Source organism: Apteryx mantelli, chromosome 1 (assembly GCF_036417845.1).
Source record: "Apteryx mantelli isolate bAptMan1 chromosome 1, bAptMan1.hap1, whole genome shotgun sequence".
Taxonomy (NCBI): domain Eukaryota; kingdom Metazoa; phylum Chordata; class Aves; order Apterygiformes; family Apterygidae; genus Apteryx; species Apteryx mantelli.
In genome coordinates, this window is record NC_089978.1 from 105054215 (window position 1) to 105176110 (window position 121896).

General features: G+C 43.4%; 1 protein-coding gene across 2 annotated transcripts; it reads right to left on the reverse strand.

Moving 5' to 3' along the window:
- Positions 1-60834: 60834 nt before the first annotated feature.
- HUNK (hormonally up-regulated Neu-associated kinase) lies at positions 60835-119598 on the reverse strand. 2 transcript variants are annotated; one of them, XM_067299292.1, is made up of 10 exons: positions 119326-119598; positions 98878-99170; positions 91615-91670; positions 85645-85780; positions 83737-83864; positions 77295-77430; positions 73075-73243; positions 72014-72097; positions 66418-66481; positions 60835-63973 (listed from the first exon to the last, which is right to left on the reverse strand). In XM_067299292.1, exons 1-10 carry the CDS (start codon positions 119596-119598, stop codon positions 63315-63317), a joined length of 1998 nt encoding a protein of 665 aa, XP_067155393.1. In that variant the 3' UTR covers positions 60835-63314. The 2 variants fall into 2 exon arrangements, with proteins under 2 accessions (XP_067155393.1, XP_013810681.2); XM_013955227.2 differs by having other exon boundaries at positions 66418-66598.
- Positions 119599-121896: the final 2298 nt, after the last annotated feature.

The window sequence follows — 121896 nt, forward strand, 5'->3', positions numbered from 1 at the left end:
CGAGCTGGCGCTGTTGAGCTGGAAAGCTCGGTACATCTCTGACGGTTGGGAGAGGACAATGTGACAGTCTTGAAGACAACATAGATAGATAGAAAAAAGAAAGAAAATAAAGAGGCATGGGAATTCAGGGAAATTCAGGAAACAAGCAACTAATCCAACAAAGTCCTGTGTAGCAGCTCACTTGCTGCACGTGCTGTTCCATGTAATCTGACACGGCATTGGAAGAGATATTGAGATTTTTCTTCTGCTAGTATTATTTTGGCTAATTTCTAACCTTCAGCTTTTGGGCTGGAGAGCTCAGGTCTGTAAGAAGGGAAACCATCCACAGATTATTTGTCTCCTGTGCTCCAGAAAGCAGGACTCTGTGCAGCCTGGGAAATGCAGCAGTACTTGTGAGGCAGCATGCTCAAGGACCTCTGCTCCTTAACTTTCTAGCTGAAGATTAAATGGGGGTGAACCATACTTGGAGTCAGTCCCAACACTATTAATCAGCAATGCATTTTTCATACAAAATGCAGTGGTTAGAGTGAAGCTTCAGAAAGTGTTAGACTCCTTAGTTTTTCTCTAGAAATGGATCAGGGCTGTGCTGGTAACTGGCATATATAGCTCATAGGTTTCAAAAATTTCTGGAAAAAAATCCCGACTATTGGAACATCTAGAGTAGGTGAACAAATGGCTAATGAGCTTTCATAGCTTTCTTTGCAACATTTATGAGTATTGGAGCACTGACTGTAAAGTTGTCCATGGATGGTCTTGACTGACTAGAGGTTAAAATGCATCCTTAAGGAGATGCTTTCCATAAAATAGCATGCCTCGTAGCAATAGGCATTTATAGAGCAGCAAAGAAAATGAATAATGCTGTGGGCTATTACTGTCCCTGAATGCACTCTTTCATAGGACATTTGAGCTATTTTTGCAGCGGGAAGAGCAATGGTGAGTCTAGCATGAACATCAGAAGCAAGGCACATATGACAAATGTGAAAGTCAACTGCTCCTTTGACAAAAAGTTTTCCCAGAATTTCATTGACGTCACAAAATGTTATACATATATGTTGACATCTATAGAGGAGTGTTTACATGTGTATGTGAATATACCCCTTTATTGCTGCAATCCTGTGCTTAATAAATCACTATGGCCCTATAAAATCCTGATTACAAATGTGTTTAAAATAAAATATGAATGTATTTTTGTAACGATGTGTAATATTTTATATAACACTCAAGAACAGATGTCCAGGGAGCAGCAAAATTTTAATTAAAGTTTTTCACTGCTTTTCCTGTTAAGTCAAACCAAAGTCCCACTGAAAGACAGGAGTGAGACAGATTAAAAAAGCACCCACACAGCAACAACTGTTTACATGTATTTTATAACTCAGTCTGTAAAGGACATATGTGGCTCATCTCTATGTATCAAAGCAAAGACTATGTGGTATGAGACTTTCCTGATGCAAGTTTCTATAATGACCATGTCCAGGGTAGTGTGAAAAAATCTTCAGTGTCCTTAATTTCTGTTAACCTTTATCATTAAATTAATCATCATTATAGATATTTTATAAAGAGGCATTTTAAAGACAGACAAAGCTACCTCAGACAGTACCAGCAAGCTGAGTGCTGCTGATGCCACCAGTGCTGGTCTAGAAAGCCATTGTCTCAGAGTGTTGATACCTGGATAAGACCATATCCCTGGCAGGGATGCAACAGCTGCTTATAAAGAGAGATTCAAACAAATTTTAAAGGAGATAGTTGGGTGCAGAGTGACTGCCCAGCATTCCTGGCAGGATTTGCAACCTCCTTGCACAGCCACGTCTGCAGAACCGGTGCTGCTCAGGTTAAAGCAGAATGGGGGAGCATGGATGTAGCTGCAGGAACATGTTTTTACATTGCATTACATGTTTGACCTCAGGGTTGATGCCCTTTTGGGAGTGTATCATCTCAGCTACTATAACTCCCTTTATTTTGCTGGCTCAGGACCTCACACACTTTACTGAATCTAAACCATCTTTGGACACAAGAAAGTCTTGCACCCTGTTTGAGGTGCCCAAAAGAAAAGATGCAGGTAGTTGCCCAACACCCCAAAGAACATCCCTGACTAAACCAAACACAGATCTCAAACACAGGCCAGCACCTTTGCCACAAACCAGCCTGTCTCCCCCAGGAACTCTTCAAGCCAGAGCAGAGGCAGGACACAGCCGACTGCTCTTACACGTGAAATGATGTGGCTGTATTTTTTCAAAGCAGTTTAGGGTGCTTCAGTTTTTGCTTGTCCTGCCTGAGAAAATTGATTTCCAGAGGGTGTGTTCCCAGCCCTTTGTGTTAATGTAAGTCGGATGATCAAAAAGCAAAGAAGACCAAACTGCTTTTCTCTGGTGAAAAGCTGAGCCTGACTTCACAGCTTTCAGGACTTTGTGTCATAAGCCTAACATTAAGGCTTTCCATTACATTTAAGAGGTTATTTAAAAAGGTCTGTAAGCATACCTACACATAGTCCTAGGGAAAGGCATAGTCCTGAGACGGTGGTTGCTTGGGAGGCAGATGAGAGAAATATGTGATGCAGATGGGTCTGTTACCTTGCGGAGGGAAACAGGCCAGGGAAGGAACCTGAGGGTGCTGGAGAGGAGGATCATTCACACCACTGGAAGAAAGACCAGGTCATCAGGGTGTGAACAGTTTGCACAGGTTCCCCCATCATGCTGTATACACAGAAGACTGAAAAGGGAGATTTTTTCCTGAATTTAAAGGAATTGCAGAGCTGCTCCCAAGAGGCTTCCCAAGAGGAATCACATGATTTCCCAGAGATCAAACCTCCTGAACACTTGGAGTGCTGGAGGCATGTGCATAGGGAACAAGCCTGGCTGAGCTGCAGACTGAGGGGCAAGTGAGGACAGGAAGTCAAACCAAGACAGGAACAGCTCAGGGGGTCAGCCGCCGCTGTATTATTCCACTATGGGGGGGCCGTTATTCCCCCCTCCTTGAGCCACGAGAGCAGGACCTTAAAATGGTGAGTAAAACCAAACTGCACCAAGCTAGCAGTTTACCAAGTGGTGACAGAGAGAGCTGTTTCCAGCAGAGATCCTAAAAAACTGTTCAGGTTTCTTGCTTGCTTGACTGTAGTTGTACTAAACATTCTCAGTAATTGCTACAGGTTACTGCCTCAGTCAGTGTTGCTGGATTTTTCTGCGTGCAAGGGCATCTCCCCTATCATCCTCACTTAAAACATATGTGAAGGGCAGGTTGTCTCCATCCCCTTGGCACCTTCTCCCCCTCACCCCATACTCTGGGAGTGCTGATGGTTTTATGTGTCCAGGGAAGCACTGCAGGACAGACACCAGCTGCCACTGGGGACAGGACGCAGGAGAAGGCGACCATATGGACTATTCCACTATGTCGTTTCCTTGGATATTGAAGCAGATCCAGGCTGCCTCTGAGTCAGGTTCCCCAGGAAAGTCATTAGCTTGCTCCAAATGGAGTGGTATAGTGCAGGAATAATTTGTTTGCTGTCTTCCTGGTGTGCTGGCTATGGAGTGCTCTCAGGAAAACACGCGTGAGATGATGCAAGTGCCTCCCAGCGCAGAGCCGTCTCTTTGCTGGCTGTCTGGTCTTGGGCTGAACGTTGCTGATGTGGTTGGACATAACCAAGCTGCAGTGGGTCTGCAGCTTCTCAGTGCTGATGGAAATGCACATAGTAGATAGCCTGGCAGGCCTCCCAATCTAATCTGCCCTGGTGGAAAAGAGATAATATTTTTCACTCTACTGCATTCACTTGAAAGCTTTTTATGTAAACATTGTTTTTGCCTAACTAATACAAGCAGCCCAATTAGAGCCTGTTTCTAAATAGGTTTAGAATTACTGGTCATTCTAGGCTACTCATAAAGCAGCAGTGTTTTAAAATATTCTGCTTGATTCATTTCATTCAACGTATCTCAAAGGAAACTTCACAGAAGAAAAATGCTGTGAATTCCATAGTAAGATACTCACTTCTGGTTCTAATTATTCTCCATGGTTGTATTTAAGCATTATTAAATTCATGATCAGTAGACAGACTGGTTTTTATACATTGTACTTAATATTCAGGGAAGGCTGCTGTGATGTGTACCTCATAATGTGATGGAAATCAATTAACAGGTGAAAAACCACTCTTGTACATGAAACACCATCTGAAAAGGGCAGTCAGTTCTTCCTTGGGGTCTTAAACAACAAAAGAAAACCCACAAATGATGGCTGAACCATTCATATGGAAGTTCTTAATTTCTTTCTCAAGGGAAGTTAAAGGATATTTCTTAAGTAAGTGTAATAATACCTACGGTGTTATAAATCCCTTTTGTTTGGCTTAGAACACTTGTTTCCATAGTACATCCTATATGCTAAATGCTCTGCAGATAGGCATTTACTTGTACGAGGGTGGTTAACCTCACAAAACTTGCCTGGGATGGGGCAGGTTGTTATTTCCATTTTACAGGCTGGGACCCTGTGGGACAAGACTTCACTCAAGGTCATGCAGGAAATCTATAGAGCAGGCAGGAGCCGAAAGCTGGTTCCCAAAGCAGAGATCCAGCAAAGCACATGGAAGTTTAAAGGGAGAAATATATATCTTAGCTCAAAGGCGTGAGCCGGGAAAACCTTGACAGATGTCAAGGTGTCTGAGGTGCCATAGGTTGATGAAGATATGCTCTTGGGCATGCCCCTCAGGGCTTTGGCTGTCTCTGGCCTGTTTCAAGGTCTCTGGAGGCCAGAAAACAGCCACCTTTGATCGAACTGCAGTGGCTGGAGGAAACGGGCAATATCCCCTTCCAGCACAAACAGCCCTGAGGCTGTGTTGCCCAGGGTGGCCACAGCTGCCACGTGGGTCTCAGAGGTGTCCATGGTGTGGACCTTCTCAGTGAGATGAAAATAAATGAACTCAAAGCATAAAGGAAACAGGACAGTCCTGTCACTATGCTGGAGCCAAGATTTTGAACGCAGAGATCATGGTCTATGTAGTTCTATGCAAAGCAGCCGCTTCTGTGAACTACAGTTTTAAAGTGGGAGCTAAAGTCTTTCTTTTTTGATTTTCCATTTTTAAATTCTGAGATAAGAGCGCATCTAACTCATCACATTGCAAAACAAGCCTTTTTCTTAACTGGACATGGGGTGACAAACACCTCCTGACATGCTGTAGGGGTCGTTCCTTCCAGACCATTTTCCTCTTTCGTTACAGATAGATAGTTAAATTTTCTCAATGTCACAGAGTTGCTTCTTCTCGTCTTTAGTGCATGTTCTGCACTGAAAGTTGTAGTCATTCCTTGTTGCATGTATGGCATTTTGTCTGGGTTTCCCCAGCATTTGGCAGCTTGGTAGGCTATCTGTGAAAGAGGTAAAGCAATTGGTTGCACTGAAAATGATGGTCTCCTAGGCAGAGATCTGATGATATTCTAAAAATGAGTGACATCAGACATCATGAGGGCTGTGACAGAAACAGTAACACTACATCCACACCGACCAGATGTGTCTGCAAGGAATGTGTATGGCGTCGCCTGGTTATTACCTCAGACTTGGAGGAAATCATTGGTGCTGACATCTGTTTATTTGATGTTTGTACAGGGAGAGGCTTATAATTTCTCTAGCAGAAATAGGTCACATTCATTCAGTAAGAAAAAAGTGGCATTTTCGCATGCCTAGAAAATTTGAGTGCTTGAAGAAAAGTGCATTCAACCAGACCTGTGCACAAGCCAGCATCAATTGGCTGTCATTTTTGGGGGGCGTACTAGACATACCAAGGCGTAAAACGCTCCAGTAAAACCTCCCTTGCCCACCCAGGTAGTCTGGGCAGTCATTTCTGCATCTTTTCCTCCGAGCCTAGCTTCTAGTTCTGCCTCACTTGGAAACAACGACTCCAAGACATACGTTCCATATTTGCATGACTACAACTTTTCAAGTGCATGACACTTAACAAAAAAAAATTGGCGGCAGATGGTCTAAAAGGACAAAGCTGAATTTAAGGATTAACCAGACCATAATAAAAGCTGTCATTACAAGTTGTCATCATTGGCGAGTTATTTATTAGCACTAAACAAACACTGTTCCCTTCAGATACCAAATGTCAAATGTTTTAATATGTAGAAACCAAGTCTTCCTCTTCCAGCTGCTCCCATTTCATCCTGCCAGCTGTACTGCCTCATCTCCTAAGACCTGCCAAAGAGCCTAACATTAACGTGCCTTATTATGTATATCATTTTGCCAAAGGAGGCCAGATGAGGCCAAATCATTCTGATAATAAGCCCTGCTGCCATTAAACACTATTATGCATGCTACTGTTGATCCTAAAACCTTTGTGGAATATTAATGAGGGCATCCTTGGTATTTGGACAAAATTACTTCAGCACTTACTAGGTTTGTCTGCAATCCAAAGGGATCTGTTACTAAACTGGCCACTTTTATAACTAAGGGGAAAAAAAAATTAAGTGGCTGGTAGGCAAGATTTCCACTTCTGGGAGGAATTCTTTCTCCTTCAAAAACAATGCAGCTAAGGAAATAATGGTTTGGGGTTTTAGGCTGGCCCCTTTAGCAGTAAAAAAAGTGAGGCTGGAGGAGGGAATTGCATCAGGATGATGTAAATGTTTTTATCCCTTTTTTGAAAACCTTTTTTAAGGTCAATTTGAAATGAAAATGTCATTGTGAAAAGAGAAGCTGAAACATTTGAAATTCTTCAAATGCATTTTAAAAATTGTTTTACTGAAACAATGTATGATACTTTGACCTGAAGTTGTAAATAGCTTTGGTTAACCTAGAACTACATTTTTCTGTGATTTTATTGCTTGAAAAAATAGTCACCTGCTTAAATGATCTAACTTTCGGGGGAATGTACTTGACATTTACCTCAATGTTTTTAATTTCCTTTGACCCAAGGTTGCAACTCTAATTGGAATCTTCTGATGTGTTTTCTGAAGTTATTTATACTTTACAAATTCAATTGTTTTTCCCTTTCTTGTCCATCTTCTGGAAGTCTTTTGACATTTCTTCTGTAGCATGATTCCATTACAGCAGCAACACACAAAAACAGTGGGAAAAAGTGACATAAGCTTTCTGTTGTAACTTGACCATAAATTCAAGCCTTATACCTGCTATGGGTGGTCCCTTCTCAGATATTTAAAAGTTAAAACCTCACTTGCTGTGATTAACTAGTCAGAATCACAGCCAGCTGCACACCCCATACCCAGGACCAGGGAAAGCACAGGGAGAAAGCTGTTGCGGTCATTCTTTTACTGTATCAGAGGGAGGGAGTAAAGAGAACATCCAAAAGGGAAATATTTCAGCCCATAACATCTGGCTGGAAAGAAATATTTGTTGAAAAGACAATCTCTGCCCCCAGAGGGGCAAAATCTCACTGATTTAGAATTTAGTGCTTCTTTTCTTTCTTTTCTTTTTTCTTTTCAGAAAAAGTCAGTCTAAAAACTATGCTGGAAAGAGAGAGGCAGGCGAGTGCAGCCGACCCACGGGCTGTTGTGCAGGGCAGCCCGCCTCCCCAGGGTTCAAGCCCCAGGGGTAGGGACCTTGCAGGAAAGCCTGGACCAGGAGCAAAATGGGGTGACGGGACAGACTGGGGTAAACTTCTGTGCCTTGTCCGAAGTGGAGCCATGCAAAGTTCAGCCCAAATGCCAAGAAAATAGACCCAGAGGAGCATACCCATTCCTCTTGCCTGTACTCCCATTTTTGCAATGGCAGTTGGTTCTGATGTGTTTGGTTCAGGTTTCTCAGCTTTCAGTATTTGGGTAGCCACTACTGTGGGGACTAATTCAATATATTTCCCCGACCCTTTTTTCAGGCTGTCATTTTAAGGAGACAGATTGATTGCAGTTTATGCAGAGATTGCCTGTCCTGGAAGCTATACAGTTTTTAGCCTGGCATGAAGCTGTGCCTGAGGCTTTTTCTGGTCTGTGCTATTGACCTGTTGTCTGGGATTGGGCAAGTCGTATTACCTGTCTGCATTTCACGATATCTTTGGTATTCAGGTGAACTGCGAATGAGAAAAAATTCTCAGGGACATAGGTTTGAGCCAATAAAAGGGAGCTTTAAAGATTCTCTGTGGCTGTGCAACTCCCTCCTGCCATGATACTGCAGTACCAAATGCCCTGAAGAAACATCTGCTTGCCATTGCTCAGCTTTGGCAATGCTGAAGGTCTTAATCATATTTTATTGCAAGCCTTTCCACATCTGTGCCTGTGGGCTCGGCGTAAGTGTGGTTATTCATGTATTTTTGTAACAGCAAAAGTAAAATCTAGTGTTTTTCTTTTCTCTTTCAAACCCCACTGCTGTCTGGTCTCTGCTCTGAGCTCAGGCCCCGCTTTGACAGTAGGTAGTTCTTTTTAATCAGCCTTTTATTGCATCGGTTGCACCACCTGGGAAGACCAAGACGCCTCCTCGAAGCACATGTCATGGCTGGAGCACTTGAAGGCAAGGCGAGGATGGAGAGGGGGTACGGCGAGCAAGGCTGGAGGAAGAGCTGGCCAAGCACAGCACCCGAGGGCAGCAATGGGAGAGGTGGCGCGGGACCCACTCTTCCTCCTTGGAGATCTGGGCTATCCTGGAAAAGTGCAGCTACACCGCACAGCCCCACGGGGAGCGCGGGGTGCCCAGGATGTCTGCAGCAGCCCCGCACCACCAGAGAGCAAAGCTGCTTTCCCAGGGCCCTGTGGGGAGCTTGCTCCAGCAAGGCAGGGGCCAAGTGTCCATGTGAGAGCTCGAACTCCGCTGGAGAAGCCCTGAAGACACTTTAGGGAAATAACGTGGAAGTCTGTTAAGTGCCCAGGTCTTACCTTTCTGGCTGGTTGCGCAAGAGTGGGAATGACAGTCTCAGTTTAAGGGCCATAAGAGAATAGACTAAATCTCCATTGTCCTTTCACTAGTTAATTTTAATTTCCTTACATTTGTCTTTCATAACATCTTGAATTGTGATGCAGATATTACAGCTACAATATGAGATGCTTTAGATGTACTAAAAATGAGCTACTGCATTTTATACAGCAGAATGAAGGCAAAAATCATCAAAATTTGCTATTTTGGTCAAGATATTTAATTTCAACCATTTCCAGCTGAAAATGTATGATCTCATGTTGAGTCAGCTATAAAATTTTTGAATTTGAAATTGACGCACCATTTTGGTTAACATTTCAAGATTTGGTAAAAAAGACAACATTTTCATGAATATGTTTGGAAAAAAAATACGTTTTTCAATTAGATATTTTTACATGCCAAAGTGATTTTCTTCTATTGGAGATTTTGATTGCCTAGTCATTTTGTTCTTTCTCAGCACTTAATAGAATTGAATGGAGTAATCAAAGACCTAGACGCTGTTATAGAAAATTACCTTCTGCTTCTGTGCTCCTAATGATGACAAAACACCCATTTTTGTTGAAAACTTTTCAACTTGCATCCTTTGAATTCCATTATCTTCAATACATTTTTATGATCCAGGCCTCAAATGAAAATAATTTAGAGGAAACTGGAGGATTTCTCTTGACTTATTTCAAAATAAGCCAGAAAAAACAGATAGGACCATCTCTCAGAGAAGGCAGTGTTGCACACACAGATGTCAGCAAGGTGTAAGGCAATGTTGCTTTTGTTAGGCCTGCCCTTCTGCTGAAAGGAGAGAAAATTTGGGTGTGAGCACCTTCAGGATCATGTTGTAGAAGCTGAGCCAATGGCATTAGACTTGTGTGACAAAATGGAAAAAAATAAAACCATGAATTTTGCTGCAGCTATTTAGCTAGCTTGTAGTCTGCAAAACCCCCACCATAAACCAAGCACCTGCATTTTTTCAATAGACAAATGGTTATAGACTATAACACACCTTAGCAATGTATAGAACATTTGCCATTTCCCAGGTGTTGTTGTAAAATCTATGCTCCAGCTTTCAGAAAAGGATTTGTGAAAAGCCCATGTTAAAAAAAAAACAACAAAAAAACTTAGGTAACATTTTCCTGTCACCAAAAAGAAACAAACACAGAGCACACGCCTAAAAGCAGAGGCAGAAATAAGAGCCAAGGTATTTTTAGATCGTCTGGGTTCCCAGCCTAAGTAAGGGAATGACTTTAATTAAATGTAGGCAACCCCTGCGCCATTCTTTCTGTGGTTGACTTCAGCTGTACATCTCACGTCTTCGAACAGCTCTTCTCAATTGCACACAGGCAGCTTTGTTTATAGTGCAGGGGAAGGATCAAATGGTTTCCATTTTGGGAAGAAGGGAGAGAGAAGGCAGGCATTTTCTTCTGAGTGATCCGTGCCTACAGAGGCAGCTTTATAACTTCACAGGAGAGGGTACAATATGCTCAGCATATGTCAGTCTTTCCTCCCAGTAAGGGAGATGAATCACCTGCCTTCTCTAGAAGGGAGATGTTTAAATCCTTTCTGTTTGTCAGCTTTCCTATTATAATGCGTATTAGTAATAAGCTCTGCAAGACTAGTAGCATATGCAGTTAATGCTTCACATTGGCCAGTGATATTGGCAGAAGGGATCTTGAGGGAGGGCGCGTTTTTTCATGAATAATGCAAAGTACATTATCTGCAGTTCCAATAATTCAAGGCCTGGGGTAGCAGACTGGTTCATCCTGCTTGGCCTCACGCTCCCTCTGCAGTGGGACTAGAGCTAGGCTGGGTGCCCGTGGCAGATGCTGCAAGAGAAACTCTCTGGCTCCTAAGGGCATGCAGTCAGGAGCTGGAGGGGAGTAAGACAGGCAACATGTCTTCCAGGGAAGTGGGCTTTGATGATCCCCTACAGCAAAACATGCATGTGTGGACTTCGGTCCCCATTCCCATTCAAGAAGGCATTTCAACACAGTCCAAAAGCAACAATTTGTGGCCTTGAGGCCTTGCTAAAAGCCAAGTTTCTGTCAGAAACTCCCCAGTGCAAGTGCGGTTTGCAAATCAGGCTGCAAAGTTGAGGGAAACAGAGCTGCATGACTTCAAAGGGGCTGTGGGGGCTCCACTGTAAATCTGATATTTGCAATTATTGCTGTGATCCCTCCCAATACCCACCAGCCTTGGCTGGGACCTAATTGTGCTGGGGACTCTATGAACATGGGATAAGTATACACTCCTTGTTCCAGACAATTTGCAAGCTGAGTATGAGACAAGCCAGTGGAAAGCAGATGGAGCCCAAGGAAAGCATGAGATCATATCAGCCAGAAATGATTTGTCTGTTGGATGGTTTGATTCTTTAAGCAACTTGTCTATTCTAATAAACTGTGAATACTTCAGAAGACTACATACGTCGTTCTGAGATAGTTAGGGTTTCCTCCTAAGCTCATGCTACTGCTTGCTTTGAACCAGCTTCTTTTAAAATTGTCAAATAAAGGGGAGCATAATTCTCCTCTTGCCTGGCAAAAGCAGAAATAAATACTACTTCCAAAAAGCCAAACAGTTCAAACTGGTTTCACAATTAGCCTTTCTTGGTGTATGAATTAATCAGTCGCATGGGGCCAAATTTCCAGCTGTGCTTCCACCAAGGAGAGGGATCGCACGTGCCCTGGGTGGGTCAGGCCCCTCGGAGCACGGGCTTGTGGTTTGTTTTTGTAGATGTAAGGAATAAAAAAACAGCAGAAAAGCACCCTATGTACTCAATATCACAGTTTGCTTCTGGTCATGAGGCAGGGCAGAAGTGGGGAGTTGAGTGCAGGAGAGAAATTATTGCTCTAAACTCAGCTTGAACTGAAATAGTTCAACCAATTAAAACTAGGAGAGTATCCTGGGAAATAAACTACAGGAGGATTTATCTGAGGAGTGAGCAGAGCAAATTTTAAGGAAAGACCTTTGATGTGTTTAAATCTGTGCTTTACGGTGCCACTTATAACCCTCTGCTCCCTGGAAGCAGGGACGGTTTGCTGGGGAAGGAGCTCGTTTTACCTACCTGTGCCACGTGCACCCTGTTGGGGACAGCCAAGGACTAGCTTCTGGGAGAACTACTTGCCCCTCTTGCTGGCAGATTTCCCCTTGTCAGGGCCTGGATACTGATAGGGCAGAGCCAGTGTGGGTGGTACTGCTCCTACTGCCACTGCTCAACAGCGTGGAAAATACCGGTGCATGCTGTCCCCGTCCCAGAAACATGAATCTAGGGGGCGGTCGGGCCAGTACTTCTGATCACACTTATTAAAAAAAATAAAATAAAATAAATAAATAAAATATATATATACACTCTTAAAAAAAACATATACATGTGCCCTGGTAGCTTTTCTCTTTTTGCTCATTTTATGCTTGGTTATTCAATGCCTCTATTGTACTGAATGTCCATATAATGAATGTCCTAAGCACCGATTAGCCTGAAAAACTTCCTCAAATTTTAAAATGTTTCACTGTTCTAAGAAGGAAGGAAGGAAGGAGGAAAGCAAGAAACCATTGGTCAATGAAATCTTTAGAATCAAGCTTCTTCTGATGTGTTTATAACCATCTGAAGCACATACTGTTTGTGTCAGCAACTTCTTATAATGTCTTCTAATCATTTTAATCCTTTGTAAAATATGCCAGGATATACTGTGTACATAATTTGTGACCTAGATTGTTAAAGTGTTAGGAACTCTGTTGCAATAACTTTAAGATCCTAGAAAATCCATTTCCTACAGGCAGAAGAAAATAAATCTTTTCCCTAACTAATTCCATTATGTACCTCTGCCTGTCACTGAAACACCCCCCACGCTGCCTGAGCCCGAATATTGTAGGTGGGAAATTTCATGCAGCACCTTGAATCCTGTTTAAAACTCTTCAATGGATATAGAAATGTTCTTCTTTGATTTATGCAAACTAAACACTCTAGCTTGTGTCAGAATAATTTGGAGGATTATTCTCTTTTTTAAAATTTTTCTTTTCAAGTTGAAAAGTTTAATTGTAGCCCCAAGCACAACAGTTGTGAAAAAGCCCAAGGCTGAAACTGTACTGCCTTTGGATCTTGGATAGCATATTTTATACTCATGATGTTTTCCCTTCACCAAGCTGGAGAGTTAAGGTTATGCAAGTCTATTTTGGCATTAAATAAAATATTTTGCCTTTACAGCATGACAGTTTATGGGCACTTAGGTAAATGAATAAGCAGTGCTTCAGATTAATACCTTTATTATCAGCCTGAATACTCTACTTCTGAAAAGTACTCTTGCTGAAAGAGAGGGAAGAATCTCTTCCAGGGAAGTTTCTCTGGTCACTGGCCAGAGCATATTTAAAGAACTCATGGCACTTTTTTCAGTGAAGCCAGGGTAACCTCACCTTTCTGACCTATATTTATTCCCTCAGTAAAACAGATCTTAACATTGGAGGCTCTGCATGCTGCTCAGCACATCGTGCCTGCCCTGTTTGCCTACAAAGCCACCGCTCTGCGTGCCTCTAATTTGTGCTTTACAAAGTACCACGGTGTGACAGCTCATAAACCCAAATTGTAGTGAAATTTGTGGCAGGGAAGCCTCAGAGAGCAATCCAGCTGTTGTATTGGGACAGTGCATTAAGCGATGAGCAAACCAAGGACAGGGATTATTGACAGCAGCGCCACCTCCAAAAGGAGGGAGGCAAAGGTGCATTTACATGCACTCGTAGAAGATCACATTGCACTGGTAAGGCTCTGCCATTAATTGACTTAGTGGCCTATATTCAGCCTTCTCAGATGTTGTGAAGTGCTGTCATGGACCTCACTGGGAGACGTCTGGGATGGTCCCAAGGGGCAGGGAGGGGAATTGTGCCCATCCGTGGTGTCCATGTCCATGGGAGGGGAGAGGCAGCAGTTAGAAGGGCGAAGCTGAAAGAAGTCCCCTCACTTCAGAGAAGAAAGCACAGGGCAGGTGACGTGATGTGGAAAGAACCCCAGCTGAGGAAGTTTGTGAGCCAAAAAATGCCTTGATTTGGAGACTGTGGTGGAAAACTGAAGTGTCCATACGGCCACATGTCCCATGCGCTGTTTTGTGGTGCATCTGATCTCATCTGCAATTAGTGGTTCTCCACTACGGTGCCATTACCATCTCAGGGAAGGATGTCAAACTGGGTCCACTTCGCCAGCATCTTTGCTGCTGCTGCTGCTGTCCTTCCTGTGGTTGTGTGATGACCTGAGCAGGTCTCTGCTCCTTTATTCTGGGTGCCCGAAGACAGCTTGGTCCCTGGGTGGTCTCCTCGCAGCGTTGGCTCCAGGTATGCACAACCAAATCTCCTGCCCCAAAAGCAACATAATTTATTTTGTCTTCATCTGTAGGGGCAGCAGAACTGCCTGAATTCATAACCTGTTTATTTGTTTGTTTAATGAAATATTTCCATGTCCCCTGTCAGGACGGGTAGAAAACGGCTGGGGGTTGAGCAGAGTATGGCTTACTGCACTGGCAATACCTGGAAACACCTCCACTGAACTAGTGCTATTTTCGAGTCATTGAACTCATGGACCAAAGGCCAGGGAACAGATCCATGCCTTGCATGTACTGCAGTCAAAGATGGCCTGGGCCTGACCGCTGTGAAAGTGAATGTAGAGCCAATTTTGCACTAACCTGTCTGTCAAATGGCCTTTCCACTTCACGCAAAATTCTGAAATTTAAAAAGGAGTTTTTATTCCACATCAATATTCAACTTAAAATTTCATAACTGCCAGGGAAATTAGCTTGTTTAAACATTTTTTTTCAAGATTAATTTTATATCCATCTAGGTAACATTGCGAATATGATTTCTATCTTTTATCAGCAGTAGGATTCTCAGATGTATTCATCTGATGCTGGGCTGTTTGTTTAGAATATCACAGTTTGATTTTTTTTTTAGGATTCTTCAATCACATTTCCTCCTCATGCAAAATTCATGGCATAATATTTTAAAACTCTGCATTGTATCTAGGTAGATGTTTTTCTGCATATGAGAGCTCATCTGCTTCAAAGTATAGGCAGAATTTTGGGATATGGAAAAGCAATTGAATTCTCCACAGAAAGTTTCCAGATTTAACATCTATACTTACTGTCTGTTGAGATAATACATAAGGAACAGAATATTCTGTAATGCATTACAGGGACTCGGTCTTAAGTCCTTACTCAGACAAAACTGCTGCTGATTGCAGGCCCTGGCTCTAGGCAAGCAAAAAGTGTAATACACAGAAAACACATTCTCAAAAATGTGCAAGCAGTTCTATAGGAATTATCAGGATTTACTACATGCATTTGCTCAAGCTGATAAAGAGCTACATTTTCAAACACTACTTTAAGTGCCAAAATCTTGTGTGTCTATTAATTCACTTTGTATGTACACACCAACATTTTATAGTGTTGTAGTTTCTTCTGTCTGCTGTAAATCTTTTTAGAAGGGATCAAGTTATACACACTGAGAATACACAAAGCAGATTGAAATCTTGACCTCACTGTAATGAGAGGGAGTCTTGCCTTTAGCTTCTGTAAGTCCAAGATTTTGCTCACGAAGTTTGAAGAACAAGAAGATATCTCTAGGCTAAAAAGTGTTTTTCTTCTCCTTGTGACATTTATAGTTATAGCGCACTTTTTGTTATTTTTTTTTTCAATGTGATATTGCATTGCTTCAATAGAAGGGAAGGAGAACAGAGTGCCTAGTCTACTATTGAACTGCAGTCATCCTTTTATTCAATAGAAATCTCACTCACTCCCAAGTCTAATGGGTAGCCAATTCTGAGAAGCAGCAGGTTCTGGGCAAATTTCATACAGTAGTACGTGTAGGCATATATCTATATGCACACACAGACACATGCAGAATGGCTTACCAGCTTCCACCAACTCATCCATGTGACTTTTAGAGCAGCAGAACAAAACTAAAATAGAAAAACTAAACTAAAAGGTGTTGTGATTTAGCTTTCCCACAAATTCCTTTCAATGTGCTCATTGTATGTTTTTGTCGGTTTGTCCCTATTTTCCACGTAGATGACCAGACTGGAAAATTCTTTAGGGCAACCCTCAGCTTGGGAAGATGTTGGGATGCGTCACTAGATTAGACACTTTTGCCATCAGTGTCTAGCTACAAAACATTCAGTGTATCCTCCTGGCAGACCACTTGGCATAACTAATTTCTATATCATGCTCATCCTGGATTCCTGCTATATGTCTAAATAATTGTATTTACTCTAGAAATACATCTTTAACAGAGATTTAAACGAATTATGATGTTATTACCCTTTCTGTCCGAATACAAAAGTCTCTGATTCAAGTTAGTCAGACTTGCAGCTTGACTTCGCTGGCTTATCTAGGATGGAGGTTAACATTCAGATCTAATTTTTGTTCAGCTCAGAAACCCACTCGCTTTGCTGCAGTAACAGAGGCAAACTCATGACGTGCTGCTGGCACTGCAGTGCCTTTTCTGATCCCAGTTCCCCTGATGGCTCCCTCTCAGCTCCCTGCAAAGAGACCATGCTGCCACCCAGCTCAGTGCTGGACCTTGTGACTGTTCTCCCAGGGGACGAGGTAAGACCCAGCAGAGACTTGTGCACACGTATTGCATTAGAGAAGTATAGACTCACATCAGAGGAAGGCACAGATTCGTTTTGGAGAGCAATAAAAGCAAATGGAGTCATTGCTGGTTAGGACTTGTGCCACTTATGGTGGGGCTGAATCTGGTGCTTCCTATTTCAGATGTCCACAACCCACTAAATCCTTTGTTTTGCCACTGAGAGTCCCTTGCTGTCAACCCAGGTACATGTGCTGCAGTCACAGTCATATCCACTTTGGTGTTAGTCCATCCAGATTATGGATTTTGTGTTAGGCCAAAAGGAGTATTTCTAAGACCGCAAGTAGCCTCGGGAGTCATTTGTCTTTGTCTTTGAGACAGTGGCACTATCAGCTCCTTTCAAAGACGCCTCAGTGGTCCACATTCCTCATAAAAGCGTTGGAAAACATTGCCAGGCTGAGATGATCAGCACTGATTTTGGAGAAGGTTTTAATCTACTTCCAGACCCCTTTATAAGAGCATCGGTGGAAAGGCCTTGCTGTGCCAGTGAAGATCACACCTTTCTCCTCTCTGTAGGAGCATGCTTTCTGTAGCAGGTAAGGCACATCACCCATCAATGAGGTGTCATGCTTCCTATTTTATTCCCTTCATCCCTGAATTAACTCTTACAGAGATGATGCAAACTACTTAAAAGGCTAAATACTATAGGACAGTGACTTCTCAATGCTACATGCTGTGAGATTTATTTTCTTTGAAACTACTGAAGGAGCTATTCATTTGCTTATGATCAGCCCAGCCTAAACAGGAACTCGATTACTTATTGAGTTCTTAAAATAACCCTCTTTTGGGCCCATATACAGCACTTGTAGGATTTAACTTTCCAATTTGTTTTAAAAACAAAAGGTCTCACATGTCTAGAACCACCTCTTTCCTCTCCCTTCTTTCATTAAACCAGCTGACAATATATATGTTTAATTTTACTAATGTTTTAAAAATATTATAAAGTTCAGAGCAAGTTTATGTGTTCAACAGATTTGTGAAAAGACTCTCCTTTCCTCAGGGAGCCAGCTGGATCAAAGCCATGTCAAAAACTTCCTGCAGGAAAGACATAACTAGGAAGGAGTCAGGAATTTTGCAATGGCCCCTTTTCGCATTAAAAGAGCTGCACAGGGCTGTTGGCTCTGCTGGGTTGCTGAATGAGACTCTGCAAGGTCACAGCTGTGACAGGCTTCAAATGATGTCCGCAGGGGCATTTCTGTATGTGCATAGGGCTGGATGCAGCTGTGGTAGGGACGGCAAGCAAGAGGCGCTCAGCACTTATGTGGCCACTGAGTTGCACAGTTGAGAGCATACATGTGGTACCATGCATGGCTAATGGGATGGGACAGTCAGGCTCTCCTATTCACTAAATCTACACCCGGTTGACATTGTACTCTCTTTCTCCTCTGTGTCTGCTTGTAGCAATGATCCCCCGAACTGAGGACTGAGCTGGATTTCATCCCTGCTCCAAACGCTGCCTGATGTGCAGCTGCAGTCTACCTTGAGGTATTTATGCTGTGCTCAGGTTTGCTTCGGAGTCCATTGGAGTCAACGGGAGCCTCTCCAGCAATGTCTATGAGCTTTTAATCAGGCACCAGGTGAAAAGCAGAACTTGTGACCTGAATGTGTCAGAGCGCCGTCATTTCTGCTTGCCATGGCCGTGTCAGTTGGCACTGAAAAACATACCTTGCTGCCATAGTCTGGTGTGGTAACTCGCCACAGAACAGTGAAACAAGAGGCCAAAGCTTTGCGCAGGACATCTAAAGACTACATTTTGTGCATTGGCAGGGTCTTACAGCACAGCCATGTTTGAAGTTTAACACTTTGCTTTCCATTCAGCTTAGCAAAGCACAGAGCTTTCCTCTGATTGATATCCTTAGGCTGGTATTTGAATCATACTGAAAAAAAAAAAAGCCAGTTCAAATTGCAGGAAAAAATGAAAATAAAAATGTGATGTCATATATGTGTTGACTGGACTTATTCCGCCTTGAGTTTTCATTGCAGGAGACAGCAGCTCAGTGCAATGCACAGCCTCGCAGAGCCTGGAGGGTTACACACTGTCGGAACCAGCTCAACAAGCACAGTAGCACATGGAGACAATGATTTTCTTGGCTGCCTCTCCACTGTGTTCAGCTCAGCACTCGGTTATGGTTGTCCTACCTTCAGTTCAAAATGTTCCCTGTCACAGGCTGTTTTTGACATCAATGTGCAAGCTACCTATGTAACACCTGCACTCTTCCAGCATAGAGCACATGCTCATTCTCCTCCGGCTCCCTTCCCAAGATTCCCAGCTTGTGATCAGCAACTGAGGTGCAATTGCAGATTTCTTGGTCGATTGAATGGGTGCTGTCCTGCTAGGCTGCTGCCTGGGTGCACAACCCGAGGCCTTTAGGGATGAAGCAACACGAAGCAGAATACACTGTGTGCTCTTAGCTGCAGTGTGTGGGAGCGACTGACATCACCTTCCATAGGATGGGATTTAGTCACCCGTGCTGGATATGAAACACCCCTGGGAATCCACTGTAAACAACAGCCAAGGCGCAAAAATAATAAGAGCATGGGGTGTTAGTGCTGGAACGAGAGTATGTCCTTGTCTTGCCCACAGCACTGGAAAAGAAAAAAAAGGAGGAGTGGGAAGCTGGCCACCAGCTTCCCTCCAGGAAACAGGGATGTGACAACTGGAGAGGCCCCGAGGTGCTGATGACCCTGGTGGGTGGCAGCTACACAGCCCTTGTTGCCAGATGAAAAGGAAACAAAGTCCTGTGGTGCCCAGGAATAGCATGGTGCTGAAAGCTCTGATTTTAGGAAGGCCAGGGTCACTGCAGGACTTAAATGTCCCAGCTGCTCCAAATTGCGTCAGGCTGAAATTTAGCAAATAATATGACAGAACAAAATATGCACATTTGCAAAATATTAAGTGGTATCTTCAGTGCAGGACTTGGCTTTGCTTTTACTTTGCTTAGCTCTGTTTTATAGGCCTCTGAAGCACAGGTGTGGGTTGCTTTTGAGGGTCCAGCTTCCCTGGTGTTTGAAATTTTAAAGATCTTCCAGTCTGCCAGAGGCAATGCCATTCCTCCACTCCACGGTGAATACCTTTTCTTTTCTTCATTGTTATGTAGCTACTCATCTAGCTGTACAAAGGGTAAATTTTCACATCAGGACTACACAAAAGCATGTCATTACGTGCCTGTGGAGATGACACAAGTGCATCGTTGGTATCACAACATAGCAGCAGTGCAAATGCACAGAGACAGCGCTGTGGACAGGAGGACTGCATGACAGGTATAGGAAATTATTTCCAGGGGCGTAGCGGGTTGAGATATTTGAACTCGTCAAGATTCAGACACTGTTGCAAACAAAGAGCAGAGGAAGAGTAAGAGATTGAGGCAAACAACCCAGTTCTGGTTATTCTGGGTCATACAGCAGTGAGAGGGGCTGGCCTGCCTTGCTGCTGCAGAGGCATACTCGGACCCCAGAGCAGGAGAGGGGACTTCGAGGCCCCTGGCAAAAGGCAGCATGTGAACTGCAGCCCTTGCAGGGCTCCAGCCAGGGCCTGCTGGAGCTCATAAGTGACTTTTTGCTGTGGACTTTGCTGGGAGTTCAGCCGCAACCAGTGAAACCCAATTCAGCCTCAAGCAGTTGGCTTTCAGCCTCCTAATGTTTTGCAGTGATGCTGTTTCTTCTCCAAATCAGCTTCCAGGATTGCAGTGCTGTCACTGCCGAAAACATTTTTTTTCCCCAAAACTGACAGCAGGGGTCAGAACAGATTTGTCAACATCCAAAACAAGCTCCTCAGTTAACTCAAGAAAACCCATCCATTTGAAAACCCCACTTAAGCTCACCTTTTCAGCCATCAAAGGATTTCAAACAGAACCGTTATTGCGGGTGTAAACCTGCTTCTTACTAGTAGCTGGGACAATGTTGAGATAATTTATTGTCTTTGATAGGTAGAAACTAAGCCAAAACCAGCCTAACCCTGTTCTCTTTCCATCTGGGAGAACGCGAATAAGAAATCTATTTAGATGAATGAATGGTGCATCCCCAGCTACTTCTTTTTTCTTACTGGAGAACAGTTCCAATTCATACTGGAAATTCCTTATAGGAGGAGAAAAGTACTTTTCAGACGCCTGCTGAAACCCACAGCTTTTCCCTGTTTCCCAGTGCAGCTTGTAACTAAGTTAAAACTAGAATGGCTGAGGCAGTTAAAACCTGGGTAATCTGACAAGCGATTAAAATCAACTCAGTCCCATGTGCTGAAAGACTTGCAAAAGGGGGTTACTGCAGTTTCACTGAGCAGTTCAAGCAGATGTTTAAGCACTAGGGAACATCGGTGAGGTAATTGTTTTCCATTTACAATAATGAAGCAAAATGACTAATATGTTTTATTCTTCACTGCTTAATTTGGTGTTCTTAAAAGAGTCACCCCATTAACGTGAGAAAGGAGACACTGCTCTTTAGGCAAAAAAAGCCTGGAAGAACTTGTTAAACAGAAATTGTACATCTGTCACTAACATTAACTGTTTTGCAGCTGAGTATTTTTATTTTTTTCTAATCTAAGCAAAGTTCACCTGCATAATTTCAAGACTGTGTACACACTCCAGCATTTGCCAGCATCAGACTAAATATCATATTTCTCATTCACCTAGGCCTGTTAGGCTTCTCTTCACAATCATTTCCCCTAAATCATCATTCACAATCATGACTAACACTAAGTCATTTTGTGTCTCCTGCAAATGTTGCCAGTTTGCTGCAACTTTTTAGTCATTCATAATATTGGCTTGATTTGAATTAGATCTTTCTGAATGTGCATATATAAGTAAGCCTCCTCACTTCTGACTATTAAAAGACTAGATTGAAAGAAATGCCTCCATGTAACCAGGTATCCCTTCCCAAAATAAAAACATACACACAAAGGGATGGGGATGCAAGGAGAAAAAAGGGGGAGAACGCATGAGTGTCTCTGAAAGGGGAATAGCAGAAAGATGGGAAGAGGTCAAAGAGAAGGCAATAAAAAAAATCAGATGCAGCTTGACTCAGCACTGGGGCTCCACTAGCTAGAAACTCCTCTGGGGGTATTTTTGATCTGAGAGTTGGCTGAAAGGAGCCTGAAACCTGTGACCGAAGAAGTTGACCTCTGCTGTAGTATTTCTACTCTGTCCAGAGGAACAGGGTTTTGCCCATCTTTTGTAAACATACAAGTTACTATTGAAGATTCCCAATTCCATCATCAGCTTCTCCTTGTAGCAACAGCTGTGGGGGGCCTGATGGTGGATGACTGCTCAGGCCACAGAGTAGCTGGGGCTGGACGGGACCTCTGGAGAGCCTCTAGTCCAATCCCCCTGCTTGAGCAGGCTCGAAAGGGCTAACAGTACATTGAGCAAAGTCAGTCCTGCTGTGGGAACTTGTGTAGGCTCTCAGAGGACGGGGCTGCAAGGGGCCACGAGAGTCAAGGGGTCAATCTCACTGCTTTGGTGCAGCATCGGTTGTACTTCATCCCTCCTGAAGGACGTTGCTGCAGCTTGCTCTGAAAAACTTTCCCTGCTGGAGCTTCCCCAGTTTCCACAGACAAGCTGGTCCAGAGCTTCGCTTTTTCTCTCATTAGAAAGCTTTTCTCACAACTAACTTAAATCTGCCTGTGAAGCCATTAATTCTTCTCCTGTGTCCTGGGCACACGAAGAGCAGTTTATTCTTTCCTATTTGCAGTTAACTTTATGTGTTCGAAGACTGCTGGCATGTTTCCCTACATTTTTCTTTTTTTCAGCCTAAATTTTTCCCTTTCCTTTGACATTTCCTCACAGGTCTAGTTTCCTAGATTTCTCATGGTTCTCATTGCTCTCCTTTGAAGCATTCTCCAGTTCACACCCTTCTTGGAGGACTCTCTCTAAAACTAGACAGAGCAGTCCAACTGGCATCTTAACAACTGAGCCCAACGGAGTGACGGGATTATTTTTGCTTGTCTTACACAGGGCTTTCCTGTCCATACATCCCACCCAGCCAGTTGGTGCATCCTGCATTTGTGCGGGTAGTCCTTACTGATGCACAGAGCAGTGCACTTGTCCGTATTGGATTGTAAATAATGTTTTCCAGCTTGGGTCTTGATTGCACAAGATTATTCTGAATTCTGTGCCAGTCCTTGAGTTGGCTTACAGTCCCATGCCGCTTCTTCCTATCTGCATACTTGTTAAGCTTACTATCTATTTCATCAGCCATTAATGAAAATATTGAGTAGTATTGGCTCCAGGAAAGAACCTCTGGGAACCCAGCTCAGTATATTCTCGCAGGCTGATAGTGAACAACAGAAAAATATTGTCTCACTATCTTGCTCTTCCTTCCTCCGTGTTAGGGCTGCAGGCAGATGCCAAAGCCACTGACCATGCCCTGGCCTGAAGGTAAGCTAACTGAAAAGGATGTGAGAAACTACCAAACACAACATGCAAAATTGCCGGAGGTGACAGATGACAATGTGAGAAGCTGACAAAAGGTATAGACAGTGCCATGAGGAATAGCTGGATTTCGCAGGTGGTTAATGGGGAGTTATATGAGAAATGGCCAAACTTCAGAGAAATGACTCTGGGGATCTTCTGGGCAGTAGGATCTTGCAAAGACAACAGTGCCTGCGTAACCATATCCAGAAATACCGTATATAGCCAATATTACCTAGGTATCAGTATCAGAAACACCGAATATGGTATGGATGTAGCATAACTGGGCACAATGGAGAAAAAGTAATGAAGGGTGGGTTTGTTTGGGAGAAGATCAGGGTGGAGAAAGGGAGGAGCAAGCACAGCAAAAACAAGGGTCAAGAAATGGGAAAAGGGAGGATAAGTTATGTGAATCCTGGGACTGAGGTTGGTTGGTGGGTAGCTGTCAGGGAGCCCCATGCTTGATTCTCACAGCTGGTGCAGAGCAGTGCACCACAGCTGGTGCAGGGTGATGACCAAACCTGTTGTCCTAACCATACCATGCAAGTCAAACCTGCTGCTGCAGTCAGGAGCACAGCGAGAGGGGGGTGCTTTCTCTGGCTAACAGGCGAACACTTGGACAGATTGAGCATCCTCGTATGTCAATGCCTGTTCAGGGTCTGATGACACTGGCATCTTCCCAGAAACTTCCTTACTGGCCTGCAGAGGGTGGTTTTTTGTTTTTTGTTTTTTTTAACTTGATGGTTTTTGAGCCCGTTTACAGCATGGCTCCAAAACTGTTGTATCAATGCAGTCAGGGGATAGTGTGCTGATGCTCAGTCCTGGAGACAAGACGCCAGGCAAGGCACCTACTTAAGGCAGCATTGCCACTGAAGACCCCACTCCATCAAGCCTTGGCCTGGGAATAAAAGAAAATGATTTTATGCTATAGCCCTCTCGTAGCTAAGATTCAGGCCCTTCTGAGTGAAAAGGTATGCGTTCCTGCCTCTCATTTCCTCTCTCTCCTTTTATTCAGACATTTATTTATCATCCAAAACCAGAAACCTGGGGATTAGCTTATTCCTCACACTGTGATTTTCTTCCAGATCCCCCATATGACTTGGAGGGAATATTTGTTAGCTATTAATTTGTCCCCATTATATTTATATTTGCATTTTTTCTTTCTGTAATAGCTACTTCAGTTCACCCTCTGATATTTTATTAGTCCAAAATGGGAAACCCTGGCCCCACTGACGTCAAGAAGAATTTAGCTATTGATTTTAATGGAATTGCAATTTCATACAGTGACCTGACAGATGGCAAAAAGCTGGGCCCAGGCTGTCTGCATGCAGGGGGCTGTCACCTTCATCACACATCATCTTTATTTTCCTCTTATCCATCTCTAGGTCCAGTTCAGACATACTCTTAAAAATCAGTAACAGGAAAGATGTGAGCCTTGATATTAACTATCTGCTTATATAGTTTCTCTGATCCTGGCTTCAGTTACCATAAGCGGGGGTCATGCTTTGCTGCCAAGTCACTGAGCAACTTCCTCTGTTTAAATAGAATATATAAGCCTTACTCTTTCCCAGAGTTCATGACTCTTTTGCAAAGTGTTTTATGATACAGTTGTTACACAATCCACCATCATAGTAACAGCTATAGACAAGGCTTCACTGTGGGCCTGGCTTAAAGCCCATTTTATTCGGTGGAAGTTTTTCCACTGCTATCAGTGGATACATACATCATCCTGCACCATACATCCCACTGTAATAACAATGACACAGTGTTTTGAGCAACATGTCCAGTCTGGGGAAAAGCAGAGGATCATGAAACTAAGCCCATGCAGAGGATCCACAAAAGGCTTGTGCACCTTTAAGGCAATTAAAATACATTTGAATGCATTTTTACAGAGTCTTTGCACTGCTGCTAAGCACAGGAGCAGTGTTTAGTCGTTATATGTGAATTTAGACCAAAGGCCCAGACTTCATTTCTTTCCCTTCCATGCAAAGATCATTTTTAGAGACTATTCATGTGAGATTTCATGCTCTCTGTTCAGGCTTGAAGAAATACTTGTAGTGTGATACATCTTACGACTGTAGTATCATGTCCTGTCAGCTCTTTAAATCATGGCCCTCCAGTAGCAGGTTGAAGCTGTGCCATGGACTCTAAAGAGTTTGGGATTGTGGGCTCTGTTGTACTTGGGGTAAGCACAGGGACACGTTCCCAGCCTGCCTCTATTTTAAGTGGGACCATGCCACAGCCTTAGCAGTTGCCCTTCCAAAGAAATAGCCTTTTACTGCACTTTGTGACCAAAGAAATGCAATATTTTTGCATAGCATGTTTGGTTAAATGCACCCTTCCCTTTGAGATTACGTTGGGAGACATTTACCTCAGGAACTGTAACTGAAGTGTCTACTGTATAACAGCATTTGGGAGACGATGCCATCAGAGGCAATTAAGGAGAAGGCTAAATCAGCATATTGTATCAGATTTAAAGCTGTGTCACATTAAAATCTCAATCCTTTGTCAGGGATGTTGGAATTTAATACAGTTTTTTGGTATCATATTTTTAAGTCTCAAAGAATATAAGCATAACCTCAATCTTTCATACTTCATATGAGTTGTCTGTTGTGTGACCAGATGAACCACAGTACATTCATCATGTTCTTGTGCATATAGGTTAAGCTCAACACCTACAAGTAGTTGGATGAAACTTTTCCTGTACTGTAGAGATTATTTTATGGAAAAAATGTTAATAGGTCTTCATGTAAGCAGAGCTTTTTCCCCATTCCTTTATGCTCAAATTCATCTTTTATATCCTGACTTCAAGATGTGACCGATACCAGATGCTGTAGAACAAGGACTGGACAATTTTTGAACATCCTGTACAAGAAGAAAGCTCTTTCCCAGTATTAGTTTGAAGTATCAGTTGGCCTCACTTCTGAAACAGGCAGGGGAAGAAGAGGGGAGAGGTTGCCCTTTTATAAATTCTCCTTAATGTAGACCTAAAACAGAGATTTTTGTTTCCCAGATGAATGCAGTTATTTTCTCCCTCGCTAAAAATGATTGTGAAAAAAATCATTGTGAACCAAAGGCTTCAGGCCATTAAAAGAAGAAAAAAAATCTGTATTGTAACTGCTGTGGGAAATTCCAGTTTGCAGCTAATGCTGAGCAGTCATTGCCCAGTTACCCTGGTTATCTGCTTTCTGAAAGCTTCTCTGAGTGCTCCTCATATGGGAGCAACTGGCTTTTTAGTGGTAACTGTTATTGACTGGGCCTGAGGGACTTTAGCAAATTAATTCAATTTCTCTATATTATTTGCTTTGTTTCTCTTTTGAAAGCAAAACAGCCTGTATTTCAAAATCCTTTTGTAACGGATAAAAAAGTAAAAAGAATCCCTCGAAGTCTGTATTAACGTGCCAAATCAATTACAGTGTAATTAGCCAGAACTGTTATTTGTTGAAATCCTGTCAACAGAAATAACGTGCTGTTAGGTAACTCCGCTTTCTTGACAAGGATTTCGAAAGACACCACCTCCCCCCCGCGACCATTCAGACCGAAGAGATGGGATGAAATACAGATGCGTTGGCCATGGTAAATCAAGGAAGGATGGAAAAGAAAGAGGACCAAACCGGCCTGACCAGACACGGTTGCCCCTCCGGGGCGGGATGGGGACACTGGGTGCTCTCCCACCTTTCCACTGGTGTCTCAGCACATGTGGGGCAGGCTTGATCCTGCTTTCCCTGGTGTAACGCTGCTGACTCCAGCCAACCTCCCTGATGTGCACTAGCATGAACAGAGTGAGGCCCACTACTGGCAAGCTTTAGCTGCAATTAATTTAGAAAAGAGGCAGGTCCTCTCTTCTGACCTAATTGAAAACAGGCAGCCGCCTCCTAATTGTGCGCTCTAACCAGTTCATGTGCATTAACAGAGGAAATTGGAGAGGAACAGGGTTTTGAGTTGTCATTAATTTCCCTGACTTGAAGTTCCATATGTCAGGAATGCCAGCTGTTTTTATATATATACGTATATATATATATTTATTAGTCATATTTGTTCTTCTCCTCTCAGTAGAAACTTGACCTCAGGTAAAATATAAGCATTATGAAACCTTTTCCGCTCAAATTCTAGGCAAGGAGGTAGATGGATAATACTTTTCCAAAAGACAGCTTATAACCTATTAATATTTTAAAGTTAAAAAAAAAAGCTTAACGTCAAAAAATAACTGCAAGTTAATAGTGACATAATTTTGCTTCTTAGGCTTTTTCTTGACAGCTCCTTTTTCTGCCCAGTTCTGCCCTCCTGCAGAGGACCCGGCAAGCAACAGGTCTGTTTTGGTTCAGGTGCAGCATGGAAATCCGTGAGCCACAGCAGAAAGCAGCTGTTCAGCGGCACAGGGAAGGGGGGTGGTGGTGGCAGGGGGGGTCAACACCCCAGCCCCTGCCCTGGCGCCGGAGGCATGTGGCTGCGCGGTGTGGGAAAGCCCGGCGGAGCTGGGGGACTTCTGCCGCGGCAGGCTTTCGCCGGCTCTCGCTGCGAGGCTGCGTGCAGCCTCGACGGGGAAGGTGTTCCCGGCACGGCGCTTGGAAAACTTGGTGCGCCTGTGGCAAGTGATGAAAATCAGATGCTGCGAGCTGGCAGGAGCCTCACCCCCTAAACCCTTCGGCAGCTGAGCTGCAGGCCTGCTTTCGCGTCCCTCCTCCTCCTGCTCTCGCACTGGACAAGCGCACCATTTCTCCTTGTGGCAGCTGTCAGCCAGCATCGCCGTTGCTGACCGCCCAAAATGCTCAGGTTGTACTGTTCCTTCAGCGAGTGGGTACGTGACGGTCGCCGGTGGTGTTCGGCACGTGCCAGGACCCCGGCCGTGCCAGCGCGCCCGCGAGGGCTGCCCGGCTGCTCCGGCACGCATGTGCATAGCTCGAGGGCGGCGCTGGGGAGGCTGAGGGGGCCCCTAGGGCAGCGATCTCTCCCCTTGGGCCATTCCCCAATGTACTGAGCCCTCCGTTTCGAGAGAGGGATTAAAAGAGGTGGAGAACCACTGGCTTAGAATGCATTTATGACCATATATAAATGAAACTGTGCGGCATCCTGTTTCCCACAGTCCTTCGTAACCGCAAGGGACCGTGGAGACGTTAACGGAATAGCAGAGGTGATTTTTATGGGCTGAGAGGCCGACGCTGGGGCCAGCAGGTGCTTGCGGAGTTGGGGCTGGGGGGCAGAGAGAGGGGGATTGAGCGAGCGAGTCCGAGCAAGACCCAGGGAGCTAACAGTGTGGACGGGGTGCTTTAACGTGGCGCGCTGACTGATGGGGGATGGCGGCTGACCCCGCGGCGGCGTTTTGGAGAGACGCTCGGTCCTACACGAGGCTGAGGGAAATGCCCTGACATTTCTTTTGGTGGCCCACGCTGGAGCACCTCTGAAGGGATGGAAGGTTTATTGTCCTTGCACCTCAAAAACACCTTCACAACAACATTTCCACTCTTGTTTCTTTCTTTCTTTTTTGTATTTTGCTATATTGTTACTCCTATCCTTCTTCAGTTCAAACTTGGGACGTATATGCCCATTTAAGTACGTATCTAAAATGCTCTTATTCTTAATTTGTCCTATAGTTCCTTTAAAAACAACCCATCTCTTAATTTAAACCTATGGTGGGCTTAAACTTTGCTTTCTCTGAACTTGAACTCTGCAGCACTGGAAAACTGGCTTCATTCAGCCCAAAACCTTCAAAATTTCAGGACTAAGAGGTCCTGATAGAGCCGGCGTGAATATGAGCCAAATCACATGGAGCCAAGGCCAGAGAGCTCCTGCCCACAGCTCTGCATCGCAGCACATATAGTGCCTGGGGTTTGCATGGGTCCCTGTAAGCGGCCTCTGGGCCCCCTGCTACAGTTCCCTGTTTTCCACCGTGGAAACCACCAAAACTCAATAAGGCACATGGAGTTAAGCTGTATTTGTTTATATACCTACTCAGTAAAAGCTATTATTTGGAACCCAGCTGTGTCTTTATGATTTCCTCATGACACTAATGAGAAAGACTTCCTTAACAGTGTGGTATTAATTGCTATTAACGCTAAACAAAAAATAAATTCATACCTCATAGATAGGCATTACATGCTCCTGATTAAAACAGACAACAAGAGGTCTTGTCCTTCAAACTTTATGTCACACTGGATAAAAACATGAGGTTTGTGAAATTCTTCTAGACTCTGCTAATACTGAAAAAAAAAAAAAAAGATTGAAGAAGGAGAAATTAGACTGACAGGAAAAGGGTTTTTGCCATAACACTAGCCTGAACATACAGATGTTTAGTTCATTAAATGAATATTTAGTAGAAAGGTTTATTTTTTTCTAATAAAACATTAAGTAACTTTAGTTTTGATGTCTTCTGCCCACAATTCAAAGCCTTCAATAAATAGCCAACACAATAAATGAGGATGAGAAATCCCCTTTTCAGTTGGCAGCTTGAAGAGGTTTACTTCCTACAAAGAAAGTCATATGTGCTCTGAATATAGAGTGACATTAAAGTAATACAAAAACATGAATAAAACTTTCAGACAGTATTTTAAGTCTATGTTTGTATTTTCAGGGATTCCCTATCTATACAAGTCTCGATCCTGGGAACTCTCACACATAGGAAAAGCTAAAAGTTATCTGAAAGTCACCATAGGATTTGGGATCTTGATTGTATATATCTAGTCATATACTGAACGTGCTTTAGCAGAAAGAGGAATTATTTCTAATTGCAATCAGGTGACTGTAAATACTTAAAGGCACAACGGTATGTTAAGGAGTATGCTAATGACCCCCAGTTTATGCCAATGCAGTGACAAAAAGATGAAGGAAAAGTCTGAGGGATTTTTTTGAGAGGAAAGTAAAACATAAGAGATGAAATTCTAACCTTAAATGAAGGCAGCAGAAATCAGAAATCCAGTTTCTTGCCCAGTCTCACCCTACTCTACAGCAAAGCAGCAGAACTCAAGAACTGTGGCCATGGCCCCTTTGCAACGTGCTCCCAGCTCTCTGATGTAAGTGGTGTGTGCAGTGGTTCCTGGCTACACAAAAGCTCTTTTACAACAGCGGGGGTTGTTTGACAGCTCCTGTCATGTGCTTTGCTGTAGCATCTCTTCTAAAAGTTTACCCACCACACAGGGAGATTTTGCAGTGGGCATATAGAGGTAGCGCCTTTTGGAAAATAGGTCTTTATCAGGTCGTATTTCTGGAAGGCAGCTAAGCTGGGGGCCTCCTGTCAAGGTTGGCATGGACCACTAAAATGAACAACACTTGAATTATTACCTGTGTTATTTCTAGGTCCTCTAATGCATGTGAAATTGGGAACCTACATTTACTGTTATGGTTAACTTTAGAGTTATTGATGGGAACTTTAAAGCTATTTGTCAGGCAGAGGTCTGGGGAACCAAAAAGGGGCAAAAGTTTTAAAGCAAGTCTGCTGGGTGTTGGCCAACCGTGTAGACCAAGAATTGAAAGTGGGTGGTCTTGGAAAAGAGCCAGTCGAAATAAGGCCAGGAGATGGTGTCATCCTTGCCTCAAACACATTTGTTTTTGGCTTTCTAGCAAGGGTTATTTCTTCTCTTTATTCTGCAGTTCAGCACAAACCTCTCTCATTTTCTAAAATTTGTGAGATGACGTGTTCCACCTGCCAGGTGCAACATGGTTGACCAGAAAAATCACAGCAAATTAGTAAAAGGAAAAGACCAAGAGCAGGCCCAAGAGAAAGAGTCACACCTGCTAAGTCATGAAACTGGGAGGAAAGTTGATGTTAGACTCTCAGAAAGGTGTATAAAAGAATCTTGGAAATCATAAAATAAAGCAGCTTGATGTCAGTAGGACCTGCTCACACCCTGAGCTTTGAAACCCATGTTAAAATGTTTGTGGGACTGGTGTGAAGTGGGTGTAAGGTTTAAGTATCATTCCCTTTGCTGCAGCAGAGACTTTAAGCAGAGCAGCTGGATACCTTCCAAGTGGTAGGAGGGATTTTTAATTTTTTTTTCTACTTATTCTTCTTGTTGCCAGTATGGTTTGGGTAAGTGCATACTGGTTTTACAGCACTTTTGAGCCGTTGCCAAAATCCAATTCCAGCTGAGTTGTGATGTGCTCTGCATCGCTGCATTGGCACTGCAGGGCTCTTCCCAGGCCATGGAGCTCCAGATGCACCTCCCGCTGCTCAGTTTTGCCCTGCGTTACAAACACATATTAAAGGTTTCAAACTATGGAGTCAAGCTAGGCAATGCAGTGGTTCTCATAAGCATGCTCCCTTGCTCTGCCTCCCCCGACTTGGAAATCAATAAGAGTTTCCCGTTACTGGGCATATACGTTTAACTAACCAAAGGTGCAGATATTTGGCTCTAATCTTGTACTTATTTTATAACCGGTTCCATTCTTAACATATGTAACTTTGAAATCCTCTGTATTTTGTTTAAGTTTATGCATGATGGAAATTTTTATTTGTTTCCATACTTGATACCACTCTATTTTTTTGTTACTAAACTAATGCCATTTGATAAGGATTTCAGGATAGAGACTTACATTAAGTGTAGTGATGATTTGGATTCCATTTTATCCTTAGGAGGAAAACCTTGCACTATATGTTAAATGTTATCTTTATGATTTTCAGGGGGGTGTATCAGCTACAAATAGGCAGAGCTGTCAGGGGCAGAGGATTTGCAATTAAAATGTAAATACAATTGAAAGAGAAAAATGTTCTTTTTTATTTTTATCTTTTCCAAATTCATCATTAAATGACAAGACTAGATACAGAAGATTTTGGAAGAGCTTACTGGATGCTGCTTAGGGCTATGAAAATAAAAGTGATTTTTTCAGTACATCAGCCAAACGAAACAAATCAGCTCAAAATCTTTCTAGAGTGAACTAAGTTATGAAAGATTTCAAATTCTCTTCTTTTGAGAGGAAAAAAAAAAAAGAATGAATTCTGTTCTGCAAAAAATATCCTATTCAACCTGAACAAAATGCTGAATTCTGGGCTTGTGGAAAAAAGCAAACAAAATGGAAAGTTGGGTATTAAAAATTGCAGGAAGAAATGTCCTCCTTTTCGCACCATTTCAGGGCTGAAAGGATTCAGTGGGATGCAAGTAAATTTAGTTCTTTTCTTTCTTCTGCTTGAGGAGAGTTGACTCCCATCTCCCAACCCCCAGGCAGTTTTATGAATCACTCCCCAAAATAAATATATTTCCAGTCCAAAGAGTTTGAAAGCCACTGATGGTTCCAGAAAGACCGAGGCCATATTTTTCAGTGGATTTACTATTTGCAAATATATATACATAGCTCTGCCCCGGTCTAGCAGAGGGTCTCATAAATATCACTCATCCATGTGTTAAATGTCTGTTTTTAAGTTAGCATCTAGTCCTCTAGACAGTGAAAGCAAATAAGTTCTACCGAACTGGTGTCTAGGAAGTTGGGTTTAAAGTTTCTTTCTTTAACCACCGCACATTTTCAGCAGGGCTGGAGCAGTCGGGTGCAAGTGGGATCCCAGCAACCTCAGGAGCGCCTCTGAAAGGGGCACCAAAGGGGGAATCAAATGCCTTGAGGCCACAAAGCATACAAGCTTCGTCACTGCAATGCTCTGGGAAAGGGAAAAAGCTTTTCCTTCTGCTTTCTTTGCATGAGTTTTTCATTACAGTGTATAGGAAGGAGAGTGAGAGGGAAGATGCTTGGTAGTCATCCTGCTTTGAAAACCAAAATGCCTCCCCTTGGCATTGATTTTCTGGCAAATACTTCTTGAAACCACAGCTGATGGAGTGGAGCAGTTGTTGCACAAACCTGAGCCCAGCAAGTCAGTGTGTCCGGCCTGCTGAGGTCGATGGTGGGCAGTGTCACAGGCACCTGGACCAAGAAAGCACGACCGGGAACAACAGTGGGGGGGCAACCTCCCCAGAGAGGATCTGCCCTCTTGGTTACACTAATTAGCTGTTAAATAAGAGGATGAATCCTGAATGTTTAGTGTTCTTAAAAAAAAAAAAAAATCCCCATAACTACAGCTATTTTCCACACCTGATCATTTTTAGACTCATTGTCAAGCTTTCTCCTCAGTAACATGGAGTTCTTTGGGCAAAGTGTGCATCCACGGAAAAGTATTTCCTTCTGTTAGATTTCAATCTGTTGGATCCTTGTCCAATGGTCTCTTGCTGTTACGTGACCAAGAACAAGGGCGACAGGTAGGTGCGACTTCCTCCGATGTGCCAGACCCTCATTGCATGTATGCAGCTGCGCATCAGATGGCAGGGATAGGGCCTGAAGCCAGGTTATGCTTCCTGGTAAGGAGAGCAGAGCCGAGCTCACGTAGAGGAACGTAGGTCACCGGTGAAATCTTCAATCTCTACCTTGATCTGCCATCACTCAGAGGAACAGGACAGAGCCATGGCCAAGGCTGCAAGGTGAGGTGTTCAGCACCTGGCGGCACCCAGCAAAAACCGCCTGAAGAAACAACACAGCATTTATGGGCTCCTAGATGCAAAACACAGATGTAAATAGAATCTCCTCTAGCAGAGGAAAAAGCGAAGGCCAGTTTGTGTGAAAAGACCATTTTAGCTATTGGCAGCATTGGTCTTTAGATGTTGCTGGGGAATTTATAGAGCTTCTGGAAAGAGATTTGAAAATATGTTGTAATTAAGCATTTGAACTGGAATAATATTATGATAAATGATCATATGGAGGTCCCAAACACCTTAAATAGTCACTCTGTGCTACTAAACCAGAATGTTATTGGCTCCAATCTTGTTTTAATGTTCTCAAAAGGGGCTTTAAAAACAGACCTGGGACAGAGAAGTCAAGCATCAAGTTTTTATTTCTGAATTCAAAAGCCTAATGAGGTAAGGAAGTTACCAAGAGAACTATAAAAAGAAAGGCAAAAGGTTAAACAGTCAACTAACTTAAATAGGAGGTTGTTGCAGATGTGCATGATATACAGCACAGGGTAACTGCTTAACTTTTTATTTAAATGCTAATCAAATCCTTTCAAAATGGAAGCAAGAAAAAAGGGAAAATTTCTTCTCCTGTACTTCATCAGTTTGCACCGGGAGAGCACACCCAACTGTAAAGTGGCTGACGGCGGCTCAGTGCTTGCCTTTGCTTTTGCTAATACAGTTTTGATGAGGAGTGCACTTTTTACCAAAATATTTGTACTGCTATGGTCCCTAATGCAGATGTAGTTGTACTGGCATAAAGGTATCCTTTACCAATACATTTGGCCTTAAAAATTATTATTCTGTAGCTGTAAAATGCAGTTTTATGACTGTAACTTCAGTTGTGCTACAAAGATTGTGCCACTCAGATCAAGTGTCTAGCCAGCCCACATCTTAGCTAGACTGACCAGGCTTTACTACCCCTGGCTAACATTACAAAAGCAGCAAAGACAGCTCTGTGAAAGCAAAGCATGAGCACAGTTTCTCCCTGCTGCATTTGGGTCAGATGACAACACAACTGCAATTTCTGGCACATGCGGTGCCCTTGGAAATTTCATAATGCAGAAAACAAAGGCAGCCACACTTTTTAGTCACAGATGACATGCCAGTGGTGGAACCCGATGCATCTTAAAACCACCTGAAGTCTACTTAAATTCTTGTGTGCATGACAGTAGAGATTTCTGCATTACATGGGTGTACAGAACAGCAATGTTAGCAAAAATACACCAGTCAGAAGTATGCTAGAGCTATTGCTTGAGCCTTGGCCTTTTAGGAAATCCATTCTACCATAGACACGTGTTAACTTTCAGAATGACTAGGCTGATTTTGGAAAAGCCAAGAATCCAAAGTGCAGCTGGCAAGGGGCAGTTAAATCTAACATTTTGGCATGTCCTCACTTGGTGTGGCTGCTCATCAACCCTGAAGGAACTAGAACAATTTACATCTCCTAAGAGACTTCTAAGACATTTCTTTTTTACTGTACACAAAAACTTTTGAGATTTGCTCTTATTAGAGGTGAGATAGTGGAAGGTCTGTTGGAATAAAAGGCAACAGTGACAATGCCATGGCAAAAGCGCCAGTGAATTTTCCAGGGACAACCTTTTCTCTCATCTTGTTTGCTTGTTTCTCTGTCAGGTTCAGGACACTGATTTTTAAAAGGGCTATCTAGTTACAGTTTTCCTCTCTCCGTAACAAAGGCTGAAGCTTGGGCAGGTTTCCATTTCCTCTGCCCTCCAAAGAGCCCTTCAGAAAAAGCAAACAGATTGGGGAATCCAGACAATTCAAATAGCAAGGTATGAGCATTTTCTCTTCCCTTAATACACATATCAAACAAAAATCCCCACATCATCCTCATTCACCACACAAAATCTATAGCAAGTACTAACACCTTCTTCCTTCCTTTCAGTTCAGCTTTAACTATGCAGAAACTAACCCTAACTCACCACAGGAGAGATCATCTGTGTTTTTTATATTTTCCTCTTCCTGTTCTTCTATGAATAACCTGGGGTTTGCATCATTGTCTATTAAAACAACATTTTTTCCTTTACCTCTTAGGTATGCAAACTGGACAGGACATAGCATGCAATCATGGGCTGAGTATGTGATACCATTACTCGCAATGAATAAATCCCTGACCCTAAATCAGTTTGCTGACTTCAGTGAGCTGAATCCAGACATGAGATCCTGGGCTGCACAAATGAAGATATCAAAGTGTGAATCCTAGGGACACCTATGCCTGAAGAATATTGACACTGCAGTAAAAATATTAAATCTGAATTCTCCTGACTTCTGTACATACAGTCAGACTTTGTTTTAGTGTTACGTACATGGCATTTTCATGCTGTCATTCAGATGTATAAACTATTCAGGTGAACATGCACGTGCAATTGTTAAGGGAATTTTAAGTTCCTGTAAGATTTGTTTAAGCATAGGGAATAGAGCTAAATGGAGCAACTATTCTAACATAGCATTATATACAGTAACGTCCTGAATAATTCCAGATGTGTGGTGTCTCTAAGAAATGAAATCAATCAATTTTAAGCAATTGGTCCAGTGAAATTATGAACGTGTGTGTGGAAATAATAAGACATGGGGCCTTTTGACCACTTGTGTGATTTTTCAAGAGTTGCTAGAGGCTCTTTGTTTGAGGGTGGGTTTTTTAAGGTAGCATTTTGACTTTGCTGAAATGTCCAGGAGACTTTTGTACATGAATTAACACATCTTTTTAGTAAGAAAGTCATATGGCACACTTTTATTTCCCCTTAGTAGGTTTATCCATCTATCTATCTATAGATAGATAGATAAATAAATAAAATAAATATATATAATGTCAAAGTGAATTTCCCTGTAAAATGCCTTCTTGCATTGAGTCTTGACTAGGTTTCAGAGCCTGGCAGGGCTTTAATCCAATCTGCAGAATAACAACGACAGGATATCCCCTGGACCGTGGCTACAACCAGATCTGTCAGTTCTTCCACACTGGTACATAGGGACAAATTAACAATCTGCATTTCTTAATGGAATCAGTCAAAAGAGATTTATATCCAGCTGAGGCCCCCTATCTGACCTCACTGAGACCGCATAGCTCAGCTCTCTGACGGTCAGAAAAGCGGCGAGCCTGAATCTGCTTTTAACATAACTGCTGCTTTCTTGTTTCTTCTCTTTTCTTGCCTCAAGGCAAAGCAGGGTCCAGACCCATCGCAGGGTTACTCTTCCCTCCACCTGTGAAAGCAACTGCACAGGCAGTAATTCACGCAGCCCAGCGGACCAGGTACCGTCCCTGTGCATCACCGACCTGCGTGGCACCAGAGTGCCCCGTTCCCTCTCAGGCCCTCGAACCCCCGTGGCTCAGCCGCCTCTTCATCCCACTCCTGAGCCCTTGGTCTCACCATGTGCTGCAGAGCAGCCCACCCTCCAGCGCAGCCAAATGCCAGCAGTCACTTAGCACTACATCATCTCTCACTTTTCCACCTTATTACTTTATCCGGGGGCCTGCTCAGCCAGGGGATAGCTTACCAGACCCCTGACACTTGCTACTTTTTCTCGGAGTTGAGGTCAAATATGAGAGTGGGGGGGGGGGAAGTTCAGGTCTAGAGGCAAAGCGTATGCTCTCATTTATGTATGGAGAGAGAGTGACAGAGTGAGACAGAGATCATATCAGCGCATACAAATACATTCAGACATCCAGGAAATGCAAGGTTCAAACTTTCCACTGGCCCCCTCTTTCCTACTGTGAGCGGACGCAAAATCTGCCCACCCCACAAACCAGCTCTGGGTCTGGACGTGGATCTTGCAGCTGGCTGTATTTATAACACACGCAGGAGTAACCAAATCCCATTCTTCGACTAAGATGATCGTGACAATAGCAAAAACCCTCTCCACTTTTCCAGAGAAGTAAGTTTGTGGTTCTCTGTGTCGTGCAGCTGAGTTTTATGAGAGAAAACACATTTTGGATGTTTATTGTCTCTGAGGTTAAGGCTTCGTAAATAATTTTAATAATATGCATCAACAGAAACACTAGCTTCCCTTTCTTTTACTCAGTGAGTAGCTGCTTCTTCAAATACCAATAAACACTCTCTGCACCATAGATGTTAGCAATTAAAGAAAGGAGACCTTCAGAGGGTATCATCAGCGTGTGGAAACTCTTCTTGGGTCTAATCACCAAGTGCCCAGTTTTATAGATAACCTTAATGTCAGCCATTAAAAATTATCTGGTGAATGAAAGCTTTAACTGAGACTGGCTATGAGCGTAATAAGGAAAATATCAAGCTGGTCTGTGTTCAGCTTCCTTCTGCCCTTGCTGGCTTCCTCACCAGGACTGCTTTATATCCTTCCCTGCAGTGAGCGTGGAGCAACCAGAGCACGATGCGCTGCAGCAGGCCTGCTGCTGAAGCCAGCAGGAGCTTCCCTCTGGCCTTTGGGAGAGCAAGGAAGAGGGGAATTAGCCTGGACTTCTCAATACAAGATCACAAGGCTATAGACAAGACCAAGGATATTGGTGTAAAATGTTACAGTGTTTCTGGTGAACAAGGAACCGTAAGGCCACATTGCAGGTTCACTAGATTTGCTCTAGGTACTTCTAGGTCTCTCCAAGAGCAACGCCAGCATGGCCTCTTTGAAGCTATGGGCAAATCCGAACCACCAAGCTGCTCCAGGAAAGCCTTGGGAACGCCTCCCCAGCTGCCTTCCTCGCCTCCCTCATCAGCGGCTCTGCAGAGCCTGCTGCGGGCCACGCTGGCGAGCCACGTGCCATGTGCAGTGCATCGCCAGACCCCTGCACCCGTTAGCCTCTCGGCTGTATCTCACACTGCCAAAAGGCATTGGAAAGAATCCAGCTGTCTCATAACCTCTCTTCCCTGCAGATCACCCCAGTGTGAGGCTAACTACGGCCCAGCCAGGTGGACAGTATGTTGCGTCTCATTTCTGGAAGACAAGCAAAGTTGACTGAGTTCCAGCTAGCGCTGCAGTACATAAATGAGGCTGGTGTGCAGAGCGTTTGGCACGAGGAATCCCCCATAGCAAGAGTATAAATACCCTGGCCTGCAGCCCCCGAATTTATCACATCCAGAGGAAACGTTCAGAACACATATGCCTCCCCGCAAAGTAATCCTTGCTGAGGGCTGAGGGGGCTGGCGGTGAGAGGGGCTGGGGGCGGGGAGGTTAATCCTGTCTAATGATTTTGAGAAAGGCTCGTGCAGTTTCAGTAGTCTTTAGTCACGGGGGATTGCAGCAAGCTGGAGCAGCACTGGAATGCCGCTTCAGCTGTTTAATAAGGAAGGAGGTTTTGCTGCGCTTATAAAACTAGTTGGGCTGTGTTTGCTTCTAGTTTCTGTAACAGTTGTTGGGGAATTGGGCTCCCAGGTGAGAAAGCAAAGACTGTGAAGTTATGCTTGTATTTGCCGGGTTTGTGATGTTTTCTGAGCAGGAGTTACCTCCTGCCAGAAGGGTGTAAGGCAATGAAAAAACAGTCAGTGGCAACTTTAGAAGTAGCTGTACTTTACGTGCAGTTCATGGGAGAGCCGAATGGCTTTCAGATGCGCTGAACATTTCCTCTTTATTACCCTTCCCGGGACACACTGTTCTGTATCAGTGACAGAGAGATGATGATGAACTGCTAATTCCCTCTGCTTATTCACTGGGTTAGACATCCTAACCTGGAGGGTAACCCCTCCCCTCTTTTTAGTGACAAAGTTGTAAAAGAAAAAAAAAGTGGAAAGATATTTGTAGAGGGATGAACAGAAGGGGTGGAAAACTGCAAATCTGAAAGCCAGTGCTCATACCAAGATTTTCAAGATCAAGCAAACCATACCAAAATGTGAAATCCTTCTTTTTTGGTCAGTCCAGGAAGCCCAGTGAGTAAGCCAGGGCTGGCGAGGGACAGGGCTGGGCACAGGCTACCTCTGAGGCAGCCCAGGGCAACCCCAGGGACTGAAGTGAGGTCCTGGGCAGGGGCGGGGGGACGTCCCGGGGAGGTGGCAGGGACAGCAAGGCCTGGTAGTGCCCCCAGGGCCATGACAACAGCTGAGTTGGCTTTTGTAGTAAGGAGACTCCAATGTATCGAGACCAGAGAAGACAGGTCCTGAACTTCTGGACCTAAGGACAGGCTTTCAGAAGATGGAGATGGATGGGAAATCTTGTGGCTACAAAATGGGCTACAAGAGCCTAAGGCAGACAGATTTTCTGTCTTGTGTTGAGACTCTGGAGGCCTTAAACATGCCTCCGCGAAGGCTGCAGCAGCTGGATCCTTGCCAGTGGCCTGGGAAGTAGTAGGTGACAGCTAGAGGGGTCGCTCGGACAGCTGAGGTCTCTGGGGAAAGGCAGCGGTCCTTTCTGTATGGCAAGGGCCTGCTCTTACTGATGTGCAGGAACTGACGTCAGCGGGGGCACACTCTATGGCTGAATATTTTAATGTAGCAATCACCATCACCCTGCTTTTTCTGACCAGATTAAGTTGGTTTTAAGGCATTTTCAAAGCAGTAACCACAGGATATTTTTAACTGACTTATGCTTGCAGGAAAGATACAGTCACTCTTATTTAAGTACAACCTGAAATTACTCAGCCCACGTTCATGGGGCATGTCAAGTGGGATGTGTAATATCAACATGTCCTAAAATCGGCATGACATAGCTATATATGGTGGAGCATCCATTTTATTTTAAAATTCCTGTGCTGAGCACAAAGTGAACATCTGTGGTCAGTTGCTTTTCCCATGTCTGATGGTTAGAGGAGGAACACCATAGAATTAGCCATTAAAGAAGCTCCTGTCCCTTTTGATTCCACCCTGTGTTGTCAAAAACAACACTCCCTCCACATGCAGTAGTTGGTCTTGGAAGTCATTTGGGATGTGGCTAGCCCTTCTTCAAGATCGTTGCTCTCAACGAGTTGCCCAGTGTCTCCCTGTAGCTTATGGAGAGGGACAGAAGTCCCCTACCCCTACCCAGCCCCCTAAGCCCCATCCCTCAGGATGGGACGAATCTGGCCCCAGGTGGTGACCACATCTCTCCCTTTTGACTACAGAAGGAGCCCAGGTGCCCGGTGTCTGCTGAACAGACACGCAGTGGGGAGAAGGCTGGCATTAGGTGGGCTGCATTTCTCCTTGTCGTGGATATGATGGCAAGCACAACACAGTGGTCCCAGAGGTTGGGCCCTTCATGTGGAGGCCTCAGAAAAGAAACCTGTACCAGCATTAATTGCTGATAAACAGGCCTGCCTCCAGCCGGCCCCTGGCTACTTGTGCTGGGCCGATTTAAAAGTTTATTGCTCTTGGTCTGGTTGTCACCGGAAATTGTTGCCCCTGTTGTGGGGGTAAGAGGGAGGTGATGCGCCCACCTCTCAGCAAGCACTTTTAGTCTGATCGCAATTCATACCATCCTACTGGGGGGGATGTGGCAGCCAAGAGGTGGCACACAACCCAGTCTGCCACCCCTGCTCAAACAGGGCTGCGAGATGAGGCGGTAAATTAATTCAGCCTGTCTCACTGGAGCTCAGCCAGACACATCTTTACATCTAGCAATTTGTTCCACAGGGGCAGATCCTTATGGTTTTACAGGGATACATGCTCTCATGGATCAAATGGGACAAGCAGAGACCTTGTATGCCCAACAGACAAGGCACCTTACACCCTTAGGGTCATCCCAGGGCCACCTGGCACTTGGGCCAGGTTCCTAGTCAATGCCAACCATGCTAGCTCTGCTAAAGTAGTTCATATCAGTCTTGGGTCTGGTCCTACATCTTTGCAGAAACCTCCCAGTGATTTTAATCAGATCACTGCATATGGCTCAGTAGCGTTGCAAGTTTCTTCTTTGAGACTTCACACTATCCACTGCTGCCAAATCAGAAAGGCCATCAAGTTTAAGCATCCCATTGGCACTGAGGCGCTCCACCAAGAAAATTGTAAATCGATAAGCACTCGGATTGCTAAAAATAGGACTGTGCAGCATTGGAATCTCCTGCCTCCATTTATGACTTTTTTTAAGAACAAAACAATGAATTATAATGGTCCATTGGAATTTCCATCCTTCCTCCTCCAAGGAGAAAGCTACCATCAAAAAAACAAAACAAAACACTTCACGCAGAGCAATCTTGCGTTTTTCTGTTAAGTGTAGAACGAACAGAAAATATTGTTATGTCTACGTTATATCTACCAAGCTCAGGAAAACATGAGGATCTGAAACAGAAATAATGAACAGGTAGCAGAAATCAGCCAGAGGCAGATGCAGGCACTGATGTGCAATGGAGGAATTTTTTTAAAGCTTTGATGACAGAAGACATTTGGATTCAGAAACGTTTGCCAGGGGCCATCACTTGCTAGGAAAGCTGAGACCATAATGCCTTTAAGCTCTCTTTCAATGCAGGGCGATATGTGTGTGGCCATGCAAGGCTAACACAAGTTAATGAAACAAGTGGCAGCAGTTTATAATCCATACAATCACTGAAATTATTTTTCTAGCATATCCTTTGTTGCTGTATTATTGCTATGGATTCCTTTACGCTAGGACAGACCTGGAGCTACTGCGTGATCATTTATGAAGTCAGTATGTTGATCTGATCGTAGGAGTTTTTACTGTATGAATTCTGATTTAATAAATGAACATTGGTTTATAAAGAAAAACAAGGAGATAGAGTGGAAAAAATAGCTCAGTCTTTCATCTAACCTTCGTAATGTGAAGGTTACTGTGGGACAGCGGAGGAGCCATGGGTGTGGAGCAGTGTGACATGACAGCTTGCAGAGCACAGCCTTTGACAAATGGGCTTTGACAAGAGCAATTGACAAAAGCAAGAGCCGGTGCCTGAATTTTAAGGACCCTTTCCTTTTTTTTTTTTTTTTGCTCTCAGGAAGGCTGTTGTCAGACAGCTGTTTGATGCAAAACAGACTGAAATATTACACGGTCCCTGGGGAGTGCAAGGGAGATGGGCCTATCTAGCCCACCCTCTGGCTGTGCCTCCCCTTGCCTGCCAGGAGCGACTCTCTCTTCTTTACCACATCACGCACGAGGTGTCCAGTGTCCCTTGCCAAGCCCCCCGCCTTGCTTTGGTGCTGGTGGGGCAAGTCCCAGCTCCAAGGAGCCTGTGAGGAGAGCTGTATTACATCAGTACTCAGGCCCTGCCTCAGTTCCCCCCCTGTGCTGCCCATTGTACTTGAGGGGAAATTCCCTGGAAGCATCTGTAAAACTAATTTAGCCTTTTCCTTCTACACCCCCCCATAAATGCTCCTTTTCTGCAGGACCTGCAAAAACTAGACAAAGCTCCTGACCACTGGATGCTGAGAAGACAGTTTATCACACTAACCAAAATTAACTCCTTCTTACCTTTCCTTCCCCATTTGTTTGTGTTAGACCGCAGTATCCTTGGGAGAAGAGCCATCTTCATAGTATGTATTTGCACAGCACTTAGCATAAATTCCTAGCTGGTCCTTGACTAAGTCTTCTAGGCATTCCAGCAACCAACATAATATATTGAAGTAGTAAGTAGTTCTCTCACAGGGCTTCTAGGACAGACATGCGTATTTTGCTTAAACAAACAGTAATTTCATTTCAGGCTCTTTAACTCTTTCCCATATCTTGTGCAATCTTCCCAAAGTAAAAAGCCAGGAGTCCCAAATCTTGCTCATGCTTGTTAGTGGACACACATGCATGGAGGACACTTCCATAAAATCCTACCCCTACAGATGCACGGACCTGAACCAAGGCAGCAAGTGTTTATAGACACAGCCATGGTCTAGATCATTTCAGAATAAGCTGTTCCAGACCAGGCCTGCTCTTCGGCTGTGCTAGGAGCATGGAGCCCAGCTGAGAAAGAAGATATAAGCCATTTTGAAACATCCTGTTCAAGGCTTCACTGCTGTCTCATTTCTCCACTGCCTCTGTTTTCAAAGCAGTCTCAAGCAACAAGCTTGGAAGGCAATCAGCTCTTGTGGGCTAAGCCAGCTTCAGGGTTGCTTTACACACACACAGCTGCACTGAGAAGATGATAGTCCTATCCTTTCATTTCAGTGGCTACCCCTTAAAATAGAATATATAGTTTTGTGCTGAAAAAATAGTAGTATAAAACTTTTTGAGCCAGCTGATGACTGATACACATTTCAGTCAAAATACTGGAAATGTAGGGGTAGAAGGGAAAGGCTGGGGCAAGATGCCCAGACCCTCAGTGGTACAGATGACCAAACGCTACATGCAGATTCAGAAAGGTAGACGGACCATTCAGTCTTCAGGTGGAATTGTGCTCTGTATTTGTGAAAAAAATGAATGTCAGTAGTAAAAAAAATCCCAAAGCCATCACTGCAATGCACCACAGGGAGAAAACAAGAGGGGTCAAGGAGAAAACCAAGCCCTTAGTAAAGCTGGAGAGACAAAACAAGCCTGGATGTACAGCTGGTGAGAGACTGGAAGGGAGCAGCCCAAAGGAATAGTGGGCTGCAAACAGAGCTTGGCTGTGAGACATTTTTCATGTAGGCTATGTCTTGTACAAAGTTCATCAATTAGCATTAGAGTTAGCATAAGATTTAGGGTTTAGAGAGGCTGAGAGAGATAAAAATCCTCAAGGTGCAGTTGGCATGCAGATGGAAAGGGAAATGTGGGCTGCCAGGAGAGCTTGTCTGTGAGATATTTTCATTTGGGGAATGTTTGGGTCCAAAGGTCAATCTTCAGTTAGCATTAGGTTTAGCATTAGGGTTAACATTGACAGAGGGAGATAGCATAGAGATGCAGTTATCATGGGAATGGAAAGGAACTGCTCAAGGGAAGTGCGGGCTGCTAAGACAGCCTGGCTGTGAGGTATTTTTCTTATGAGCTATGTCTAGGTGACCTTGTCCTAAGGTTGGTCTACATATGCGATTACGGTTAGGGTTAGAGTTGAGAGAAGGAGGTATTCTGGAGGCATGGTTGTCATGGTTCAGGAAATGGACTTCCCAAGGGAAGTGTTTGGTACCAAGAGAGCTTGGCTGCAAGATATTTTTCATACGGGCTATGTCTGGGGCGCTTTGTCCAAAGACTGATTTCTGTGTAGCATTACATTTAGGGCTGGAGTTAGGGTTGAGAGAGGGAGATAGCCTGAAGGTGCCATTGAAACGGGCCAGGAAGGGGGCTGCCCAAGGGAAGTGTGAGCTGCCAGGAGACCTTGGCTGCCAGTTACTTTTTCTCTGGGCTTTATCTATTGTCCTTGTCCAAGCCACTCATTAGGGTTACAGTTAGGGCTGAGTGATGGAGAAAGCCTGGATGTGTAGTTTGCATTGGGTCAGAAAGGGACTGCCTAAGGGAAGCATGGGCTGCAAATAGACCTTGACTTTGGAATATTTTTCATCGTGTTTGGGTGCCTTGTCCAAAGGGTTAAGGTTAGGTGAAGGGCTAGGGTTAGGGTTGAGGGAGGTGACTGCACTGGCAGTCAAGATAACTGAAAGGTCAAGAGTCAGGACGGCTGCTAGGAGAAGTGACTGTACAAAGGGGATGCTACATCTCACCAGATTCACTGATTAAAATACTACCTTCTTAATCCTTGTTGCTGGCAGCCTCTCCATGGGGACAGCAAGTCCTTGAAACTTAGGAGAAGAAGAGACAGCACAGCTCACCAAAGAGGCCAGATCTGTTTGCAGCTGCTCTCTGCAGAATTTAACTGTCACACAGAGAGGAAAAATACAGGGGACATTTCAGAATGCCCTGAGCAGAGCTAACTTTACCCATCCATCTGGCATCTCCATCTTTTGGAAGAAGTTAATGATGTGCAGGGCTTTCAGGCTCCCCTGCAAGCCATGCTCAAGCATAACATGAAGTCTATGAGCAGCACTTTTTCTGTAATCACCATGAGGCTGCCAGCAGGGTTTTCCTTAGCTGGTCCTACCCCACTCCTAATACTCCTGCCTGGCCAGAGTGTGCATTCATCCAAAAAACCTGCAAGTTCCCATTTTTGAAATTTTTTTCATGGAGAGAGAAAACAGTCCCAATCCAGTAAAGCACATATCTACCCTTTAATACATGACTATAATACATGAATATTTTGCTGGACTGGGGGCTAGCGTAGTCTCTTTCTTGGCTAGTCAGAGGCAGCCTTACATCAATTAGGAGGATTTAGAGCATTGGTAGGATCCATTTTATAGACATGCCTTGAGGTATTAAATTGTCTTGGTCTTTTGCATAATTTGAACAAAACCCACAAAGCTGTTGTGTGGCTCCTGCCCATGAGTTGCTTTGGGGCTGTGTCCTCCTGTGTTGAAATTCTTAAGACTCAGGAAACATGCCAAGACTCTGAGAGGTTCGAAAAACAAGAGAGAAGAGTCATTAAAACACTTAGCACCTACTGCATATAGCAATTTACATCTCTGTCGTATTGAAGAAGGATTAACTAAATTTTCACAGTGACAGTGAGAGATAAATGAGACATATCTCCATTTTACACACGAAGAAAGGGAAAGAAAGATAATAAAAGCCTGATTTTCACGCCTTTGAGGGCCCAAGACGCTTAGGGATATAGGCGCTGCCTCGTTTGTACCTTTAGAAGAACCACAGGAAGCACTTGTTAGAATATATATTTAGCACAGACCCCTGAGGGAACAATGACTCAGAATAAAATTGCTAATGTAGGCATACCCTCTGTGTTTCTAGCCTTGCTGTCCTGGCTAGACTACATCAGCTCATCAAGAAGTTGGAGACTACTCTGTCATCATGGAAATTCAGTTCTTCAAATGGAAATCAGAAATGCTATTTTCTTACAAGTGCTAGAATTTAGGTTCGCTTGTGTTTCTCTCACGATCTCTGCAGGGAAACAATGATAGAAGTGTGCCTGACTCATGCCTTACTGATTCATGGCTAAGGAGCCCAAGTATTGAGAAAAGCCATGTCTCTTGTTAACTGCAGTAGTCAGGGAGAGCTGTTATTCAGTGGGTAGAGGAACATTTACATTATTCTTAAAACAGGGTGTTGGCATTTCACGGGCTGTGATGGCGGTAACTGTCTAGCACAAAGTCATGGTTGGGGGACAACCTAGAAGCCCTTCACCCTGAAGTCACATAACTGTTGTCAGTGCAGAGCTCCTTGGATGTTCCCCAGTCAGAGTATTTGGGAGAAGTGGGTGCTTAGCACAATTTGCTCTCGTAAGACAGCAAGTGAGGGCAAGTAAGTTAGTATTACCTTATGTGAAACTTTCAGGCCTATTGCAGCCTTTTTCCTCCCAAGCACAAGAAGAAGGGAATGTGCAAGGTGTGTAGGACTCCTCGTCCTATGACCTGAGCAAAAGCAACCCTGTGCTTGGGGGAGCTCAACACACTGAAAGCTGGTGGGGAGGCAGCAACCTCCCTGACCCACCGCTGGCTGATACCCATTCATTCATTGTCAAGGAGAGCTCATGTCAACCTCCAAGCAGCATGTGCCCCAGCCTGCTGATGGAGAAAGTGCAGCAGCCCACGACCACATGCCACCCTGGGCCACTGTTGGGTTCATAATGCAGTTTCATCTTTTATTTCACACCTGCTAGGCCCTATATGTTTTACTTGTTCACACAGTCACAAAACAGTAAACATGCTTTCGCTCTGCCCTTCACAATCCTTGGTAAGCTATGCTCCTAGCCTAAAAGATCTTGTAATCTAAACAAGACAAGAAATACAAACAAGACAGGAGGGTGTCCCCTCAGGAGAGGGGGACATGGGAGTGATTGATGAGGTGAGGGAGGAGGGACTGCTTGCAAAAAAGAGTTTTTATGACAGCCGTTGGCCCAATAGAACTAAATTAGGACAATTTCTTATTCTGAAATCCATCAGTGCTGCTTTGGGTGACCTTTGGCAAATCAGTTCATCTCTGTCTGTGCCTCTGGAAAATGGGAATAATACTGCCTAGTTGTCTGGAGAACCCTTGGTAATTCTCAGATGAAAGATGCTTTATTGGTACTAGTATCATCCTTTATTGTCATTAGCATGATAACAGATCTATCACCTAGCAACAGAGCAGTAACTCTCCTCTCCCTGCTCTGGCTGTCCAAGTGTTTTCTTGAATTTTGGCTTTCTAGCAGTCTGCTTTTCATCTGGAGCAATTTTACAGTCTGTGACCATTCTTCTTTCCTTAACGTTGCCTGCTACAGACAAGCACAGCTGCTATGGCCCAAATTCTTTCCCCTCCCTCCTTTTATTTCCCCCTTTTACTTCTCCCCAGGCCCTGCCTTGCATGCAAGAGATGAGAATGTATTACTATCTACTGACACAACAATCAACATTTGCTTCTCTTAGCTAAGACATCCCAGCAGTTCTTGAACTTTAAAATATAAATATAAACTTTGTGTAAGCTTAAAAACTTATGTACCTGGTTTGCACAAATTACAGAAAAAAACAACATGAAAAAATGGTAATCAGGCAACTTCCTTAAATCCTATTGAAGCAACCATTTTCATGGGCATTCCGGGCAACTGTTTTAAGGACAGAAAGAAATGCACCTATTGTAAATAACAACACCAGCCGTGGAAGGTCAGGATTCCTGCTATGTCTTGTGATGCCTTAGACATGTGATAAGAGCAGTCCTTCCATCCTCAAGTAGTACATGGACCCACCTAACCTCTGAAATGATTAGCATCAGCAGCATATTAGAGGGAAGAACAGAGGATAGAAGAAAAGGGTAGAAAAAGCATTGTCCTTCCTTATTGAGAACAGCCACTGCTAATACTTATTCTTTATTTAACTCAGTTTTTATGCTATTTTCTAAGGGCAACAGTAAAAAAAAAAATCAAAATCTCCAATGTTTGAGTCCGGGTCAGAATTTGGATCTGATATTAGATCTGCTGGCTCATTACTGTGGAGAGCTGTAAGTTACCTTACATCCACTGAGTTCAGTGAAGCATCCCCAAAATCCTTCAGATGGGGATTAGGGCTAAGATACTTTTATTTATTTTGCTACTTTTTCTCTTTTTTTTTTTTTTTTCCAAATGCCCATCACTCTGATTTGAGGGAGGATGATCCTATAGCCCAAAACACTGAGACACACCACTTGTAGCTGCAAGATACGCCAGGGATTGGTATCCCACTACCCTTTGGGGGCGAGAGATCTCCTGGTAGATTTGGGTTCATTCTTTGGGAATGACTCCCATAAAACAGTGCTCTCCCAGGGTCATGAATCGGACACTTCACAGGAGCATAATGTGCCAGCTGGATGTTTATTGCCCTGTAAACCCCATGCTGTTCCCTTCAGTTGTTGCAAAGCAGCATGATAGGTGGCATTCAATGCATATGCAGCTACTTCCTATGGGAAGGGACAGGGAGGGATTGTGGGTTTCAGATGTTTCTGGGCTCTAGTACTGTGGGAGAAACCCACCCTTTCTGCTGCAGAAGATGCCTATCAGGAAGAGCTCAGGCATGTGCTCATGGAGCTGATGTGTCCATCCATTCTCAGATACCCTTTTAGAGAAAACTCTGCCAGTACCATTGCTTTTTCTGGAGTGTTTGTACATTTTTATGGTATTTTTTGTGTTTCTTTTTTAAAGGTATCTGGTCTCCTGTGTGAAAAGAAATGATGTTTTTGGTTTCTCAGTTTCCCATCCAGGTTGTGCTATGACATCTCTTTCTTGAGAAACACAGTTCCTATCCTTCTGTTTAGACAGCATACTTGATCCTTATTTGCACTCTTGCCACACAAGTCCCAACTCCTGCCCATTTTCACATGAGCTGCAGTGACTTCTTAACCCCATCCTCACCTTTAGGCCTTGTGTAGCCTGTGTCTTCCCCTTACTCCAGTCTTATTGGAGTAACTTACTGTTTCAGCTCTGCCACTAAAACTAACCGCTTGCCAGTTGGTGACTCTCCTCCATTTTCAGCCTCACTTGACGTCTGCAGGGTCTGTTCCCCTGACAAGGGCTCTCACCAGTCTCTGCCAGTCACTGCTCATAGCAGCCCTCACAAGTCCTGGCAACCTTCTCCTCTTTTTCCTTTCACAAAGAAGTGAGAAGAAAAACTACTGAAAGATAAGGAAAGTGGAAAAAACCAAAACTTCTGTCCTCCACCCCTTCCTGTTGTCCTCTATTCAAGAACTCCACCTTTGAAAGAGCTTCTCTTCAGAAGACAGGTTATTTTTGGACTGTTTATGCAACAACAGTTGATACTGGGAACAAAGTCACAGAATAGGCCTGTTGAATAGGAGCCTGAGAGCACTTGACTCAACATTGCTAAAGAAGCAGTTTTTAATAGAAGCTGTAACTTCTCTGAAGATATATATGGAGGTACTCAGCCGCCCCCCTCAGTCAACAAAGACAGATCGGCTCCTTCAGAGGGCAATTCGGATCACTTCAGTCATGCTCCTCCATCAGCTGAGTCAGAGCAGGAACCTGTCTCTCCCCATTCACTGGGGAAGGAAGCTTCACTGCCTAATTTAATGAGCTAAATTCAGCCCCTCAATGCAGGAGTTATGAGCGTCTCTGGTAGCCTGTGCTGGTCAGCATCAGAATATGCATCTCAGTTATGGGCCTGATGAGCAACAGAGAAGGCGTTAGTCAGATTTGATCTATCACTTTCCATGACGATAAGAAGCATGGCTGCCCCTCACCAGAAAAAACACCTGCCGAGGATGGATTTTGCAGTCCCACAGCTACTTGATCCCCAGAGAACGGCTTATACAAATAAATATAGATTAGAGAGAAATACAGAAAGCTGGGCACAAGGATTTTAAGAACCTGAATATAAAAAGAAAAAAAGAACAAAAAACTCCAAAGGCTTAAACCCTCTTCCATCAAAAATGCAAAGAGTGGGGACTGGGGAAAGCAGAGTTCAGGGGTTATAGGAATAAAATTTCCCTGCATCTACATCTCCTTCCTTCACTTCATTCACCCAGGGCACCAGGTTCCTCCAGAGCTACATTTTGATTCATCCAGCCTCCCACCAACCCAGCTCTTTGACTCAGCACTACTCACCACAGCTTCCCACCAGCAACGAGTCACCCTTTTAGTTCCTCTTTCCATTAAAACCCAGAGCTTAATTAATTTGCTCTGCCTTGCTCCTTTCTCATTCACTTCCTCCAGAGATGGCCTCGCAAGACAGCACCCTTCAAGGGCCCCTGCTTTCCATGCAGTTTCCAAGTCCCGAGAAAAGGAAATCAGAGCTATACAGGCACTTAACAGTGCAGGGGGCAGGGATTTGGAGAGATCAGGAGACTGGAACAGGCAAGCCCTAGGTACCTAAGAGAGCAGTCAGAGCACTTGAAAGTAATTTAGCTACTTTGAAAGGTGAAAGAGCACATATATATCATCCCTCCCATCCATGCATGAGCCTATGCAGTGCTGTCATCATGGTACTTGCCTGGAACTTGAGAAGGATCAAGAAGACAAACTTAATTGCCAGTTGAAAGTAGCTGGTTGCATTTTAAAAGGGGTCTGGGGGCCATTGCATGAGAAAAAAAAAAAGAGTAGTTTGGTGGACAGAGCGACTAATTAAGCAGGGCCTCCCCCAGATCAGTCTGACAGACAGAGTCCCCGGAGTCCAACAGGGTGCGGGCTTTGATCAAAGCTTCCCCACGGTTGCACTCACAGCACCTACGTCTCGAGCAGATGCTCTGCTGTTACAAGTTGAGTGCAACCTGCAGCCCTTCCTCTGCGGGGGCACTAGCAACATCTCCTTCCTCTACCTCACTGCCTATTTTCACAAAACATGTAGACTTCTACCTCCCTGCCAACTGCAGCTGAGCTTGGCCAGCAGTGCAGAAATGCCTGGAGAAGACAGACATACACACCGAGGGGCAGAAAATGGCCAAAAATTTTGCAAGCCTGACCACTCCCACTTAGTAAGTTGGTCCACACAGTAACAGCTTGAAGGCCTCTCCTGCAGATTCCTTATCTATTGCATGAATCAGGTAACACACCCTCACCTCTAAGTTACAGTCATTTATTAATGTACAATAATATTGATGTATAGTAAAAACGCATGAATACATGATTGTAACCCCGCAGTTACATTAATAGTTACTAAAACCCCCTCTACAGCTGATAGATCTTTAAAACTCTGAAGGCACAGCAGCAGCTCTGGTGCATCAGTTACTTTTTCTCTTAAAGGTGAGAGAGCACACACAGCTATATCATGTTTCCAGCTCGGTACCTGGGCTTAAACAGTGCTGTCACCATGGTGCTGCCTGGGACTTAAGAACTGAAATGACAATTGTAGCTGTCAGCAGTTTGCCTTTCTCACTCCTGATCACCTGAGCACAAAATACAAAATGCAGTGGGTTTCAGAGACCAACTTCGAAATTTCATTTACATGCCTGAAAGGATTTGGGGTAAGGATGTCCAGTGTAAAATGCTTGTAAAAATTATTTCCCAGATGTTAGCATCCCTTTAAATTGACTGAGTCAGATCCTCTGTAATTGCCATATAATCCCATGCTTCTAAAGTGGGATGCACAGGTAACTAATAGATTTTCTAATTTGGCTGTGTGCTAGGATTTGAAAAGAATTGCAGGTAGCAGAGCAAGATGAGACAGGACTCTGTAAAGACTGTAAGGACTCTGTCCATGAAAGCTGCATTTTTGGCAACTACCATTTGAGAAACTGGAAATATTCAGAGGAACTGAAAATTTGGAAAGAGGAGCAGTTGCCTGAATAGTCAGATGCTGGACTCTCCCAGAATGCAGTCTGCAAAGACAAAAGTGGAGGATATGTGTTTTATGACATCCTTTTTCCTCTGTAGCAGTTGACCATCCTTAAATCATTCTAGTAAGAAGTTCATCCACACCCAATCCCCCAAAACAGTCAGCAGTCTCAGGTAGATTTCAAATCTTCATTTTCTGGAGTGAAGGTTCAGCATGTGCTTCAGTGGATGCCACGAGGATTTTCATCCTCCCATGCTGTCAGCCTGTGCCTTCTCATCACTTATGCATTTGGATCAGGTGCAGTAGGCAGGGAAAACCGCTGAAGTGCCATCTTGCATGAAATCATTCGTTTGGGTTACAGAGGGAATTTTCCATCACTGTGTCAGCCTTGTGTTCTGTTGCCTGAACACCTTCCACAGGCCTGAACAGCCTGAGATGCAGCAGTGATAACACAGAGCAGATCCACTGAATGTAGTGAATGAAATGTGTCTGTCCCCCCCCCCTTTTTTTTTTTATACCCAAGGAGCCCTTCTGCATCTGATTTCCTTTGCCAAGTCATAATGCCCTGTCTGCAAAGTTACAATTAATCACTATGGAGACTGTTGCAGAGTCACCAATTTGGGATTAGTATTTCAGCTGAGCACTAAGCAACAGGTGCTGCGTGGCTTTTAGGAAAGAGGAATTGCTTTTTTCATGCTGGTATGCAGTGGCTGAAGGCAAAGAGAGGTTTTCTTTCCAAGCTGAAGATAAGTGTACAGACCAGGTGCTTAGATGGGATTTCTGAAGTGGAAGAGTCTGTATCACATGGTTCAGGTCTCTGTCTCGGATGGGGGTAGTGGGAGTCCTGGTTCATTCATTAGGGGAAGGGTTGAATTTGGATTCATTCAGAAGGTCCCTGATTCTTCATGCCACAGAAGGTTTGAACCCCACATAAACCTTTGTCCTGCATCTGAAGCTTTGCAGTGGAGGGTGTCATCTCAGAAGGTAGAGAAAGCAGCAGGGCCTGCAGGCATGCAGGGTCCCCAGGTACATCTGTGGGGATCGGTGCAGATGGACTTCAGGTTTCCATGCCAGGTCTCCCACTCGGATTTGGACGAGAACCCAGACAGCCATCTTAGCACGATAACACAAACTTTGCTGAGTGAAACACTGTGCCTTTCAACAACCAAGGCACATCTGGGTGCGCAGCCCCTGGGATGCAGTACATCCTTGCTGGTCCAGGCAAACAATCTGAAATGCAAAAACACAACCCAGGCAAAAACCTGGGAAAGGGGGGGGCATTTTGCTGTCACTTACAGGCACAGTAAGAGTGTTACATGCTCTAATCACAGCCCCAGGCCATCTGCCAGCCTAGCTCTTCACTTAGAGACTGGAGCACAGGCATCTCATCACTCTACCTATTGCTCTAGGCACGAGCAGTACAGTGGACAGAGTGCAGCTCTACAAAACCTTGCATGAACATGTTCTGGAGCTGAGACTAGCACATACCTTAGACATGTGACTCCTTTCCTAGTGCCTCAGCACATGCAAACTGGGGGACTGCAAACAGCTGTAAGTGGTTTAAAGTGTGCTTCTGGAGAGCAGACCTAAATGTGTCATCTTTTCCATTTGGAAGAGAGAGCACAGCTATGAGCAAAAGGAAATTCTGAGCATCCATGGGATTTGCCAGATTAGGAACCAGCTATACTGAAGCACTCTCAACTCCTTCCTGAATTCACACAGAAGGCCCTGCCTCCTCAGCGAGTCAGTGTGACATCGGACCCACAGAAGAGCAACAACAACTGTGGATAACACTGCACGGATTTATGCAGCTGAATCCTCTCTGCATTTCAGCAGCCTTGGAGCAGCTGAATCTACAACCTGACAGGCACTCTGCAAAACAGCAGTGATGAATAAATGCATCCAGAGGCACCCCAGGAATGCAAGAACAGCATTTTTAAGCAGGTGGTGCTGATGCAAAGCCATCAGCATGGCTCCATGCAAACTCCCAGTGCAGCCAAAGGTTTACTTCCTCGCCCAGCTGCTGTGAAAGGACAGGAGGGTCAGATCCAGATGCATCCATGGATGAAATATTTAAATGAATTGCTGTGGAAGGGGCTCTAGGGGCATGGTAATATATTGTCGTTGTAATGCACAAGACACTGAGCCCTACTCTGTGGCTCTACTTCACCGTGGTACCATTATCATAGAAGTACAGTAAAGACAGCAGGTTCAGATCCTGAATAATCGCCCCCACATCCTTTTCCAAGTTGTTTCTTGTTAGGTCAGATGCACTGAAATATCTGTTGCCAGCCCCATAGTCCAGTTTTGGCTACAGGAGTATACTGAATGCTTCCCAAAGGAGATGCTGCTGAGCCCACCCTCTTCTGCCTGCCCTAAGGAGCCCTCAGGGACACACACAGCTCAGCGTGAGTTAAACGAGCTCTGCATGTGCTAGAACAGAGCCCATCTCCAGGCAGCCCTCCTTGACAGAGCGCCTCCTTTTCAGCTCCCTCTTCACCCTTTGGATGTTGCACCAGCTCCCAAAACTGCATATTCTGAGCACTGAGTAGCAAGTACTGAAAGGTTTGCTGCCTCAGAAGAAAAACCCAAAACACAGCTGCTGGAAAGGATGAGGCATGGTTTTAAAAGCATCAGTTCCATCTATTTTCAAAGCTCAGGAAGGGGAAATGTTAGAACTGATTTCAGCTTTGGGAAGAGGACCAGATGCATTCCAATTTTATCTAAATCCATGTCCTCACACTTGGGCCATATGTCACTGGTACTGTGGTAGCCCCAGAAAACTACAGGCTTTGCCCTGCTACACATCCCTTCAAAATAAAGGAGCTGTACAATCATCAGAATTGAACTAGCAGAAGCCCAGGGCAGCAGGAGCAGCTGGTGAGGCAGGAGCTGACTTTCTTTAGTGCTGCAATCAGCACTGTGATACAAAAAAACTGTGGTTCCTCCCCTCACACATTTCTGTGCAGCTTCTACTCAGTTTAAGAATGTTTTTTTCTGGGCTGTACTGCTCATTATGGAAAAGGTGACTAAATTATAATTATTTAGACCTAATTCTGCACATGAAATTCTCTTAGCTGCAGAGTGTCATCCAGGACACAAATTGTTTTGGCAGCTTCATATTCTGAAAAAATGCTTTCATTGCCCAAGTATCAACATTTTATCACATGGGTTTTGCACCCAGCCATCTAGTCTAGCTGCAGTGTAGCCTCTTTCAGAGCCTCAAGGCTGAAGAAATTTTAATAGCAGCAAATCCTTCCAGATTCACTTGCGAGAGATTTGGGCCAGTGGAAGTGTTGGTAACCTGTCACAGTTATCACCACACACTGACGACACATGGCTTCATTCCTGGCAGCTGTGATTACACCTTTGCACAAGCTCGCTGTGTCCTGATTCTCTCATGCAAGAGAAGCAGAGATTTTCCTGCCTCTGGGGCCACGTACATGAAAGGTTGGGCAAGATTTGCTTTGAAGGCCGAGAAACTCATTAGCTGTCAGGAAAGGTCCTGCCTAGAGGCAAACCATCTGAGGGTGCCATTCTGCAGGACATTAAACTGATCATACGAGTTGCCCTGGACTGCCAGGTTACAGATACTCTGCACCCTCCCTGAGCATTCCTGTCTCCACTTTTTTGCAAAAAACTATATGAGTTCAGGGAGTCAATCTAGCTGAAAACCAGCCCAGCAAACAAGATAATTATTTTTCAGCTGGGTCAGTTCCTGAAAGGGTTATAAAACCAGCCCAAGGGAGTAGGCATGAACAGGTGAGCAGAACCTGGGGCAGGAGGGCAAGAGAGGAAAAGGATGGATGACCCAGCTGCAGCCTGGATTTTTGAGTTGTTCAAACTCTGGGAGAATCTCCCCTCATGCATTCATTTTCTTCCCTCTGTCTGCCACTCTGGTTTTGTTTGGTTTGAGTTAATAATTAGTGCAGTAACTCTAGGAGAAAGCAAAACATGACTGTCTTCATTAAGATGATTTCTGTCATGCTTTTGCTGCATGTAACCACAAGCAGAGACATGGGACTCATCTGTGAACAGTACGTAGCAGAAGTAAAGGCTAAAGTTAGATTTTCCTACCTAACATATGAAACAAGCCCAAATGAAGGAGATGAACTCCTAAGGTTGCTCTGTGCTAATAAGCCTGGCATCCAGCAGTAATTTCAGAGCTGCAGATTCTATCCTGAGGTCATTAGTGCTTGGCTGTAGAAGAAATCTTTTCTCCTTTCCCTTTAGGACACTTGTCTCTGAGGAAAGTGTCACTTATTAACTTTTCCTTTGGCATTTCCCAAGCTCTGTTTGCCTCCAGTTCCCCCAAGGCATCACTGATCCGCTCAGCTTAATGGGTAAGTGCAGGTGAGCTGCTCACAGTGTGTGCACCCAGGGTCAGCTGCTGAGCATCACCTGCTGCTTTGGAAAGCAACTGTAGGAAGTGGCACCTTCTTACTTAGGAGGTAATTCTCCTTGGTGCATTCAAAGTCATGTCTGCTGACTTCAGTGGCATAAGGTCTTGCTGCATTTTCTTCCCGCGAAACCTGCAAAATATGCTCGCTGAAGGATATTCCACATGTCACCTCGTCAGTAGGCTCAGCCCTGTAATTGGGAGGAGGAAAGCCACTAAGGATGAGGAAGGAGCTGTGCAGTGGGAGAGAGAAGCCCTGCGGAGCCCTTATTAACTGCTGCTGATGCACAGGAATGATTCAGTTTTGCTTCCTCTTCCAGACTGAGTTTGCAGGGCCAGAGCTGGGGGAGAAATGATAAACACTGCCCTGCGTTAGCATGGAAGCTGCTGAAAAGCATAAAGGAAACCTGCTTGCTCCAAGGCCAATTTTTGCCACGGCACCAGAGCAGGAGAGCCGCATCTGAGAGCTGCTCCCCTGGTTTCTGCCACCAGCAAACACTAAGCAGCCTGCTCCTGCTGGCTGGGTGCCCTCCACCGTCCTCCTTGGCCTCAGCTGGTTCCCAGGGCTGACACCTGAGGAACCAGCCCTAGCTGCAGTCTTCTGCTGCAATAACCATCTATTGAGCAACAGAAAAGAGGCTCGTTCTTTCTCCCTTCTCTCTTTTTCAAATGTACTTGACAAAACAGCTGTGTACATTAAAATGTTGGCTGCAACACCCACTACACTGTCGTTTTTATAAATAAAAGCTGGTTTTGTAACTTGCAATTTTGCCTCATGCTTGAGTAACTAAATAAGAAGGTTTGCATTGTGCTTGGTTGTTAAGAAGGTAAGCCTTAAACCCATCAGTAAAAAAACTGAAGTTTTTACCCATAGCCCTGGGGTTCAAAGTAAAATCTAATTAATCCATAAACCATAACAAATTGGTGGCCTCTGCAGGGACTGGAGAGTTAAGCACTGATTAAAGAAATTTTCTGTTGGGATAACTACCTCCTCCATTCAGAAGAAATACTGTGAAAATGGACTTTTTCACTCCTCTGAAATTGGTTTGCACCCATGTTTTACACCCCGAGGTGGTGGGGCCAAGCTGGCCGCAGCAGGCCTGCGCCTTCTCCAAAGCAGGGGGATATGCACAGAGCCGCTCAGAGGAAGCAGCTGCAAGGATTCGTGAACCTGGCAAACGTCAATCTGAATTGCCTCTCCTCACCCAGCCCTGCCTTAGAAGTGGCAGAAGGATTTTGACTGAATTAAAATGCTGTTTTAAATGTGGAGCCTGTAGCAGGCAAAGGGGCACAAAAACCATAATTTCAAAATGTTGGCAGTGTTCAAGCTGTGCTACCAGGAGGAATTGAGCAATCTTCACATCAGGCCTGCTAGCGGCCGGCCCTATAGCACAGCATGCATAGAAATGAGGCTTACTACATGAATGCCAAGCTAATTTCTGCTGTCAGGGAAAAGCTCCATGTGTTGCATGTCACTATGTGCCAGATACCCTCAAGTACTCAGGTAGGCATGGGGTGAAAGAGATACTTTTTCTCACAGATCCCGGATCTCTCTCTCTGTCCATCCGTCAGTCCCTGCCAAGCAACGCCTGGACCCTCCTGGCCAATTTCAACCAAGGGAGGTCTCCAAAATCTGACATTTCCACACATTTCATGAGGATCACCAACCGAGTAGAGAAGGAGACCCACATTAGCACTGTGGGGTGCACAGGAAACATGGGTGCAAGTTCACACATGGGTAAGTCAAAAACAGATTAATTCTCTGGGGAGCAGATAGAGACGGGGGGGAAAAAACCCTACTTATCGAACAACCAGTCCTGTGCTGTAAGCACAAGACAACACTTCTACCTCAAACTATGAAACAGGAAGAATTAAACTATTTTGAAATAAGCCTCTTTTGGTTTTTCTTTGCTTTGCTTTAGATTGTGCATATATCTTTACTGGTTGCAGGGAATACAACGGGGGGATTTGTATTATTTGTAAGCAGAAGAGTGGTATTCACATGCACATTAATAAACACATTTCTTTATGGTATATATCTCAGAAATGCAGTAGTCCTGCTTTAAAACATTACCAAATTTTTTAAACAAGTTTAGCAACTCACCTTTAATCAATAAAGCTCTTATTTCTTCTCTCTCAGGCATACCGTTGCCAAGGCGTTAGCAGCCACACAGCAGGGAAACTCAAATAAACTCCAGATCCTATTTTACATTCTATCCTGACACTCTTTGTTTCTAACAACAGTTAATTGCACGTACCTACATAACAAAAAGCATGATATTAGATGGTCCTCTTGCTATAAAATATTTAAAAGACTCAAAATGATTTAAGCTATCTTTCTCCTACATACGTCTGCAAGTCATCTTCATGAAAGACAATTACGTGTAATGCAAACATGTCCAAGAAAATACATGCCAATGTATATGTTTCCAGAATCAAATGCTTAAGCAGTTCCCCTGACAGAAAAGGTGCTACAAATAATACGCTCATTTACTTCTGAAGGAGCACGTTTCTCTCATTGAAAAGTGATGACATTGAACCAGCTCCCAGTATTCCTCCAAATTATTCTTACTTGAGCCCCCTCAAAGGCAAGCAAGTCATACAGCCAGGAGGTAGGGAGCTCGCTTAAAGATCGTAGGAATCACACCTATTAATGAATTTGCTGCACACTGTTGTATTTCTGCACAGCGAGTGATTTATAGCTCTCCTTCCACAGAGCCATGATAACTTTTTAATGGGAAAAACAGGCATCAGTGCTGTACCCAGAAGTTTCATTATGCTCCAGAGAAAGTGTGTGAGGGAAGGACAGAAGGGAAAGTTAACCATTTTGGGCCATTGAGTATTAGAAAGGCAGGGAAGAGGCAGGCGGTCAAATTCAGAACTGCTGCCCACAGGAATAGCTTCCCTGAAATCGGTGCTTACTCCTTTATAAGCAAGGCTCGGCATCTTACTAGCTTGGGGTGATCAAAACCATGAAGTTTTAAGCTTTATTACAAATGAACAAATAAAGGGTCAACGTCCTCTCAGGCTGGAGCTGTTCTTCACACCAAATGTGGAGGGTGCGCATCCATACCGTGGTAAAACTCCCTTATCACAAGCAGTAACCCTAGACCTAGCAACATTTCGTGTATTAATGGGACAGCCTTAAGCTCTGCTACTGACATAAAGTCTTTAATGGCTCTTCTGCCAGGTACAAGCACTGTGCTATGGTTGACCGCACATTCTTTCTCTCCCCTTTCCTCCTTCTATATATTAACCACAGCCACATTGCTGTCCAGGGCAGATTTGTGCTTGGCTGTTTCCAGGGAATTGCTGACAAACCCTCTTACTGGCGCACTGGAGACTTAGAGTTCCCCGAAAACCTGACCCCATCATTTTGCAGTTATGCACTAAGGGATTTCGTGGCAAAGATACAGTGATGTCAAGTGTGAAAGTATGAAAGTAACTGTTTGTTACTTAAAACATTTGTGAACCTTGATATTCTGGAGTTTTATTTTTTTTACCTGCTCATTTACAGGACAAATACAAAGACGAACACCTTCAGCAACAGATGCTAAATCATGTTCTCTGTTTTGCTGAATAAATTTGACACCTATTTTTCTAGACAGAAGAGACTGGACAAAATCAGTTTCTTACCATGGTTCCTGAAATGCTGCCCAGTGATCAGTTAGTTTGCAAAATCCTCTTTAAGTGATCCACAGCTGGTCCGTTGATTCCACTGGATTCTGCATATGAATAGTACCTCAAAAAGCCCCCACAAAGTCACACTGCCTTCAGCTCGCACCTGAAGCACAGCAGTGCAATCTTCTCCCCAATGCACAACCTGAAACGTATGGTGTATTTTTGGATCTATATCGAACATGTTCATTATGGGCTTGGTGCCAAGCCTACTGAGAACTCCAGAAAGAGACTTTAATCGATTTTGGAGTTCTTCAGATCAGTTTCTTTAAGAAATAGATTTTTAAAAAGGTAGGAGGAGGAAGAAACACTACTTAAAATTATTATAGGATCAACAACAACAGAAATGCTCGAATTGGAATTGCAAGGCTGCTCACCAGTCTGCATGGCTGTGCCAAATTTAGCAAAGGTAGGAGTAGTCCCAGCAACTTGAAGTCATTAACTCTAGAGGTGCAGAAGATACAGCTGACTGTCCAATGCTTTCATGTTGGTGTGACTTCCTACAGGTGGGACTCACCTGGCTGTCTAAAATCTAGGCGTCTCATCTGAACTGGCCAACTCTATTCCCTCCCTCATCAGTGGGAATGGCTATGCACTGTTGAAGGGCAATTCTTTCCCCCTATTTTAGACCTCTATTTTAAGGTGGGAAGGGGTGGAGATGACTTTCTGTCTCCACTGGGGGCAAAGAGGGCTTAGATAATGAGGTGAGACTAGACATGCAACTTGCAGAGGGCCAATATTAAGCAAGGGAAAAACCCACCCTGTAACAACCACGTGCCTTTTAGCCCACACAGGGTTCACAGGCAAGTCGGCTGCTAGATTCAAAGGATTAGACTTTGCTGGGTGAAGGTAAAGGTGCTGGGATCCTCTTGCCACCTCACAATTTTGCTGGTTGTTCTTATACTTAGACATGTCTTGCTAAGCAGTGACCTGGCAAACAAAGTAAGCACTCCATGGCAATCTCATTTAAAAAGTACATATATTTAATAATGATAACAAATACAATTTTTCCCCTGGAATTTACACTACTGTATTTCAGTAAGCCCCTTATATGATCACTGCAGTTTGTACACAGCTGCTGTCTAAGCTGGATGCATGTTTATGATTTAGCAGTGTAGTACTCATATATTCTCTATAAATATAATAAAAGATTTAACATTTCTGTTTTCACTCTGACTCTTATACAAAAAAATACATGTCTCTTTCCTGCCTCCCCCAACCTTTTATTGGGTTTCAAATAAACCTGAGTTTGTAATTCAAGCCAATACCTGCCATCTATTCAAGTCTGATGCATGCACGGTATTTCAGTTGTCCTCACTCACTAGCTTTACAATGCAAACATGTTCTTAGTGTGAGCAAAAAGAAGCACTTTGATGTTTTTACAGAAAAGAAAGAGCTAAAATGGACCTCTCGGATACACAGGTGTTCTGTACAAATAGAATATGGCATTTTTCAATCCAAAAATCAGTAAAAGTATTTTAGGGCTGTCTTTCTTAATATATTGGGATTTTATAGGTATATAATTTTATTGGTGGCTTAACAGCCCCAGAAGCAGGTATTCTCACTATACTGAAGAGTACAATAAGAAGCATATGAACTCCTCCATACTGAACTGCCTAACAGCTTGAGTGCTGAAGGTCCCAGCTGTAGCGATGAGAAGGGCACTCTGGGCATTCATTCTCTGGGACACTCAGCCCAGCCGCTCTGCTGGTTTTGGCAGCAAGCAGTCAAAATTAGTTATCTGTTCTGTCAGTATTTCAATTAACCTACAATTTATTTCTTGCAAATTTCAGCAAAAGGCCTGTGCTAAACTGGGAATCAGGAAATATGCACTCAATTAAGGGCTCTGCTGGTAAACTTTTCATCTGCCTGTGCTAGCTTTCCTCCTCCCCTAATCTTTGTATATCATGAAATTGGAAGGAAGGCTTTTCGAACAGGGAAACTCTTAGTATTTGTACAGAAACCATAGCAATGGGGCCACAAAATTATTTTCAATAATATTGATAAAAATAGGGCTTGGATTCCTACAGGTGATCTTGATGCAAAATTCCTATATTCCATTAACAATCCCTGAAGACAACACCTCTGCTGCCTCATTTTTGGAAATGACATTAAGTGGGTGGGCTGCAGTGGAATATATGTGGCCAAGGGCTACCCACTTAGAAAACAGATTAGCTGAAGCGTCGTTGAGATGTCCCGTGTACACAAACACATACTCAAGCACAGTACGGACAAACGAAAACAGTAGTCTTTGGCTAAACCTTCTAATTTATAGGAAACAGTTTAAACACAAAAACAGAACCAAAAAATGTTGCCAGCGTCTCAGATGTATGATTTACTTAGAAAAACAAGACCAGTATGCAGAACATGTTGCCTTTTAAGAAAGTCAATATTCACAGCTTGTAACAATACTGAATTTTTGGTAACCACTGCATTACCATCCTTGCAGTATAAAATGGCATTGGTACTGGTTCATGTGTCCTTTATTAGTCTTTTTAATTCACTGCAGTCTCTCAGAAAAGCCTTCAAGTATGTCCAATGCTGTTTTGCTATAACAGGGGCTAAGACAATCCTGCACGTAAGAGTGCCATGGAACTAGTACAGCTACAAAAACTGGAGGTGACTGGATTGTTTAAACACAGCATATTGCAATCTGGATTACTGTTTAAAGCATCCACTTGCAAAGCCATTATATATGAAAGGGTCAGGCTTTTAGTGGGGTAGATTTCCATTTGATGAAACTTGTTTTTAAATAATAATGTTTCTTTTGAGTGACATCACCTATTAAATCATCATTTTCTTTAAGAAAAAAATGATTCCATTATTAGCAACTTTGTGTAATTAACAGTAAAATCTGCTTTGACTTTCAGTACTCCCACTTTCTCTGAATGTTTAGAACACCCATGTCTCTATTCAAGCTTCCACAAACTTCCTTTTTCTTCTTGGTAGTGCCTGTAGCAAGTTGATTTTGGAAATAGTATTTTGAGCTCTCCCACTTCTTGAGCCATATGAATGCCTGTGACAGTACAATGTACTGTACGGCACAGACAGATGGAGCAAGGGCAGTCTTACCACAGGTCCTGGATGGGACCAGCATTCATGGCACCATGCGCATTACATTGTTGAATCAAGCTGTTAATACCCGCTGTTCTTCCAACGAACCTTATTGCAATACTACTTCAGAGCAGGGAAAATACATATTCATGTAGCTCTTTCGAGACATGTTTCACTGTACAGTCAAATGCCAAATGCTAATATTCCTTAACGGCACAAGCAGGGCCCTCTTCTATCAACTTTAATACGTAGGATAAACCCTTCCTTACAAGTGGACCTCTGATTTTCTAAGTTGGACCACTGTAGCAACGTGCCTGTGGCTTTCCCTTCTTCTTCAAAACAGAAAAGGTTAGATGCCAGACAGCTGCAGCACAAATCCTGGCACGTCAGATTAACACTGGCCATTGATGGCATCTACTGCGTTGAAGGAAATCTGCGTGGGGCTCATCTGCTGCAGCTGCGGCATTCTCGTTTCCAGCGGCTTGTCGCTGGCTGACTGCATGGTCTGGTTCCTCTTCCGCAGCATCTGTCCAATTCCCATCATGGGGAACCTGCCTCGGCTTTTAACACAGTTAGGGCTGCCCAAGGGATTGTTGGGAACCAGCTGAGTGGGGGACACAGCCTCATCTCTTGCTGGATTCACTTTCTCGTCGTATGTGAAGGAGACCTGGGTGGGGTGAACAGGGCTTCTGGCAGGGGATGTACTTCCTGGCTGAAAAAGTGGGGACAGTGTCCTTTCACTTGAGCTTTTATAAGGAAAATTTATTGGTGAGCCTAAAATTCGGTACTGATGAGAGGGGGAAACTTGGTCTATTTGGTCCTCTCTGTCAACAGATTCAAAAGAATGGACGATATTGAGAATCAGAGGGGAGTCCTTTGCCTGGCCGCCGATCCTCACGGGCTCTTGCTGCGGGGAATCCTGTCTCTTGAGGATTCGGGGGGTTCGTGGAAGTGGCTGCTGGATTTCAAGATATTCCAGGGAACTGGAAGTGACGCAGCCTGTCTTGGTTGCCACAGGTTCATGGAAAGGGCTTAACCCACCAGAGGAGTCTACATCAGAAAAGGAATCAGAAAAGCAAATGACTTCTCTGATTTATGGCAGAGAATATCTGACATCACCTTTAACAATTCTACTAAGCATGACAAATGCGCTAGCTAAAACAAATGGTCTTAGGGATATGCGCAACGCAGCACTAAAGAACCTGATTCCCTGGCTCTTATCTGATACTTACATAGTAGTTTCATGGGTAATTTATCTGCCACTTTCCTCAATGGCAGGAGGAGTGCTTAAACTAAGTAAGGCAAGAATGTGAAATAGAAAACCACAGATGTCTTCAGCTGTTTGTATTAATTATATGCTTTTAGGCAACGTCTGAGAAATCTGACATTTCTCCCTTTTTATTACAACTTTGCATGGTTTTAACTGGATCTGTATATTTTATTCACTGACATACCTACCGACATAAGGGGCAATAGCGAGTTAATTCCTAATGTCTTTACTTGCATTTTGGAACAAAATCTGTTCTTAGTTTCACACATGTAAATATGGAGTAACTGCATTGGCCAGATTCAGGCTGTTACAGTTGGAACAGATTTGCTGCATTGACTTCAGTGAGAATTTTCCCCAAGCAAGGACTGAATATAAATGGAACAATCTTTCCAGGATTTGGCCCAATAATACAAAACAGCTCATGAAGAAGATCCACTCAGTTTCTACAGAATGTTGGCACTCACTTTTGCCAAGCTAGCTGCAAGAAAAAACACATTTTGCTGTGTTTATGAAAAGCAATCCAAAGAGCCTATTTTGCTAGATTCCCCTTTGGGAATCTTCTTCCCAACTGGAAGAGTGGACTGGCAGTTAATCACCGTCCCTGAGCTCCCCCAGTCTCAGACCCTCTAAAATGGATCCAAAATAATTTAGGTCTGCCAGACCTCAGGGTACAGCCACAAATCTCACATGCATTTCTTTAGGATTTTTGAAAGGGATGGTCTTGGCAGGGGTTGAGACCTGAATGTATGTAAGTATATATGTAAGTATGTAAGTATGTACGTAAGTATGGCATGAAATCACGTGGGTTGAGAGTTGTTTGGGAAAAGCAGACCAGGTTTAATCTGACTAGTTTCTTTCTAAAACTGGTCAAAATGAGTTGACCATTTGATTTGACATATGTCAAAACACTGTTTCAATAAGCAGAAAAATGCTTTTGGTGAGCTCTGAATGATTTTCAGGTTTCAGTTCAAAAAAGCAGAGAGAAGTCTAAAGAGGAAGAAAAATGAACAAGGTTTATTTCCCCCTATGCCCTCCCCTGCCAAAAAGTAACAACAAATTCTGAACACGAGAATTTTTTAATGTTTTTTAATTTTTTTCCCAAAAGGCATGTCCCATCTCTGACCAGCTCTATGGACTACTACTGCCTTACAGCAGAGGTGCCTACGCTGCCAGATGAACACCATTTTGACATTTTTTCATGTTGAACATGTCAAATGATAAATTATCAAGTCGTAAGAAAGTGCATAATGAGCACCATAAACCACCGCTCTAAATAACTTCCTAACAGCATAATAAACACTTTCAATCACCATATTTCCCCACACCGATCTATAGTTACCTTCCCTCACCTAGTTCCCTCCTTTAAGAGCCAATGGCCTCACCTTCCTGCTCTTCTATAGCTCCTGTCCACATACACACTACTGATATCCCATTTTCCCAGCTGACTCTTCTTTTTCTCTACTATGCCTTTTTTTGCCACTCTTACAGCATGTCTCACCCATCCCTCACCAGGCTGCATCCTACCCTGCATGATTAATGCTTTTCTCTCCTTTAGCTGTCTCATCTTTTCCTTTTCCTACTAATGCTTTTCCTCCTCCTTTTACTGTCTGAAATTCACTGCAGTTCCACTTGAGTTTCCTCTCGGCTGCCTGTTTCTCCTTCCTCTACCAGCCAAGCGCTGCCCACTATTTCTCCCAGGAGCCTGCAGTTACCAGAACTCGCCTTCAGCTCAGCAACCTCTTTCCTTGCACCTCCTTATTCCTCCCTTACCAAAACCCATTTGCTGGTAGAGAGAAGCTTCCCTATCAGTTTTGGTTTGTCAGTGAGCAACCCAGCACTGCTCTGGGGTGGGTGTTGATGCTTTCAAAGTGCCAATGTGAAGTACAGATGATTTTGTGTAAGTACATATAAATAGGGAAAGAAGGCTTTTTTTAAAACACTGTGGAATTTCTGTCATTTGACAAATAGAAAGAGAAGTAAAATTAAGGATTCACGACTGCTGAACACTGTCACGGTTTCTTTGGGATGTTTTGTTCAGAGTTGGACTGCGTTATTCTGTCCTCTTTTACATACCATCTCCAGAGCAAACAGTAAACACAACCACGTGCCTATTTACTAACAAACACACAACACACAAGACTCTTATTAATAACACATACCCATGCAAACACATTCACATAAATGTATATAGGCAGACAGATGCAGTGATATTTCTCTTACTAACCTTTCTCTGGACCTCCAGCCTTGGTGATTTTTCGGTCCCTCAGCAGTGCCTTGGTGTTCTGTATCTGTGAGATAAGACAGGAAGAAGGCTGTCTATATGAAACTGGACTTTTCTCAGTTTTCTTTGGGGGTGGACGGTGAAGAATCTCCCCTTTCTTTTCTTGTTCTTTGAGTTTTTTGTCCTTTAAGTTGTAAAACAAACAAGAACAATTTGGTTTACTTTAGGAAGTTTAAATGACCTAAAAACCCCCAGAGACATAAGCACACCACTTATTGAAGCCGAATTAAAAAAGATATATTTACAAGGAACTTATCCTGGCTACTCAAAATAACTCAGTCTTCCATATCACATTTTCCTCTGATCTGTTTCACATGATTTCATGGCTCCCATCTGCTCTGAAACTCATGCAATGTTAAAGTTGTTTTCAGAAAGTTAAAAAAAAGGAATGCTTTCTCTTCAAAGGCCATTCGTCCTAGGAGACCTTGTTGAAGCAGGCACATGTAGATTTGTGCTCTTTCGTGTCTGAAATTTGCCTTCGCATTTAAACACAGAAAAAGGTCTTTGATTTCCGCTTACTGCACTTCCTCTGACATTTAAAAAGGTGAACTGCAAAAGCTCTAAAAAAGTTTAAACTCAAGTCATTTGTATTCTGTCTACAAGATCCTCAGGACGAAGGCCCTTGTCTGCAATGACGGGCTCTGATTCCGCATGCGTGTTATGTTGCAACGCTATGGGTACACCCCTGAACGAGTGCAAGCTGAGTATTAAACCCGGTCACCGAGATCTGGCAGTATTTTACGGTGTCTCTCCAAGAGGACTGCACAAGATGCAGGGGATAGAAGATTACTGCTGGATGACCCAACCCTTCAGTGGACCCTGCGTGGTGTAACTCCTATACATGACATGATGAAGACAGCTGAAGGTGGGATTGCAAATGTGTACATCCTAAAAGAAAGGTTTGATCTCCAGCAATGGCAGAGGAAAAAAGAGTATCATGGGCTCGGGTCTCTAAAGGGAATCCAATTTTTAAAGTATTGTTTTATGATGAAAATATATTCTATCTTTTTTAAACATGAGTCACTTGATTTTGCAAGCTGCATAACACTCTCTATCTGCCACTGATTTCAGGGGGAGCCAAAAGTCTTATTTTACTTCTAAAAATCAAGCGTCGAATGTGTGGCTCATATTTTGTTACAGTTCAAAGACTTCAAGGTTCTCCCACCTTTCTTGGGCAAAATTGTGTGGTCTGGTTTTACATGTGGGTATGCTGAATCACAAAGAAGTGGGGGTTTTGTTTTGATTGCTTTGGTGTTGCTTTTCTTAGAAGGGCATCTATGTGACATTCTTTTTGTCATTGCAATTCTCAATTAAGCAATATGTTTTGTTATGTCTTATTGAAAAGTCACTGTAACTACAAGTCTTTTTTTAAAAAGCAGTAGAGATCCTTCCTCCAGCTATGCATCGAGGCTTGTATTTTGTCTGAAAATTATGAACTGACAGAAGGCTGTCTATTTTGACAATTTTCTTTTAAAAGAAAACCTGTCAACAACCATCAAAAGCAAAGTAATGTGCATACATGTGAGAGAGGGAAAGGAAGAAGCAGAAGACAATTCAGGTTCTCCTGGGCCACTAAACAACTCTGGAAACATATTAAGACACATAAAAGGAAAATAACTGGCCAGCATTGATTTTAAGCATTCCCAGAGCTCAGACAGACCCTGGGCCCCTGCACAGACTATGCTAGGCACTGCTAGGCTCGATAACCTTTGGATTTTCAGAAGTTACATAGGCAGAAGGAAGAGTTTCAGTGAATCGCAAATTAAGATTTTTAGTTTTATTACAAAAGTAGCAAAGTGACCTGGGGGAGGGTGAGCCAAAGCCACTCTGTGAGTTCCTCACTATTTTCACCTGTGTCACTTCACACATGCAGTTTTTCCCCCAGCCTTCTCTCCATACGTCCCTTCTCCCTTCACATTTCTTTTCCTTTAGCTAACCAAAGCTGGCTAACTCCTCTAAAGAAACAAACCATCACATTACGGAGCTGTCATCACTTTGCTTGTGTTAGACCTCTTTGTCCACCTGACGGCTTTCCCTTTATAGGCTGTAAACGTTTTAGGCACGGAGCATCTATTCCTCCCTGCTTGTGCTGTGCTTGGAACAACCCAGCGTTTGATCGGCCCCAGGCACTACTTTGGTGAGCCCAGTCACTATTGACAATGATGCGGTAATGACAGCAATAATAACCACAACTGCAATACTACTACTAATGCTGTGTGCATAACAGACTATGATAATAAAGTCGGTGGGAGCTGTATGGTTAATTCCAAGCTCATGGTACTACTTTTTTCTCCCAAGGCTCTGAAACTCTGCTGTCAAGTTCAGCAGCGGCTGGGCTCTACCAAGCATCTTTTTTTAAAGGTGCTTGTGAGGAGGAGACCAAGTGCTGAATGTATGAAGCCTAAAGGAGCCAATGAAAAAAACTGTTAACGGCTTTCTGCTATTTTGGATAGACGAGGAAAAAATTTGCATTTTGGTTGCTGCAGCATCTGTCAGAACACAGGACATTTCAGTGCTGCAATATTTTTAGCCTAATGGTGCAAGAGCCAAGCCAGATCTCTTCACTGCTCTGCTTGGAGACACATGCCAAATGCCCCTGACTTTGCTTTCACACAGCTGTAATGTTTTATTAGCAGCAGCAACACAGTCATATTGTACAGATTAAAGTAGCCATGAAAAAGAAAATTCACATATCCTGTATTAGCAGTGAATTATGTTACCCTGGATGGATGTTGTAAATGGTCTTTTAATTATTTTTTAAATTTACTAGGGTTGTTTCTCTTAGGAGATAGTTGTGGGAGGGGAAACAACCAAACCCCTAAACTCCCAAGGTGCCAAATACTGTTATATTTTAAAAGGGAAAGGAAGATTTCCTTCAGGGGAGCTGTAGAAGTCTGCTCTTTGGCGTACTGTATACAGCCCTGTAAGGTCCTGCACGCTGTCGCACAATGCAAGAGTTGTCCCGGGAAGTTAGACTCGGGTAGCGCTGGCATTACATCACCTTCTGCTATTTCCTGTCCTGACCTCGACCCTGCAGTCCATGGATTTGAAAGGAAGATAGCCGGTATTTAGGTTGGCCAGGTCTCATATTGTGATAGGACCCTGACACACCCTTAAAGCTACAAAGTCCTTGGGTCTGTAAAACCACCGGGGCACTCAGCGCTGACAGCACCTCGCAGCCCCCTCAGCTCCAGCACACCGCTGTTACCCGAAAGGCGGCGGGAGAGGGGAGCCAGCCTGCCCACTGCCCAGGGGCAGCGCGCGGCGCTGCTGGCCGGCGGCCCCTGCCGAGGCCGCGTTTCACATCGCTAGAGTGAGGTGCAAGCAGTGCAGGCGGCTGCTTCTGCTGAACCTGGCCAGCTCTCTCCATGGTAATTCCATGGCAACGCACACCTACGCCATCCTCGCATCATTCATCTAGCGACCAGTACTGCCCAGTTTCAGTCTGGAAGTAGGGGGTGATAAGAGGACTCTACCTACAACTCATGAGTCTGTCTGAGCGCATGAAACCCCGAGTCCCAGTGGCTCCCACAGATCCCAGTGGCATCATCCGGAGGCTATCAAGGCTGCGTTGCCATCCACGTGAAGCTATTTTAGGAAAAATGTCTACCATTCTTACAAACTGCAACAGCCTCTCAGGGTCTCTATTCACCCAGGTGTGCTCCTTTAACTGTCCTCGCGTAGTAAATGTTGTACAATTCCCTTGCATAAATACAGCTAAAGCAATATAAACATGCTTTATACTGAGCTATGCCCATGCAGAAAGAGAATATACTGTATTATTATCACAGTGTCTGCACCAGGATTATACCAAGGCAACTATTTCGAGAAAGAAATGACGCCCCCTCAAGCTCCAAATAGCTACACTGGGACTAATTCTGAGCGCAGAACAGGCTTTGGAAAGAACCTTTATCCCCAAGTATGCATACAAATAAAACAGGGGTCAGACAGTGGTGCTATCATTAGTTTTTAATTATCCTTACAAAAGCCAGACAGCAGTTCCCTCCTAGGGGTGCAGGGATTTCAGGCAGAGCACCAAAACAAGTCATGTGTTTCTCTTTTGGCTACAGCAAGACAGATCCATGCAGGTGCACAGAAATGCCTCACTGCAGATTCCCCCCTACATGGTACATATGCAGAAACAATAAGCTAATGCCTAAATGCCATGCAGCATACATATGTGGCCCTCAGCAACTGCACAGAGAAATTGCACCAGCAGTTGGAAGATTCTGACCTAGAGAGCATCGAGATGTGCCATGCAACTCCTGCGGCATTAACCTGGAGACACCTGAACTCATTTTGAGGGAAGTCTGCACTGCAACAACTTCCCAAAGAGCCAAAGAGCCTTTCGAAATATTACATTCATTGAGTCTACCCACTGCTGATACATTTTAAGTAAAGTGTTTTTGATTTATATAAGTAAAGTATGATAAGTACTTTGCCCTGATACTTCCATCTGGCTTGCAATTCAGCTTGGCTATTAAATTTGCAAGCGGTCTTTAAAACAAACAGAACCAGCCATGATACATATCTGCCCCTGCAATTTCGGTTTGAGAAGCCAATTTTAAGGATACCATACACAATCATGATCATCAATCTAACACTGAAGAGTAGCTTCTGAAATAGGTAAATTTTTCAGGAATACTGTTATTTGTGTTGTAACTGTTAGATAAGACTTGCACAGCACATACTATCCTTCCGATTTTAGTGCTTGGCAGAATAAAAACAGGAGAAGAAAAATCCAGACATCGAAAGATGCCTATAATCTGATAAGTATTCCTTTAATACAAACTACCTTCTTTATCTGCAGGCAAAACAACTGGAGACAGCCAGAGTAAAATCTTCTCTCTGGTTCAGGGAAGTCCCTCACAAGGCAGTGAGCTAATTCCGTACTAGTTCTGCCAAGAAGCAAAATATTAACCTGGGCAGAGTTTCGTGCTGACAGTTTTACTGCTTCTAGTACTCAGTCCAGGGCTAGCTCAGGACATGGCAGTCTGCTACACAGACTGATGACAAGTGATTAGTGAGGATAAAGCCTAGCCTCTTGGCTCTCCCGTCACTCAGCTCTCTGCCCTGACCCACCAGGGTCTTCAGTTGCAGGGCAACACAGCTATGGCCTTCTTGCAACACCAGCAATTTGCTCCTCAAAATGAAACTAAGGAGCCACCTGAAGAAGTGTGTGGATTTTGCTAAATAGAGCATCTAAAACTCATTTTACGTTCTTCATAGGAGCTGAAAGCCACCTTTAAACTTCCAGTCTAGGTGTTTGCTATTCTTTTCTTCAAAAGAAAATTGATGGAATTGTTTGTCCTGTACAGGCAAAGCATCAGTCAATTCTTTTTAATGAAGGTGCTGGCACACCTTTGGAACAAATCACTGGATAGCTTTCTTGTAAAGCAACTCTCACAATATTTCTGGCCTTGGAACAATTTCTGGTTTCTCCATAGGTCCAGAAATCCATTGTCTTAACCACCATCACTGGGGATGCTCAAATTCAGTCTGCTTTCAAAGTACTTTAACAAGCTTTAATGAGCTTTACCTCATAGGAGTCTTTATTTGCCTTGTATTTTTCTATCTGGTACAGTTGGTTCTTGTGGCAAATATTGTCCTGGCCTTCAGACTTCTGCAGAGAGAGAAGCAGAGAAAAGTGAAGTATGTAAGATAATTAGAGAAAACTAATGTTCAACTACTGTTTAATGGACCACATCCACTGCTGGCATTCAGTGGAGTTGCATCAACTTACAGAGATGGTGAATTTAGTCCATTACATTTTAAATATCATTAATGGCATCATCATTAAAACACGTTTTCTGAAAGATCTGAGAAAAAACTAAGAAGCTGCTTAGAGAAGGTCCTTGGGGATAATTTCTCTAAGAAACAAATATGTTAAAAAGAATTCCATATAGCCCACAACATTGCCCACGCAGTCATGGAGAAGCCTACAGACCTTGGCTATTTAATACTCCTCCCCAGACCATAGATGGCTGTGTGGAGAGACAAAGGGAAGAGATAGTGCTGCTTCTCTTTCTACACTTTGCCCACTGTAACACTTGAGTAAGCACCATTAGCCATACTCTGCGGCCAGGAAGACCAACAGGAGATTGGCAAACTTCATATTCCCATTATTTCTCATGAACAACTTTCATCTAAGTTTTCACTTAAAAAACAAAATAAAATCTTAGTAACCATTAACCTTCCTCTTAATTTCCTGAATCAAATCACACTGTGCTACAGTTCTTTCAAGCAGCAGAACTATCTCAGCGTACTGACACAGAATGCTGCAATTCACCAGTAAGGCTCCGCATGGCAACAGTTTGCTTTCTATAAGGTAACCGCTGAGCCAGGGGGCATCTTCTATGCAAATGTAGACTCCTGAGACTTAAAGCCTATAAGCAATTATCTCTGTAACATGGGGAATTCCCATCTGAAATAATGTTATTAGTTTGCAAGGAATACTTCCCTTTCACAGTTATTACTACAAAATGAGAAAAACACAGGTAAAGCCTTGAGATCAAACGCCAGCACGCAGGAAAACCTTTAGCACTTTTTTTACTCCCTCATCCCCCCCATACCAAAGAACTGGCTTGAAGCAGTACTTACCCTCAGGCTTGCCAAGTAGCGCTCCAGCTTCTTATTCAGCAGAAAGTAGATGGCGAGCGTGTGGCTTGCGCGGTTGGAGAGCACTGTGTTGATTACATCGCTGTTCTTGTAGCCGAGCTTCTCGGTCATATGGAGCAGCACGCTTTGGCTGAGGTCCTCGAGGTGAATTCTGCACCGAGAGAGGCAGAGCACGCTGTCGGTACAGTCCTCCCACGACAGCACCTCGCTAGCAACGGGGTAACCAGCAGAGTGCAAAGAGGAGGTCTGAAAGCCACTCAGCAATGTGGCTCTGATTAGCTCTCCCCTCGCACGAATGGGTTGGAGGAAGGCACTCGCTCTGCGGGACGCCGGGCTAGCTAGACAAGCAGCTGCCTTCTCGTCTGTCCTACCGTGCAGAGTGACGGCACCGTGATGCTCAGGATGCCACATGTTGTTACCCTAGATCTGGCCAGTGAAGTCCTTCAAGATCCTCCAGCTGGTTCTGAAGAACGTTCTGCTTTCTGAAATGTCTTTTCTTGTAAGCAAACACCAAGGTGTTCAACTTCTCCCTTTATCTGCTGCCCAATGTTCTTACACTAAGGAGCTGGGGAATTTCATCCCAGAGAAAGGTGATGTAAAGGGAGGGTTATTACAGCAGTTCTCAAAATGGTAACACTGCTGCTATACACATGTGGGTTACAAGCAGAAGTATAATTTTAAAAACAGATCTCCCAAAGAACTCAGCTCCTATTTAGACATCAAAATGAGCTGGCCAGATTCCCACATGTACCCGTCAACTCCCATTCATCGCCAAAGAAATGCTGGGTTTTGTTTTGTTTCTTAAGTATATTCCTTGCTCTTAATATCTAGTCTAATATCTGGCTAAGACAACTTAGTGGAGCTCAGGTTAGGAGCTTTTGTATATCCTGCTGCTACCTTTCCCAGTCCTGCTCTGCTCTACCACTGCTTTGTACATCTGTGATGCTAGGAACCCCTGGAGATCAGACTGGGTCTGATACAAGAAGGACTTGGGTAACATTTAAAACAAAGCCTGGGAAATTTCAAATACCTAATGTTTTCCTTTTTTGGCATGTTTTTTTAACACTCTTCAGTAAAGGAACATTTGTTTTGTTTTTTTTTTAAAGCTCATAAGCAAAACTTATCTTAGCCATTGGACCTTAAAACATCCGGACAGGAAAAGAAATTCAAGTAGTTTCTACCTGAAGTGCTCAGCAAAGTGAAAAATATTTACTTGCCTTCAGGGAATTTCTTTAATAAAAGCAAGCTTATAAAAAGCCTGGGAGAATATTTTCTTAAAAATACAATTTCTGCTGTTCCTCCACCTTATCTCTGTTCTCTCCCCTTTTGTACCTTGTTCCTGTCTTGGGAACAATGGGCAGTACCCCCAAAATGGCACAAGAGGATATCAGGAACAGAATATAGTTTCTCATTTGTGTCAAAAAAAGCATGATTAAGAGACAGAATGATTCCTTGCAAATTCAGTGGTGGGTTTTTCAGAACCATAGGGATTTACCCAGATTTACACACTAACAAAAACTTGGAGAAACACTACTGAAGCCCACTCTAGTGATGCTTTGTGAGGCAAGCTCAAAAGGAGACAAGCTGTGTCTTTAAGTATTTCAAACTGAAGGAGATTTTCCCTGTTAGGCTCCACTATGGCAAATCCTAGGTAGGTCAAGCTTGGGGCATAAGCTAATTAAACTAAAGAAACATCCAAAAAATGAAAGAAAAAAATCTGTCCAGCTTTCATCCTTTACAGCTTCATTGTCTTCATCATAAAGCCTGGGTTCTGATATAAAGTGTCCAGATTTCTCCTGTTTTCATATCAAATAATGAGAAAAACAGTATGATGAAAAAAAAAACAGAACTGATTTTTTAATAGCAAAGAGTGGTATTCTGCATTGATATTCCCTCTAAAAGTGTTTTTATAGGAAAGGCTTATTATCACCACCACTTACACAAACATATATGCATGAGCAAACATATGCCCTCCCTTTAGTTTAACACTGCGTTTTCATCTGCTCTTACCTTTGATTTGCTCGCCTTTGGGAGCAAATGATTAATGAGCACTCCATAAATAAACAGCATTGCACAGCTATTCTATTTAATAGAGACCAGCCTCTCTTATAAGTCACCTAGCTAATTGCACCAATGAACAAACTCTACAATGGACGCTTCCAACACTATCTGACAAAAACCTGACAACTGCAAGCAAAGAATTTAAAAATAGAGACACAAAAATGTACCTAAAATTGCAAAAGAATTCTGAAATCACATTCAAGCCATATTTCTTTCTTTTTCCCTCTTTTCTGCAGATTAGACACACACAGCAAGAGAATTAAATTACCCATATAGCTCTCAGCTACACTTACATTCACTTAACAGATGCCATGTTTAGTAGATTGATTAGACTCATTATGACAGTGATTTCATTAGCTTAATGACTCATTCAGTTTACACTTGTTTTCCCTTTCTTTACCATAAAATGTTCAAACGTACCATACTTTAGTACAGTCCAGTGCACCATGGAAACTCAGATTTCCTTTAGTTGTAAAGCATATTATGCAAATTAACTCAATTGCCCTTAAATTCAGGGCAGTAATGTTGGGATAATGAGTCTGCCTGTTCTCAGTCTTATTCCTTGCAAAACTCTGACGGACCACCTTCATATTCTGTGCACGTAGGTCTGAGGATTGAATGCAGCTGGCTTCACATTTGCCCTCCTCATTTCGATGGATGGTTCTATTGTCTCCCTCTGGAGAACAGGCGTCCAGGCTGCTCAAAATCTATCCAACCATATTTTGAGAGCTGGAGACCTATTACAGAGCAGCCTTTACAGAGCAGCCACTTCAGCAGTAAGGGGACGGTGCTGTAGGTCCTTCCAGACCCATAGGGTTTGGACCTACAGCTCTGAAAAATACCTTGTACATTTGGCTAATATTTGGCCAGTGAGTAAAAAACAGTGGCTACTAGCACAATTTTGACTTCAGTTGAATGCTGGAGGCTGTCTGTAAGCACAATTAGAGCATGTCTACAGGACTGGCTGCTTCTGGGAACCAACGGAAAAAGCTGCCTTAGCTGGTGACTACCAAATCATTTCTGAGTGGAGAACAGTGGTTCAGATATTCAGCTAAGGTTCGATTGTCACATCCCTAAGCCTATGCTACATCAGATCTCTGGCACTTCAGTAAATTGCAGGGGGAAAGTTAGGATCTCCTCTTAGGGACTCGCCTCTTATTGAGTTAGGACAGAAATTTTGCTTTGACAAAATTAGGCTTAAAGTTGCTGTCTTTTGCCTTACTCTGGATCTTGTCCTGCAAGCTAGTAACCCCAACAATGAACAAGTACTAGATTGTGTGTTGAATATAGCTGAAGGGCTTTGATAAAGGAAAGGGGTTTTATGTGATCAAATATAGACATATATTTCTAAGTGAGTTGCCTGAGGCTTCATTTACAGTCACAGGAGAGAAACACACATCTCCTGGGCACAATGTCATCCTACTGCAGAATCAAAAAGAGGTCAGATGAATCACTCCCTAAAAAGTGCCCTTATTTCTCTCCATTGACTATAAAGAGAGCCCGGGTTGACTGGCTCACGTGTGGACTCCATGCTGCAAATGTTTAAAGACAAGCAAGATGAATTCTACCCAAAGTGGACCACAAATGTCTTCCTTTTTCTTTTTCCCTAGATGGATGTTTGACTGGCCATAAGATATATCTGTTTGCATTTAGTCACCTCAGCACTGCACAGGTATTCAAGCTCAACAATCAACAAAGCAAGATCATTTAAGCCTGACCTTCCTGAGCACTGTTTGCATAATATTTACTTAATCCACAGAACCTCAGACGTTTATCACAAATAGGCATTGTCTCCATGGGAAAAGTAGCATGGCTCTATCAACAACAAAGGAGAAGATCAAAACTGATGACCTATTTGTCACACATGTCCATTCCAGGGTCTGAAGCCAGTTAATCATATGATCTGCATCCCAGGCCACCCTGCAAATGCATCACATGCCAGCTTCTAATTTAAGAAAGTGTTTTTGACCATTTCAAGAAACACATATTTAATAGACAATCCTAGCAACTTCTCATATTGCCTCACAAAAGCAATCTCAGAGAATGCAGTGGGACCCTGTCACACAACAGGAACACTAGAGTCCTTAATGTTTTAATGTGTTTAGACACTGCCAGGCTTTCCCCCTTCTTTCTCACAGTACCTGTTTGGATACGTGACATTAGGTGGTGCTCTCCCAGGGTAATTCTCATTAAGCCAGCGATTTGCAAGCGCCTGCTGGATGTTTGGTCTCTTTGCCGGATCCGGCTCTAGTAGAGATCGTAGAAAGTTTATGGCCGCTGTGAAGACATTAAGAAAAAAACAACAGCTATGTCATACGCTTTACAACTTAACACAGTAGTTGAGTTACTACTCAACTACTATGGTCAGCTATGGTCAGCTGACCATGAATATAATGACAATCAACTTTTTCCTTATGGTTTACTGTCCTTGAGAAAAAAAAAGTCTGATAAGGGATTAGTAAGTAAAATACACAATGATTTATAGTCATAAATGAGAGGAAAAAAAGCATCTTTTGTTTCAGAGCTTGTTTGAAGTTTCTGGGCAGGTTAGCCCAAACTTAATTTCTGTCTGTCTGAGGAACAAGAGGTCACAAGCAAGTCATTCATATTGTGTTTAAAGTAGAAGGAGATAGACTGGAGGTGAGTAGAGAGGGTGGCAGGGATGCACAGCTGGGAGGAAAGACATGGAGAATCGGGTTTGCTGCTCCCATTGACATTATAAGGACAAATTCTCTTCTGACTTCCATCCAAACTACAATCAGCTGCAGGAGGCTTTAGCCAAACTGAAAGAGTACAGTAAAATTAATGGGCTCTGTTCTGTTTTCAGATACTGAACCTTCAACTTTCAATGACATTCAACCATCCCTCAGGGTTTTCTTGCAAAAAATCTCAGAAGTACTGTTCTGACATTAGTAAGTCATGTGCTTCTTATATGGTTAGGAACAAAGAGGTCAAGTGATTTGCTTAAACACTCACAAGAAGTCAATATCTGAGCTGAAAATAAACTTTGTTTTAACTAGTTCTAGTCTTTATTAGCCAAATTATCAAGGCTGGATTCACTTTACTGACTAAAAGATGGTAAAGAACTAACTATGTTCTCTAGAATACTCTGCACAATAGATAAAGAAACCAAATTTTGCAAAAAACTAAATCAGAACGATTTTGTAGAGGAGATACAGTCAAGTGGGATGCCAAATGAATCCTGGATGAAGTCAACAGCAAGAAAAAGACAGAAGTGGTGGCTGCAGCACAATTTTCTCTAAGTCAGATTGATCAAGATCTTGGAGGGTTTTTTTCCATTTTATTCTGCAGTAGAGGTACAGTTCCCCTCCTATACTCTTCTGAGCATGTCTCATCTACTTGTTAAGGAGACAAGTATTAGGAAACCAGTGCAGAAACTTTGGGCAGTGGCGGCACATGGCCACTGCTCTGCTTTGCCTGTGGCACAGTATAGTTTCCTGAGTTATCCTAACTAAACTCCCTAACTGAAGTGTTTGGACTTAATGAAGATGTATTTTAGATTAAATGAAGGCTTGGCCTGTATATAAAAGTTTTGCCAGAACTTCTTTGCTGACTAGGCATATGAAATAAATTGCTCCTCTCACTGACAGAGCCTCAGGACTGACACAGTGAGCTGAAAAGCTATTGCTGGTTTACCTGGTTCCATATCACTGGAAAGTATTTTAAGCTCTGCCTGCAAAAGACAGGGATTTTTTGGCACGTTAAGCTGTGTCTTCTAGGTAAGTTGTGGTAGAGCCTTGCCAACAGAGTTACACCAGCTGATTTTGGTAAGCGCAGACAAGCCCCTTAAATGCTTGCGATATAAAGGACACTAACTAGACGTGCTCGTGCCTTAATGCGACGAAACTATGAAATTATGAACTGGTCCTCCCACTCTGCTCTACAGACCTGTGGTCTCACTTGCACAACACTCCCCACTGCCCTTTATTCTGAAGCAGAGCAGCCGTGACATTTTGCCAGAAAAACAGTGAAAACCCTGGCGAATCCCTGTCCCCCTACCCAGTGCAAGGGGAACAACAGGCCTGCCCACAAGGCCATGATGTGCTCTTTCGAAAAGGGCATAAATATTAACTGAGACACAGCGCCCTTGCCTTTAAAAGGTTCCCATCTACAATACTGCTGCCCTGCTTTGTGTGCATGTGGGTTGTCTCCCCGAGCATTTTTGGCTCGGAAAGCCCACATGAATCACCTCCCACCTGGGGGAAGGGGCAGGAAGTCTGCGCTGCCACTCCAGAGCGCATCGGTGCACAAGGAAGCGAGGGGTTGTCAAATAAATCAGGATTAGACTCGATAGGTGCTGACTCCTAACAGCTTGTGTAACCTCTGTGTTCAACATCCTGCAAAAATCAAATATCAGCCGGAAAGGGCCCTGAGAGACTATCCGTTTCAGCACAGGCCTACTGTCAAGAAGTTTATAACTGGGAGAGAGAAAGAGAGAGTTATGATTATGTATTTACCAGGTCAGCTAGGCATGAGCTGGATTCCTTCTGTCTTCACAGATCACTGATTTATGTGAGATACTTCAGTTTAAATCTTTCCCAACATTTTTGTATTTTCATACGACAGCAATATTGCAGGAACAGCAGGAGGAGACTACATGCAGGCCCATAAATCTCCTGCAAGTTGATGTTATGACTGTTCTGTGAGTATCCTGAAAGCCCTCACGTCACATTTCTTGGGAGCAGAATTCTCTGCATCGGAAACAACTAATCCATTGTTCATTCATTTTAGGCCCCATCTTCTCAGGATTTCCCTGCCTCTCTGCTACAAACCGCACACAACCCACAGCTTCTGAGCGCACTTCTCAGTGCAAAATAACCCTCCCCCCCAAGCCAAGCCCCTTCTTAGATCCCAACGGAGCAAAATTCTCCTTAAAAATCTCACTTTTTTTTCCCTCGGCAAAAGACGGACTAATTAAATGAAGCTTCTGAAGCAGTAAAAAGATCAACAGATGCCGACTGGGAGAAATTAATTCCAGAGATGAGGGCCCTCCAGGGAGGCTGGTTAGCTGGCAGGACCCAGGCAATGCAGCTGAGATTAGGAACAGCACCTTTGCTGATCTGAACTGTTAGATAGCACAAGGAAGAGAGGTGCTTTTTTGGTTAGCTGTGCAGCCATAGGAGAGCAAAATTAATCCCCTAGGAAGCAAACATGAAGCTAACAAATCGATTTTTGGACCCGCTATATCTGAAGTCATTTTTCATGCTGAATCAAGTAGCTTCACGAACAAAGGATCCCGTGCATTATCCCTCCAATGCTCGGTTATGTAAGTGAATGTGAGGGCCTCATTTGCCATGAACTCAAGGACAGCACTAATCTGATTAGCCAGTGACCTGCACTCGATGGAATTTTGTTTCCATGGTATAATTCGGGGGCAAAGTTTGCTCTTTTGACAATTAAAAGACCAGTATCATGAGAAACACAATGTCTCTTTAAACTTCCTTTAGCATATTAAGCTCAGTAAGGAACAGAAGCTGAGAGTGAGCTCTGAGTACGGATTACAAGCTGTCTTCTGCTTTCATTTGCCTTGTCATGAGCTAAAAGAACTTAAGAGTCTTGTTTAGAGAAATGCCGCCCTGCAAGTGTGTGCCTGCTTGGGTTCAGCTATACAGTTGCTGCTCATAAAACTGGCCAGGTAAAATCACGTAAGGTCATTTCACTTCACACAGCCACCAGTAGACTAACAAAATCCTTCCTCCAAACTATGAGCGTGGACAGATGATCGCCTGCATTTCTTAAGAATTTAGGCATGCCTCTGCTGGACCATACTGCCTCTCTGCTCTTGGTAAAGGTAACTTCTAGCCGAGGTGCAGTAACTTCTCAAGACAGACTTCACTGACTATTAGCAATTATTCTGTACTTCACAGATGGGATATAAGTCATCAGATGAACCGTGTATTCCTGGAGTTTGAATGATCAGTTTCTTCACTCATAAAAGGTAACACTTTTTTACTGCTTCAAAAGCACAGAATACATCCTTGCACATGCAGCAGATGATAGTGTCTGATAGGCTTTAAAAGGGGAATCACGAGGATGTAATGACTGAAAGATAAAATGTGAGTTAATTTTATCCTTCAAACTATCAGTTATGAAAGACATGGGATTCTGTAACATTAAAAAAATACATCAAGTAGGCAGGAAGCCTATAAAACGAAGAACTGAGTATCTACAAAAACACCTTTTTAGAAGTATTCTTCTAGTCTCTGCTTCACTTCTCTGTTCCAAAAAGGAGGACTATAAACACACAGAGGCAATAAACTGAGAAACAAGGAACGTGTGCAAGGTTAAAACCAACTTCCTTAACAACTGAACTCTGATCACCTAAAATCAATATTAAGATAGCTGTTTTTTAAAAGCTTAATGAAAAACCATTTCCTAAGTAGGAAAATCAAATACTAACCCGAGTTTTCCCTGTTGCTACACAGTTGCTTTTGGTGCTCATGGTTACCCAAAATTTTAACTAATACAAATAAAATACACTTTTGTTCAGTGATAAAAATGTTACTTTTATGTTGGAACTGTGCGTTTGGTAACTGTTAGATTAAATGTTGAAAGACATCATACTAAACAATCAAAAAGTCTATTGCAAAAAATCTCTTCTCAAATCTCTATGTGAATTTAAAAAAAAAGAAAAACAGACTAAAGAAAAAGATCTGTACATCTAAGAAGTTAACTAGTACAACAATTTGCAGAGCAGAGGAGCAGAGTTGCTATCTACTGACCCAAAGAGTAACAGCAGCAAGAACAAATGTCATCTTAAATCACAGTTTGCCAAGTCAGTGAATGTGCAGGCCTGTTGACTTAAATCAAGAATGGATGCATACCTTTATTCACAGTGCGTAAAGGTTAACGTGTTTAAATCTATTCCATTAATTTTCCATCTCTGAAAGTTCAAACTGCTATAGTTCTCACAGGAGAAACAAAATACCGTTTTCATTGGAGAGCATAATGTCAGTAAGCTATGAATTCTACGGAGATGCAACTGTGAGAAAATCCAGTCTCCATGATAAAATGGTAGGCTGAATGAAACAGTAGAACGAAACCTGTTGGCAGCACTGGTTATCTTTCTTGCTACATAAGGTCTGATCTTCTAAAGGCCTTTCATGGGTGAGTCAAACTTTCACACATCAGTTATCCCAATAAAGTCAGTGAAATCTCCTACTTAAAGGCTACTGTGATTGAAAGAAAGCAATGATTGGGGAAACAGTCCATTGGTTCAAATACAGTACATGGCTCTTGCGTAGCAGCTCTTTACTGGAAAAGTCTCATTGGCGCAGGCAAATTTGTACGTATTTTGGCAAATTTGGTACATTTTTACTATGACATCAAAGTCCTCGAATTCAAGAGGAGCTTTGCAATTGCTGTAGGTTTTGGCATCTAGGCCAGTACAGCATGAAGCAGTCAATATAAACTTACTTTTAATTTACTCAGTGGGGCTTTAGAACATGTGCTAAAACATTAAAATGGCAATTTTGTGTAACTGAATCCTAAAGGCAAGTCTCCAGAATGGAAATACCAAACACTAATTTATCAAATACATGGCACGATCTGCAGCATCCCAGCTCCCTTGTAAAGCTATCGCTTCACAGCATGCCAGCAATGTGAACTGCTGGCAGAAGAACCGTACTTTGTGCAGATGCTGAGGGAATAAGGAACAGCACACTCTACTTGATCCACAGATAACCTGTGTGAGAAAATCCTTAGCTATCTACTTTTTACGTATGCAGGTAAAGCTGTACTTGGAGAATTCATCTTGTAACACAACTTTCATGGGCTCTTTGTTATACCCCAGGACAGTGGTTGCCATCATTAGGGTACTGAGTGAAAAGGTACACTCTTTTACTCTTTTTTATATTTGTAATATTTTAATTTTATTGAATGTCCCTGGTTAACAGTCTGCCAGATAAGGAGAACAGAAGCTCTCCATGAACATCAAATTTAGTTTACAAAAATAAAACCTAAGTACAAAACAGAGTTTGTTCCAAATACTGACACAGTCTTGCTATAAGCTTAAAAATGATTCTGTTGCCTAGTGACATAGCTTTCAACCAGGAATTAATACAACTAATATTAATACAAATAACAACTTCACATTTTCTGAACACACAAGGGTTCTTGCAGGTCACTGTCCCATAATAACTTTCTGTGTGCATGTGTTTATTCCATAATAAATGTGAGTTAATTCAAGGCAGCTTATCACCCAACTCTGGTCATGACAATGCCCAGGAATTTAATATTCCAAAACAATGTGTTCATGCATCCGTACCTTATACTAAAATCATCTGAACATAAAAAACTGACCAATTATTCTATGAAAGAGATTTCACAGATTTGTTCCTCTCTCATATCCACTACTACTTGGCACTTCTCCAGCTTATGTCCAAAAGTCAAAGCAAAAGGAGTTACACCACAGCAACTCTTGCAGATCTTTTGGAGACTAAAATGAAGAACATTTCTCACAATTAGCAGGCTATGTTGGTACCAAGACTCACAATCCAGAGTTCAACGCAATGGTTGTAACCGATTGGATCCGAATAGATCTGAGCACCCTCCCTCGATTACCTGTGGAGAGCTGAGTGGGAAACGGGTTCATTTCTTTGTCCACCATTTTCTGGTATAAAGCTCTCAAGCTGAATGGCTCCACAGTAAAAGGTAACGTTCCAGTCAACATTGCATACATGTTTACCCCACTGAAAGAGAACAGACAGAAACCCCCCCCCCCAAACATAGCGTTTAGTGACTGTACTTCTGCTTTAAGGTTTGATGTCTATTACAAAAGGTGAAGAAGCAGCCCTCCGAAACTTCCCTCCTGTTGCTCTCGACAGTTTGGGCAGGAATTCCCAGAAGTTTGCTCATGGAGGTGCTGGCTCAACACCCAAGGATTTCCACTGACCTCCAGGGCCTCTGGAGCAGCTCAAAGATCAGGTATGAACAATTATGTTTTTCAGAGCAGAAAAAGTATTGCTCATTTATACCCAGCAAAGCTAGCCATGACAAGTGGGTTGAGTACTCTTGTTTTTTTCCCTCTTAAAATGGCTTCAAATTTGATTGGGTGTAATTCCTTCCTTTTGGGAATTTGTTTCCCCAGTCTGCTGAATAAATTTACATGAACAGAAAAGAAACTAAAGCAGTGCACTATTACAAACCATGATCATAGCAACCATTTGTTCAGCTACAAGGAAGGGTAGTAGTTAACCACATTTTTTTTCTTAGATAAAAAAGAAAGAACAGGATATTATTACTGGAAAAGGTTGAATGGCTTAGAAGGATGGCTGTGCTGTTTGTCTGCATTCCAGTCCCTGTAAGAGTGCCTGCATCCCACAGTGCTGGTAACCTCATCCTTGATGTGGACGGATGACCCACTGCTGCAGCGAAAAATAAAGCAGCTATATGATAATTTAGCTATGGGTCTCCTCAGAGCACAGACTGCAAATTAGGTTTCAATATGCAAAGTTCTGAAGAGTCTTTAAGCGTAAAAAGGTACTAGTGGATCAAACTGAGAGGTGAATTTGACTGAGGTTTTTAAACACATTTTACTATTTCTCCTTGTCTCTCATACAATCTATGGCCAATCCTTCTTAGCAGTAGTAGTACTTACACAGTACTTTACATTTTCAAAGCACTATAAAAAATTTTAACTCATAGATTATCACAGTTCCCAACAGGTATATAAATTTTATTATCCTCAGTTCACTGGTGAGGGAAAATCTATCAATACTACCGCAAAAGCTAAAACTCAGCTGAGTTTCAGACTTTGGGATCACATTGATTCTCCCTTGTTTGATTTTACTGCACTTTTCCCCAGCCATTTCCTCTCCTAAATGCATTAGTTCAATTAATTTCTCTCCAGGAGAGACAAGGATAACTGACACCAGGTCCTGGCTAGCAGGAGGGTGTTGCACAGTCTAAAACTGTACTACTGTTCAAATGCATTGACTCAAAAACATCTTTGCAACTTCCTCTACCTCTGGCACAGGGGACTCTTGTCTGCTCTTTTGTCTCAACGCTAAGAAGTTCACAAAGGTCTGACCAAGTTTTCTGGCCACTTTTTCTTCTCCCTTAATTACTATGCTTTCAAAGCTATGATCTGATTAGATTTCACTTTTCCTGTCAGATGTGACTATGGATAACGCCAGAGCCCATGCAAAAGTTTAAGGTACCTCTGGGGAAAACAAAGCAAGCTGTTTGCCCTCTTGTGCCAGAGCCATATCTTTTACTGCATCCAAAGTCAGACACACAGTGCGTGATGGACACTGTTCTACGGTAAGCTCACAACACTATCTTCTACTGCTTTACATGCAGGCACGCGAAGTTCTTTCAAATCAAAATATCTGCACAACATATTTCACAGTCATGCTAATTCAACAGCATGTCTTGCTCGCAGTAGCTAAATACTTGAATAATGTTTCTGATTTGAGCAACGGGCAATGAGGATGGTAATAAAAATTATGAACAAGAGAAGTAACTCACATGGACCAAACATCTATTTTCGGCCCGTATTTTTTCCTTGCCAGAAGTTCAGGGGCTGCATACGCTGGGCTCCCACACTGGGTGCTGAACGGATCAGAATAACCCAAGATGCCTGCACAGTTGCTCAAGCCAAAGTCTGCGAAAGACACAGAGATACAGTTAGGAAACAGACACAGTAAAAATGCACTAAAACACAAAGAAAAAGGGAAAACTTTTTTCAAAAGCAAAGCAATGAACTCCCTAAGAAATCATCCACACACAAAAGCTTTATACAATTTGTTCCTTTGAGGTACTGAGTAATTAGAGATTTCCACAAGTAATAAGAAAAACTTAGAACATGCATGATTACCAATTGCATAAGCGAAGCAACTATATTTTGCGGGGAATTGGATGACAACAACTGGAGCTGAACTTGTCCCATACACTAGATGTTGTGTATGGGGCAGAATGTAGCCTCAGGCTGCCTCGGATGCTATACTATTGCAGTATGTTACCAAGCAGACAAGTTTACATGCTACATCTTCAACATCTTCCACTAAATCGTGGAAATTAGCCATCACATTTAAGGGGGTGCTGCCTGCTTTCTGGGACTACCATGGTGATGCACAATACAGAGTTGCAGAGGCAGCATCACAGCTCTGAAATAACATAAGGAAAACTTTGGGGGGGAGAAAGAGAACATGTTGTTTGGCTTCCCTCCCTCCTTCCGTCTTGAATTATCGTATTTCCAGCCCCTGGGTGTATCCAACGGTCTTTGCTGGCAATAGTAACAGGGGACTGGCAAAGGCTGGCATCAAGAGTGAGCAGAGGCAAGAGGCAGTCTCCAGGCACTGAAGGCAGCTGCCATTTCACAAGAGGGTTCGGCCAAGCCAAGTGCTGGCCGGCGCCAGGAAGGGTGTTCCCACAGCTTCCCCTGTCTGCTCGAACGCCGGCATGGCTGCAGGGTAAGCTGGGTTTAAGAAAGGATCTTAAAAATTAAACTACTAAGCACGAAAAAGCCCTTCAGTGAGGACAGCTGCGGAGCTGGCTTCCAGCTGGGTTTCACCAGCGGGAGAGGAAGCAGAGGGTCTTGAAAGTGAAGACAACTTAGGTTGGATGTGGTGAAGCAAGGTGAATTTGCAAAGAGAGGGATGACACGGGCAAAGCTGAGGGACTGGGAAAACTGTTTCTGCAGCAGTGTTTTGTAGGTGCATCGCAGGGGCAGGATAAATTTGTCAAGGCCACAGAAAGGTACATTTGTTAACCAAACATGAGACAGCAAGAGCAAATTAACAGTTTTAGCTACACAAACGGTCAGGAAACTTTGGTAATGTTTTGCAATGAGAATCTGTGATACTCAGATACATCCAGGAACAGAGGATCTAGAGAGATCACAAAGATGTTCTCATTTATTAATAACTTGTTACTGATAACAGCTGCAACAACAATACTGTTATTAATAATACTGACATCTTTAGAGTTTTTTTTCAATTCAGTCTTGTTAAAAATTCCCAGAATGTATTTGTGTTTAAAATGAAAATTGTCTTATCCATAAACAAGGCAGTTAGGAGAAGCCAACTACTGAATCCTGCTTCCTATAGACTTGCGTCTTGCATCCAAGTGCCTCGCAACCCAGCACCCTCTGTGTGTCCTCCCCACCTGCCTGGCTGGGCTAAAGCATCACATCCTGCAGGCCAGATATAACAGACAGCTGTTGAGCCCATGCAGTAGTACTCTGTTTCCCTCCACAAAGTCATTAATTAGGGGCCCTCTCCCTTACCTGCCTACTTCTTCGCAGAGGACTTGCAGTGATGTCATGTCTTTTAGCATTTATCCCTATGTTGAATGTAGCTGAAATCAGACAAGACTCTCCCAAGGTGTTAGGAGCACACTGACAGACAGACAGTGCGTTCGCATAGGAACGTTCCCTTAGGAAACCAGGCTAAAAATGAATAATGCTTACAAAAAATAAATCAGAAAGAGGACTGTGTGAGTTGGAGTGTCCAAAAGACTGCACAGTGCTTTCCACTTGACTGGCTGATGCTCCGAGAGGAGGACAAGCACAGAGCCAGTGTCCTTGGCACCATGTTTGAACACCAACAGGGGCTGGAAGGGGGTTTGCTGGAAAACATTGTAAAGAATGAAGGGAGGGTCAGGACAATTTCCTTGCCTCTGATGGAAACCAATTTGCTCTGGACACTGCTTAATCATCTCTGCTGGGTATGTGTTATCCCTGGGGCCTATACGAATACTTCTGAGGATCTGTTTTATTTATTTATTGGCTATGGTCTGAGATGGGTTATCTCAATGGAAAAATACCTTTCAAAATTCCTAGAAGGATACATCTACGTAGTGCTAGTCATGGTTTTCACTCTATTTTATCATATCATCTCAAAATTACATGATTTTAATATAATGCTTTACAATCAAAGTACATAATGGCTATATTCGGAGATGGCAGAAAACAGCATCTCTTCATCACTATTAATGGAATGCAAGTATACTCTAGAGAAAGCTTTCACTATCTCATTTGCTTAAATTATAAACAGTTTATTCACTTATATCTAGCTTATTCACTTACTCTAAGCTGCTACACTGTTTTCTTTTTTACTAGTGCCTATTGAAATTAAAAATGTGTGCAAACACATGTATATTGGGGGCAGGGACTCTATTGCAAAAGAAAGGGGAATTTTGCTAACACTGTGCCAGCACATCATGGTTGCAGTGTGATTTTTATTAAGGATACACTTTTGATCTTGGTAAGAATGGTAATGGTAGCATTGATAATGTTCCTGCTGTTACTGTCTCTATCTTGGGCTTTTTTTTAACAAGCTCAGCTAACTACAGAATTCAGACCAAAGGCCATCCTTGGTTTTCCAAAGTAAATATTATGACATGGAAACTCTACCACCCCCAGTGTTCATACTATCAAAGGATCGCATTACATTACTCCTTTTTAATGCCTCCAGGAAATCAACATTAAGCTATGGATATAAGACTATCTATGAAACTATCTGTGAAACTGTGACTGCTTGAAAAAGGAAAACATTATTAAATAACAAAACCCTTAGCACAAAACACAGACTCATGGAGCAGTTTCACCTTTGTGTATGCCAGCAGAACTCCCCAGATCACGGTAGAGCTACTTGTAGGCCGAATCCTTTTGGTGCTGGTGGCCCTTGAAGAGAAAGCCAAGAGTCTCCCATGGCCTGCGAGTGGCATTTGACTAAATCTTTCTCTGACACCTACCATCAAAGGCTGGTAGCTAAAGAGAAGTGAATTGTTTGCAGTGTTTCCAGTCTCAATATTCTCAGATCTGAGACTTAACAAGCTGCTAAGAATAAGTCCGCTTAACACAGCAAAGGGAATTTTTCTAATAGTAATATCTAAGCATGCATTATAAACCATCTTATTATCTAGCTAAAAGGAGTAACAAAAGCGAGCTGGCATTAAGCAGCTGGACAGAGAAAGGGATTCAAGGAATCCAGTTCTCACTGAAATGCATGAACAAGTAGGGACTTTCAATGTCATTTCGTGTTATATTTCTAATCTTCAATTCACCTTTTCTTTTTCCTCTATGGGTTTTTTCTTTGTACAGCTATTACAAGAACAACATTTTTTACTAGGTAGTAGTGCGTTTCCTGCTGTGTGAGACACAGTGACAAAGCTTCCACCCCAAAGAAATTAAGGTGAGTTGCTTTTGTAGCTTAAAGTCTCTTTTCTCGAGCATGAAATGCAGCACGTAATTCTGCAAAACATGCTCTTCACTATTCAACAACCTTGCTGGGCAGGACTATAAGACAGCCAACTGACCCATTGCATTTGTAGAAAGACAGCCTACGTAAAAATATTTTGCTAAATACAGAATGAGCTGCGTGAGGGGACGAAAGGGGAGGAGGAAGAGAAGTAAGTTATCTGGTCTCCACAGCAGCCAGAGACAGATGCTGGAAAACCTCCCTTGCCCTGAGAAGGCTGATGCCAGCAGAAAGCTGGCAGCTTAATGTGCAGGTGAGGTGGAAGAAGGGTAGCGGCACAGTGCTCTGCTACTGCGTGGCCTCTTCTAGCTTTTGCCTTCACGCCCTGCCTGAGGGAAGGTGCCCCAGGACCCGAGGCCAGGTCGGGTCATCCCTGTGCTAGCTTTCGACCCTCATGCAGCCGAGAGCGCATGGGGAACGGAGATGGCGACCCTTTGGGATGATCAGTGACAGCTCGCCGGTGTCGCCGGAGCCACAGGGCAGGGGTCGCTCAGGAGAGTCACACGGGACAGCAGACCGGCGCGAAATGCACAGAAACAAATCTGTCTGTTTGGGTTTGGGTTATCAAATAGTGGCTTCTCTGGAAAATTAAATCAGAGAATTTCCTTAGGGGATAGGAGGATCTGAAACAATGGATTTAAGCCAATTGCTGACAAAATGCAAGTGTTTGAGATGACTCTGATATTACATCTCCTTTTACTTCCAGTCAAATTATTACTCATAAAGCAACCTTTATCCTTCTATAACATATCCAGTCGGACAGCTGGATTTTGTTTTGAAATACATACTGTGTACAATTGCTTTGCTTAAAACATCAGGCTGCAGACCTGAGGACAATTTATTTCCATGCTAGCTGGTCTATGGAAGAGCTGACTGTCTCTTTCTCCTTGCTTCCCACACCACCCACTGTGAGGAGACCTTTCTATGCAACTGAAGCCAGCAAGACTGTAGGAAGAGTTCTGCAATTATTTTTTGGCACAAAAGTTTTAATTGTACATGCATCATCTGATTAGATCTGGGCTTGGATGTCAAGTTTACATACTGTTGTGTAATCAAACACCCAACGACAGGAAAGTTATAGAAATTCTTTAAATCTATCAGATGTTCTTATAGCACTGTTACATACCATCTGGTCTCCCTTATCTGCTAAATCAAGATAATGGGTGGTATCCATCATTAGTGATGAATGATTCATGGTAACATATCAGTAGCCTCTTGACCCGTAACTGAGGTAATGCAACATTCTGTTTTGTTATTATTTTCCCAGAGTCATTTGATTCATTACAGAGAAATGACTAAAAGTTGCGGTAATTTTTCTCAAGACTGAATTCCTCAGGCAGATTTTGAATGTTTCGAATTTCATCAACCATTCCCTTCTTGCTTGTTTGGAAACGTATGTGCTTTATACATTACAGTGACTGTCCATTTGACCTGAGTTTTGTTACCATTTTTCATCACTTTTCAGATGATGAAACCTTTTGAAGAAAGAAAGTCAGTCTAGTTTTTAAGTCTGCAACCAAAAAGACTGCTGCTGGCAAAAGTGTAGGCATGGGAATAAACATAAACAGATTTTTTTTTATGAGGGGCATATTTTCTTTTCAATGCCCACATTAACATTAATGGGAGTTACACAAACGCAGTGAGAGAATATACCCACAGATGATTAATCTAAAATATCTGCACAACTTGAATGAATTGAGCACTGCATACAAGTGATACCTGAATGTAATCAAGACTCTAATGTTGATCTTAATTTTTTTAAAACAACCCTCTAAACCAATTCCTCATTGGATTCTGGAAGCAAATGTAACGAATATAAATAGAGGACCAAATTTTGCCAGCTGCTATAAATGTGTGCAACTCCCACTGACTTCAGCGGAAGCATATGCATATGGGGGCAGAATCCAACCCTCAGTAAATATGAAATTACCAAAGTAATAAAGCAAATTACTTCTGTGGGGTCAATTCTTTAAATCCTTAACAAAGTTCCTGGTTTAAATAGGAGAACTGCTGTTTAAAAGATGAAGGATTATGCCCATACCCAGTTAAAGCTGAATTATTTGGAACATTTTTTCCACAAGATGCTGTCAGGAACAGCTTGATTGCTATCTATACTCTCCCAGCTCCTCTCTGTAGCAACATTAGCAGTTGTCACATGGAGGATTATGAAGTCTCAAAAATTCTCTTTATAAGACTATCAATTTCAATTACTGGAATTGCCAAACTGGTTTCATACCAATAAGCTTGATATTGTTGTCTTCATCTAGCAACAGATTTTCTATCTTCAAGTCTCTGAAAGAAATAAAATATTTTGAGTGAGCCTCTGAAATAATGAAGCAACTTCCTGTCACTCTCATCAGTTTATTTACAAGATTCATATATAAGGCAGCACACATGGTTCCACATTCAAAGCTGAAACCCCCATACACTGTCTCCTCTCCAATGCTTTCATACACAGCCTCACACCAGTTTTTCATGCACAAAATGAATTTACAATCATTTGTAAGACCCATAATTAACCAGCTTCTTCAAATTTTGCATGTAGTTAAAAGTTCACAGAAATCTTATACACGGGAAACATTTCAAATGCATGCTTTTAGAATTGGAGGTCATTTTCTCATTACTCTTCATAACCAGAGTCTTTTCTTTGGCTGCGGCTGAAGAATAAACGCTCTTCTGCAGAGGTCCAAGGAGCCAAATGTCTGTTCTCTTCTACTGCCTACAAGGGGACCAGAGTCAGCCTCCCCTCTGGCATGAGATGTCAAACCTCTTTACAGAGGTGGCCAGGACAGATTTTGAGTACCACATTAGCGCTTTTTCCACAGTAGCGCTCTGATGCTTCTTGAAGCCTGACTTCCACAGAACCACTTCACGGATCAGGGCTGAGACCAATTTTGGGAGAGAGAGGATAAAACGAAAGCAGTTGCCTTCTACAGGAAGAAAGATCCTTCTTCTGAAATGTGCTTGAGCACCTACTTCACTTTATGTGTGCACTTCTATCATTTAAGAATGTGGTAGTGCTTCCCTAAATCATATTCAACATAAGAAAAAAATTCCAGAGATTACCAACCCCATCCTCCCAAAAAAACCCCCAAAGTGTACAGACTAAGCTTTAAGTACAGTATGAAAAGTTAGTTATGTTGCTACACAGCTTGCCCGTGACTTCCAGCGGTTGATTGTATCTTTATTACCTGAATTTTCCCCCAAATCCAGATATAAAGTATTTCTAACAATTAGCATGCCAGGATATCAACAGCTCAGACTTGCAGTGATGCTTCTCCCAGTACACTTAGGAAAACTCTGGATAATAAAGCCATCAGCTATAATTATGGGAAGTCAGTGACATCTATGGTATTTTGCCTTTGGAAGGAGAAGGGAGCACTGAAGAATGCCTCTATTATAGATGAAGATATAATGCATAATAAAGTAAGACAAGCAAACCAAGCAAACCAAAGTCCTTTCATAAGAATGGATCTAGAAAGAAAAACAGCAGTGACCAACTTTAAGTCTTTTTTAAAACATTCCCCTCCATTCATTTTATGTCCAGGCTGTGTTTCAAATACACATAAGAACTAGAGGAGTGTTTGTTTGTAGGATGCCTCTCACTTCACGGTTACAACCACAAGGACCTCCTCTGAATTGAACAGATGTTTCAACACCCTAATTAGCCAGATTTTCCTCACTTTATATGTTAAAAGAAATAGGGGAAATAATATACAAATCTACGGAAGGAGAATATTCTGCAAGTTTCAGGTATTCCATGGCTACATCCAGCCTCTCCTTGTGCCTTCAGCTTACCACAAGGCTTCCTAATGAGAAGACTGTACTGTGTGCTCTGGAGTTAAATACATTGGCACAAATTCACTTCATGGAGAAGCAGTATAATTCAGTTGATAAAAGCGCAAATCACAGAGACAGAAGGCCTGGACTGGATTCCCTCCTCTGACAAAAACTTAGTGTGTTAAGTTGAGGAAATTGAAACCTCGCTGCTGCGAGACCCCTCACCTAGCGCGAGGCTCCATGTCTGCCACGAAGATGCTGCAGAGCCACGGACAGCATGATTAGCCCCTAGGAAGATCCCAGGGCTGGGAATTTAACAGGAAAGAGTGCCAAAAGAACATCATGAAAAAAAAAAAAAAAACGAGTGAAATCAGCAGAACCGAGTGGAGTTTCAAGCGATAAACTGAAATGCTCAGTACAACGGCTCCAAGCGAGGAGGAGGAGGATTTGGAAGTTCTGAGCAAATTTTAGCACTAAATTAAATGTTAGCTAAAAAGAGGTAAGATTTTAAAAATAAAGGAAGGAGAACGGATAGATGAAAGCTGAAAACTGAGCAGAAGAGACACGGAGGCAATTAGAATAATAAATGAGTGATAGAAGGGCTAAAAATAAATACAAGAGAAGACATTTAAAAGGAATCAAGCTTGAAAAAATAAAAATAGATACAGATAAAAATTAAAGGGAATTTTAAAAGTATCAGAGGAAAAAATTTAAAAACAAAATTAAATATAGCCTCACTATAAAGTGCGATCAGATCTGGTTAATTAAAAGATGTTTACCATACGTCTATTCTCAGCAGACTGGCCACTAAGTGGTAACTGATCTAACAGTCCATATGTACCACCTTCTTTTCAATCCATGTCAATCTGAAAGCACTTGTTTTGGTGTGACGCTGAACCAGGTCGACATATTTTTACTTACCTCCTACCATTTAACAAGAAGATCCCATGTTAACCCATCTTAGAAACACCAAAATCCTATGAAGCCAGACCAAAAAAAAGAAGGGAAAAAAAAAAGAAAAGCAGTCACCGGAGACTGCTGCCTGACTGTCTCGACTCCTCAAAGAATGTGGCCAAAGGGAAAAAAAAAATTTCTAGGTAAACTTTTGCCATTCATTGTTGAAAAACTTTAAGATACCCGAGCGCAGCATACAAGGAGGAAGGTGGAGGAGTTGATGCCTCTACTGTGAATCAATGTTTGCCCAGCAAGCAGCTGCAAAGCAGTAGCGGTTGGTTGTTCTCTCCTCCACTTTATTATTTTATCACAAAAATACCACCAAAAGCACTCCTTAGCTACCAACCCACAGCTCACTTTCTAGGCTCTTTAAGGAGCTGGAGGTGAGTTGGGAAGGTTGCAGAGATCTGGGTTCCTCGTCACCTTAACATGCATTTCAAAGGCACTGCTTTGTTATCAAAGTAATATTTATTGAGCCCGATTCCTCTGCCGGCTGCGACATCACTGAATGCAATGTGGTTATCTCTGTAAAAGAGGAATCCAGTCCATTGTCTTTACTAAAATAACGTTCAGTTTGTTTACAGCGGAGTATTCGGCAAGAGAATGCCCAAAGGTAGTTTTGAAATCTGTCATAAAATAGGAAGACAAGCCAGCTTTGCACTTCAAAAGGAGACTTTGTTCTGCAGCACAGCATCTGTCATAAATATCGCATCAGGAGCCAGACTGCTGGCACTTAAAATTAATAGGATGGAAGTTATCAAAGCTAACACGTCAAAGGAATGGGTACCAAAGCAGGAATCCCGTAACGTCCTCAACAACTGATTCATATGACACTGCCTTACTGCTCTCAACGTGCTAGGCAAAGGGGAGGAAGGAGATCATGGAAAAATATACAAATTCCACTCAAAACCTCAGTTTTTTTGTGTGTCTTTCAAACTCCTGATCTGCTTTTAATTACAAAATGGCAGTGGAAGGTATGAATATAGTGCCAGGAAGACAGAAAAAGGGGGAATACAGAAAGCTATCTTTGCTACCAATACATTATTAAATTCTTTTCTTTGACATTCTGACAGTAATTGCACTGGATGGGATTGAATTTTGTTAAAATTACTTTAAAAGGGTTGTTGAGAATTTCCTGTGGGATGCAGTTGCAAGCACCAAGGCTTTCACTTCATTTTCTCTGTTGTCCTTATACTCCCAAGGGGCTTATTGTTCATCCTGCTTTTTGACAGTATGAAGGCCTATGTAAACATCCTCTGAAAAGAGAAAGCTTCACCAGATACTGCCATTTGGGTTTGTTTTCTTCTGTCAGAGGGAAAGATAAATATTCCTACCTGATTCAGAGCTGAGCTTGTTGCATGTATATTTTTAGCAACCAACCAGCTCTTCTGATAAAAGGAATGGAGCACAAACGACTACACAAAATTATACTTAGGACAGTGGCATTTTTTTCGGAAAGCAGCCACAGACTTCTGAAAACTTGACACCCCTCACTGAAGACATAACTCCTGCACTCAGAAACTTGCAGTCTTCGCCCATCGTAGGAGATAGATATTTGATTTCAAATACATCTATACGGTCAAACACATGAGTAATTTTTTTTAATTTCTAAAATAAAACGAGGCTTCTTGAAGGGTTTTTTTTTTTTTAATTTCAGACTTTTTGCATGTCACAGTGCTTCTTAAAAGACATTTCCTTTGAGTTCTGGGTCCCAGTTCTTGTCCAAAGATCAGAGTGTTTTTCTGCCATGCCAAGACTTGATCATAAGTCTTGAAGCTGGCTGAGTAATATTCATTAACTAATGTAGTCAAATTTCATGCGACTTATTTAATCTGATTTTTTTTTCACCCTGAGTTATAGAACAGGGCAAGTGATCTATACTATTCACTGAATAACGTAGATTAAAAAAATGTTGGTTGCTGTTGTAAGAAAATATTCAGCGAACACTTTTATTTCCTTTAAACGTTCTGCCCAGTTCAATGCGAATGATGAAAGCATTTTGAAAGGGACACAAACAGTTGACCACTTCCCAGCCTACAATGCTGTGTTTTGTTTTGCATGCAGTGAATGTGAACACCCACGGATCACCATATAGATGAAAGTGCTGTTATTTTTTAACTGTTTTAAAAATAACAACAAGAACAACAACAGAACATTGTCATTTCATCCAGGGTGAGAATGAATCAGACTTCTGCACTATTTTTTCTCCTCTTCAGGTGCTGATGGAATAGTCTGTTTTTAGAGTTGCCATGGTCAAAAGCCCAGGAAGAACGACTCCTGGGGTAACTATTATTCTTTCTCCCTCTTGCACATGGAGAGCCAATACAACAAATTCAGATTGTGCCGCTAGTGTTTTTCTTGTGTCTCTATGCTGTTCTATGTATCGTGCTTGTAGAAAAAGCAAAGATACTGAATGGTTAAGCCCCTAGAGAAAATACTTGCAAACATACTGCCTGTGATTCTGTCAAATTTTATGAGTTTAAACAGAATTGGACCTGCTGGTTATTTGGATGAAAGACTCCCACGGAAAAGCTCTGTGCCACACTGATTCAAGAAATACAGTGGGTGGTGTATGCCTCCTTTGGGGTAAGGATTAATTTAATGCCACAGGGCTGGATCGTGCTTTGCTGTACCTGGCTGGCTGGAGCTCAGCTGTTAGATGCAGCAGGGCACATCAGTATTTCCAGGACTGCTTCCTCCCTGTGCTCCCATGAAGTCCCTCACACTTCAGAGAGACAGGCCAAGGGCCAGGACCACTCCAGGTACACAGCATCCGTGCACGGGTTCAGGTTCCTCATGCCTACGCTGTTGCTGGAGCCACAGTTCTTGCCTTCTTTCTGCCACAGCAGCCTGTGGAGTCTATCGTGCACCCAGCGAATGAGCTATTTTTGTACAAAATGTGGGTTTGAATCCTCTCTGGCAAAGACAGGAAGCAAAGCCAGGCCTGCTAGTTCCCCGTAAATGCTTTAGCCACTATGCCATTATGTTGAAAGTAAATTTTTTAGTGAGAGGAACTGCTGATGGACTCAATATCACTGTTTAAAGCTAAACATGTTCACCTGTTCCTGACAGGTTTTTTCTCTGCCCATCTCATAAACTTTGATCTGCTTTTTCCTTCCTCTCTCTCTCTGTATACATGGGATATGAATTGATCCTTTAAAGCAATAAATAGACTTTTTCCTTCTCCATAACTGAGGGGTTAATAATCAAAGGAGTCAGTAGGTCAGCTGTTGATAGAGAACCTGCAAAACAGATCTGGTTGCTGCTCAAATATATTCCAGTGGTACCAGAAATTTAGCTTGAGATGAGACCTCACTTCACCTGAGGTTATTTGTACACTTAAGTACCTGCTCCTAATGAATCACAGTGAACAAGCAGAGAGACTTCAAGCCAAAAAAGCAGTCTTCAAAGCACATAGAGTTTAACCAAGCCACGTACACCCAACACTGCAGCACAGCAGCAGGCAGCTCCACGCACAGCTGGGCACAGCTGGGCGAGCCAGCTGTGGGCTGCCTTCAGGCAGCCTGCCAGCTGCCTGCACAGCAGCCCTGGGGACGAGCGCACATGACAGCTCTCCATCTTCTACAGCGTAACAACAGCCAGTGAAATGAAAACCCAGATCCCCCCAAATATTCAGGTGTTTAGCCCCTGCTAAGTGCCTAAATAACTTGGAGGATGGGGCCTACACAACTTGCTCAATGTCCCATGCCAAGTCCGTGGGAGCCCAGACTGGAAGTCCAGTCAGCCTGAAATTAAAAAATTTAGTCTCCTTCTTAGACGGTACCCTACAAATACACCTAAGAACAGAGGAGGCAACATACTGGGTCAGACCAAAGGTCCCTCTAGCCCACTGTGCTGTCTCCACAGCAGCTGAGAGCATGTCACTAGAGAAAGGAGTAAGCTATAGGCAATCACATGTGACACCTCCCCCTGTACTCTCCCAGCCTCTACCATTTGCTGCTCAGAGACTTCCACAGACACAGGCAGCTACTCTTTAATCAGGAACCCTCAGCAGTAGATTTCTCTTTGATTAACTTGTCCAGTTTCCCCTTGAGCCCAGGTTAACTTTTAATTCCCCGACATTCTTCTCCAACGAGGTACGCATTCTGGTTATACTTTGTTAAAAAAAATCTTTCTTTCTTTCTCTTTAGGACCCATCGCAACAGTTTTGCCTTTCTCCTGAGAAGACACTGTGAGATGAACTGAGCAGTTCCACATGCCACATTTTGCTTCATTATTTTTCAGCCTGTGAAGTTCTGAGGGGGGGGATATAATGAGTGGAAAGAGCAGAGGAGCAAGAGCGTGATCTTCTCTGATCCAGTTCTGGCTTCGTCCCAGCTAAGCGACTGGGGGGCTTTGGGCAAATCAGTTCACTCCACTATACTGCTGTACTTCCACCAGTGAAACACAGGTATAACAACCTCCTCAAAGAAATAGTGAAAACATTCATTAGTAAATGACATTACAAAGCTCTAAAGAGGCAAAACAGTATTATCAGGAGGAAAGGAGACCTACCTTTGCAAAGCACGGGCCTATCTTTAAGACCATGGAGTTAGCAAGGCTCCTGTGTGCTCACCTGAAGTTACACACTTATTTAAGTGCTTTTTGGAGATCCTTTCTATTGTCCAAAATTAGACAAATTAGCCAAAAAGCTGGATGGAATTTATTTTTATGATGGCATCTGCTTATTACATAAATAAATGCAGAAATAAGAAATACCACTTAGAGACTCTTGGATAAATTTTACTGGACAGGTTAAGATTACCTGTGAACTACTCCTGCCCGATGAAGATGCTCTACTGCCAGAATAAGCTGCCTGATATATTTGCGTGCTTCATGCTCTTCAAGTCTTTTTTTCTCATAGATCTTGTGCATCAAGTTGCCACCAGGGCACAGCTCCATGACAAGGTAGTAGCTGTTTTCAGTTTCCAGTATATCCAGCAGCTGAGCAATATTGGGGTGGCGGATCATTTGCTGGATCTGCCCTTCCCGTCGCAGATTCTTGGTGACATAGGTGTCCTTTTTGGCTCTTTTCTTGTCAATTACTTTCACTGCCACCTGATGAGAAACAGAGGAGAGGGGGTTGTTATCAGGCCCACCAGTGATTTATGGCTTTAACCTTGCACAAATAACCACAAAATAAATCAAAGGATGTCAGTCTCAACTGATACATTGTTTCAGGCACAACTGCCCAGCACAGAAAAATAGCTGCTTCCCCCACAGCTTAACTTCTTTCTTTATCCCCTGTAGGATGACTGACAAAAGTTGTTGCAAGGAAATAGGTAACAAAGGGGAGGAGACTATCTCTTTAACCATACCCAAATACTTAGTACACTTAATGCTGGACATCTATTGCATCCATTTTCTCAAAAAGCCTTCATGCTGGCACTGACATGTGGTAAGTGTCATTTTTGGCTGTTTCTAGCTTTGGACTTGTGATTTGAGATAATACGCTTCCATGACAAGTTGCTTAAACTATAGCCAAATATTAGTTTTGCATGATTTATAAATAAATAAATAAATAAATGTACACACACACTATGAAAAATTAAATTATTTTGGTACCAGTCACTTGGCACATTTGTTATTCCGTTTTAAAACATACGTGCAAGATGATCCTCTTGTTTCTTCTGGAACCCAATAACTTTGCAAAGTGCAAGAAGGCAAAACTGTCTCGTGCAAGTTCTAAATTGCACATCTACTCAGAGCTGCCCAAGTCAAATGGAGCCCACAGGGAAAGCATATAATAAAACTAAGGAGATTCCGTATCACAGTCTGTAAGATAGTATTTGCTAGCTCCTGTCAAAATGCTTTCATTCTTATTTCTGGTGCAGCACACCCCATGAGAACAAAAGGACAGGACAGGCGAGTGTATCACTCTGTTTAAAGAAGCTGGTTCCTTTTATTGTTTTGATGGACTCACTAAATGGTTGCAATAAAAGTATGTCGCCTCCCTTATCTGCCTCGAATGCGCAGGTCCTTGTTTTTCTAAGATCTCTTATCTAGGCTGGGTGCCGCAGACCTCCAGGTCACCCGCGCCAGGCAACGGCGCAGCGGCAGGCGCCAGGCAACGGCGCAGCGGCAGGCGCCAGGCGCCGAGCAGCAGAGGGCGCCGCCGAGCCCCCCTCCTCCCGCGCCGCCCCGCAACAAAGGCGGCCCTGCCACGGCGGCACCGGGAGCCGGCGGCTCGCGCCGATCGCTACTGGCGCGATGGCTGGTGGCTCGTCAGGACAAGGCAGGTGCGGCGGAAAGCAGCGCTCGGTGTTCCTGCACGACGCTGAATTTTACATGAGCCACATGTGAAAGGCTCTTGTTTGCATGGGCACGGGTCCAACAAAGTGCATGCAAAATGGCATAATCCCGCTGCCCTCCTAGCGGGACACGCAAAGAAAGAGGCTACGCTCGCATCTTCACTGCGCGCCTTTATTTGGAGGAGCTCCCTCATTACCTTACAAAGAGAAGAAATAATAAATGTGGGGAAGGTCTCGGAGCTTTACTGACCTAATTGCTAATTCTCAATATCCAGCTAATAGCACAAGGGAAAACAGACCTCCTTCCAACTCCAGCTTGCGTACTACACCCCTCTGCACGGCCGATGAACTAGTCGCAGCAAATTCACTTTCAGCTACTGCCAACTGCATTGTTATAATTCACGGTATTGTGGGTTGGCAAGTCTTTGGCAACAGGGAGACGAACTTATTCAAAACATACCAGACCACCTTGCTAGCCTGCATGAGTGCCAAGCACACACCAAGTGCATGGCAGCTCCCAGTTTGATCGGTCTTGTATTTTTTCTTCAAAGAAAGGAAAGGTTAGATTAGTGAACATTTTGGTTTTCCTTTTAAAAAAAACAAACACACACACACAAAAGTATGATCTGGAAATATGACAACAAAAATAGACCCAGAACCTTTGACAAAAATCCCTTGAATCCATGTCAAGTTTTATCAGTACAGGAACTGAAGAATAAAACAACAGGAGTCTGGGCTTAGTAGTTTGTCTTAAAAAATGAGAAGTCAGTACCACTGGATACATTACTAGCTGGATGCATTTCTGCTGTTAAAAGATTATTCTAATGAAATGCCCTTGATATAAAGATAAGACTGAACACCACACTCCAGACAGCTACCTAGGTGAAAGACAGAGTCTTGTACCGTAGCATAAGAACCATAATTGCCTGGAAGCTGCATTCCTGACTAGTCACATTAAAGAAAGATCATTTAGTTGTAAGCTAAGACAACAGGGAAAATCAGAGCTTAACTTAACCATTTTTGAAAGCCTCAGGTGATTCACCAAGGAAACAGTCTTAAATTAGTACATTCTTCCATCTAATGAGATAAGACCAAGAAGAGAGGCTTGCATAGCTTATTTAGACAGCAAACCACAGAAGTTATTCTGGTGAGGACAAACAAATTCATGGGTTGCAGAAACATGATATGCCAGTTTGCTTGCTGGCAGCACAATATAATTTCTGCAAGAGTTTTTTTTTTAAAAACATAAAAGGCTAATATTTTCTACAGCTGCAGGATGCAAAATACAGAGTATTAACAATACAGAACAGTAATCTGTTTTCTGAAGCATTCTGTGAATCCTCTGTTTTCCATATGAGTAAGCCATTCCCAATTCATTGACTAAAGCAGCGCAGTGCTGAACACACTCATGTCTCCTACAAATGCTGAGCACGCCTGTGAGGAGCAGGGGCAAACACCTGAATACAGGAGTCAGAGCCAACTATTTGACTACTTGATGACATTTTCACTATCACGAAGAATTAGAATTCTATGCCTCAAGGACAAATTTTCTCCTTGATTTTGACCTTGGTCAGGCCCCCTACCTACTCCAGCGCACAAGAAAGCTGCTTTTAGATCCACACTTTATTCTGAGCTATCTTTGTCCCCTTCAATGTCCCTTGTATTGGGCCTGAGAGATCCACAGCCATGGCTAACAGAAAGCAGCTTTGCATAGGGGAAAGAGAAGAATAAAACAGCAGTTAAGACTATGGGAAACTTATATCGCCCACACCAGACAGGAAACTAGTTTCTGCGCAATATTGCTTTTTCCTGGCATGGAACATGAATGAGACCTTGCCTCCTTCTCCTAGTTCCCTAGGCACAGGGCACCACAGAAATATCTGACAGACGCCTCCTCTCCATCTCAGGGAGAATTCAAAAGCCAGGGTCTTTAAAGAAATCTTTATATATTTAAAGAAAAAAATTGTAGTTGATCCAAACATACAAGCAGCCTACTATCAACTTGCATATAGAGATTCTCCGTAACAGTTTCTTCTAGCTTTTGTCTCTGACTCTCTTCCTCCCAGGTGGTCTTCATTACTTTCCCTTTCATTTATTTTCCTGTCCGCCTATCGATGTCCTTTCCCTCACACTGCTTGTTTTGCTTGCGCTTTCTTCTAGGATCACTTTGCTTTCCTGAATGAAATGGATCCCTGTGCAAAAGGCCCAGCACCCAGAAGCAGATCTTTGGTTTGGTGGGTTTTTGCTTGTTTGGGTTTCTTGGATTTTCTTCTGATTTACAATTTGTTTTGTAGCATATAGAGGAAAAACTAAGGGCCAAACCTTGCACTCAGTTACTCCAGAGATGACTTGGTTCAATACCCTTGATTTTGAGTTCATCTAGAATTACCCTAATGTAAGTGAACGCAGAATGTGTCCCAATGCATTTAATATACACCATGTAGGAGTCTGTGTATATATGTGAATATGCACCTGCAAACTTCATTCATGCAGAAGGAAAAAAACATTCACTACAGAAAATACAGTAGATGTTAGCTAAACATGAAGTAAATGCATTCAAGTTTTCAGAATTAGTCAGGACATGACAATTATTCTGTTTTGCTCCCCCAAGTTTCAAGCAGGGGCTCTTTGCCTCTGCACTGCCTGCATCATGCTTATCTCACCACTGGCATTCTCAGCCAATATTGGCAGAGAAATAATAAATAAACGATAAAGCAAGTAATTACTCTGAATATGTAGCAACAGTGGCTCTTGACATTCAACACTTAGCTTTTGGCTAAATCTTTGCTGTGTAAATAAATAAATGGTTTAGGTTATTCTGTGTTATGAGATACAAAGATGAGTAATAGGCCATATTTTTGGTTCCTGAGTCCTAGAATTGCACTGTTAGAATGAATTACTTTCCTGAAGTTTATGGTGTGACACATCATATGAGCAATTGCTGCTTCTCTTGATCGTAGCCCTAAAATAGTTCAGGTTTGGCTCAACTGTACTGGAATGGAGGTGAGGGGGAAGTGTAAACACCACTATTTTCTAAAGATAGTGTGTAGGAAACAGTTGCATTGCTTACAGAATGAAGGAACTAAAACAACAGCAGCAAATACCGGCACGTGTCATCACCCAAAGGCACGTGTTTGACACACATGGGCGGAGGATTTTTGCCAGCTAGTGTTTTAAGAGGGTGTGTGAATCTGCAAGAACAGAAGAAAAAAAGACAAAAAAAAAAGCAGCTGACGGGCACTAAACAGCACAGAAGCAGTCACAGCAAGGCCCTGAGAAGGAGCAAAAAGAGACAGTTTAAAGGGCTGGATATTGCCCGGAGAAAGCTGGGAGCTGGGGCTTCTGTTGCTAGATCACTGCTGTGTCCTGAGAAAACACATTTTGCCTGTTCTTTGTAAATAGGTATACATTGACCCCAACTTCCTCCTTGTCAGGACAACTTGTAAGACTGTAAGTTTCTGGTTAACCATGCTGGGTCCAAAGGAGTAGCAAAAGACAGGTACATGCATGCTGGGGAGGGTTTGGAGATGCACAGAAAGAGGCCAAATCAAGCCCAGGTGAATCTTATTAAACTCAAGGAAGTGAAGATAAGGATAAACCAAGTTCAACAGCTGTTTGCTTTTGTCTTCTGTCCTTCTGCATGGAAGGATCACTCAAAAATTGCAACAAAGCTTGGAAGGTGGCTCAGAGGAAACGTTGAGTTATCCTATGATCCTAAGTGAGGACACATAATGCCTGTTTTCTCCTGACCTCCTCCATCCTTCCCTTCATTTTCCCCAAATGAGAAGTGGTGAAAAACGTTATTACCAGAGGAAAGACTTATCCAAGGGATGGATCTTGCCTTTAAACCTGCAAATAGTCAGACAACCCCTGGGAAGCATTCCCCATCCCGTATCCTGCTGCTGCAGATAACTGCTTTTCCTCTAGCACATCTTGTCCTGGGCTAATCTAGCATTCAGCACACGACAGACTTCTCCTGGGCTGGAGCAGCTGTCTCCTGAGCAAAGCCCCAGCACAGCATCCATATGCCTATGCACGAGGCACATTTTGCAGGTTCGACGGGCAGCTGCACAGATCTGCTCCCTGACAGCAAGCCAAAGCCACGAGGCAGTGATTGATGTGTTGTGCCGGGGAGAAGGAGCTTCCAGGTGCTCAGTGGGCACAAGTCAAAGTGATCTTCTCCCCTCTCCCCTTCTGATGATTATTTATAACTCTGCTATGACATTTGGAAAAATCATGGGTCAAAACCGTAGTGCTTTCATTAGTGAAGGAAAAAACATTTCCTTACCCAGCGGACATGCAAAGGTCTATTTAGATTGTTGCCTTACTGCTCTACGGCAAGATCAAAGCAGTATGGTCTTGTCAGAGTGGGGCTCAGTCTTACTGAGAGTGGGATTTTTCTCCATAAATACCCCTTGGTGCTCAAAACCTGCTCTGGAAATCTTGTATTTTCCCACCTAAACCTCTGTTGTGCTTCAAGAAGAAATTCAACTCATGGCATTCCTGTAATGTCCTGCCAGTGGGAAATCAAATGTTGGATACCAGGGTGAAGTTAAACATAAAAAGAATAAGAATGTTGGGGGGGGGGGGGGAGAAAAAAGGCAAGCCAAGGTTGCTGTAGAACTGCTTTTCAAATACATACAAAATTGATGGAAGGCAATAGATTTTTATTTTTATTTTTTAGCAGCAAAGAGTTTTATTCAATCTATGGTTTTACAGCAAAAATATCTTTTCCTCTACCAAGTTTTCCCTGATGAATCTCAGACTGGATCCAGTTAGGATGCATTATCATTCCATCTGAATAAAAACCAAGTGACAACCACATGACTACTAGTGACTTCGGTCACGTGGTATGTTAGTACTCAGGAAATCCAGGTCTGAATTCAGCCTTGGGTTTCTCATTTGCCAGACTGCATGTTTTTACACAGGCTGTCTCTTGGCAGAAGGATGCATCTCAATGGAAGCAAGCCTTCCTGTTTGCCAGAAAACAGGTTTTCTCTATGGCACTCTTGCTGAGCTGAGGTCAAGAGGTCTTGAACAAAACTGGTGTCAGATACTTGCAATGGCAACTAAAAGAAAAGCTGCGCAATAATGTTGCTTCAGCCTGTAAAATAAAGTGATAATATGCTTAACTTTACAGAGAAAACGCAGACTGCATGTGACCTTGCAAAATCAGGGCTTGATATTTTGAGGACTATTTTTAAGTTTCCCCGCTTATCCAATCATTCCATTTTGTTTCTTTCTGCAAATTCTCTCCTAACTTTAAATAAGAGGAAGTCAGTTGCTGCAGTCCTCTGCCAAAGAGAGCTCCGACAGAATGGAGAGGAAGCTGGTCTGAATAAGAATCCAACCAGCACAGTGGGGCTTGGCCTGGAGAATTAAACACAACACAAGACAAGAAACTTCAACTATGGATTACTGCAGGGATACACTTTTTTTTTCCCCCCTCTCTCCAGAGATTGCTTCTGGCAGCACTGCTGGAGACGGTGCCAGCGCTGGCAGTAGCGGCAGGTCTCAGCACTGTCCCCGATGCACCCTGACCACCCGCAGAGAGTGCAGAGCCCCGGACTATGGGACGTGGCTGGATGGGCTGATGACAGCCCAGCCTGAGCCTGGGACTCCTACATCTCAACCCACAAACATTTACTGTCTGATAAAAAATCCCATCTGCTTAAAGACCAAAAAAAAAAAAAACAAAAAACATTTTTAAGCTTAGTAGGCAGAGCGAGACCAAGAGCCAGACTATGCATTGCCCAGGTTGAGTTCTTTTTTGAGGTGCCCTAGAAGACTGATGTGATGAATTTGTTTTCTTTCCTTCCTTCCTTTTGATGACAGCCGTCTGGCATCACTTGTAGCTTGCTTTGTATTTACTGCCGCTCTCACTACAAAAAAATCGGAGCTTCATTTTCACAACTGACCAGTGATTTTGGGTGGCCAATTCAATTCATTTAAACAGACCTAACTTTGAAGTATGTGCAATTCTCAGCCTTTCTTGAGAGCAATCCCCTTAAGGGTATCTCAGTTGGGGCACCCAATAAATCATGCATGCAAAATAAAAGTCATTTTTCATAACTGAATCCAAGGATTAGAAAATGTAAACCTCATTCACTGAGTAGTGTTTATTCTTCACTTTAGCTGTTAAAACTTAGCAAATTTTAGAGTGCAGCAAAGAAATAACTTTTTAAGCAGCAAGTTCCAATATCTTAAGAAAGAAAGGATTTAAGAAAAGGATTGTCCAAGCAGATGTATTGCATAAGTCAATGTACCATGCACCTTCAGAAAGCACTGCACAACTTCCACTCAAGACAGAGAGAAATCAGACAGATGAATCAAGACATCATCATGGAAACACAAACCTAACTTTCACCATGGCAGAAAACGTGATGAAACTAAAGAAAAATTAACATGCTTGAAGTTAGGCATTTGCCAAATTACCTTGCAGCCCACATCACCCAATTCAGAGAAACTGTCTCAAGAGACTCCTGGGGCAGCATTTTTGGTGGAATCCCCTTCGGCTATCCTGCTTGGCATCCTATTTCCTTAACAAATGTTAGCACTCTAGTCACTTTTCAAGAACTGATTTCAAAGAAAATTGTAGAGGATCTCTGAAAGTATCACAAAAAGATAACCAGGTGTTATCCTTTCCGTTTACAGCTTAGCTATTCACTTCAAAGAAATCAGCAATAACCCAAACCTACAACAACCTGCAAAGGCAGACTTCTCTGCAAGAATAATGCCTGTTCTATTTGATCAAGGATAGAAAACAATTACCATTCAGTCATAAACCTCTGATACCTTTTATACTTGCCTTGTATGCTCACTGAAAATGGAATAGGAGGAATAGAGACTTCAGTACATGTGTGCATGTGTGTGCACATGCATGCACGCTGAAAAGGTTTCTCCATAGCTTTACAACTAGAAATGCATTGAGATTGACATTAAATAAGCAGTACCATCTCTTTGCTTAACACTTAAATGGTGATGTTCAGTCTTTGATAATTTTTGTGTTTACTCTTTGTAGGACAGCTAACATTTTTTTATTTGAATTTCCTCTGGCATTTGTAAAAACCAACAATTAAAAAGGTAAGGAGGAGTCATTTCTCTTAAAGTACTCTTGCCTCTTCAAAGCCTCTGACAGTGTGACCAAAGAGTTCTGGGCTTCATGATACATAAAAACACCTGCTATAGAGAAGGATATGGTTTAAACTGCCTCAGCAGGCAGGGGACCACTCTCTTTGGTGGCAGACTAGACACTCAGGAAAGCTTTAAAACAGCATCTAAAGAAGCATACACATAGTAGCTCAGAGTATGCACACTCATATACTTCAGGTTCAAGGTAGCCTGAATGAAAAGAATCAAATCATTAAGAGATAAAAGAAGAAAATTTTCCATTACCTACATACTAAAGACAACAGTATCCAGCAGTGCGGAAAAGGATTCAGGAATACTTTAGATAAGCAAATAAAGATTTACCTTCTTGATGCTACAGATAATGAGCATAATCCTAAAAGGTGTAAGCAGGATGGATCAGTTATAAGTAAGAAAAGGTATTAATTACTCCTGTCTGTGGCATTAGGAGACTATTCTTAGATTACTGCATCCAGTTCTGGTTCCAGTACTTCGAAAATGATGTTGAAAATTTGGAAAGAGGTCTGAAAAGACCTCTAGGAACAGTCTGAGGTCCCAGACTTCAGCTTCAGCTTTTCAGCTTCAGTCAGTTAAGAGAACATTAAGCAGTGACTGGATGATTTTCTGCAAGTAACTACATGAAAAAGGGTCTTCTAATAACAGACAGCTCTTTAATCTAGTAAAATAAAACAAGCCTCCCAAAAGGCAAAGTTGGACAAACTCAGGCTTATAAACATGGTGCACGTTTTTAGGTGTGGTGAAGCAATGATAGGAACATCTTAATTTATGGAGGTGAATGTAGATTTTCCTCTCCCTCCCTTCGCCTGCCCTCCCTCCCCCTTCAAAGTATGCAACAGCTCGACAAGACATGGACACATTCACTCCTGGAGAAAGCGCAGGAAGTCAGGCCGGATGATTACAGCAATCCCTCCTGGCTTTAACACCTGCACGTGTGTGGAGAATCCCTTTCTGGTCCCAGCACAGAGAGGAGCAAGGCATGGCAGAAGAGGACTGGGGTTGACCTAAGCAAGAGCCTCTGGGAGCCATCAGCAATTACATCAAGGGATACAAATTTTAAAAGCTCTCTCCGACACCCTTGCTTGAGCTCCCCAGCACAAAAGATGCGACATATCATGAGAAGTCATTCAAATATTGATGCTGATGCAGACAGCCCAGCTCACCCACAGCCCTGCTGCCTGTTGCATCAGCACAGTCAAGGCAGTGTTTCCATGGGGAGCGAGATTTTTGGTGTGTCAAGGCACTAATGTAAGGACATCTGCTACAGCTGCTCCCATCCAATAGGAGCAAGGGCAGATCACATGAAGGTCTTAAAACTGTCAGCGTTGCAAGACTGTGTGCACAGATCCCTCTGGGCTTCCTCACTTTCCAGTTTAGTGCTCCTTCACACAGCAAGCTATTGCCCATATTTCTGCAGTTCTTCCTCCTTTTCTCTCATACTTAAGTCAGGAAGGGAGGAAACAGAGGGGAGGAAATTGCTGATTTGACACACAGCTGGTGTCTCATCTGAGGTGGCCCATTTCCATGCAGCAGTTCAGCTTCACTGGAGGAGAGTCGTTCTCTGCCATATTACTCTTCAAATGCTTTTTACTTCATGTCATATTCATGGGTAACTTCATGTCACACTTCATGGATGACTTTTGTTATCCTCTCCTGGACATAATCCTGCTCTGCTGTTTCCGTAAAGCCTACTGTCTCCTCCCTTCTACTTCACTCCATTTTCAAACAACCAAAAGAAAGAAATATTCTTATGTACTGATAGCCGCGCCATCTGAAACGGCCAGACCTTTATGGCAAAGGGACCGACAGGAGACAGTTTTGAGGGAAGCAAGGGTGGTAATTCTGCCCCTTCCCAGATGTTCTGAACAAAAATCCCCATGAATTACACTTTTGCTTGCTCCTCTAGGTCCAAAGCAGCAGAAGTTCATACTGTATATGGATGTCAGGCAGCCGGAGAACAGCACAGGAGGGAACAGCACAGCCTGGGAAGCTGGAATTTGCACTGCTGCAGCACAGTCACATGTATGGGAAGCAATATATGACTCTCCTTGAATGGGTCACGGATGGGATCTATCTAGCCACTGGCAAAAAGAAACCAGCTCCTGTGACCTTTCAGTGCTCTCTTGGTCATCTAATTAATGGAGTAGCAGTAACCATGTCCCCAAGGGACAGAAGCACATTTTTACCTCCCCGGCCTCTAAAGATACCTACACAAGTCAAGAGAGATTAGGCAGAGACTGATGAAAATAGTGGCAGCAGAAAGCCAGACACGGAGATAAATGAGGACGCAATAAAGAGGCTCCAGAAGAAATCTTTAAAAGCCTGTCAAAGCAGCCTCTAGGCCTGAGTCATGCAGGGCAAGAAGAAAACATATACTTGAATGCCTGAAACAGCTGGATTTGCCTAGCAATTTAAATGTAAAATATTTGTCAAGCATCACTTTCCAAATATCAGATGTTTTTCAAAAAAGGGCTTTTTGACCCTCATTCATGAGGTAGAACTGACAAGCTATAACACTGTCCATCACTCAGTATGGAAACTCTTTGGAGATCAAGGTATAATCAACTAACAGGAAAGACATTTTCCAAGGACTATTACACAAATGCATAGGGAGCCTGACGTGCAGGCACAGTGGCAGATGGAAAATCTGTGAAGACAAGGAAAGTCCTTATTTTATGTTGACCAGAGTTGATTGCTACCTGCAATCTGTCACAGACGAAGCCAGCGTGGCAACTGTTAGAAAACAGAGGTCCTCTTCACCTAGACATGGCCTTGCTAAGCTGGAAGAACAACAAGAAACAGCGAGAGCTAAAATACAGCAAGGCATGGTTTATGACTTGGTCACAAATGAACCATATCCTATCCAGCTGTTTCTGATAAAGTATAACTTGCCTTTTTAATGCTGAAAATTTCTTCTGTCACAGTGAGATGGATGAAGATCTCAGATTACTTGTGGGGAAACAAAAGCAGAGAAATGATACCAAGTAACATTCCTCCAACACCAATCCTTATATGAGAGACCTTGCTTATGCCTCTTCCCACTTTCATGATCATGGACTTGTAAAATGTTTCTTATTAAACAATCCCTGTTTCACATTTTAGTGACCAAATGCATAACTAGACATATGGAAGACTAGGAGTCCCTAATTTAAAATGCTTTAATACCAATATAGCTTTATGGCTTTGCAAGAAAAAAAATAAAAATAAAAAGATGCCTATTAAAACAAGAGCTGCTGCTTTTGAGGCCCAGGTAATACTCTCCTTCACAGTGATTTAAAAGCCAGGAGATAAAATGTTTACAATCATTGGGAGCCAGGAAAAGGGTGTTTCCAATAAAGTACAATTTTTATATATGTTCTCTCTCTTAGCTCTGTGGACATTATTCACAGAAAATAAATTTATTCCTGAAAAAAGATGTTTCCATGACAATCTTCGACAACAGGCAGAGAGCAAAGGAACTTTATTATGTATAATTTATCTTTTTTTAGTTCTCTTCATGGCAATGTTTTTTTTCCCTCACAGCACTAGTAATACTGATCTCATACTACAACCGAGAACAGCACTATTGGGTCTAACATCAGAAGTGTTTCTGAGAGCTGGGTAGTGCAAGGCTGGAGCACAGCATTTGCAGAAAAGGAATCTCTGGTCAGAGCAACACCAGCTTGCTGTTTATTTTTTGTAGGTGGTCTCCTTCACGGACCACATTAACTGCTCATAGGGTCCTGCCCTCTACGAGGAGGAGGTTAGACTCTTGTCCCTGCAGGCACCAACATTAAGCTCAGATCAAGATGCAGTTTTTGCACTGATTCAGGTACCAGAATCAGAGACCTCTGTCCTGGCACAGACACCAGCACCTCCCTTGCGATTGTAGCCTTCCCACTTACTCTGATAAAATTTACCAGAAGAAACTACTCGGTTTACTTCAGCAGTGCTAACGCTGGAACCACTAAGCTCATACCCACCAGGAGCCCAGCCAGTGGACATACATAAGGAAGGTCTAGTGGAAAAGTTTGAGCGCCGCAGATTTAAGCAGTTCGGCTTCTTTTGTTCTTTAACTTATCTGAAAATAGTGGCTAAGCCAATCTGGAATGGAAATATTGCAAAGTCTGACTACTTTGCAAGCAGAAGAGTGCTCAGGATAGTCTGAGTCTAGCCAGTACCAGTTTCCTTTGGTTCAGTTGTATCCCTTGCTGCCCGGTAAGCACCAACATAGCAATCCACATCACTCTTCTTCCATTTGATATCTACCTAATCATTGGCTTTAGACAGTTTTAGATACTTCTCCAAAACCCTGAAGTGTAAAACAATATATAAACCCTCAGGTCATTTTTATATTGTTGGTTATACAAGACAGCAGATCAGTTTTTAAGACAGACTATTACAATTCAGTTGCTAGAAGGTTTGTCACAACATCTCATGGCTGCTTTACTTATGAGGTTATATTCTCGTGAAGGGTGAGTGCTGTACATTAATAACCTCCATTTTCCTGAGTGCAGGCTAACAAATAACTCACTATAGCAGAGGGGCAAAGAAGTTTAATGTGCTGCGCCTGTTGAAATACATGAAGATGTAGTAGCATTCTCCGGCTCATTAGTTTAAAAAGATATGGTGCATTCCAAGATGTGGAAAGCAAGACATGTTTTAATTTGCAACACATTTATAGGTAACACATGCGTACAAAAACAGGCACGCAGTTTTACACATCATTAAAAATGTTAAAAATACAAAAATTGAAAGAACAAATACAAGGACCCAGATGTGAGCACCACATAAGAACTACACCTGGCATCAATTTATTCTAAACACGCGGCTTCCCTCAGTCTTGCATATGCCACTAAAATTATAATGGTCCATATGAAAAGCAGCACATTGCTGACATGCACTGTTAGTGACGTCCTTAAAACTGCTGAATGTAAACTTGAAAGCAGATTATCTCAAGAGGATAAGCAACTGCCACATGTGCATCAATTCAGCTCATTGCAGAACACTTGTAAGCCACAGCTGAAAAATATTAAAACAATCTTCCTGGAAGACCGACTGCAGGAACGAACAAGCTCTCTTGGCTATTAAAGACCATTCTGCTTACTCTAAGCAAGCAATGTAGAATGACTATGGGTTAGAGGGAAGAGCAGGGCTTTATAGCAAGTGCCTGTTGTGACTGGTTATTCTCCAGATGAAAAAACTTTTAGCAGGTGATCACAACAATCTGAGCAGGTGATTGCACATCAGCATTTTGGCATTTATTCTGCCTTATTTTAAAATGCTTAACTGCACCATAGTATGTACTAGGGAGATTTGTTGCTTCATCAGCACAAAGTTAGTCCTGCTTCCAGCAAAGTCCTTACTACTAATGTCATTGGAATCACGGCAGTGTCCTTCAAGTCATTTCCTGAAATATCATATGTTAACACAAGCATATGTTTAGTAGCTTCACTATAAATTATGCACCTTCATACATCCTTCTCTGAAAAGAATAGCATCAAAGCAGTAAAGTAAACACATAAAAGCAAGGAAATGTCAAAATTAAGGCTGCAGAAACACCCTCATTTCATCCCCCCAGTGCATATAACTGACAGCTGCAAAATAATGCATTATCATCCAGGTGCAACAGGTAGCAGCTGTTAATAAACAGCACTCTGGGAGAAAGTCAGTGTACACATTTACAATAAGTACTTCTCAAAACAAGGTTTTCTCAGGTACAGATAGAAAATATGTTGAGGAAAAAAAGAAACAAGAAAACGACTAATTAAATACTTCAAGTGAGAAAACAAATGCATCCATAGGAAACTGATACACAAGTAGCACTGCTGGAAGAATGTAAAATAACAGACCAAATTTCAAATCAAAATTCTGTGGCTTTACCCAATGAGCCATTGAAAGCAATGAAGGGGTTTCAAGTTTCACAGTTTTATCTGGAACCTCACAGCATATGGGGGGCGGGGAGAGAAGTAACCGAAAGATCAGTGACTACATTAGTATCTCGACTTTCATTTATAACAAGTAAGCTCCTAGCCCACATGGTTGGGAAGAAAGTTTGAAAGTGACCTCCGTGTGCACACAGCCCCCAAAACTCAGAAATCAGAAGACAAGGGTGAAGATTCGAGAACGACGTACGAGTAACTACCAAATTTTCAACTGTTAAACCAGCAATACTATGTGGGGAAGCCTGGATCTTGAGATTTGAATATGCGAGGTTGACAAGGAGTCCACAAGGGGAACTCCCCATCAGGTCCTGGTTTCTCAGAGGGATGGCAGCAATGCTGCAGAGGTGGCACGGTCATCGAGAGCAAGCACCTAGGCAAAACTTCACCTCACCTGCTCCTTGGTCACCAGGAGAAGTTTCCATTTTCTGAACCCGATGGTGGAACAAGCAGTCAAACAGTGAATTCAATCAGGGAAAAAGAACACCATAACTTTATAAAACGTATACAGCATTGTAACATTTGCTGATAGCCCCTGGTACAACTTTTGTCTGCATTTCTGTGTCCACCTGCCTATGTTCTCTGAAATGGTTGGTTGCTTTCCTAGGGGAAGCTGCTAGAAGATAAAAATTGTGCAAACTGAATCACTCCAGGGTCTGCTTCTCATAACCAGTCTGTTTAAGGACTAAGCTACCCAACAACAGTCCTAGACGGGAGTGCAGGAGAGCCTGTCTGCCATGGAGCCAGCTCCAAGGAACAGAGCGCACAACTCCATCTCCTGTCCACACGGCCGCAGCTCTCACTTAGACCCTGAGGAGAACGACCTTAGCTCAATGGAGCAAAGCTCAAATGGACTCAGGTAAGAGCTGCCTAGTGCCTGTGCTACCCAAGAGACCAGAAGGGTTTGCAACTGGAAGGATGGAGTGCAGAGAGAGGGACTATATATATGTAGGTAAATATATATATATATATATACACATGCACAATAGGTATATAAAATATAAAATATATATCACACACACACACATATATATCTATGCAGAGAGTACCGGCTCCTGCATACAGAGTTCTTAGTACTCTGACTTATGTTAATGTTGGTTAAATTGACTGCCTGTGTCTTTCCAGTCACAGGAAATATTTTCGGAGACAATTGCCTGGGCTGATTTAGAGCAGTCACGTAACCTGCATGACTGTAGCTGCCGGTGTGACTGCATCTCATTTAGGCTCGCTGGAAGCCAGCTAGAGCCCCAGTCAGTCAACACCTACTGAAAAGGTTGGGAGCCGCACTGCTCTCTCGCGATCGGCGATAAGCACTTCAGAAGGTGAAGGCAGGGCACGGAGTTCAGACAAAGACGTGCCCGCTGCAGCAGCGCGTGTAATTTGGTAAACCATACGCAGAACAATGTGCCGCTGGCAGGTGACGGAATCCACGGGACCTGCTACGCAGGTGCTCTTTGCAAACACTTCCTCCGCTCAGGAAGGGCCCGCTGGGGCTTCACAGGAACTTCCAGCTCGCTCTGCCTGCATAACCCACCCTGGCGTTTCCCAGCTTCTGAAATTCACATTTCCCCCCTCCCAACACACGCACCTCTTTAATACAGAAATGCATTCTGAAAGCAAACCTTTCTGGGAAAGAGCCACTTCTCACATTAATCACTTCACCTTCATAAAAGAAGCTGGTAAACTGTATTTTTAGCAGCCGCTTCCCACTGAATAGTTAGCATTGTTACAGAAAAACACTTGACCAGCTGTAACTAAAAATGCACCTATTCTGAGCTTAACAATAATGCTAAAGAAACAGATAAACACACGTTTCAGTGGATGAGAAATCAAATGATTCAATTTGCCATGACCATTTCTGTAGTGACAAAGCTTATCCCTAGAAGAAGTTAAATGTAACCTCAGTTCAAGTGTGTCTATACAAACTTTGGCCTTAGAGCATCCTCAACCCTTAATACATTGCCATTCTGTAACGCTCTATAGGGTTATCCAGACATTTCATCAGGGGTCCACAGCAGATAATGCAATATATTCAGTCTACTGATAGAACATGATACAACCCCACAATATATTGATAGGAATGTAATTTCAGCTGTCTAAAGAAATACTATCTTGCAATGTCAACCTCTGTCAAATTTCCATTACCCAGTAATTGACCATTCTGAGCCTTAAGCACAAAGTTTGAAACAATCTGAGAATATATTGTGCACAGGCTCCAAAAATTAGCTGAATAACAATACAGCTAACACAGCGGGGTTTCATAGACACAATTTAAATCTAAATTGGCTCGCTCCTCACATAGAAACTGTTTCCTTAGGATTGCAATAAAGACTGCCTGAACTGATCTTACAAATCAGCTTTTTACCCCAAAATGTCAGATTATAGGCTGCGATATTTTTATTCAAAAACAATGGGGAAAAAAAAACTATTCAACATTCTCCTATGCTCAGCTAAAATGCATTTAATTGCATCAAGCATTACCAAACATCTTTCAAGCCCAGAAAGTAATAACATGCCTGACATTATGGCAACATAAACCACAAGAAGTACTGTAAGAGTTGTGATTTAAACATCCAGTGCTAGAGACATTTACAGTTAAGACTCAGAATCTCACCTTACCTCACCCTCTTGTGCTTAGGCACTTGTAAGAGCTGTTGGTTCAAATCCCACACAATTCATTCAAAACGTATAATCCATCAAATTGCCCTTGAAGCAGCTGGTAAAGTAACTAGCATTTGGCCCAAAATATATAACATCTCACGCTCTCTTGAAGATCTCTTTAGCTTCTAGCAATTTCAGGGTGAGGTAATGGCAGATTTTTGGCATTCACTCTGCATTGCCTTGATTCTGTACGATGCATTGTGTCAGTGCAATGGATCTGAGACTAGCTGGGGACTCATTAATCCACAGATTTCATTTCTAAATACACAATTTTCTGAAACAATAATGTGTATTAACTCCTCCAGAGTTGCTGAAGTCTGCTGCAAATCAGAACCCCTTTGGGCACCCCTTGCTGAAGCTGGATACTTTGATGACCATAATGGCTTAGATTGTGCCAGTACAGCTACCAGACATTAGTAGCAAAACCCCTACTTTACACTATTATGGCAATCTTATTGAAATTTAGGTGGTGCCCTTGCTCAACAACCACTTCGCAAAACAGAAATCAAATGTCAATTGTTTTTTTTCTGTCAAAATACATGCAGGCACTAATCCTGGAATAATAGGCTCATAAAACATCAGCTTAGAAAAATGCAGCAACTACAAGGATCCAGCAAGCTGTCCACAGGAGAAGGCTTTGTTTGCACATTTTGCTTCACTGAACTCCACTTGCAAGCACATTAGGAACACACTCCTGCAGATTAACTTTTCTTCTTCAAAAGAAAGCACTGAAGAAGATGGAGCCAATTTCTGGCTCCTGCCAACATGTGAGTGATGAGGTCCTGCAGTGGCAGGCAGCTATGGCACAGCACTCTCCCTAACCTCCGGATGAGCACAGTGTCTCTCCTGGGGCATTCTCACTCTCAGATGGAGAAGTCAAGGCATGGAGGTGGGTAGGGAGAGATGAAAAAGGTAACCTTCACATCGAGCTCCTCGCACATGTCTCAAACAGCTCTGTTAACCTCAGCCTGACTTTGGTTACCTGATTGCCGAGAAGCTCTGTGCTGAACGTATTTGTCATCTGGGCTTGGATGCCAGCACTGGGGTACTTATGAAACAGTACTTAATTCTTCAGAGCGTGGCCCGCCATTCACCAGGACTTCTCAGGAGGTACAAATACGGCTGTATCAACGGACCTGGCCCTTCCTATATTACAGTGCCCCTGTGGAAGGACTTTGCCATGGCAATAAACTGTTTATTATGTAAAAAGCCCTCTTCCCCCAGAATCTCCTCCTGTGACCTGGTGCCACTGATCCCTATTTTTGCACCACCTCACAGCTTCTTTCCCACTTTGATTCACACAGTTGGTAGTCCCAACCTCCTCTCAAGCGCAGCCTTGCGCTCTGCAAGAAAAGAGCCCAGGAAAGCAGATGTTTTTCTTCTCTTCCTCATATTACAGTCAGAGCTCAGTCGCCTGTGGTGGGCTCCATGTAGGCAGAGCCGCCTGCAGCTGCAAGGCAAATCCAGTTTAGGCATGTTTCAGCTGCTTTTGGCTGGGGGCCACGTGAGAAGCTCAGCAGAGGAATATGCCCAGAAGAGCCAAGTGTCCACCAGTTCCCTGCAGAGGGTGAAATACTTCCTGTGGGGTCATGTGCGGGGGATGGATGACATCGTGACCCTCTGAGTAGAGGGAGGAACCCATCTGAGCCAGTACAACCCCACCTGAAGCAACCCTTATCTCCAACCCATTAACCCAAATTGCTTATCCATAAACAGCTGAAATGAAATAGGTGGATTTTCTGGGAGAATGGACCTTTAATTAGCAAATTAGAAACTATGTGACTGATCTTTCACTCGCTGAAGTCAACAGCAAGAGCTTCCTTTGATCCTATGGTGCAAGATCAGGTCAGTCAGAGCTCAGAGACCATCCTACTTGTCCACAAATAAGCACATCAAGGCTCAGCAGCAGCAAAGTGCAACTCTCCTAGTGTTTCTGCTTGTCACTTTGTCATAATGTTTGTTATCCAAGACATTAAAAAAAAAAAAAAACCAAAAAACAGTGGGCCTGGGAGCTGAGACAGAGGGGTGTGTGGTGAGTCTTTTTATTTTTTCCTCTTAACAGACTGAGATAAATGTAGCAACCCAAAGAAGTGGAGGTGGGAAGGACGTGTGTGTGCATGTGCCTTTTATCAACTAGAGGATCATTGGATGTATCTGTTACCAAGGAGAAGCACACGCTTGGTAACAGAAGAGAACAAAAATTTTTTTGCATTCCTTTATGATAATAATCACTAGCCTTATCATTTTTTCTCATGATGAAATTCAGAGTCCTATATTAAATTTCACTCCAAGACAAATGTACCGGACCAAAAAAAAAAAATCCTAAGAGTGCAAGAATGTACACTACAAAGATGCAGTCATAACAATAGCATACTTACAGTGCCACTAAACCCCGAGTAAATTATACTGTACTTAGCCCTACTGGTCCAAGGAGCAGCAGGTAGCAGTAGCAGTAAGGTGTCCCACTTTAGACAGACCTCTGTTAGCAATTTGATAAAACAGACGCAGAAGTCCGATAGCTCAAACAAGAACAATATAACTCTTCATCAGGGGGCTCCAGCTGGCTTGTCCTTGCTCTATTTACTGCCAAGCTAAACCCCTACTACTCTTTATAGTGTTGTGACATATCCCGATCGACGGGTAAAGGCTCCACTGAAAGAGTCTGGATAATGAACAAAAAGCAGAGACTTTTCTTAATGATTGAACAAAAGCAGTGCACTTTTCGTAGTAATATCCTGGAAGAGCACCCAGAACGTGCTCTTACATCTTGCACCCTGCACGATCTGCAGCTCCTAACCCCCGAACCTAGCCCACCAAACCAATCACCTGGCCCCCTCCCCACAGCTTCGGTCATCTTAACCAGCAGGAAATACCTGTATGTCACCTACACGCTAAACGTAGCGGCAGGACTGCACGCAGCGACTGGTCCTTAGCAATACGAGTCTATTTATCTTAGTATTAAAAATGCATTTCTGACCAAACAGAACAAAAAGGGGGGGAGGGGGAAAGACAGGTCAAGGCAACTGAAGTGAGGAAAGTCAAATCCCTCAACACCGGCACCTCGGCACACACGCACTGAAAACACAGTTTTCACGCCCGAAGGCGGACGAAACCCGCTGCGAAGTTGGGGAAAGTACCGAGCGGGGGAACCCGCGACTGAGACCGCGCAGACTCATCTCACGCCGCGCACGGACACACACGCGCACGGACACGCGCGGGGCCGGGGCGCGGTACCTTCTCGCCGGTGAGCACATGCAGCCCCTCGCGGACCTTGGCGAAGGAGCCCTCGCCCAGCTTGCGCCCGATCAGGTAGCTGCCGACGCGCTTGGTGTGCTGGAAGTCGCGGAGCCGCTCCCGCGGCGCCGCCGCCGCCGCGCCCAGCCAGGCGGCCAGGAAGCTCCCCTCGCCGCCCGCCGCCGCCGCCGCCGCCCGCCGCGCCTCGCCGCCGCCGCCGCCCGCCACCGCCGCCGGCTCGCCCAGCAGCCCGTCGCCCGCCGCCGCCGGCATCGCCCCGCCGCGCCGGGAAGCGGCTCCGCCGCGGCTCCGGCCCCGCCGCGCTGCCCGCGCTGCCTGCGCGCCGCCCGGGGCTGCTGCGCGCGGTGCCGCCCGCCGCGGGAGGGGCGGCGAGGGGCGGGGAGGGAGCGGGCCGGGCCGGCTCCTCCTCCGCGCCCGCGGCCGCTGCCCCGGGCCTCCCCCGGCGGCGGGACCTGGCGGCGGCGGCTCTCGCTATTATTAGCCCGCACACGCCGGCTGCCGCGGCGCGGCGGGACGCGCTGCGCGGCTCTTTCCGCGGCCTCCGTGTGTGTGTGTGTGTATATATATATATATATATATATATGTGTGTGTGTGTGTGTGTGTGTGTGCGCGTGTGAGTGTGTCTTTGTGTTTCTCGCCCGCCCTCCGCCGCCCCGTTTCACGCCCCGCTGCGTTTTGCTCCCGCCGCCATCCCGGCTCTCCCCGAGGGAGCAGGAGGAGGAGGAGGAGGGCGCCGGTGCCGCAGCGCGGACCCGCCGCGCCGGGCAGCGTGGGAAGCGGGGCCGGGGGGCGCCGCCCGGCCGGCCGGGGGCGCTGGCGCCCCTCAGCCCCCGCTGGGGTCAGCAGGGCGCGATAAAACTTCCCATTCGCTGGAGTGTCATTCCTCAACTGGCTCGTAAGGACTGTAACCTAAAGCCCGTTTTTTTAACTTGATACCTGCAAGAAAAGAATCAGAGACCTGTGCTTTATCTTCAAGCTTAACCTATGTTTTCAAGTTTTGCCACCACAGCTATGTTAGTTAGTACTTCGAAGAAAAAAGCACGCACGCCCTAGCAGATGTAAGCTCTGTCAGCAAAAACTCTCCTGGAGATGCAGTCCTCTCTGACAAAAAACGGCTTACAGCTTTACTGCAATCACACTCCTCTACCATGTGAAGCTGTTTTTTCCACTAGAGGGCTTGCTAGTACAGCTCTCGTGGCACAGAGTGTGCCACCTCTTTTTCAGCGTAGACAAACTCTGATTTTACTCTTTAAAAATGTCAAACGGATTTTACCCCATGCTGCTGCCTGTTAGCCTTTGCTTCAGTCTTGACTACACTTTCAACGCTTCACTGGTGGAACTATGCCAGTCCGGTCCCTTTGGCTGGAGTGGTCTAACCGCATTGCTAACAGGATTTGGGCAACATCATAATTTTCCCACACTGGTTGTAATGAGTAACATTTGGAAGTCTCTCCCCTGTAAGCCAGGCTTCCCAAGCCACACTTAACCAGATCGAAAACATGCCCAGGATGGGCGTTAGGCAGAAGGTGGGCAGGGAGGTGGTGGCGAGGAGCATGTATGGAAAGGCAGAAGATGGGGAAGGAGAACTGGGAGAGAAGGAGAACTGGGAGAGAAGGAGAACTGGGAGAGAAGGAGACCTGCTACAAAGTCCTGGAGCTCAACTCACAACCCTGCGACATCCTGCTTTAGCTCCCTGGCACTTTCACTGATCCCTCCCAACTGTATCCCGGTGGCTGAAGGCAGTGCTGTTCCATAGCTGGGAGCCCGGGAACCAGCTCTGCTGCACCACATGCAATGAAATACATGTTTTCAGATGAAATTTCAAGTGAAATAGAAATCCGATACTGTCCCAGTAGGCAGAAACTGGAGAAGGGAAAGCACTGAAGCCAATAATATTTTGACAATTTCCTTTTGGCTTCAAAATATACACTCAACCCCTGCTCTGGAGCCATTTACAAATATGGCAAATAAAAGCTTACATGTTCTTGCTGCTTACTGGGAGCTCAAGCGGTGCGGGGAGCAGTTCGCTCCATTACGGGACGCTGTAGGGACTCGTTAACGTGACATGCTTCCTGAAGTGACGGCTGCTGTGCTACAGTTGTGCTCCTGGTAGCTGGGGCGCACTTTGACATTACACTTTCTCTAACAGCAAAACCGGTCCTGCCCTCACTCACCTCCCCTTGTTCTGCGTATTCCTCATGCCAAAGCCTGCTGCCTGTGCAATGGTGTGCCAGTGTGTTTGTGGTGCTGTGCTATAAGTAGGATTAGTCAGGAGATCCAGGCTTTTAGAAAGTGGGAAGAAGTTTAAGAGAACGCCTCTGCTGACTTTGCCACCAGAGAAACCCAGGTGGAAGTGCACCACAAGGCAACTGCAGTGCCATGCCGGTGGTCTCTACATGGCAGTCTGGAGATCAGGTAGGTATAGCAGGAGCAGAGAGGGAACAAAGCAAGGTGAGATCTCTAGAGCAGACAGCTGCAAGTGCCTGGTCGGTTTTTCAGGAGAGGAAGGTTTTATTCTCAAGCACATTATCTGCTGTTACCAGTACTTCC

Coding starts and splice junctions, on each gene's coding strand:
- HUNK (XM_013955227.2), bottom strand. CDS start 119,598: ATGCCGGCGGCGGCGGGCGACGGGCTGCTGGGCGAGCCGGCGGCGGTG. Junction 99,171..119,325: donor ATGTGCTCACCGGCGAGAAG/GTACCGCGCCCC, acceptor GTTTCTCATCAG/GTGGCAGTGAAAGTAATTGA. Junction 91,671..98,877: donor CGGGCAGGAGTAGTTCACAG/GTAATCTTAACC, acceptor TATTTCTTTCAG/AGACTTGAAGATAGAAAATC.